Consider the following 123,942-nt stretch of genomic DNA (forward strand, 5'->3'; position numbering starts at 1 on the left):
TCAGTTCCAGGACGCGGGCTGTAGCCCAGATCAGTGGCACGGGAATGGCGCCTTTTGAATCCCGCTCCCCTGCCTGGGCGCCTGGTTCCTGCTCACTCCGGGAGGGCCTCCGCGTGTCTCCCCGCAAGCCTAGGTCGTCTCCCCGCAAGCCTAGGTCGCAGGCGCGGGGACCTGGGCAGCTGTGATCGGATCCGCGCAATCCGCGCCGCTTTCCCGGCGCAATCCCGCTCCGCGTCTGTTTTTCTGGCGCGCTGCTTCCGCGCAGGCTTACCGGGCGGCCGGGGCTGTGTGCTGGTGCTGGTCTCCTCCTGGGCGGGGCTCTCTTCAATGGCTCATGGAGCTCACCTCCGCAGCGGATCCTGCGGGTGTTCTCCACAGCTCCCGTTCACAGGGTGTGGTGGCTGCAATAGTTCCTTTCCACTCACAGTCCCGCTTGCTGCGTCCTTTGTTCTTGTTGGCAGAATAAATGATTTTGTTTTGATCCTTTGTTCTCTAATGCAACATTGTGACCTAATAAACTATTAAACAGATATATATGTTCACACATGCAATCTTCATTTTATTTCAATATTGACATTGATTTTAAAAGAAAAAAATTAAATATTAACTCTAGAAACAAAATAATCTTAACGACATTGCGCCCAAATTTTAAAGTGTAAACAATGGAAAAATACACAGAAAAGGAAACTCAAGACATTTACAAACCATGCACTATACTTTCTGTTTTCCCCTTTTATTGTAGGCTACCAATGCAGACAATCCAGAAATAATTTAAATTTTGAAATTTCTGTTTTTTCAGTGTTCATCAAATTCATCACATCTACTTTCATCACATATTATATTTATTTTATATTGTTTTTTTAAGATTGATTTATTTATGCATACTGAGCTAGCGTACAGGCCAGAGATGTGGGGGGTAAAAGGGTTCACCAGAGACAGAGCGGGGAACAGAACAGGCAGATTAACAGAAGCACAATGCTGAGGGGAGCAGCGGGCGTGACAGGAGAGGTCTGCTGCACCATGTATATTGCTCCCTGTCTGGCCGGGGTTCTGACTCTGTACTGCAGAGGTTGTGGATTGCTTCATTGTGCGGTTCTTAACCCCTTGCACCACCAGGGAGGCCCTTCATCACATTTTATTTTTTTATTTTTTTTAATTCTTTTTTTTTTAATAGAGGCATGTTTTATTTATTTATTTGTTTGTTTGTTTGTTTTGTTTATACATGCACTGGGTACAGTCAGAAGCGCGGGAGGGTGAGAGAATTTACCAGAGCCAGGGCGGGGAGCAGAGCAGGCAGAAGGACCAAAGTACACTGCTGAGGGGAGCAGCGGGCGGCAGGAGAGGTCTGCACGCCATGTGGGACCCTCCTCTGGTGGCTGGGGAGCAGCCGGGGATCGAACCGGCGCTGCAGAGGCTGCGGGCAGCTTCGCAACCCAGCGCTCAACCGCTGCGCCACCAGGGAGGTCCACCTTCATCACATTTTAAACACCGATCATTTATAGTTAAGATTGCAAGAGAAGCACAAATGAATCTGTATATTAAAATATACTCTGTATTAGCTGATTGAATGAACTTCTTTTGCACTGATTCTAGTTTTCATTCATATCCCAGATAAAGTTCAAGGGGAAATCTTTCATCCTACTTTTGAATATTCTGTCAAATCTTTCATTTTGTTCCACAGTTAAGTGAGTTTTCCAGTCTCCAATGGTACCTAGTGGGAAAAAGCACATGAACAACACCTCTGTGAGAAGCAGCATTATCAGGACAAAAGTTTCCTTCAATCCTTTTAATCTCTTCTGCAAACCAAGCTAAATATCCATTAGTTCTCCATGGGTTGGAAACTTTGCTTTTGCTCACACATACATGAGCTAAGAAACTAGCTGAGGAATGCAGCAACAGAGAGTATACTTATAGTCAACCCCCTATGGGTTAGTCCTCTACTAAACACCGCATCTATTTTAATCTTATCAGGAAAAGCAAAATCACCACCTATGGAAAAAACTTATGTTTAAATACATCTTACAAAATCCCAGGCATCATAATGGGCAAATTACCATTGTCATGTAATAGAATTTTCAACAAAAATGCAAAAGGCAAGTATTATTTCAGTTTTAAAATGTGAAAAGAAGAACGGATTTTCAAGTAATGAAGTAAAAGTCCCAGAAGGTGCCAAGATCTGTCTTTGCTGCAGTTTTGAATGACAGATATTTGCAACCAACATAGAGCCAAAATTTTAAATGGAGAGAAACAATTTGGCATCTTCAACAATAAGAGTTTCTTGTGTGACCATTATTACTGGCATTTGGAACAGTTAGCAAGCTCTGTGAGAAGTGCATAAAAGCTGATATTGTTGAGCACTAAGACATGAATGGGATAAAAATAGAACAAAAGAAGGAACACTGCTTTTTAAAAATGTTGATATCTAGAGAAATTTCAACAAGATCTTCACACACAATTAAGAATTAACCAGGGCACATCATCATACATTTTCTCAATATATTAAATAGATAATGAATAAAACAGAAAAATACAGTTTATGTTTCTTGCAGAATAATGTGCATTAAAATTATAAAACTTTCATTCTTTAGGAGCTTTAGGAGCAACATATAGTCTTTTTTTTTTTAAGATTTATTTATGTATACAAGAGCTGGGGTACAGGCCAGAGGTGTGGGGGTGAAACGATTCACCAGAGACAGAGTGGGGAACAGAACAGGCAAGCCGAATGAAATACACTGCTGAGGAGAGCAGCGGGCAAGACAGGAGAGTTCTGCTGCACCATGTGGGTTGCTCCCTGGCTAGGGATTGAACTCGTGCTGCAGAGGCTGCGGATTGCTTTACAGTGCTGTGCTTAACCCCTTGTGCCACCAGGGAGGCCCAGCAACGTATCTTCTTAACCACTCATAAATTACAAAAGCACAATGAAAATTAATTGCATATTGTTGAATAATAAAATTCATAAAAGAATAAGTTATAAGATATTAATCAACTCTTCACACTGAGGAAGTTTGACACTTGAGGAAATAATAGGCCAAATGGCCTCCCCCACACGAAATACATATGAAGTAAATTTCTGCAGTAGTCTAGGGAATTTTGACATCCTCCTGGTCATATATATCCATTGTCTGCAGGTAATTCCTCTTGGCAGATTTTAAAGTGTAGGATCATGTGGGTTACATGTTGGGAAACTACTATTTATTTGTCAGATTCCTGTCTGAGGCTGTGTACTAAAGTCCTGTTTCAGTTTCCGGTGATACTTTTCAGGACCACATGCAGTTAGGATCTTTGTCTCTAGGGCCCAACTGGCAGTACTTGGAGAGGTGTGTGGGAACCACTCCTTGTTTAGTGTGGTGGCCAAGGGTGCAAGTGAAAGTTGAACATTTCTGCTCCTATAAACCACTGAGCATCACCTTTGCGCAGGAAACTTCCCTCTGTTCTGGTTGCAGCTTTGTTTTTTAATATGGCTTTATGATTTACTAGTGGATCAGTCTTCATGGTTTCAAATGTAGACTGTTCCACAATAGTGTCTATGTCTTCTTCACTCAGCTCTTTCTCAACGAATCTGCTGATTTTTCGCACAGAACTTCTGAGATCCTGAAAGAATTGTAAGAACCTATTCAATAGATAAGGAATATATGAGCTACAACCAAATATCTGTATCACATTTTGGAAAACTGAAGATATTTTACATCTCAAGTGTGACAAGGATACATTAATCTTTCTAAAAGTGTGTGCTTTTATTGTCTTTTTCTTAGAACTCCCTATCCCTTGATTTTATAAAGACAATTCATCATCATTCCTTCAGCAGTCCTTTAATAATGTCCTAGGTGTTTTAGAAAATGTGCTTAAGAAATTTAAGAGAATAATATGTGTTTGTTAAGAGTTCACAATTTCATTGGAAGAACAAAACATGTATAAGTCTCTGTTGACTTAACAAAGAGGTCATGATGAGAAACCTGTAATAAATTGAAAAATTTTAAGTTGAAAAAGCATTTAATTCACCAAATGTACCAACATGATATTTTGACTCAACCTACTAAAATTCCTCAGTAAACTTACAGTGGCTTATAGTTAGATGAAATATCAGATGGTAAGCCTATTTTAGAATAAAGTACTGACTATTGCCTGGCACTACTAACACTGGAGAGGGCATGAAGGCTCTGTCTTTTGCAAGTCTGCCATGTGTATTTTTATGCTCTAATATGCTTTGTAAAGGAGTCAAACAAAAAGCAGAAAATACAAAAATTGAAGAAGTTGTAGAGAAACAGAAACCATTTTGCACTATCAGTGAGAATGTAAGATAGCGCAGTCTCTATAGAAACTCCTGTACTAGTTTAAGATTCCTCAAAAAAAATATTATTACTATATGATAGTATATCATATAGTATACTATATGATCATATAGTACTAAAAATAATAAAAAATATTATTACTGTTCAAATCCTTTTGTGGATATTAGAATTGAAGAATTCTTTTCAAGAAATGAAAAGAAGGATTCAAAATGGTGTTTGTACACTCACCTTCATAGCAGGAATGTTTGTGATTTGCCAAAATGGAAGCCATCTATGTGGCCTATCCACACATGAGTGGTTCAGTAAAATGTGATATTTAGATGCTATAGAGCAGCACTCAGTCCTTCAGAGGGTGGAAATTTTCACATATGCTACAGCATGGATGAATCTTGACAACAAAAAGTTAACTTAAGTATGTCGGTGTAAATGGAAAATAATCAGTCATTACACTGATATGAGCCTCTGCATAGTCATCGTCATAGCAACAGGAAATAGAATGGTGGCTGCCAGCAGCTGGAAGGAGTTAATTTTGGAGGGTACAAAGTTACTGCTTTGCAACACGAAGCAATTTCTGCAGATGGATGGGGTATGGATGCACATCAGTATGAATATTGTTGGTGCCACAAAACAGTATTCTTAAAGTTGTTAAAATTACAAATTTTGTTATGATATTTTAGCACAATAAATGCATGGAGGTGTTGAAAAGTGGAGACAAATTCACCAGGTACAATGAGAGCTCAAAGAAAAGGGACATTAATAGTATCTTGTAGCAGTGAGAGCAATTTTCAAGAAGAAAAATGATTTCTTCCTATTCAGAAGGAAGGTAAGAAATGTTTCGGGGAAAACATAAGAATTCCCTTCTCAGGGTTAAATTCCAAACAACAGTAACTTGAAATGCTGTCCATAGTCAATGAAAACTGGAAGTCAGTGTGCCTGGTACTTGAGAGTCACAAAGAAAACACCTGGAGAGGCAGGTTGAATACAAAAGGGCTTTGTCTGGCTTGCCAACTATGTTAGTACTTACCCTGTAGGTGATACTAGCCCGTTGAGGAGTTTGTGATTGGGAAGTAAAATCATGACCCCAGTGATCAATTTAATTCTAGAAATAATTTTACATTGAATAGTGATCATACACTCATTGTACTTAAGAACACGAACACATATACTCAAAAGCTATTAGATACTAAGAGAAAAGATATAGAAGTATAGGGACCCCTTGGTGGTGCAAGGGGTTGAGCACAGCACTGTGAAGCCTAGCCTGTCAGCACGAGCTCAATCCCAGGCTGGACAGGGAGCTACCCACATGGCTCAGCAGACCTCTCCTGTCTCGCCCGCTGCCCACCTTAGCAGCGTACTTTGGTCAATCTGCCTGTTCTGTTCCCCATTCTGTCTCTGGTGTTCCCCACTCTGTCTCTGTTCCCCACTCTGTCTCACTCCCACACCTCTGGCCTGTACCCCAGCTCTTGTATGCATAAATAAATAAATCTTTAAGAAAATTCCTAAGATATTTTCAAATTAACACACATGCAGAAAAGGCATGAAACAAGTATGCAGTATATTCAATTATGAAGTGAATGAACACTCATGATGTCAACATAGACATCAAAGTGAACATTGCCGGTCCTCTGAAGCCCTACCAAAACACATGCCTTTCCCAGTATTAAACCTTGCTCTCCCCTCCAAATCATCACTACTGTATTTGTATTGCATTTATTCCCTAATCCACTCCAGTTTGGCTTACTATGCTAGATACTGTCAGTAGATTTAATGGACAAAGTTTCAGTTATACTGTATATAAAGAGAATACCCAAGTTGAAATTATTTATATACATATACATATGTATATGTTTAGACATATCCATATGTGTATATGTATATATTTAATGAACTCCAAATATGTATGCTATATACATATGTATATACATACACACATACATATGTACACACATGTGTATATATACATATACATATATAGCATACATTTCCACATATCTTCAATTGGATGCTTCTAAACATATTAAACTCCATATATCAAAACCTATCTCATTATTGTCTCACTCTGTTTCAGTGTTCCCTAAACACTGTCATGAAAGATACCATTTTATGGAGAGGTATATGAAGAGAAACACAGAAATCATCCTGACACCTCTCTCTTTTTCATTTTTCCGATATGTAATCCCCTTCCTTTTTGCCTCATAAACATATAAAAAACCATGTATTCTTGCCGACCCAATGACACCGTCCTTGTTCAAATTACCGTGATTTTTACTGGTCTGCCTCTGCCTTGCCATATTAACTTTTGAACTCACTAAAGGCAATGATATTCTCAAAGGACTACTTCTGTCACATTGCTCTCCTCATAACTCATAAAATGCGTGTAATTAAGGAAATTTCTATTTTTTAAAGACATATTTTTGCATGCAAGAATGAGGGTACAGGCCAGAGGTGCAGGGCATGAGAGGATTCACCAGAGTGGGGAACAGAACAGGCAGACTAACTGAAATACACTGCTGGGGAGAGCAGTGGGCAAGACAGGAGAGGTCTGCTGAGCCATGTTGGTAGCTCCCTGGCTGGCCGGGATCGAACTCATTATACAGAGGCTGGGGACAGCTTCACAGAGCTGTGCTTAACCCCTTGAACCACCTGGGGAGGCCCAAAAATCTCTATATTAACATAATCTGCAGACTTGCACAGTGTGGCTCATTTCAATCTTAATCTTTCCTCACTTCTACCATGCTCTTTAACATTTGCCCTTAGCTTTCCTAAGGTGTGATGCCCTTCACTGTTAGAGGGATTTGCATTCTTTCCTTGACTTACAATTCGCTTTCACCTCATTTACTTTTGTTTACTCATATATATTATTTGGCAGTTTTCATGTAGCATTTTTTCAGAAAAGTTGCCTCTAACTTTTGACAGAGCAGATCCTCTTATTCTATCTATCTAGATATCATAGTTGCAAAATTTACACAATTAAAATAGTTCCTAGTTATATAGATTTGCTTGTAATACCTATCTTCCCTGTGTGATTTAAGCACTATGGTATGGGATTCAATGACTTTTTTCTCATGATTAGTCCCAATCATATGAGGTTTTCAAAATTTTCCATGAGTAAATTATGTACTGCAAATCAACATATCAATCTGAGAGAGTGCAACAGTGAAGTCTAAATATTTGCTGTATACAGTTTGCTAAGACACTTTTGACTGGATGTGAACATGAAATCATCATGTGATTTCATCTGAAATCTGTGTTCAAGACTCTCTTTAATACTCAGGAAGAATTGGGTTCACAGAGCACACAATTTTCTTATACTGGTGGCCGTGTCACCCAAGCTCCATGTCATCCCTTTTCTTATAAGCTACAGCCATCTTAGACATTTGAGTTTGTCTTCATTGCTCCAGATGTTTGTTTAAGGATGAATCACAAAACATGACTGTACAATGACAAGAGAGTCCTAAGGAAAAACAATGATTAGGGGATGGGCAAGAAATGAGAAACCCAAAATGAAGTTTTGATTAGGTATGAAAGAAAATAGGAGAATGTGGGTAATTGAAAGCAAGATAAGAAAGGGTTTCAAAGAAATACTTATAGAAACAAACCTTCTCCTCTTACCTTCTTCATCTCCTCATACATCATGAAGAGAATATTGAAATCATGTCTGTGCTCATACCAGCCTCGGATGTGATCAAACCAAAGACTTCCTACCACTAGGAGGTTGGGAGGGGGAGTAATAACAAGGCAAATATGTTACAATTATTTAACAACAATCTATACTCTTTCTTTTCTCTCCTGGAAAAAGTGACCTCGTTAGCCATCTCTGCTGCCTTTTTAAAATGGTGTTTTTAGGGAACTATTGCACGATTTAAAGAGAAACCAGTTTTGAACTGTCTCTATGTCCATCAGAATGTGGCAATGCAAAATCAGAAGACAAAAGATCTAATTTTGTCATTTCTTTTCGGTAAGCCCATTCCTTTTCTTCACATATCTTTATTTCCCCCATTATTCTCTATTTTTTCTTTGTACTTTGTTTTAATTCTAGAGCTTACTTTTAGATAGTACTGTAAAATCAAGCTTTGAAAATTAAAGGCCAGAGCTTGCCTGGGGCGCAAGGGGTGAAGATACAACCTAGGAAGCTATCCACAGCCACTGCAGAATGAATTCCATCCTCGACCAGGGAGCTACATTGTGCAGCAGACCTCTCCTGACTCACCTGCTGCTCCCCTCAGTCATGTATTTCAGTCAATCTGCCTGTTCTGTTCCCCACAGTGTCTCTAGTGAAACCTCTCACCCCCACACCTCTGGCCTATACTCCATTTCTTGCATAAATAAATCTTTTAAAAAAGAAAATAAATATAAAAAAAGAAAATTAAAGGCCCAAAATGAAAAATAATCACCTTAGTAATGTGTCACCTAAAATGTCTCTGGAGTTAAAATTTATCCTCCTCTGTGGTGGACACATCACAGCTTGCCATATAATGCCATCACAGAAGACAAAATGTAAGCCCACCCTGGATATCTGCTGTTCTGGAAAACATGGACCTAATTTGGGATCTAAACTTTTTGCTAGGTAGATGGTTGTTCATTCTCTTATGATCTGCTACAGCATGTCCTAAACAATATGTCTTTGTAACCTTGACATTGCAAAGTGGGCCTGGTGAAAATCATAAGAGCAATGGGTGATACATGACAGGACAAGCAGTAATATCATATGCATTCTGCCTTTTATCATTCCTTCTCCATTGTCTGAGACATGTTTCCTAATTAGAGAATGTAACTAAATGGTACATTGTCTCATAAACATGTTGCTGACTGACTAAATTCAGTTACCTTTTCCATTTAGGAATTTTTCCATGAAGCACTCTATGTTTTCTGAGGGTTCAAATGCAGTCAGCCAATTTGAAAAATGATAATATGAGATCAAAATATCTTTGGGGTTTCTGTAAATGTAAATAATCTACAGAAAAAAGCAAAGTTATTTCAGTAATTATTGATTATACAGTCAGGTTTTTTTTTTAACAAATAATGATATTGTATTATATGAATGTATGATAACTTATCTCATATAACTATTCACAATCTACTCTATGCAGTCTACTACTCATGGAAATTTTAGTGTTCTCAAATTTTTGCCAGTACTAAGACTGTTGTAACAAAAAAATATATTCACATGATAATTCACAAAAGCGAGCATAGTGTTGAAATTCCTAGTACTTAAAAAATTTATTTTTAAGGCTATTTACTATTGAACATTATCTTTCATATAGACAGTTCCAATTTACCATACGTAGGCATTAAGTGATATTAGGGAAACAGTCAACGAGGCAAAGGGATTATTAAATAAGAGAAAAACCACTCACACCTGATATTGGAAGAGATAATTGTCCACATAGAAGAAAACTGAAAATGTATTTCTACCTCACACCATACATACAAATAATTAATAAGAGGATTTAAATATGAAAGGTACACCTTGATTTAAAAAATTCAAAAGATATATTTTCAGTCATAGTTTTGTGAAGAAATATGTAAATAAGAAATAATTTATATAAAATAATAGTTGATTAATAGGGTTACATTCAATTAAAAAGGATGTTCCTAATCAAAATAAACCATAATGTTACAGAGAAACAACAAAATTTTACAGAAGGAGCACCTATGACCAATAATTAATGACCCAAATACACATGAAACTAATCATAAATAAATCTAATAAGAATTTATGCAAAGGTACAATATTTCAATGAATAAAAAATAATTATTGGCAAAAAAGTATCAACAATTGCTTAATCGCATTAATTACTAGAGAACATAAATTAAGATCAGTTTGAGATATCATTCTCTAATGACCAGATTGATAAAAATTAAAGTCTGACAGGAGAAATTATTAAAAGACAACCAACAACGGAGTCAGGAGCAACGTGGCGGCGAAGAAACGCTGCAGAAAGTTCTCCTGTAAAAACAGGTAACAGGGCGGAAAAGCAGCAGGTCCCTGAGAACCGGCCCCACAAGATGATGGGGCGAGGAGGGCAACCTGCCCGAAGAGGAAAGTGGCCACAGGAGAGGACGAAAAGAGGAAAGCTCAGAACCTGCTGTCTTCCCGGACCCCCAAAGCCGGCGCCCTGAGGACAGAAAGGAGGAAATAATAAAAATAAAAACAAATACAAAACACAAGCAGAAACCGGAGCTCCAGCGGGACAGCGAGGGGAAAGACACCGCACCCCGCGACGGGAACCCACGGAGGTGAGCGAAGGGCTCTGGGGCATTGCGGGGAGATGAGGCCTGGGGCCGGGGGAGACCCGCAAACAGCCCAGCGCCGCGGGAAGCAGGAGCGGAGACGCGCACACCTGCTAGAAAAGCCCTGGCGAGGGAGGCTGCCCAGGTCCCTGCCCCGGTGACCAGGATCGAGGGGAGCTTCGCGAAAAGGGTTTTCAGGCTTTTCTGCCCCATTAGATTGCCCTGCCTGACGGGGCGCCTGCATGTTGTGACGTCCTTGTAGCTGAGCTGGTTACTCTGCGGCCAGGACTGCGGCCTTGAGATACTGGCCAGAGAAGCAGAGGCAGGAGAGACGCGGGAGAGAGACGAGGGCAGAGAGAACCCAGGGGAGCCCAGATCCCAGACTGGCAGGGGCTGGGCGGCCTGCAGGCCTCGGGCCCGCCCCACACCCCTGCGCTGTGCGCCTGCCTGGTTGCTGCACTGCACGTAAAAGCTCAAGAAAGCCTGAGAAAGCCACCAGGGCTCTGGACTCCCCTTTACCCCGTCTGCTCCATCATAGAAATCCTGCTGTGTCCCATCTGCCCCTACAGGGAGACATGCAGGGAGCAGTCACTGAGGCGAGTGACCCTCCCTGGGTGATCAAACCAGGCACCCGGGAAGGGAGCGGGGTGCAAAAGGCGCCATTTCTGTGGGCACTGAACGGGGCTACCGCCACGGCCTGGCTCTGAGGGCTTCAGAACTGAGAAACGGGGCATGAAATTCAGGGCGTGGGAGCCCCACGATGCTGGGGCACAGGGCAGACACCGCACTCCCATGCCACTGAGGCACAGCATGCCACTCTGTTCCCTGGAGACCCACGGGGAGAAGCAGGGTTCTAGAAGGCTATTAGGAAAGAGCTCTGGTCCCTGGTGATCAGAACAAAATCACCAACTTCCTGATTACTGGAAGCCAGGGATTCCAAAACCACCCTCAGGCTATCAGAGGGGATGGGCCACGCAAATGGGGGTGACACTGGGAACAAGGCGCTGAGCAAGACCCCATTCTGGAACTGAGAGCCGGCACCGCATCAGGGGCCTGGGACGCACCCTAAGAGTGGGCACCACACAGGGTGACAGCCAGTGTTGTGCATTGAGAGCCCCGGAATTGAGAACTAGAGCGCAGAATCCAGGGTGCGGGATCACAGCTGCGGGCTCAGCACCGGGTGAACTTGGGAGGGACAGAGACCCAGCATGAGCAATAGTGCCTGTGTTGAGGTGCTCCCCTCCCCTCTCCCTTTCTCAGAGAACTATTGGGGGGAAAAAGCCGAGGCCAGCAAGTACAGGTCTCTGGCGCCTCCTAGTGACCAGAACGAAATCACCACCTCGCGGATTCCCTGCTGGAACTGAGGAAATCCAGAGGGAGGGAACTGTAAGAGACAGTGCCCAGCAACATAGCCACAGCATAACAGAGTTTTGGTATAACAGTGCTGGAGTGGGTCTGGTAAACAGTTTCCGACACCCCTGAAGGAGCTCTCCAAAGAGATGCCCACCAACACCGGTGGCACAATGCCCAAATACATAGAACTAATTAGAAATCTAAGAGCGGGGACAAGGAAAAATATAAATAACCAAGCAAGCCCGCAGGGGAAAAACACACGACAAAAAGGAAAACAGTCACCAGAGCTCAACACTGACATGGAAGAACTTCTCGGCCTGTCAGAGAATTAATGACCATCATGATTAAAAAGCAGAAAGAAAGTGAAAAGGAAAAAAATGATTTTAGACAAATAATCATTGAACTTAAGAATGAAATTGAGACCTTGAGAAAGGAAAGAAAAGAAATGCAGGAGATTAAAAGATTGCTGGAGGAGATAAAGAACTCTGGGTAAAGCAATGAAAACAGAGCAAAATATATAGCAACACAGGCGCACATCAAGAAAGAACTGAAAGAAACAACCTAATCTCACATCTCAAAGAGCTAGAAAAAGAACAACAAAAAGCCCTCAAGCCAGTAGAAGAAAGGAAATAAAAATCAAAGCAGAGATAAACTAAATGGAAATTTAAAAAAAATCCAAAAAATCAAGGAAACCAAAGGTTGGTTCTTTGAAAAAATAAACAAAATAGACAAACTTCTAGCCAGGCTCACAAAATAAAAATGGGAGAAAGCACATATAAATAAGATCATAAATGAAAGAAGAGAAATCACAACAGACTCAGTAGAAATCAAAGAAAAATCAGATATTCTTATGAACACTTACATGCAAACAAATTCAACAATCTAGAAGAGATGGCCAAATTCCTAGAATGATATAATCATCCAAAGCTGGATAAAGAAGAAATAGAGCACCTAAACAGGTCAATTACAAGCAGCAAAATTGAAGCAGTAATCAAAACACCCCCCCCCCCCCAAAAAAAAGCCCAGGCCCAGAGGGCTTGATAAATGAATTCTACTAAATGTTCAGCAATGAATTAGTGGCTATCCTATACAAACTCTTTCAAAAAATTGAAAAAGAAGGATACTACCAAATATGTTCTACAAAGCTAACATTACACTAATACCAAACCCAAACAAAGACAACACAAAAAAAGAAAATTACAGGCCAATCTCCCTAATGAACACTGATGCAAAAATCCTCAACAGAATCTAACAATGCATCAAAGGGATAATACACCACGATCAAGTGGGATTCATGCCAGGGGCACAAGGATGTTTCAATATAAGAAAATTGATCACTGTAATCCAGCACATTAACAAAAAGAAAAATAAAAACCATATGATCATATCAATCGATGCTGAGAAAGCATTTGACAAAGTCCATCATCCATACATGATGAAGGCCCTTGTAATTCTCAGGATAAAAGGAACATACCTTAACATGATAAAACCCATATATTACAAACCCACTGCCAATATTATTCTCAAAAGAGAAATTCTGAAGAAAGATCAGGAACAAAACAAGGATGTCCTCTCTCACCACTGCTCTTCAGTATAATACTGGAATTCCTAGCCAAAAGCAATAAGACAAGAGAAAGGCATACAAGGAATCCAAATAGGGAAAGAAGTAAAATTATCACTATTTGCAGACGATATGATAATATACATAGAGAACCCTAAAAACTCCGCAGAAAAACGACTCAAAATAATCAGCCAGTTCAGGAAAGTAGCGGGATACAAAATCAACACACAAATATCAGTAGACTTCCTACACCCAGTCCATCTATCTGAAGAAGAAGATATCAAGAAAACTATCCCTTTTATAATTGAAACAAACAAACAAAATCAAATACTTGGGAATAAACCTAACAAAAGAGGTGAAGGTCCTATAGGAAGAAAATTATAAAACACTGTTAAAAGAAATGGAAGAAGACACAAAGAAATGGAAAGACATCCCTTGCTCATGGATTGGACGAATTAACATTATTAAAATGGTCATCCTACCCAAAGCGATTTACAGATTCAATGCTATTCCAATAAAAATCTCAATGACATTCTTCAAAGAAATAGAACAAATACTGATGAAATTCATATGGAGCCACAAAAAACAGCGAATAGCCAAAGTACTACTGATGAAAACAAAGGAGAAAGGAGGTATCACACTTCCAAACTTCATGTTATACTACAAAGCCATGATAATTAAAACAATATGGTATTGGAACAAAAATAGACACACAGACCAATGGAACCAAATAGAGAGCCCAGAAATAAAGCCACACTTATATGGACAAGTAATCTTTGACAAAGGAGCAAAGCATATGCAATGAAACTTTGACAGTTTGTTCCATAAATGGTGCTGGGAAAACTAGACCACCACCTCTCACCATGCACAAAAGTTAACTGAAAATGGATAAAGAAACTGGACACAAGACTGAAACTATAAAATATATAAAGGAAATATAGGTAAAACATTAGAAGACATACATCTCAGTAACATCTTTAAAGACTCATCATCCAGGGCCTCGCTGATGGCGCAAGGGGTTTAGTGCAGCGCTGTGAAGCTGTCCGCAGCCTCTACAGCATGTGTTCGATCCTGGCTGGCCAAGGAGATACCCACATGGTGCGACAGACCTCTCCTATCTCACCCATTGCTCCCCTCAGCATTGCATTTCATCAGTCTGCCTGTTCTGTTTCCCACTCTGTCTCTGGTAAATCCTCTCACCACCCCCATCTCTGGCCTGTGCCCCAGCTCTTGCATGCATAAAAATAAATAAATTAAAAAAAAATGGAGCAAATATCAAAACTCTTCTGGCACTATATCCAAACAAATATTATATTATAATCCAGTAGTATTTATGCCAGAAATAGGATATTATTAAGTTAATTGTGATTTTTATTTCATTATATATGGGGGATTAGGACATATCATGTACCTGGTTGCAAAATTGGAATCTCATGATATTAGAGCTTTCTAAATTAAAAAAAAAAAAGTAATATGTCAAGTAAATGAACAGAAAAATATTTCTCTTCATTCTGTGGCCCCCAAATCAAATGGAAAGAAAATGAAAATGAGAAAAAAAAATGTAAATATCCTAAAAGTACTAGAGGTCAAAGACAAGAGACAATTTTTCATCAGTATTATTTTTGTAGTTTTCTTCAAATTTTAATTACTGCATTAGAAAAAACCAAATGCATACATTGAAAAGTAGTGGAAAATAAAATGCATTATTGTTTTAAAGTGAAGTGCATCCTGGATAGAACATAAAGGGAAAATTAATACATCTCATTAAAAAAAAAAGTAGGGATTACAGCAATGACTAAATGGACAAGATAAAAAAAATTTAAACTGTTTCTAATGTTAACAGCTATAAAAAATAAAAATACTGAAATGCAGAAAAAGAAGGTAATATACATACAAAGGACAACATAGCATATTTGGTGAACATCCAAGGAGACTTAAACACAATTACAGAATGAGGTTGGATGCTAATATTGCAATACAAATGGTTGTCCCAGAATTAAACACACACACACCAATTCCAAAAAACATTAAAAAATTGGAAGAAATAACACATTAAAATGTAAAATTAATAACGCTCAATCATACCTGCTATAATATTTCCAACAAGAAAATAATTGCCATGTATTAAACAGATCTATCAATATTTGGATAAAAAATAAAACCAAGTAAAATCAAAGAAAAAGTAAAAGGCAGATTTTGAATGGTTCCACTATGAGGAATGTAAACATCAGAAAAAGATACACACACACAAAATAAAAAATTGAATTCAGCAAAACAAAAATAATGGTTACCATGGGATAGGGGGAAGGGTGGAGGAGGTAGGAGGGAGGCACATGGGACATGGGCACTGGTGGTTTGGTAAAGGGGAAAAAGGAAAATAAAATGCAAAATCAGAGGGAGGGACATTGGAAACTCAGTATAACAAAAAGACTTCAAAAGAGTAATGAAGGTAAATGCTTAAACGAAAAATATTATATCAATTAGCTAATTACCCTGACAAATATCATGTAATAGACATATTTCACATCACATGCAGTCAGACAGAATTTGTAATTTCATATAAAGAAAGCAAAAATATAAAGTATCTAGAAAAAACTGGAGAATATTAGTATAATCTTACTGGTGAAAAAATTTTTTACAGCAAGACACGGAGTTACAAGCAATAAAGGAAAGATAATAGACTAGCTTTAAGGGTTTGGAATTATAAGTATAAATAAGTGAGTATAAATGAATTTCATTAAAATGAAAAAAGAATGAAATGAAAAGCAGGAGGAGGCACAATGGACTCTGCTGGAGGATTATGAGTGCTTTGGTGGTGGGTGTGGAGTGGTTATACCTTAGGTGTAAATATCTACCTCTAAATTATATGCAGGATTGATGCCTTTACATTAACAGAAATAACACAACTTATAAATTAAAGGCATTTAACAGTTTAACAAGGTAAATATTAAATGAGACAATATTTGCCTTGTATAATTTTTTTCAAAATCTGTAAGTAAAAGACAGGGAAAAATGTACAATGGACATAAAAGATATTCAAAGGCGAGGAAATATGCAAAATGATGGTCAAACTAATTAAAATCAGAATGGCTGCAAATTACTCAAGAAAGAGATTTTCTTTTACCTATCAAGGCAACAAAGAAAAAATCCAGTCATTGGTGTTGATTGGGAGAAAAAATGCATCTTGATATGCTGTTTGATGAAGTGTAAGTTGATCATACAATACATATAGGTAATAATGAAAATCACTTAAGAATTTGAATACTTACCTGAAAACTCTGCTTTCAGGGAAACATTGTCACCAGAAGAAACATGTACAGAGACTTACAACAATGCTTACTGTAATGTCGCATATACATTCGCTGCAAACTGCCTATCTAGAAAATGCCTGAAATACCTATGATCATAGAAGAAATTCTTAGTAAACCATTGAAAAGATAGGGTTTTATGAGCTGAAGTTAAAGAATTTGTCCTTAGATATTTTATCATTACACTGCAAACAATGTGTGTGGTGATCCAATTTATGTCTCTACTTATAATTGCATATTTTTGAAAAGAACACAATATCATATAAATATAATAATCACATTTGAAAGACTTTTCATGAGCACAGATGGAGACATTGAAGAAGATATTTTTGTGAGTCATTTTGATACTTACTTTAGCTTTTTTGTTCTTGAGACCTTTTGGCACTAAGTGATAAGGCAAGTGGGTACTAAAGAGCCTAGGGGAAGGCCTTTTGGAAAAGTCAGTCTTCTGTAAGCTGTATTCAAAGTAGGGGGCTCTGATATTTACATTTATACTTTCAGTTCTATTACGATGGTTCTCAAAATAAACCAAGCTTAGTATTTGCTGAGTCCAGATGGTACCTATTAAGAAAAATAATCTTATGTGAACCTTGAATTAATTTTAAATGATCCATGCCCATAGTAATGTTACTCTTCTCAAAAACATTTGGGTTATTCATTTTTCAATCACTCTATCTAATGATTTTGTAAAGTTGATTGTATGTTATCTTAACATACATTAAAAAGATATAATCAAGATCTCCTAGCTCCGGGCCTTCCTGGTGGCGCAAGGGGTTAAGACTCAACCTATGAAGCTGTCCAAAGCCACTACAGCATGAGTTCAATCCCCAGCCGGTGAGGCAGCAGCCCACATGGCGCAGCCAACCTCTCCTGACTCACCCACTGCTCCCCTCAGCAGTGTATTTCATCCAACTGCCTGCTCTGCTCCCCACTCTGTCTCTGGTGCATCCTCTTACCCTCCCGCGCATCTGGCCTATACCCTGGTTCTTATATAAATAAATAAATAAATCTTTAAAAAAAGAAAAAGATCTCCTAACTCCTCTATCTATTTGAAAAGATGTTGTTGTTCAGATTCTATAATAGTGACTCACATTAATTTTTTAGTTCCCTCTCTCATGCATGTATTTTGTGCAATCTTCCTATTTATACTGTTCTGTGATTTCCTGTGTTTCTCTGTACCTAATCTCTTTCCCAAGAGCTTTATCTTTTCAAAATATAAATTAAAGAGCTCAAAATCCCTTCACTCTCTATTTTTCTCATATTGTAATCTAGGTCTTCCCACACAATATTGAATGCACCAATTACATGAACGTAACATGACAATGTCTGGAGAATGCCTTTTGCACACATCTATTGCCAAACCAGAATGAAGGGAAATAACAAGGGCTCCCCAGTCCCCAAACTCACCAGACTTTGGATATGTAACTATGAAGACATCGTCATCTCTGACTTCAAAATCATCTAGGTTTTCTAGTAGTTCATGATCAAGATTAGAAGTTGAAAAATAAAAACCTTTAAATTTAAAGAGATACTTATCTGTGCTGTCCATAATGATTTGCCTACAAGAAAATAACAGATAAAACACTTTTCAGATACTTGGTGATTTATAATAAGGACTAGCACTTGCCGAGTATTCAACAAATGCCAAGCACCACTGACCTGTCAACTCATTTCCCAAACTAAACCCCTGGTTCCTATTAAGTCATTTAATCTTCAAAACCCAATATGCTAGAGGTATTGTTGTTATCAGTATTCTATACATTAGGAAACTAAGATACCAGGAAATAAAGATGATTTTTGTAAAATCCCATGAGTGAGGTTTTATCATGATCCAAAACATACAGATGAGGAAGGTAAGAAACAGGGAATTTCAGCAAATTGTTCAAGCTTTTAAAATCAGAAATCTGAAAAATATCCCAATAGAAAGTTAAAATAAAATTAGAAGCAAAAAGTCCCAAATAGGCCAGTTCAAAACAATTGACCAAGAAAAATTTGTTAGCCCTACTAAGGACTCTATTCCTGAAAGTGTAATCCATGAGTGAGTCCCAGAAGTCATTAGGTTAGAACTAGCATGTGTTTCAGTTAAGAATTCTTAAGATATTGCTGTGTACTCAAGAAACGTTTAATACCTTTATGCTTGAACTCACCTCATCAATAGAGGGAGAGTGTGGAGTTATGCTTAAGAGCAGGAAAATCACTGGTATCAGAATCACCTAGTTTTCTGGGTATACATTAAGCCTCCTGATCCACTAAGAATCTGACTTTCTGAGGAATGTGGCCTCAAAATTGTGTGTTAGAAATCTCACTGTTCATCTAAGAAAATCAGGATGAAAATAGTAATAAACAATGCTTTGTTTTCCAGAGAGATTTTCTCAACACCTGAGAAGCCAGTGTGGGATGAAATTTGGCTCCCAATTAAGACATGCAACTAAAGTCCACTATCCTACTAGAGGTTTCCTCACCAAACAATGAATTTCAAGCAGCTTCATTTTTTGAGAATTGAGCATGGAACAGACTGGCTGAGAAATAACAAAGACTGGTCTAGAGACATAGATGGAGAGCTGTTTTGATAACAGAGTCACAAATTCTCCAGGAAAGAAAATAAATGAGAACTCATCTTTGGGACATGCTGAAATAAATTTACACTGTGTGACATTGACAAATGGAGCTTTCTATAATAGGAAATAAAGTTGAATAAAAGCCAAAATGAAAGTGTCACTATCATCAATTCCTGTCCCCCACCCACACATTTTTACCCACACTCCCAAAAAACACCAACTCTAGAAAATCTGAATCCTGAGAAAAGAAAGGACAGTCCCCACAAACACTGAATATCACCTCTTTCTTGCTATTTGTCTATTACGCCCAGTCACAGGAGAGAGAATTATGAGAGCTGCTGTGCCACAAGACAAGAGACAAGTGTAGGGGGTGAGGTGGATTCATGAAGCATCTTGGCTTTGACACTTCTTCTATTTCTTGCATCTCATTGATCAATAGTAAAGAAAGCGATGAATAGAAAGAAAAGACATCATGTGTTTCCCTTTTAGTCTTGCACAGATGTTCAAGAAAAGGAAGAAAAACAGAAACTTGAAAAGAAAATTCAAACTTCCTCTGCATGCTGAAGAGAGGGTGAGACAGGAGAGCCGTGAGGCTGCCCTTCCACTACTCACTGCTGCAGATCCACAGATGAAGAAAATTCACTTCTGCCATAATTTTAGGAATGATAGGAATTGATGTGCTACTCAAATAAATACTCTCTACAGAGTTTGTCTAGTCAATGAGGGGTGTTTCAGGGACTCAGCAAGCTGCCCTTTTTGGACAAATACATTGGGTAAGATTTTGTTGTTACTAGGAGAAAGAGATCAGATTACCCCAAAAGGTCAATAGTCTTGGGGATAAGAGAACTACAGGTTCTCAGTAAATGTAGGCTTATTACTTAACTTTGGTAACTGTACTACAAACACTGTATTCAAAGGTTGTAACAACCACTTCCTTGGATATAAAGGATGGTTGTAAAATCTTTTAGACCTGTCTCGGGGGACTGGTGTCTGTTCTTTGGGGCTTTATTTTTTGCATGTGGCTGCTAAGTTTGCCCACAGCATTATGAGAGACTTTCCTTCCCACATGTGTAAAATTGGCTCCATTTTGACTCAGCTCACCAAAAACATGGAAGTGCCGACCCATACTATTTGATTACTACACACTGTAATAAAGCTTGAAATCTGGAAGTATGATACCTTCAGCTTTTTCCTTTCTCTAGATTGCTTTGTTAGAGATAAAAGAGATCTCTTCATTTCCCTGAGGCAGATAGCCACCGTTTTGCTTCCTGATATTCTTGCTGGATTTATCACCACGTTTCAAGGACCAGATAAGATCATACAGGTCCAGAAGGCCCGGAAACAAATACACATGTCTAACAATGGTACTATGGTTGTGCATAGTTACCTTTTAAATGACTTCTTTCAACATGTCTAACTGCACACAAACCTCGTGGGTTTTTTTTTTTTTTAAAGATTTATTTATTTACACAGGAACCAGGATACAGGGGGAACCAGACATGCAGGAGGGTGAGAGGATTCACCAGAGACAGAGTGGGGGACAAGAAGAGGCAGACTGACTGAAATATGCTGCTGAGGGGAGAGCGGGCGCAACAGGGGAGGTCTGCCGCGCCATGCGGGTATCTCCCTGGCTGGCTGGGATCGCACTGCACAGTCTGTAGACAGCTTCACTGCACTGTGCTTAATTGCCTATGCCACCAGGGAGACCCCCAAACCTCATGTTTTTGATGTTAAAACCCACTCATACCAATGAGCATTCTCACCGACACAAAAAGATAAAGGGATGGGAAGTTCAAATTCTGGGAATCTGGAATAATGGAAGAAAGGTGAGTGTAAGTTTCCCACCTGGGGAAAAAAAAAGGAAATCATAAAGCCCTTCCTGCTTTGAGGTCTCATAACAACTCTCATGCTTTCTGAGACTGCCCGCTACCTTGTGTATTCTACTATCTCTCTTAAATAAACTGTCTCTTGCTTTATTATTGAAGCTACATGAAATGCTTTCCTTATTTCCTTATAGGTTTAGTCCCTGTAGTTTTCCCACCGCCACAGCACCTGTGATCCATCACCACAGTCCCTTGTGTCTTCCCTCCCCTTTTTTGAGACCTCTGCATCCCCCTCCACTGCTATATATCAGATCCATGGTCATTTTGCAAGTTTTGTCTTTTTCCTGACCCTTTGTTTGTTTTTTCTATATTCCACATATAAATGAAACCATCTGATATTTATCTTTTTCCTTCTGACTTATTCATCTCGGCATAATCCTTTCAGCTCCATCCATGTTGCTGCAAATGGCATGAGTTTATCTTTTTTGATTGCTGAGTAGCATTCCATTGTGCATAAACACCACGAATTCTTGACCAAGAATTCTATTTGGGGGCATTTAGGTTGTTTCTGTAAGTTGGCTATTGTAAATACTGCTGCAACAAAAGTAGGCTTGCAGCTTTCCTTTTTCAAATTAGTGTATTTTGTGTCTTTAGGTAGATTCCTAGTAGTGGAATCATTAGATCATATAGTAGATCAAATTTTTAGTGTTTTGAGGAACCTCCACACAGCTTTCCATACTGTCAGGACCACCTTGCATTCCCACTAGCAGTGTAAGTTCCTTTTTTCAGCACATCCTCATTAGCATCTGTTGTTTCTGGCTTTATTTAATATGAGCCATTCTCACCAGCATGAGGTGGTATCTCATTGTGTTTTTCATTTGCACGAAATGCTTTTCTTATAAAATGAATGGATGAAATAATATGATATATGCACACAATGGAATATTGTTCAGCCATTAGAAAGAATAAAATCTTTACAACTGGCAACAACTTTGACAGATCTCAAGGGAGCAATAAAGCAAGAGAAAGGAATGAAATGAATACAAATTAAAGAGGAAAAAGTAAACCTATCACTCTTTACAGAAGATGGGATCATATGCACAACAACTACCATGACTTTGGTAAAAACAAAACAAAACTTGGAAACCATCAATCACTAAAGTGACAGGCTCAAAATCAATATATAGTGTCTTTTGTGTTTCTATGTACAAACAACAAAATAGAAGAGGAGAAAGAGATCAAGAAAACTGCCAATGGTAACATCAAAAAGTATTAAATGTCTAGGAATAAACTAACAAAGTACATGAGAGATCTATTCAGTGACAATTATAAGATATTGCTAAAAAGAATCCAGAAGGAGAGTAAGGAAGTAGAAAGATATTCCACACTCATATTGGAGGAAATAATATTGTTAAAATGTTCATCTTACTCAAAGTAACATAGAGATACAATGAAATTGTTAATCAAAATTTCAATGGAATTCTTCAAGGATTAGAGCAAATAATACTAAAATTTATACAGAATGACAAATGGGTAAGTAAGAGACTAAGACACTTATTTTTTTAAAAAAAGATTCATTTATGCATACAAGAGCTGGGGTACAGGCCAGAGGTGTGGGGGGTGAGAGGATTCACCAGAGACAGAATGGGGAACAGAACAGACAGACTGACTGAAATACACTGCTGAGGGAAGCAGCAGGCAAGTCAGGAGAGGTCTGCTGCACCATGTGGATTGCTCCCTGGCTGGGGATCAAACTAGCGCTGCAGTGGTTGTCAATAGCTTCATAGATTGTGTCTTAACCCCTTGCTCCACCAGGGAGGCAATCTTGACAAAAAAGTAGAGGAATAGAAGTTTCACAATCCCAAAGTTTAATCAAACTAGAAGCTATAGGAATCTGCACCTTGTGGTAGTGGATTAAAAGATAAACATATTAAAAAATGGAATAGAATTGAGAGCCAGAAATAAGCCCACATTTTTGTGAAATTAAATTTAAGACATAAGAGCCAATTGTATACTAGAGAAAGGAAAATCTGTTCAATAGTTAGTGTTGCTAAAATCAGTCACTCGCCTCTCTACCATACATAAAAATTAACTCAAAAATGGCCTAAAATCACATGCAGCACTGTAAAACAATGCTACCTCAATTAAAAGACAATAAGTAGCTTTTACAGATTGATAAGCCTTCGATTTCAAGACTACAGTTGATCCTGTCATGTCCTCCAATCTGGCCCAATAACTAAAAAAATAACTGAAACAAAAAAGCAAAATATTCCATAACAATATTCCAAAACAATCAGAGGAATGATCTATTGTTCACAAACCACATATGGCAAATGATGTAAAAGCCTCTACATTAATATTTATTAATTACTGGGGTTTCTCAGTAATGATAGTCAAGGGCTAAAGTATTTAATTAGATATATTTTCTTCTGAAAGTGGTTTCTGAGGAATTTTTTTGCTGAATTTAGAATTCTATCATACAGTTATATTTCAGATGACCATGAGGGAAAATACCTACCCTAGGAAAATCTTGTAGAAACTTTCATTCTACTCTCTGTCATGTAAGGATTCCAGTCTCCCTAAACCTGGTTAAAAAAAATAAAAGAGGGGCCTCCCCTGGTGGCACAGTGGTTGAGCGCTGGGCTGGGAAGCTGCCCCCAGCCTCTGCAGTGCCGGTTCGATCCCCGGCCACTTGGCAAGGGTCCCACATGGCGCAGACCTCTCCTGCCGCCTGCTGCTCCCCTCAGCAGTGTATTTCGTCAGTCTGCCTGTTCTGCTCTCCACTCTGGTTCTGGTGAATTATCTCACCCTCCCACACTTCTGACTGTACCCAGTGCTTATATAAATAAATAAATAAATCTTTAAAAAAATTGCAAATTGTTTCAGAAATTTTAAGAGCACAAGGATGGTAGTGGGGGAACATGAAGGTTTTGAGTAGGGAGAAACATTATTTTTTATACTTTACTTCCGTTTTCACAAACTTCCCAGTTATTCTTCCACAAGCTTCCAATTCATACTCTCTTAATTTGGGGGCACCTAATAAAGAAAAATAAACAGTTGGAATAAACAGAAATACTGAACAAACTGAAAAAAAAACCCCACAAATTCTTAGTGCAGGAGGGGTAAAGTGAATGCAAATCACATTCAGACAGAGGCCAGTAAAGACAGAAGCATTTATATATCTGCAAATGAAACAAACATATGGCAGTGCGCTTTACTTTAACAAAGAAATTTCTGTGTCATCCCCCCCTCCACGTAACCACTCTCTTTCTAAAGTCACAGATTAATTTTACCTGTTTTTGAATGGAATGTGATGTTGTTATAGAGCAACCCCGATATTAAACAGGTTCCTGGCTGTGGGTCCTCACCCATGCGCTTTAAAGGGACTTATGAATACTCTACTACAGATACACGCAAAAGGGTTAATAAAAGGTTTATTTACAAAGGTTTATTTATTTGTCAGGTTCCAGTGTGAAAGAAAACCAGTCTCTCCAGTTATTTGTCCATTGTGGAAAGCAAAAAAAGTCCTCCACTCCAGGAAAAATAGTTCATCAGTTTAAGCCAAAAAAAATCTGGAGTCGTTAGCCAAAACAAGACAGCAGATATGTAAAAATTACAGGAAAAAAAAATCTTAAAATGGTTCAACTGATGTAAAAAAACCACAAATTTTCTCAACCTTGATACCAACACGGCATACAAATAGTGGTAGTAATTTTGCTACTTATCTTAGAGTCTGTTTTTGCCTAACTTACATAGGGATTTTGCCTGTTTTAACAAAAAAATTGGACGTGAGTTTGATTGTGTGGCTTTGTGTGGAGTTCTTCCAGAAAGTTGAAAAAGAGCTGAACCAAGAAGAGGAGAACCTGTTTGCCTTGTTTGTAGGGTTCCAGAGACCTCCAAAGAAGGTGAGGAAGCTTGCCTCCATTGGCAGGACTGGACAACCCGGCCAACGAAAATGCCCTGGTACCCTCGAGAAGAGGAAAGCCCAGGTGGAGTCTGATGAGACCAACTTTATACCTGAAGCCTACATCGACTGGATGCCACCGGTTCGCTCTGATCCTGTGTGGAGTATTTCAACAAAGCCAGCTAAAAATTGCTGTTAGTTATTTTCTGCCCTGTGATTTTATGCAAAAATAGGAAAAATGGTTTAAAAGTAAATTTAATTTGCAAATTTTTGCTATGCTGTTAAAGTTTGGGATCAAGGTTGAGAGAATTCGTTTTTGCATAAGTTGAACCATTTTAACATTTTTTTTCCCTGTGATTTTGATATATTTGCTATCTTGTTTTAGCCAATGCTCCAACTTTTTTTCTTTTGGCTTGGATAATGGACTATTTTTAAGTAATGAAACTGTCATACTGGACATTCATGGACAATGCTGCTGACTAATTGTTGCTTCTCTTACACACATTGTAACCCTGAAAAAAGACTGTCTCCTAAGACTACACCCTGAGATCTGTGCCACCATAGATATGGTGGAACAAAAATTAAAAGGGGGGATTGTAACAGGGTGGTCCCCAGGAAAGGGGGAGGTTCCCTGCCCCACCCAAGGGAGGGTGGAGCTGAGCAGGAAGAGGAGAAGCTGTAGAAGAGACTGAGGAAGGAAGCAGGATGGAGCCAGGAGACCTGGAGGAGGCGCATGGAGCCTAGAGACACGTGAAGAAACTGCGCTTGTCTTTTGGTCGTGGACTAGGTGACACAGATGTGGGTGAGACCCATGGGGAGGTGACAATGGCAGCTTTTATCTTGATGTTGATTTTGCTCTTTTCCTTCCGGGCTTGTCTGGTTGTTTCTGACTCTTTTCTGTGGGTCCCCACTGGAAGATGCTTTAGACTTGTGGCAGGCTTTGGGGCCTTGCTCTGGGCCGATTCCATATGGATGGAGTTTTACCCACGAGGGGACGGGTAACTTTGGGTGCTTCATTTAGAAACTAGACTCTTTGCCTTACCTGTATTGTTTCCTAGTTTTTATTAAAGTTCCTTCCCATTAAAGTGTCATATGTTTTGTGTTGATGCGGCGGATGGCAGAACCCATTTAGAATAGGCAGGTTTGCGGGGTTTGGGCTGCCCCTCTCCCTGTCCTATAACAATGTCATACAGTAAGATTTGCCATTTTCCCCAGAGTATTGTTTCTGAGATTCATAGAATATGTCCATAAAAGTTCTCTGTTGCACTTATGCTTAAGAAGTTTTTCTCCATTTTAGGAGCTACCATGCAATCCGGCAATTCCACTACTAGGGATCTACCCAAAGGACACAAAAACATTGATTCAAAAGAGCTCCTGTACACCTATGTTTATTGCAGCACTATTTACAATAGGTAAAAACTGGAAACAACCCAAATACCCAAAAATAGATGACTGGATCAAGAAGATGTGGTATTTATACACAATGGAATATTATTCAGCAATCAAAAAGATAAACTCATGCCATTCTCAGCAACATGGATGGAGCTAGAAGGAATTATGCTCAGTGAAATAAGCCAGAAAGAAAAAGAAAAATATCAGATGGTTTCACTTATAGCAGGAATATAGGGGAACCAAATAAGACATCAGTGTTAAAAAAATAATAACAGTACAAAACACAGCAAAGCAAAAACAGGCAATTATAAATCAGGGACATACTGCAGGGTAGGAGGAGGGAGAGGGAGGGAGGGAGGAGCACAGGAGACTGTGGTGATGGTACACGGGTGCCTTGGGGAAGGAAATTCTATGGGTACTCAATCTGAGGGTGTGTGGGGGGAAGCAAACATTGTTTAAAAATTTTAAAAAATGATAAATGTTAAAATAAAAAAAGACTATACAGAAAAATAAAACTAGCAGTTTTGTAAAAAAAAAAGTTTTTCTCCGTTTTAGAATTATACAAGAGATTTGCTTATATTTTTCAGGTTTAGAAAATGATTTTAGTTAGTTATTTTATTATTAAGTATCACTTAGAATTAGTTTAAAAGTAATGATATGGATAAATCTTTTTTTCATGCAGATAATTAAGGTAGTGACCTAGCTAAATGATTTTGTTTTGGTCCTTTGATATTTAATGCAAACTTGTGATCCTGTCAACTACTAAAGAGTTACATGTGTTTACGCATGCATTCTTTATTTTATTTTGACAATTCACATTGATTCTAAATGAAAAAAAAGTTAACTATAGAAACAAAATAATTTTAATGTCAATTTGATTGTTCCTAAATTTTACTGTGCAGATAATGAAAAAATACACAGAAAAGAAAACCCAAGACATATACAAACCATGTAGAATGATTTCTTTTTTCCCTTTTATTGCAGACTATCCACAAATAATTTTAAATTTTGAAATTTCTCTTTTTCAATGTTCATCAAATTCATCCCATCTCCTTTAATCAAATTTTTAACACTGATCATATATAATTAATATTGCGATAGAAGCACAAATGAATCTGTATGTTAAAATATGTTCTGTATTAGTTGATTGGATAAACTTCTTATGTTCATTTTGTTCCCAATTTAGGATATGTACTGCTGAGGTCAGCACTAAATGTCTGTTGTTTTAAGCTGCTATATTTTGAGGTAAACAAAGTATGAATACACAGGCAGAATGAAATAAGTGCTTTACCATTTCCAGGCCACCTCTGATAATCCCACAGAGCAAATCGCAGTAGCACAGAGAAGATCGCCCAGCAGGGAGCTCTTCCACAAACTCTATCAGAGGGTTCTTGTCTTGAATCAGGGAAAATTCATTTCTGCTGGAATTGTTACAGGCCACAGTTGGTGTAATTCCCAAGTACATCTTGAAAGCAACCTAATAAAGAGAGAAAAATTACTAAAGCTTGGTATAAAACAAACATCTCTTAGCAAGGTATCCAAATACCCTGTTCCAGACCATATATCACAATGGTTGAGCAGGTAGCATTTGTCAAGAAGTTTGGGTTCACACTCAGCTTTGAAATTGACTGGCCCTGTAACTTTTTGCAAGTTTTAAACTTTATAAATTCTATTTGGACCAGCTGAAGGGACTGGTTTTCTCTGGAAAAATGATTTATGGAACACAGCGTTAAGATAGTTCTTCCAAAACACTTTTTCAAAAGTAAATATCTTTCATGTGATTAAGAAATTAAAATACTAGTAATCATCAATATACTAGAATGATAGCTGTTATATGGGACCAGCAAATGGTAAGATCCTGAATTAGAAGGGACTCAGGACACAACAGCCCCAAAAGGGTGGTGACGGAGCAGAGGATGGCATGGGAAGATTAGATGTGAAAGGAGTCATGTGACCAAGGATGACAAGTCTGTGAGGAGCAAGGGCTAATGGTGGGAAGTACATATATGAATCAAGGTAACTTCTGAAAAAACTGTTGGTTAACAGGCTTGAAGAATTTTACCAACTAGTGATGGAGGAAATCTAGAATTACATTTTTTCATACTCCCAATACTGCACATTAGTAAACTGGGATGAATAAAAGTAAAATGACAAGTCATGGCTCTTCTGTAACTTAGTTTCTTGGCTCTTTAGTACAAGGTATTTGCTTCTTACATAATAAATTGGCCTGGAATTTGAAGTATATTAATGAATATCATCAATTTGATATTTTGACTTCTTTCAAGTCCCTTAATTAAATTTTAAAAGTTGAAGATAGCATAAGTGAGAAATGGAAACAATTTCTTTAAAGTATTTATAAGTATAAAAGATCCATCAGTCATTTACTTATTCACTCAATAGGTACTGCCAGTTGAACACAGCTCCTGGCACACAGGAGGTCAATAATGATTAGAAAAGCAAATTATTCAATGAGTATAGACCCAGAAAAGTTCCTGCTTTCTAAGAGCTCAGAATATAAAAAGGACAATAGATATTAAACAAATAAGTGCGATGGTATGATAAATCCTGCAAGTACAATGTTTAGAAATGTATTAGGAAGTAATACTGGAAATATTCATAAGGAAGAAACTTCTACCCAGTTGGTAGAGATTGAATGAGAGTTTGCCATATGGACAAAGTGGGAAGGTAGGTTATTCTGGGTAGAGGGCACATTCATGTGTATAAAATACTATGATGAGAGTTCTGGAGAGGTTAGCATCAATCACCTTGTGGTCAGCATAGAGACCAGAAGGGATGAGCAGGCTAAAGCAGAACTAAATTTCTGTTTTTGAGGGATTTTCTTTTCATCAGCATGGAGAGTGGATTTAGGGTTGAGACTGGGGTGGGCATGAGGTAAAAGGCTGAGCTACCAATCAAGAGGCTGCTGTGATGCAGCCTAGGAGAGAAATGCCAGGGACTTTTTCCATTTCATTTTTCACTCAAAACTAAAAACCTCGGGCCTCCCCGGTGGCACAGCGGTTGAGCGCTGGGTTGTGAAGCTGCCTGTGGCCTCTGCGGCGCCAGTTTGATCCCCGGCTGCTCCCCGGCCACCAGAGGAGGGTCCCACATGGCGCGCAGACCTCTCCTGCTGCCCGCTGCTCCCCTCAGCAGTGTACTTCGGTCCTTCTGCCTGCTCTGCTCCCCGCTCTGGCTCTGGTGAATTCTCTCACCCTCCCGCGCTTCTGACTGTACGCAGTGCATGTATAAACAAAACAAACAAACAAACAAATAAATAAAACATGCCTCTATAAAAAAAAATTAAAAAAAAAAACAAAACTAAAAACCTCCCTAAACTTTGCCATACTCAAATTCTAAACATGTTCAAATTTCTGACACTAGCCAGTTTAAAAAGATATAATATGTGTCTTCCAGATCCTAAGTAGCAAGAGAGTAACAACAAAAAATATGATGACACTCCAAGGTAAGAGACATTATTTGGCTCCCCATTAGTTGGCTGAAATCCAGTTCTGTTAATATTGATTCATCTGACTGGAAAATTCCTAAACTATTATTTGTGTGAGTGAGATTTCACTGTGATTCTCAATCCAAACCACAGGGTAATGACATAAAAATGGACCCTGTGTATGTTGATGTTACTCTAATTCTCAGTGTTTGGGTTCTCGCTTCATAGCCTGATACCCACCAGCAGTAGGCATTATCTGTGTCCTTATCTGGCTGATTTCAGTCTGAGGAGGGCTGTTGTTTCTGATGAAGACAGAGCTCCCTCCTCGGCTGCTGCCACAGCTGCTCTGCTAATAAATAAGGGCAAAGCATTTCCCCTTTGTGTGTCTTCAACATGGATGCTTTTCAAGGGATTATAAAATTCTTCGTTAACCAGAAAACTATTATTGATTACAGCTTCGTGGCTGTGCTGACCGTGGGAAGTGAGCACCTCTTTTCACTTGTGGCTTTTAAGTGTCCCTGCAGCACTGAGAATACGGTCTATGGGCTGGTTTTCCTTTTGGCTCCTGCCTGGGTGTTACTGATCCTAGGATTCTTTGTGAACAACAGGTCGTGGAAACTCTTCACAGGCTGCTGTGTGAATCCCAGGAAAATGTTCCCCAGAGGCCATGGTAAAACCAGCATGACAACCACGGACAAGAACTGAAACTGGCCCTGCAAGCCCAGTCTCAGGTAAGAAAGGACAAACCTGAATTTTTTTTTTGCCCCAGTATAAGCCTGAACTAATCTTTCTGTACTCCTTTCAGTCTAGACTGAAATCTTGGTAGGACATTTCAAAACAATGGAAATTAGAAAATAATTCAGTTAAAGACAATCCCAGGAAAAGCTTTTTGGAATTTGGATGGCTCAGTAAGATTGCTGATTGGTCTTTTCCATTTCCGAAAAGAAAATATCCTCTTGGCCTCCCTGGTGGCACAAGGGGTTAAGCACTGCACTGCGAAGTGACTGTAGCCTCTGCAGCACCAGTTCGATACCCAGTCAGCCAGGGAGCAACCCACATGGTGCAGCAGACCTTGCCTGTCTTGCCCACTGCTCCCCTCAGCAGTGTTTTTAAGTCAGTCTGCCTGTTCTGTTCCCCACTCTGTTTCCAGTGAATCCTCTCACCCCCCACATCTCTGGCCTATACCCCAGCTCTTGTATGTATAAATAAATAAATCTTTAAAATTAAAAAAAGGGCAAGAATATATCCTCTGGGTTATGCACTCATAAAATCAATTTTTTTTTCAAACTGGCTTCTAGGAAAAATGTACATAGTATTCATCTATTTAAACATAGCTCAATCAAATGAGCTAATACTTTTCAAAGTTACACATAATGTAATGTAGCATTGTGATTCTTTTGAGTTATTTCTGGCAACTACTATCTCATTGTATAAACATTGCCAAGATTGAAAAGAATTTCACAAATAAGCAAGAACTGGCAGTCTTTAAATAGCCTTAAGTGAAGTGACCATATTCTCTAAGGAGGTTATGTCCTGTGCTATTTGTGCTGTGCAGATAATGAAGTTCTTATATTATTTTAAAAGCTTGAGATTTGGGGAACTGCTTTATTTAATAGAAGGAAATAATGGATTTACCTAAATGACATAGGGAAGCAGCTTGTCATCCTCCCAGGTAAGTGAGCACAAATCCAGATGTGAAACCTTGCCCCGGCCTCAGGAAAAGACTGAATTCCTGGGAGGCTCCCTACAGCTGCATTCTTTCCACCAAGGCCCACAGTACTACAGCACCCTCCATAAGGTGGTGGAAGATGGGCTGGACCATCACCCCGAAGATGATGAGACCACAATGGTTCTTGTGGGTTGTGCCCACAGTGTGTAGCTTGCCCACCAGCGTGACTCACTGCATCCAAGGATACTCTCATTCTGACATCTGCCTCCTGCATTGACAGCAACCTGTGATCTCTGGGCTTTTTTATGTTTGGTTTTCTTTATAAGACAATAAAGACCTCAGCTTTGCAACTCCCGTGCACAGACAGTGCAAGGATGTGCTCAGAGATGCTAAGGAATGGGTCAGTATGGTGACAAAGGTGCTCTTCACTGTTTGGGGTGGGGGTCAGCCCCTTAAGTTCTGTGATTTTATGATTCCACATGAGACTCATGCAAGAGGAACTGCCACTCTAAATAATGATCATGGCTTCAGGGTAGAAGTGGGCTTGTGAGTGAGCAAGACATTCTGAACACAGACTGCCACATACACTGTGAGATTTTCATTGTAGTCAGTAAATCTATCCCTTCTTTCAAGGATACGTGAAATTCACTCCTTTGGAATCTGAAGACATTAGTTCTCAAAAATAACACACTGGCAGCATATGGTGCCTACACCTCAGAGCTCTATGTCTCCTCTGTGCATTGAAACATCACCCCACAGGGCAGTGCTGTGTCATACTTCTGTGACCTTAGGCACATTTGTCTTTGTGGACCCCATTCCACTCTAAACACACACCAAAATTTATGGTAGTGTTGATATGAAGACATAAAATATATTAAATTTTTTCCAACCTAAATTTTCACTTATTCCTTCTCATTTTAAAAGAAGTTGGTAACACTTTTGTAGTCCTACAATTCCTATGGGCCCAAGACACAGTGCCTGGTGTGCTGAGGGGGTAAGTCATTTCTGACTAGAGGTCTTGGGAAATTGTTCAAAGCAGTGTTGGTGTAAAACTGTTCTTCCAGTTTTGTATTTACCAGAAATATTGCAAACTTTGCACTCAACTAGGTCATATACATACATATATGTGTATTCATATGCATATATACATGTATACCTATATACAAATATTTAGTTCCCCCAGAATGCTGAGTGGAATCATGCTTCAGTAAGAAGCACCAGGTAGCTTCCGTAATAGGGAATCCTCTCCTTGTTTGAGAATCCTGGGACTGACCAGGATTGCAAAATTGGAGAATATGTTCCAGAACATATTCTTGAAAATGTATAGGTGAATGGCCAGGTGTGTGTATGTGTGTGTGCGTGTGTGCGTGTGTATTGTGCATGTGTGAGAGAGAGGGAGAAAAACAGAGAGACAGAGAGAAAGCAGGTAGGAGAGTAAGAGGTGGGGGCTATGAGGTGGCAATCTTATTTGGGTTTTTAAACGTGTGACAAATGTTAATAAATTGTCCCCTCTACTAAGCCCCAATTTGACACATTTGCCAATTTCTTTGATGAAATTTCAAGTAATCAAAGGATGTCAGTAATGTAGAGGTAGGAAGAGTTGTTAACCATGGGTTTTCTTGAGCCAGTGTAAGCTTTCAAAGGTTTTAAGACTAGCAGTTTGTCACATTTTGTGAGGTTTTTGGTTTTTTTTTTTTTAAAGATTATTTATTTATGCATACAAGAGTTGGGGTACAGGCCAGAGGTGTGTGGGGGAAAGGGTGAGAGGATTCACCAGAGACAGAGCAGGGAACAGAACAGGCAGACTACTGAAATACACTGCAAAGGGAAGCAGCAGGTGAGACAGGAGAGGTCTGCCACACCATGTGGGTTGCTTCCTGGCCAGGGATCGAACTTGTGCTGCAGTGGCTGTGGACAGCTTCATAGTTTGTATCTTAACCCCTTGCACCACCAGGGAGGCCTGGTTTTTGGTTTTTTTTTTTTATATTTACATTGGAAATATTCTAGTGGAAATAATTTTGTTGCATATTTGGTCCATCTGGGTTTCACTTTAATAAAACCTAACATTAATAAATTCAATACAGTGCAATGACATCAATTGAGAGGTAGAATTCTCTTCTCCCCTTAAATCTGACCTTAACAAACCAGTGGAGTGTTGCAGTAGTGAAGCCAGATTGTAGAGGTGCTACAGCCAACACCTGGGTCTCTTGCAATGCTCTACATTCTGAAAGCCAGTCACCATGTAAGAAGTCCAATTGAAACAGGGGTGGAGAGGACCACGAGAGAGGCCACAAGGCAGGATGCCAGATGGATGGAACGGCCACCCACCTGCCCTGGCTCTGAGACCGGAGAGCCATCATTAAGCTCCAACACCAAAAACCTAACAAAGGACAGTGCCCGATGAGAGGTCTCCCTGCACAATTGCAGGAGACTTTAGGCTCCAGGAACAACAACCATGGGGTTTATTTTACAAACAGGGGAAACAAAGAGCTCACTGTACTCACAAGTGGCTGCTGTCTCACCCAGGTAGCATCAGTGATGGTCGCCACAGGTCACTAGGAGTGCTGGGCAGCACTGGCCAGTAGTGATGGCCACTACTGGCCCCGCAGAGGTGGTGTCAGAGTCACCCAGTGTTAATGGTTCTTTGTGAGTTGCTGGGTTATACTAAGAACAAGCAGCTCTTTGAGACACCAGGCCCAGTGAGCCTGTGGTGCTCCTCTCAGGCAATGTCAGAGACAGGACCGAGGCCCAGTCTGTGACAGAGTCCTTCAGCTTCTCTTCCCTCCTCAGAGGGTGGCTGCTGGATGCTTTCTTCTTTCTTCAGAGGCTGGAACCACCTTCTTCAGGGGCTGGCGTCATCATGTCTTCTCTCTGGGGGCTGGTGTTGCATAGTCTCCCCTCAGCTCCCTCCCACCCTGGCTTATATCCTCTTTCAGGGTGCCCTACTCATAGCACCTGATTGGTCCATTCCACACCCCAGGAAGCGGGCTTTACATAAAAGGGCTCTGAGGAGCAATGGCCACAACTGACTTGTGGTGAGAGGCTGGGTCCTGGGAACAAAAGTCTGATTGGACCATTCAGGACCACAGGGATCCATCATCAATCCTAATGGTGGAAGGGCAGAAAATCCTGACAATCATTCAATCATTTACCCTACAGATGGTTATTTCAATCCATAAAAAAGTTATTGCTCTATGAAAATCCACTTCCTTCCTCCTTGCTAATTCTTTTATTCTTTGTAGAGCTTTTCAGAGTTAGAAAATAACCATTCTGCAGCCTCCAAATGATGTAATGAATCTAGACAATACTGAATTCTAAACTAGATGAAGGCATGATGGGGTCAGGAGCAGGCAACTTGAAGCCACTCTTTTGTATTTTTCTTTTTAACATCCTTGCTTGTTTTCTCACAATATAGTATTTCCTTTTTTTTTTTAGATTTATTTATTTATGCATACAAGAACTGGGGTACAGGCCAGAGATGCAGGGGTGAGAGGAGTCACAAGAGACAGAGTAGGGAACAGAACAGTCAGACTGACTAAAATACACTGCTGAGAGGAGCAGCAGGTGAGTCAGGGGAGGTCTGCTGTGCCATGTGGGTAGCTCCCTGGCCGCCTGGGAATCAAACTCGTGCTGGAGAGGTTGCAGACTCATGCTGGAGAGGATGCAGACTGCATTATAGGTTGTGTCTTAACCCCTTTGCCACCAGGGAGGCCCCTACTATATAGTATTTCTTCCCTCAGGTGTGGTCACCATAGTTTTCCCACCACCAAAGCACCCATGTTCCTCCACCCTAGTCTAATGTGCGCCCCTCTTCACCTTCTTATTCTCCCTCACTCCTCTCTCAAAAGTCTCAGGTCTATGGGCTGCTTTCAAGGTAGTGCCTCTCACAGTTTGTCTCTGTCTGACCCTTTGGGTTTTTTTTCTCTAGAATCCAAACATAAGTGGAAACCATCGAGTCAATCTTTCTCTTTCTGGCTCACTTCTCTTAGGATAATACCCTCCAGGTGAGAAAATATTTGCAAACCATAGATCTGACAAAGAACTGATATTGAAGATATACAGAGAACTGCTAGAACTCTACAAAAACAAGGCAAATAACCAATCAAAGATTGGGCAAAATAATTAAACAGACTCTTCTATTTTTTTTCATAATAAATTTTATTTTTATATTCCCCATACAATTGCAGCCCCCCCCCATTCTGACCCCAATCCCTCCCCTCCCGCCCCCCACCCCCCAAAAAGTGTCTCTGGTTCATAGTTTTTTGTTGATTTTGATTTTCACTTTCTTATAGTTATTCATTTTCCTGGTCCCTTATTTAGGTTTTCTAGATTCCTGCTATGAGTGAGACCATCCGGTATTTTTCTTTTTCTTTTTGGCTTATTTCACTGAGCATGATCCCTTCCAGCGCCATCCATGTTGCTGCAAATTGCATGTGTTTATCTTTTTTGAATGCTGAGTAATATTCCATGGTGTATATGTACCACATCTTCTTGATCCAGTCATCTATTTTGGGGCATTTGGGCTGTTTCCAAAGCTTAGCTATTGTAAACAGTGCTGCTATAAACATAGGGGTGCAGGTGCTCTTTGGAATTGATGTTTCTGTGTCCTTTGGGTAAATACCTAGGAGTGGAATTGCTGGATCATATGGAAGCTCTATGTTTAGTAGGTCCAGAAATCTCCACACAGCTCTCCATAGTGGTTGGACCAGTTTGCACTCCCACCAACAGTGCAGGAGAGTTCCTTTTTCTCCACACCCTCGCCAACATTTGTTAAACAGACTCTTCTAAAAGAAGACATTCAAGGGTCAGCAGGCACATGAAAAAACATTCACACTTATTATTAGAGAATGCAAATCAAGAGTATGAGATACCACTTATGCCTGTTTGAATGGCCCATATGGAAAAGAACTGAAAGAACAATTGCTGGTGAGAATGTGGAGAAAAGGGAACCTTCTACACATGCAAACTGGTCCACCCCTTATGGAAAACAGTAAGATGGTGTCTCAAAACATTAAAAGTGGGTCTGCCTTCAACCCTGTAATTCTACTCCTATCCATCTACCAAAAAAATGCAAAAAAACATTTCCAAAGGAAGTTGTGCTCCCATATTTATTGCATCACTATTTAATATACCTAAATTATGGAGACAACCTAAGTACCCAAATACAAATGAGCAGATCAAGAAGAATATTACTCAGAGATCAAGAAAGATAAATTCATGCCTTTTGAGGTAACATGGATGGAGCTTGAAGAAATAATGCTAAGTGACATAAATTAGAAGGAGAAAGATAAATACCAAATGGTGTCACTAGTTACTTTATATTCCACATATTAAATTAATAGTTAAAGTAATAAATTAATAGTTGCAGCCAAGTATAAAATATACCATATTTATCCTGATTAAAGATAAAATGTATCAGCCCTTCCCAATAATTTTTTATATTGAGAGATTATATTCAAAATGTAGGTGGTTATAGTAGATAAACTTTACCAAAATAAAAGGTTTTCATAAGCACCGCTAACAGGAATTATGTACTTATTCTTACTTTATTTTTATGTTATGATCTTACATTTTTATGACTTATTAGTTCAAAATGTCTACTGTTCTAAAACAGACTAAGGATGGAAGGGTGATTGATTACCAAGGATGTGCAGCTATATTTTGGGAAATGATGGAAATGTTCTAAAACTGGATTATGGTATTTGCAGAGAATCATTAAATTGTGTGCTGGAAGACAAAACAAAACAAAACAAAGAAAAATAACCATTTAACCAAATATTTTGTTATTATTTTTTGCAAATATTTTGTTATTATTTTGCCTGAAAAATCTATTCTTGAAAGTGTAATGCATGAGTGAATTCGAGGAGTTCTATATTTATTAGGTTAGAACTAGCATATGTTCAGCTAAGAATTCATAAGAAACTACTGTGTACTCTAAGAAGCATTATTTATTTAATCCCTTTATAAAAAAAACCACACCTGATCAATAGCAAGAAATCAAAGTTAGGAGTTTTAATGAATAAGAATAGAAAATCACTTATGTTAGAATCGCCTGATTTTCTAGGTAAACATTCATGTTTCTAAGACTCAAAAGAGACAGTTATTCTGAGTTTTGAGGGAATAAAAACTACAAATAGACATTTTAGTAACACAACTATTCACTATAAAAAATAATGAGAAACCAAATAGTAATATATTGTTTTGGTTTTAAGAGAGGTTTTATCTCAACTCCAGAGAAGTCAGTGTGAAATATAATTTGACTCCAATAAAAGATGCAGCAATATATTGTTTTGGTTTCAAGGGAGGTTTTATCTCAACTCCAGAGAAGTCAGTGTGACATGTAATTTGACTTCAATAAAAGATGCAGTTAAAACCCTACTAACCTGCTAGAGGTTTCCTCACTGAAAATTAAAGTTTAAGTGGCTTCACCTATTAAGTATTGAAGATCTCATAGACTGGTTGAAAAGTTACAAAGACTGGTCTATAGACATAGAGGAAGAACTATTTTGACAATGCATCACAAATTTTCCAGGAGGAAAAAAACTAAGAACATAGTCTTAGGAATGTGGTGAATGAAAACTTATACTGTGTGACATGTACAAATAAGGTTGCCTGTAAGTAGGAAATAATGTTGAATAAAAGGCAAAAATGAATGTTTCACTATCATCTACCTCCTGACCTCCTTCACAATGTCACCCACACCCCTGAAAAGCACCAATTCCAGATGCTGAGAGAAAAGAATGAAAGCCAAGCCCCACCAACACACTGAACATCACCTCTTTCTTATTGTTTCTGCATGCAGTCACATGGAAGGATTAGGAGAGCTGTTTGTCACAGAAACAAGGGAAAAGTGTTTCCCTTGAAGCATCTTGGCTTTGGCATGTCTTATATTTCTTGCATCCCCTTGATGAATACTGGAGAAAGTGATTGTGTGAAAAGAAAAAGCTACTTTTGTGTCCCTTTTAGTCTTAGACAGATATCCAAAAAAAACCAAGGAAAAACAGAAAATTAAAAAGAAAATTCAAAATTCCTCTGCATGCTGAAGAGAGGGTGAGACACTACTCACCATTGCAGATCCACAGATGAAGCAATTCACTTCTGCCATATTTTTGCGACAGATAAGAACTGATATACTGTTTTGAAATAAATAGCTCCCTACATCACTACAGAGTTTGTCCAGGCCAATGAGGAGTGGTGATCCAAGCATTTGGCAAACAGCCCGTTTTGGATAAATAAATTGGGTAAGATTTTGTTGCCAGGAAAAAGAAACCAGGTCTTTATCACACCATTCTATTTAAAGCTGACTATAACTACAGATGTTTCCAAGAGCCTTATAAAATCAATGTATTTAAATTCTCTGTAAAAAATTACCACTTGCTTTCCAAGTGATAACCCTCCACTTCTGCTTTTGCATTTAAGTAGATATTACAGAAGATTCTGTGCTTTTTAAAAAAGAATATTGCTAACCTTTTGATCAACTCAAAATGGATAAAAACTTGAATGTAACACCAGACACCATGAAATATATAGAAGAAAAGTAGGCAAAGCACTCCATGACATGAACCTCAGAAACATCTTTGACGAATTTTCTCCAAAAGCAAGGAAAGCAGAGGAGAAGATAAACAGTGGGATTGCATCAAACTAAAAGTTTCTGTGCACCAAAAGAGACAGTAATGAAAACAAAGAGATATCCTGCTGAATGGGAGAACATATTTGCACACCATACAACTGATAAGGGACTGATATCACAGATCTACAAAGAATTTATACAACTCAATAAAAACAAAGCAAACAACCCAGTCAAAAAATGGGCAGGAGAGCTAAGAATACACTCCAAAGAAGAAATGCAAATGACATTGAGGCATATGAAAAAATGTGTTGAACATCAGTAGTTATGAGGGAAAGGCAAATCAAAACCACAAAGAGATGCCACCTCACTCCAGTGAGAATGGCCCACATTCAAAAAACAGAAACAACAAAGCTGGAAAGAGTGTGGAGATAAGGGAACCCTCTTACACTGCTGGTGGGGATGTAAACTGAATCAGCTACTGTGGGAAGTTGTGGGGAGATCGCTCAGAACACTAAACGTGGATTCAGCAATTGCACTCCCAGGAATATGCTGAAAGGACCCAAACCATTACTTCATAAGGAAACCTGAACTCCTATGATCATTGCAGCACTATTTGCAACACCAAGATACGGAGACAACCAAAATGCCCCCAAATGTGTGGCTGGATCAAAAGGTTGTGTATTTATACAATGGAATATTTCTCAGCAATCAAAAAAGACAACTTCATGCTAATTACGGCAACATGGAGGGAGCTGGATGGAATTACGCTGGCCAAAATTAGTCAGAAAGAAAAAGATAAATGCCAATGGTCTCACTTATGTGTGGAATACAGAAAAACCAAACAAATGATCAAGAAAAAGTCAAAACTAGCAAGCTGACCATAGAAAGGAGGCACACAGGAAAGGACGGGGAGGGGAATTAAAACTTGGAGGAAAGAACACAAGGGAATGTGATGATGGCTCACCAGTGAGAACTATGGGGACTACAATGATATAAGAAAAAATTTAATTAATAAAAAAGAATGTTGCTAACCTTTTGGTTTACATGGAACTTAATCATGCTAGTGAAATAGCATTTCCAGTGAAATCTTAGCTTCCTGAGATTTTGGATGGGGATCCTGCTCCACTAATCTCCTGTTCAAAATAAGAACAAAAGATTAAATGGAAATATGGATGTGGAAGTGGCTATGTAATTGTGACAGAAAAACCTTCTCCTCTTCCTCACACTATATAGTCAATTCATCATGTCTTTTTATATCTTGTAAGAGTTTGAAGATTCTAATCCTTTGGGAACGCACCATTTCAAATCTTTTTAAATTATACCATAAAATATTTTCTAGGTCTGTGTACTCCAGGACCTAAAAGCAATGAAAACGCAGAACAATGAGTATACCTAAAGCCAACATCATGGTTTCTAAATACCAGTCTCTACTTAGAGGTTATCAGGATTGCAGATGAGGGGAAAGGAAAGTCATTGTGAAAATTCTTACTATAGCGGTTAAGTAAAGAAATACACAATGGATACTGGAGACTTGTCATAAGGAAAACAAACTAGCTTGAATTACTTGTATTTAACCAATTCTTAGGGAATTTGCATATTAATGTAAATAATGATAGCTTCATTTTCCATTCCAAAGTCTTTTAATTTGATATAGTCCTACTGTTCACTTTGTTTTTGTTGCTTTTGCTTTTGGTGTCAGATTCATAGAATCAGCACCAGACCTATTTCAAAGAGCTGTCATCCACTTCTATTTTTTCTTCTAGGAGTTTTATGATTTTAGGTTTTACATAGAGCCTGTAATCCATTTTGATTTAATTTTTGTATATAGGCAGTCATTAGTTCATTTTCACTCGTTTGTAATGTGCAAAAACTCTTTGAAATAAAGGTCTACGAAAAACAAGAGCAGACTCAGGAAAGGTGGTTTATAGTCTTAAGTCTATTTTCTGTGGATATATTTCTTTTTTTTTCCTCAAAGATTTATTTTATTTCTATAAGAGCTGGGGTACAGGCCAGATGCACGAGAAGGGGAGAGGATTCTCCAGAGACAGAGCTGGGAACAGAACAGCCAGACTGACGAAATACACGGCTGATGGGAGCAGTGGGTGAGACAGGAGAGGTCTGTAGCCCCATGTGGGATTCTCGCCGGCTGACCAGGATCAAATCCGCACTGCAGAGGCTGCAGACAGCTTCACAGAGTGGCACTCAACTGCCTGTGCCACCAGGAAGACCCTCTGTGGACATATTTCTTAAGCAGATTTAATCAAATAGCTTCTGTTTCATGACCAAGGAATTAATTAATGAAAATTATTTCTGATCTAATTTTTTTTTAATTGGGAAGGTGTTCATTTAAGCATGGACATCATGATTTGGGTCCATCTCTAAGGGACAGTACCAAGGTGTGTTTCCTCAGGGACAGGGCCCAGGAGTATTTGAAAGGTTCAGCCAGGGAAGAGGTCTGAGTCAAGGCCAATTGTTGTGAAACTCTGGATTGGTTCCTGAGTCCATCTGTCTATCAATGATGGTGAGGAGAAGTTTCTAGGCAGCAGGCTTCAGGGAGGATATCTGTTGTTATGCACAAACTGCTCACCAAATTGCTCAATCTGGCTGTTTAATTTTTACCTGAAAGTTTCAATAGAGCAGAAGTAAGGTGGACTCAAAACAGATTCCATGGTGGTCTCCTGTTGCTGTAGAGCTTTCTATTCTCCCCCTTTTTCTGTCAATGCTTGCTTTATGTATTTTGGAGTTCTGGTGTTTGGTGAATTTGTTTATAAATGTATCTTTTGGTGAATTGATCCTTTTTATCAATATATAATGTTCTTTTTGTTTCTTGTAACAGTTTTTGATTTAAATTCTATTTTTGTTTGCTATATAGTGATTTTATACCCTCTTTTGGTTACTATTTGCTTGGAATATGTTTTTCCCTCCTTTCACTTTCAATCTCTGTGTGTGCTTAGGTCTAATGTGAGTTGGGTCATATTTTTTTCTTTAAAGATTTATTCATGTATGCATACATGAGCTGGGGTTCAGGCTAGAGATGCAGAGGCGGGGTGGTGAGAGGATTCACCAGAGTGGGGAGAACAGAACAGGAGGATCAACTGAAATACACCACTGAGGGGAGCAGCAGGCGAGATAGGAGAGGTCTGCTGCACAATGTGGGTCACCTCCCTGGCCGGGCATCAAACTCATGCTACAGTGGCTGCAGATAGCTTCCTAGTGCTGGGTCTCAACCCCTTGCACCATCAGGGAGAACCCCTGGATCATATTTTCTTATCCAATTGTGAATCAAAGCCCTTTGATTGGGCAATTAATCCATTCATATTTCAGGTAAATACTGATAGGGAAGGGTGTCAGTTTCTGGACCTCTCAATTATTTGTTTATATTTTGGTTTTTAACTATAAATTAAACTGCATCCTAAGTTTGTTAGTTTTTTCTATGTCTGGCTATGATGCTTCAAAGTAATGTTTCTTATTTTTCCCCCTAAACTTTTGATTTGGAATAGTTGAAAACGAAATCCTTTTCTAAAAGATAGAGAGTTTTGTTAACTTCAGAGCCATCACCATGATGGCTCTAAAGTGAGGTCTGCCAATGTTCAAACTGGTCTTGAGCCTGAGGTCAATGAAATGTGGGCTTTGTCATCCTACATTAGACTTTGTACCCTGTCCACTGACCCTGTTGACAAAGTTTATACCTTCCAGGTTGCAAAATTTCCCTGAGGAGTTGATAATGATGCAAGAGTTCCATCCCACACCTCCCCAGGTTGGCAGCCATCATACTGCCTGCTAAAACTGGCAGTGAGAGATGTTCTCTCTTCTAGGAATAAAGACAATGACAGACCAGCAGGATGTAGCTACAGAAGAAGATACCTTCAGCCCCAAATCCCCTTAAGAAAAAGGGAGTAAAATCTCTCAGGGGTAATAAGACAGCCTATGTAAAAGAGATTGTGAGGTGATAGGATGAGTTGTCCCAACTTCTGTTTGAGAAAGTGGATTAAATCAGGGGCTGGCTAGTCCTGTCCAAACAACTTGGCCCACCAGATTGACCATGATATCATGAGAGAGATAAAGAACATTAGATCCTGACTTCTGATAATCTCAGTCTCCTGGAGGGAGAAGGCTGAGAGCCCACATAGACAATTGGCATGAAACCCATCTGTGCATGCCCAGGCATAACCAAACCCATAAGAAGATATGATGCTTCTCTCCTTGTCTAGAGGACTTACCCTGTAAATATCTCCTCCTAACTCATTTGGGGAGCCAGATTATATTTTCCTGTCCCAAACTGGCTTCTTCATGCATGAGTCTCTTCAATAAAGTCTTGCCTGGTTCAACTACAACTAATGCTCTCTGGTGAATTCTTTCCCTAGAGGACAAAAGAGCCACTCTTGGGGCCTCCCTGGTGGCTCAAGGAGTTAAGACACAACCTATGAAGCTGTCCGCAGCATCTGCAACATAGTTTGATCGCCAGCCAGCGAGGGAGCAACCCTCATGGCACAGTAGACCACTCTAGATTCACCTGCTGCTACTCTCAGCAGTGTATTTCAGTCACTCTGCCTGTTTTGTTCCCCACTCTGTCTCTGGTGAGTCCTCTCACCCCCCACAACTCTGGCCTGTACCCCAGTTCTTGTATAAATAAATCTTAAAAAAAAAAGAGCCATTCTTTTGGACTGAGGCCCTATATCTGTGTTAGTTTGTAAAGTCTTAGGCAGCTATTAGAAAAATTCAGGACTAAGTCCAACTCACAGTAAAACAGCAAAAACCTCAAAAGCAATTAAGAGGAAGCAAATCTGATGTCTAAAAAGTTATCACTGAAACATTTCTTTCTCCACATTCACTCCAATTTTACCAAATAGTTACAATCAAACTCATTTGTAATTTAGTTCTGGTTTTGATAGCCAGGTCTTCAGCATAAGTAGATTAAGAACAAAATATACCATGTATATTTTAAAAATCTGCTTTGCTGGAACTTCTCATAGGGAATCTCTGATTAAGCTCTTTGTGTATGACTTCTCAAGGCCCAGGAACATTCCAGGTTCTCACCATCAGACTTGGCCTGTAGTACTTGTATCTATCAGTAAGTTCTTCTCTTTGAGGTTCCAAAATGTGCTGTGTTTCTGTGAGGGGTGACCTGGAACTCTAAAAGCAAGGTATCAGGTTGTTTTCTCTTTTAAGTCCCTGAGGTCATTTTAGATTCATTAAAGCAGTCTAGTCATATTTGAAAATATGACATTGTATTCCAAGCAACCATGTTCCAATTGTCATTACTGAATTGATGCAAACAGATATGTTGCCATTACAAAAACTTACTAAACTCATTTCAGGGTATCATGGAAAAGCAAATGTTTCAGTTCTGCTCAAAAAAGGATTCAGTTTATCAGTGTTGTAGATCATAGCATAGTCCAACAAAAATAAAGTTTTCTGGAGAAAGCAAAACAAAATATTTCAAACAAAAAGTCACTTAAAATGGTATTTGTCCTCCAGTGTGTGCCACAGATGATAAAAGTATTGAGAGAGAGAGTGTGTGCTTCATTTTCTTTGGAGGTTAAAAGATTTAGGATAGGAGGTCTCATAAGGTCTCCCCAGAAGTAGGGGTATGGATGACTAATGACTCTTAACCTAAACCCAGCTATGGAAGTTTCCAGGAATCTGAGGTAGGGTCAGAAGAGACCATTATCAGGTGGGGATAGAGAATATTATCAATCATAGAAGACCAGCTGAACTTGGCTCCATGGCAATAATTTGCATGATACTTTCATAGAACATTATAAACAAACACTCCTTGCCCTGGCAAAAGGCCTCTCTCCTGCCCATCTGTGTCTATGCAGGTATTTCTTTTCTGTTTTCTCTTATCCTTTATAAATTTTCTACCTGCTGATGAATATGAACTGCACACACTGAAACTCATCATCGGAACCCCAAAAGGTGGAATAAAGAAACCTTGTATAACGAGCTTTAGCTTTGATTGGCTTTGTTCTAAATTGGGCAGAATCTTTGGCTACAGTGATTGTACTTCAGTGTTTTGGCAAATTTAATAGCAGTTTACATGTTTTGTCTTTATGTACATGAACTGTTTTCTTATCAACTCTGAATGTTGATGACTGGTTTGCAAAGTTGGCCAAAGACCTGGGATGTAGATAGTGAGTAGAGGGAGAGAGTTCAGCTAAATTTCAATCAGACGGGGATGAAATAAAAAACTAAAGGCATACCAAAATCCAATTAGTCTGTGGATTTACAAAAGAATAAGAGCGTGTTAACTGACACTGTGGGATGCTTTTAACACTATGGGAAAAATCTGTGGGATGTTTCAAGACAAAGATGGGGTCTTATATTTTTTAAAAGACTTAAGAAATATAGAAGCCAATTGTGAGTATAAGATCCAAAGGATTCTATTCAAATGAACAAATTATAAAAAGCAAACCTGACAATTGGGAAAAGACTTTCACTAATTGGATATCTGATGAGATTAAGAAATTTTGAGTATGTGATAATAGTCCTCATATCTTGGAGATACGGAAGCAGATATAGATGTATATGATGTTTAGGATTTTCCTTCAAAATTATTCAAAATGTACAACAAAAAGAAAAAACTTTGGCCATATGTAGAAAATAGTTGAAGTACATTGGGTACACTCTATTATACTAGTCTTTTTGTTTTTGTGTTTTTTTAAAAATGTCCATGAGGGCCTCCCCTGGTGGTGCAGCAGTTGAATGGTGGGCTGTGAGGCTGCCCCCAGCCTCTGCAGTGACGGTTCGATCCCCGGCCGCTGGCGAGGGTCCCACAAAAAAAAAAAAAAAAAAAAAAGTCCATGAAAGTTAATAACACAACAAACCACACTAAAGAGGAGCTGAACATGTTAGTGAATTTCATGACTCTTTAATTTGCCATAAAGTAATCTGCTCTATTTATTTTGGGGTACTGCCTAGCTCAGTGGGACTGAGCGGGAGAGAGTATAATGACTGAATGGATTTGCTGAAGAATAATCTCCATGTAATGTCACTGGGGGAAAAAACTTATTTTCTCTTCATTGATCAGTCCTAAAGACAATAACATTTTTTAATAGGTAAATGTGTTAGCATTCACACACCTTGCTGAGATAATAGGTACTCAGGGCTTTTTCCCTGGTAGTACTAAATTCCTCCTCCTGACATAGAGTGATAGATTGAACAATAATCTTGGATGTCCTGTTGGCTCATCTTTTCCATTGTATTTCTCAGGGCATCTTTTAATCCTGACTACTTGAAAGTGAAGATGCAGGGTTGACAATTGGATGCAATTCTTTTCCAAAATACTTTAGAGCAGATCTTTTCTGAAAAACAACAGAAACAGTCAATCTGTGAATTGTAGAAACTGCAGTGCTGAGACTGGTAGGGAGATAAACTAGATCCCCAAATTGGATCATTTGAGAAAGCTGCATCCTCTGAAGCAAGTCCTTCATCATCAGTAGGAGTCTATTTTTTCATTACAATGTTGCTTTATTGAGTGCTTTCTCCGATGATAGATGTTTTACGATTTTTAATTAAATAATTAATTTTTAACTGAGATGGTAAAGAGTACCCCAATCAAGCATTACTGCATTTAGTGTGCCTGCCACCAACTGACCTATCTTCTACCATCATAGACCATTGTGCTTCCTTCTCTCTTTGCTCTTACCCTTCTCCTGCCCCTCTCCCTGCTTAGTGTTTCAATTCTGTAGTCAGCTATCAAGGGTTAATTTTTAAGTTTGTCTTTATCTGACTATCATTTTAGTAATTTTATACTCCACGTATTAGTGACACTACCTGGCATTTATCTTTCTCTGCTGACTTATTTAACTTAGCATTATCCTTTCACGCTCCATCCATGTTATCATAAATGGCATGAGTTTATCTTTTTTGATCACTGAGTAGTAACACTTTATGGACGTATACCCCATTTCTTGATCCACTCACCTGTATTTGGGCACTTAGGTTGTTTCCGTACTTTAGCTATAGTAAAGAATACCTTAATAAACATGAGAGTGCAAGTTTCCTTTTGAATTTTTTGGATAGATACCTACGAGTGGAATTACTGGCTTGAATGGCAGATTCAGATTTATTACCTTGAAACACCTCCATACTGCTTTCCATACGGCCTGACCAGTGTGCATTCCCATCAACAGAGCACAGGGGAGTTACCTTTTCTCCACATCCTCACCAGGACCTGTTGTTTCTGGTCTTTTCCATGTGGGCCATTCAAACAGGTGTGAGATGCTTATCTCACTGTGGTCTTGATTTGCAATTCTTTATTAATAAGGCATTGTGAATTTTATCTTTTATTCTTCTACTGCTTTTATATTCAGAACTTTTACTCATTTGAGAATTATGAACAGATGTACCTATATTTCCCTAATTATTGGAAATGATTTTACTTATTTTCCTATTAAGACAACTGGAATGAGTTTAGTCAGTGACGCTACGGCTGCAGTTATTTTTCAGCCAAATGTTCAATGTTAATCATTGAGCCAACTAAACAGCTGACTCAGCTTTGATCCTTTGACCTTTAATGAAAACATGAGATCCGGTAAAATATTAAACAGATACATGTTTACATATGAGCTCTTTATTTCATTTCAATAGTCAAATTGATTTTAAATGAAAAATTAAAATTAAACTGCAGGAGCAAAATAATTTTAATGTCAATTGACACTAAATTTTATATTGTAGATAGCAAAAATTACAAAGAAAAGAAATCTCAACATTTACAAATCATGAGGCCAGCTTTCTGTTGTCCCTTTGTAATGCAGACTACCACAGCAAACAACCCACTAATAGCTTTAACTTTGAAATTTCAGTTTTTTCAGGGTTCATCTAATTCATTGCATCTACTGTAAGCACAGTCTACTCATTTTTATCACCAAACTTTTTATAATGAACATTGCAAGAGAAGCACAAATTAATATGTATATAAAATAGCGTTTTGTACTTAGCAGATTCTGTGAGCTTATTTTGCACTGACTTTAGCCTTCATTTATATCCCAGATGAACTTCAAAGTGGAACCTTTCATCTTCCTTTGGAATATTCTGTCAAATCTTTCATTTTGTTTCACAGTCAAGTGATTTTTCCAGTCTCCAATGGTACCTAGTGGAGAAATGAAACACATGAACAACACCTGATTGAGAAGTAGCATTATCAGGTAAATGTTTCCATCAACCCCTCTAATCTCTTCTCCAAATCAAGCTAAATACCTATTACTTCTCATGGGTTTGATACTTTGCTTTTCCTCACACATTTATTAGCTAAGAAATGAATTTAGGAATGCATAAGAAAATATTTATAGTCAAATTCCTTATCTCTTAGTCTTCTATCAACTACTGCTATTCAATTATAACCTTTCTCATCAGGAAAACCAAAACTAAAATATAGGGGCAGATTAATATTTTAAAATATATTGTACTAAATGTGAAGCATCATATATGGCAAACTATCGGTATCCTAAGATATACTCTTTAATACAAACATACAAGGTAGGTATTTCTCCAATTTTGAAATTGTAAAAATAAGACATTTTCATGTAGTGAAGTCAAGATCACAGAGGGTGCCCAGATCTACCATTTCTGCCATTTTACTTGAAAGATGTTTAAAATCAACATAGAATCAAGTTTTTAAATGAAAATAAACAATTTGGCAACTTGAACAACAATCGTTTCTTGTGTAGGGGGGCCTCCCTGGTGGTGTAGAGATTAAGCCTTGGCACTATCACACTATCACCACTGTGGCCTGAGTTCAATCCCTGGCCAGGGAGCTAACCCACATGGTGCAGCAGACCTTTCCTGTCTTGCCCACTGCTCCCCTTAGCAGAGTATTTCAGTCAATCTACATGTTCTTCTCCCCACTCTGTGTCTGGTGAATCCTTACCCTCTGCACCTCTGACTTACAGCCCAGTTCTTCTGTGCATAAATCAATAAATAAATCTTTGAAAAAATGTTTCTTGTGTGAACATTAATTGCATTAGTAAGTTCTCATGAAAAATGCCTTATATTTGACCTAGTTAAACAAGAAGAAAGAGGGCCTCCCCTCGTGGCGCAGCAGTTTAGCGCTGGGCTGCGAAGCTGCCTGCAGCCCCTGCAGTGCCAGTATGATGCCCGGCCGCTGGCAAGGGTCCCACATGGAGCGCAGACCTCTCCTGCAAGAGCTGGGCTACAGGCGGGAGATGGCGGGGGTTGGGGGGTGGTGAGAGGATTCACCAGAGACAGAGTGGGGAACAGAACAGGCAGACTGACTGAAATACACTGCTGAGGGAAGCAGTTGGCAAGTCAGGGGAGGTCTGCTGCACCATGTGGATTGCTCCCTGGCCAGCTGGGGTTTGAATTCATGATGCAGAGGTTGTGGATTGCTTCATAGTGCGTTGCTTATCCCCTTGCACCACCAGGGAGGCACAAAACATTATTTTTTAAACACTGATATCTAGAAAACTTTCAATGAGATCTCCACACAATTATGTATTAATCAATGTACATCATAATAAACATTATGAAAACATTAATGTATAAAATATGTATGAATAAAATAGAGCTTAGATTATGCTTCTTTCAGAATGATGTATATTCAAAGGTTAAATTAAACAATTTTATTATTTAAGGAACAGTAGTTGGAAAATATATTCTTTCTTAATGCTGGATATATTACACGAGCACAATAAAAAGTCATTGCATGCTGGGGGGCGGAGCAACATGGCGGCGAGGAGACGCTGCGAGTAAGATCTCCCATTAAAAAAAGTTAATAGGGAGGAAAAGCGGCAGGTCCCAGTGAGAACCGGGACACGGAAGATAAACGGACGACGCCAGCAAACTGCCCGAAGAAGAAAGTTGCCATAAAAGAGGACCAGAAGGGAGGGAAGCGCAGAACCCTGCTCCCCTCCCCCGCCCATAGAGGCGGCACTCTCCGACCCGCAGAGAGGAGGAAAAAAACAAACTAAAACTGCCAACAAGAACAAAGGACGCAGCAAGCGGGACTGTGAGTGGAAAGGAACTATTGCAGCCACCACACCCTGTGAACGGGAGCTGTGGAGAACCCCCGCAGGATCCGCCCCGGAGGTGAGCTCCGGGAGCCATTGAAGAGAGCCCCGCCCAGGAGGAGACCAGCACCAGCACACAGCCCCGGCCGCCCGGTAAGCCTGCGCGGAAGCGGCGCGCCGGAAAAACAGACGCGGAGCGGGATTGCGCCGGGAAAGCAGCGCGGATTGCGCGGATCGGATCACAGCTGCCCAGGTCCCCGCGCCTGCGACCTAGGCTTGCGGGGAGACGACCTAGGCTTGCGGGGAGACGCGCGGAGGCCTTCCCGGAGTGAGCAGGAACCAGGCGCCCAGGCAGGGGAGCGGGATTCAAAAGGCGCCATTCCCGTGCCACTGATCTGGGCTACAGCCCGCGTCCTGGAACTGAGGGCTTTGGAACTGAGACCCGGGGCACGAAATTAGGGGCGTGGGTTCCCCACGACGGTGGGGCACAAGGCAGACACAGCACCCCAAAGCCGTTGAGGTGTACCCTACCATACCCGCTCTGCTCCCTGTCCCACGGGGTGGAAAATCAGCTCCCCAAGGGCTCTAGGAGAGATCTCTGGCGCCACCTAGCGACTTGAAGCCAGCAGAGGCTCCTGAAGGAGATAGTGGCCAGCTGGGGAGGTAGCCCACGCCGGGCCCCTTCCGACCAGTAGTCTGAGCCCACAGGGGGAGCGAGCACCCACAGCCGGGGCAGACCAGGCACGCAGAAGAGTGTGCCTGACACCGTACGCGCAGGGAGTGTGTCCCACATCACCATTTTAGAACAGGGACATTTCTTCAGTAAAGACTACCTGCAGAAGGCTTCCTCAGAAGCCAGAGGTGAGCGGGGGAAGTTCGCCCATGCCAGAACCCCTCTGGCCTGCAGTCCAAGCCCAGAGGGGGAGCAGGAACCCACCGCCGGGGCAGACCAGGCGCACAGGGGAGTGTGTCCCCACATCGGCATTTTAGAACAGGGACCTTTCTCCAATAAAGACTGCTTGAAACTGACAGATGACTCCTGGAGGAACCAGGGGGGAGCAGAGAAGCCCACCCAAGATGCCGGCCAGTCCCAACTACACAGTGTCCCAACGCATACGGCAAATTAGAAAACAGACTGTAGGGAGGAGAAGAACCACACGCAACCTAGCAACTCTCCAGAGAAAAAGCACACCACAAAAAGAAAACCAGCCCCCAGATGGCAACGACAGTAACTTGGAAGAACTTCTGAGCCTTCCAGAAAGAGAATTTAAAATTGCCGTGATTAAAAAACTGACAGAAGTCATAAAGGAAAACAATGATAAGGGAAAAATAATCAACGATCAGAAGAATGAAATTGAGTCCCTAAAGAGGGAAGTAAAAGAAATGCAGGAGATCAAAGAATTAATGGAAGAACTAAAGAATTCTGGGAAAAGCAATGAAAGCAGAATTGATGAAATGGAAGAACGAATAAGTACTCTTTTTTTTTTTTATTTTTTTTTTTTATAAATTTTATTGTTATATTCCCCATACAATTGCAGCCCCCCATTCTGACCCCAATCCCTCCCCTCCCGCCCCCGCCCCCGCCCCCCTAAAAGTGTCTCTGGTTCATAGTTTTTTGTTGATTTTGATTTTCACTTTCTTATAGTTATTCATTTTCCTGGTCCCTTATTTAAGTTTTCTAGATTCCTGCTATGAGTGAGACCATCCGGTATTTTTCTTTTTCTTTTTGGCTTATTTCGCTGAGCATGATCCCTTCCAGCGCCATCCATGTTGCAGCAAATTGCATGTGTTTATCTTTTAAAAATATGGAACGCTTCACGAATTTGCGTGTCATCCTTGCGCAGGGGCCATGCTAATCTTCTCTGTATCGTTCCAATTTTAGTATATGTGCTGCCGAAGCGAGCACTGAATAAGTACTCTTGAAGACACAGAAATAAAAAGAACCAAAACAGAAAAGGAAAGAGAAGTACGAAGGAAAAAGAATGAAGAAAGACTTCGGGAACTATCTGACTCCATGAGGAAAGGAAATATAAGAGTTATAGGAATACCAGAAGGAGAGGAGAGAGAAGTAGGAACAGAGAAAATATTCAAAGAGATAATTGAAGAGAACTTCCCAAATGTGAAGGAGGAGCTGAAAATTGATATACAAGAAGCAAGAAGAACACCAAACTTCCACGACGAAAGAAAAAATACAGCAAGACACATAATAGTAAAGCTCCCAAGAATCCAGGACAAGGAAAAAATAATGAAGCTGGCAAGAGGGAAGAAACAGATAACATTCAAAGGAAAGCCAATCAGGCTGACATCAGACTTCTCCGAAGAAACACTACGGGCAAGGAGAGAGTGGAGGGACATAGTCAACAGACTCCAAGAAAACAGATGCCAACCAAGAATACTCTATCCCGCAAAGCTCTCCTTCCTCTTTGAAGAAATAATATGGACTTTCCCAGACAAACAGAAACTCCGGAATTTCATTGCAACTAAACCCCCACTCCAAAAAATACTACAAGGAGTCCTAAAGCCAGAACCTCAGAGGGACGAATAACAATGAAAGAAGGCCAAAAAAAAAAAAAGTTATTAAAAGAATAAATAAATAAAATCAAAGGAAAGACAAACACAATGGCAAATACAGATGTTAACATATCAATATTAACTCTAAATGTAAATGGACTAAATTCTTCAATAAAAAGACACAGAGTTGCAGCCTGGATTAAGAAACAAAACCCAACCTTTTGCTGTCTCCAGGAAACACATTTAGCTACAAAAGATAAAAATAGGCTCAAAGTTAAAGGATGGAAAACAATCCTTCAAGCAAATGGACCAAAAAAGAAAGCAGGAACAGCTATACTTATATCAGATAAAACAGATTTCAAACTCAAAAAGATAAAAAGAGACCCCAATGGTCACTACATTATGATCAAGGGGACAATACTTCAAGAAGAAATAACACTCATTAACATATACTCACCAAACGAAGGAGCACCAAAATATATCAGACAACTGTTGTCCTCTCTGAAAACAGACATCAGAGAAAACACATACGTAGTAGGAGACTTCAACACACCACTATCAACAATGGATAGATCAACAAGACAAAAAATAAGTAAAGAAACCAAAGCTCTAAATAAGGACCTAGAGCAATTGGGCTTAACAGACATCTATAGAACACTAAACCCCAAAAAAATGGAGTACACATTTTTCTCAAGCGCACACGGATCATTCTCCAGGATCGATCACATACTGGGGCACAAGACAAACATCAACAGATACACCAAGATTGAAATCATATCAACCATCTTTTCTGACCATGAAGGCATCAAACTAGAAATAAACCATAAAAAGAAGGCAAGGAACTTTCCTACCTCATGGAGATTAAAAACCACACTACTGGAAGACCACTGGACTAATGAGGAGATGAAAGAAGAAATTAAAAAATTTTTTGAATTGAACGACAAGGAGGACACCAATATCCTAAATGTATGGGATGCAGCAAAAGCAGTAATAAGAGGAAAATATATAGCAATAGAAGCTCACATCAAGAAACAAGAAAGAACTCAAAGAAACAACCTAATCTCGAAGCTCAAAGATCTAGAAAAAGAACAACAAAAAAACCCCAAAACCAGTAGAAGAAAAGAAATAATAAAAACCAAAGCAGAAATAAATGAAATTGAAACTAAAAAAACAATCCAAAAGATCAATGAAACCAAGAGCTCGTTCTTTGAAAAAATCAATAAAATAGACAAACCCCTAGCCAGGCTCACAAAGGAAAAAAGGGAGAAAGCACAAATAAACAGGATCATCAATGAAAGAGGAGAAATCACAACGGACACAGCAGAAATCAAAAGAATAATCAGTAACTACTATGAACAGTTATATGGAAACAAGTTTAACAATCTAGAGGAGATGGACAAATTCCTACAACTCTACAATCACCCAAAGCTAGATAAAGAAGAAATAGAACACCTAAACAGACCAATTACAATTAGCGAAATTGAAATGGTAATCAAAAACCTCCCCAAAAACAAAAGCCCAGGACCTGATGGATTTACAAATGAATTCTACCAAACATTCAGAGACGAATTAGTGCCTATCCTTCACAAACTCTTCCAAAAAATTGAGAAGGAAGGGACAATACCAAACATGTTCTATGAAGCCAACATTACACTAATACCAAAACCGAACAAGGACAACACAAAAAAGGAAAACTACAGGCCAATCTCCCTGATGAACACTGATGCAAAAATCCTCAATAAAATTTTAGCTATCAGAATCCAACAATGTATCCATAAGATAATTCACCACGACCAAGTAGGATTCATTCCAGGGACACAAGGATGGTTTAACATCCGAAAATCAATCAACGTTATCCAACACATCAACAAAAAGAAATATAAAAACCATATGATAATATCAATAGATGCTGAGAAAGCTTTCGACAAAGTGCAACACCCATTCATGATAAAAGCCCTTGAAATTCTTGGGATACAAGGAACATACCTTAACATCATAAAGGCCATCTATGACAAGCCAACAGCCAGTATCATTCTCAATGGTGAAAAGCTGAAAGCAATTCCATTAAGATCTGGAACAAGACAAGGATGTCCACTCTCACCACTGCTTTTCAATATAATACTGGAAGTCCTAGCCAGGGCAATAAGACAAGAGAAAGACATCCAAGGAATCCAAATAGGAAAAGAAGAAGTCAAACTATCACTATTTGCAGACGATATGATATTATACATAGAGAACCCCAAAAACTCCACAGAAAAGCTAATTCAACTCATCAATCAGTTCAGTAAAGTGGCAGGATACAAAATCAACACGCAAAAGTCAGTAGCCTTCCTATACACAAACAATAAATCTGAAGAAGAAGAAATCAAAAAAACCATCCCTTTTGTTATTGAAACAAAAAAAATCAAATATTTGGGAATAAATCTAACAAAAGAGGTAAAGGACCTATACAAAGAAAACTATAAAACACTGTTAAAAGAAATAGAAGAAGACACAAAGAAATGGAGAGATATCCCCTGCTCGTGGATTGGAAGAATAAACATTATTAAAATGGCCATCCTTCCAAAAGCAATATACAGATTCAATGCTATTCCAATCAAAATTTCAATGTCATTCTTCAAAGAAATAGAATAATTATTGATGAAATTCATATGGAATCACAAAAAACCCCAAATAGCCAAAGCTCTCCTGAAAAAAAAAGAAGGGAATGGAGGCATTATACTCCCAGACTTCAAACTATACTACAAAGCCATAATCATCAAAACTGCATGGTATTGGAACAAGAACAGACATACAGACCAATGGAATCGAATAGAAAATCCAGAAATAAACCCACAGATTTATGGTCAACTAATCTTTGACAAAGGAGCAAAGACTATGCATTGGAGCAAAGAAAGTTTGTTCAATAAATGGTGCTGTGAAAACTGGGTCGCTACATGCAAAAGAATGAAGCTTGACCACTACCTCACACCATACACAAAAATCAACTCAAAATGGATTAAAGAACTAGACATCAGACCTGAAACCATAAAATATATAGAAGGAAATATAGGCGAAACACTACGTGATCTGCACATGAAAGACATCTTTACAGACACATCACCCAAAGCAGTGATAGTGAAGGCAAAGATAAACAGCTGGGACTACATCAAATTAAAGAGCTTTTGCACAGCAAAAGAGACAATAACAAAAACAAAGAGAAACCCCACCAACTGGGAGAACATTTTTGCACCCAACACTAATGATAAAGGACTGATCACAAAAATCTGCAAAGAGCTGATGAGACTCAACAACAACAAAGAAAATAATCCAGTCAAAAAATGGGCAGAAGAGCTTAAAAGAAACTTCTCTGAAGAGGAAATGCAAATGGCCAACAGGCATATGAAAAAATGTTCAACATCACTTGCCATCAGGGAAATGCAAATCAAAACTACCATGAGATACCATCTTACACCAGTGAGAATGGCACATATTAAAAAAACTAGCAACAACAAATGTTGGCGAGGGTGTGGAGAAAAAGGAACTCTTCTGCACTGTTGGTGGGAGTGCAAACTGGTCCAACCACTATGGAGAGCTGTGTGGAGATTTCTGGACCTGCTAAAGATGCAGCTTCCATATGATCCAGCAATTCCACTCCTAGGTATTTACCCAAAGGACACAGAAACATCAATCCCAAAGAACACCTGCACCCCTATGTTTATAGCAGCACTGTTTACAATAGCTAAGCTTTGGAAACAACCCAAATGCCCAAAAATCGATGACTGGATCAAATAGATGTGGTACATATATACCATGGAATATTACTCAGCATTCAAAAAAGATAAACACATGCAATTTGCAGCAACATGGATGGCGCTGGAAGGGATCATGCTCAGCGAAATAAGCCAAAAAGAAAAAGAAAAATACCGGATGGTCTCACTCATAGCAGGAATCTAGAAAACTTAAATAAGGGACCAGGAAAATGAATAACTATAAGAAAGTGAAAATCAAAATCAACAAAAAACTATGAACCAGAGACACTTTTAGGGGGGCAGGGGTGGGAGGGGAGGGATTGGGGTCAGAATGGGGGCGCTGCAATTGTATGGGGAATATAACAATAAAATTTATTATCTAAAAAAAAAAAAAAAAAAGAAAAGCAACAGCTATATGTGAAATGCAGTGAAACAAAACAAAGAGCAGACAAAGCTAAATGAAAATAAACCTCAGATGGGGAGGGCAAGGATGGGGAGCCAAGAGGGAGGGGGCCTAGGGGCCTGTGGTGGAGGATTGTGGGACTTCGGTGATGGGTGTGGTGTGGTCACATCCATCTGAAGAGGAATGACTCTACTCCAAGTCACATTCATGTTATAAACATTAACTCAATAAAAAATAAACAAAGAAACAGCTGTATAAAAAAAAGTCATTGCATGCTATTGAATAATAAAATTCATAGCAGATTGGGTGAATGAGAGAACAATCTACCCTTGGCACTCAAGAAATTTGACACATGAAGAAATAAACCAAATGACCTCTCCCACACAAAATATATATTAAGTAAATTTCTAGAATTTTCTAGGAAAACTTGAAGCTCTCCTGGTTATATATATCCACTTCTTCAGGTAAGACTAGCAAACAAATTTTAAAGTATAGGGTCATGTGAGCCAGAAGGTGATGAACATTTATTTGGCAGGTTCAGGTGTCAGGCTCTATACTGAAAAATGGTTTCATAATCCAGGGATACTTTCAGGACCATTTACAATTAGTATCTTTGACTCTCTGGGCCTAAATGGCATACTTGGAGAGGTATGTTGGAAATACTCCGTATGTAGTATAGTGAACAATATAAGCGAAAATTCAACACTTTTGCTTCTATAAACCACCAAGCATCACCTTTGCGCATGAAATGTCCCTCATCTGTTCTTGTTCCAATTTCGTTTTTTAGTATAGCCTTATAATTTGCTCGTGGATCAGACTTCATATTCTGAAAAGTAGCCTGGTTCACAATAGCATCTATGTCGTCTTCATTCAGGTCTTTCTCAACAAATCTGCTGATTTTATATACAGAACTTCTGAGATCCTGAAAAAATTGTGAGTATAAGTAACTATTCATTTCATAAGGAATGGATCTGCTACAGCCTAACATCTTTATCTCTCTTTGGAAAAGTGAAAGTTTTTGATCTTATTTTAAACCTCAAATTTGACAAGGATAGATTACTTCCTCATTCTCTCTATAAAAATCAGTCTTTTGGGTGTTGATTTTTAGAACTTCCTATTACTTGAATTTATAAACACAATTCATCTTCATTCATTCATTTATACGTACATTCATTCATAGATGTTTTAGAAAATGTGCTTAGGTGGAGCAAAAATTTAAGAGAAAAATAACATTTTATCTGTGTTTGTTAAGAGTTCAAAATTTCATTTGGAAAATAGATACAGATATTTATTGGCTTATAATAAATTGAGATTATGTTCAAATAAGCACATATCATAAATTGATAACATTATAAGTGAAAATATATTTAATACACCTAATGTACCAGACATTATATCTTAGCTAAACCTAATTTAAATATACTCAGAAAACTTACATTGATCTACATTTGGATGTAGGAATAAAGAAAAGTATATAATAAAATATTGAATTTCTCATGTAATTTATTTAATACTGTATTGAAAGTAAAAAATAAAATGCCCTATTTCAAAATTCCTAATACAGTTTCTACAGACACATATTGCTTTTGCAACATCATACAGTTAAAATTGTTGTCAAATCATTATAAATTAGATACTATTTTTAATTAAACACAATTGACCCTACAAAGAAAAGCCCAATTTGGATGCCTTCTGGTGATTTTTGCCAAATATTTAAAGGACGATTAACACCAATCATCCCCAAAAAGTTCAAAAACTTGAAGAGAGGAAATAGGTCTAAAATCATTCTGTAAGACCAGAATTACCCTAATGTCAAAGCTAACCAAAAACACTGTAAGTAAATGAAAGGCCAAGTTCATTCCTCAAGTAATGACTAGAAAACAAATTAAATTCAACACCACATTAAAAGCATTATATATAATAATCAAGAGAGATTTACTCCTGGAGTGCAAAGATGATCAGCATACGAAAATTGACCAATGTGTTAGTCCCCACATTTACAGAATGAAGGAAAAGTAAGTGCATGACCATCTCAATCCAGTCTATGAAAGTACTTCTCAATATCTAACACTTTGTCATGATAAAAACATTCCATCAACTCAAAATAGAGGGGAATTGCCACATTAAAGTCATATATGAAATATGTACTTTGAACATCAAAAGTGGTGGTGAAAGACTGAAACATTTTCAGCTAAAGTCAGGAACAATCCAAAGATGTTTATCCTCCTCCTATCTTCTCAACATAGTACTGGGAACCTTAGAGCAATTAGGCAAGGGAAAAAAAATTGAAAGGGATTCAAACTGAAAAAGAACAGGTGAAATTATCACTGCTTATAGACATGATTTTAGACCTAGAAATAAATCCCACCAAAAAATGTTAGCAGAAACAAATTTGGCAAAGTTGTGGGTACAAAACTAACATAAAAATTATAAAATGGTTATAGATATTTTAGCACAACAAATGCATTGAGATGTTGGGAAAACTGGGAACAAATAGACCTTCTGCAGTGAGAACTCAAAGGAAGGAGAAATGAATATTACCTTGGAGCAATTAGAGCAATTTTCAGGAAGAAAAAACTTTTCCTATTCAGAAGGAAGGATAGGAAATGCTCTGGGAAAACATAAGAATTTCCATCTAGAGGTAAAGTTCCAAAAACAGTAACTTGAAAAGCCTTCCATAGTCAAGGAGAATTGACACTGGGTTTCAGAGTGCTTGGTGCTTGACAGACTCACAAGAAAATAACTGCACCTCATAATACACTTCATGTCACTACATTTGATAGACATTTTCATTTCCCATCTCAACAGCCTCAGAGATCTCAGATCGTATAGATGTTTCTTCACATGCTCGCTTTGCTTCTATGTCACTACGCAATCCGTGTTTTGCTTTTATCTCTCTGTGTCTGTCTCCTTGCAGGGCTCATCCCTTTCTACTCAAACTTTATAAAATGTTTAGTGGCATTAATGGTATTGTATTTTATTAAGGTAGCATTGGTTGACAACACTGCACGTGATTTAGAGGTACAGATGCAAACTTCTTTAGATGTATATAACCACACCACGCTTTTGTAGCACCAAAAATCCTCCCCCATAGTCCTGGGCTCCCCCACCTTTTTTTTTTGCTCCCCATCCCCACTTCTTCCTTCTAGTAGCCTCAATTTTGCAGTCAGATTTCTAGGGTTGGATTTGGTAAGGTTTGTTAGTAAGAAATTCTAGTTCCCCTTCTCTTCTCCATCCAGGCTGACGCCGACTTCCTTTCCTTCTCATTTCCCATCTCTGAACCCCTAAGTTGCATTCTAAGTGTTACCCATGTTCACAGTTTCAGTTATACTCCAAATATGAAAAAACACAAATTAAAATCATTGATATACTTAGTGCAAACATTTTCATATAGCTCTATATATACATATTATCCACATGTTTTCATTCAGATGCTTTTAAATTATCTTAAACTCCATAGGTCAAAGCCGAACTCATCCTAGTCTCATTCTGGCCTTACCCTGCTTCAGTGTTTCCTAAACACCTTCACAAATGACCTCATTTTACATAGATATTCGTGAGCCAGACAAATGCGAAGCTTCCTTAACCCTGCTCTCTTTCTCATTCTTCCTATATATATAATTCCTTTCCTTTTTACTTCCTAAACTTATTTAAAGGTATTTAAAACTGCATTCTCTCCAATCCCAGTAACACCACTCTACTCCAAAGTACAACTGATTTTTAATAGATTAACACACTGGTCTCCCTCTATCTTGCCTGTGTTCACTATTACTACCTTTAACCCACTAAAGGGAATGATATTCTAATAATATTAATTCTTCACATTACTATCCTTTCTTATAACTCTTAAAATGCTTGATATTAAAGAAATCACTATATTAACATAGTCTATAGACTTTACTTAATAACAGTTAAAACAGATTTAAATGATATAGACTTGCTTGGCTAATACCTGTGAGATTTAAGCTGTATGAATAAAGCCTTCAGTTCTTTTTCTCATGATTTAGTGATAGTCATATAATATATATTAAATAATTTTTGATTAGTCAATTATATATTGATTTGCAATACATCAATATATCAATTATATATTGATTTGCAATACAAACAGTGCACTGTAAATGTGCTTTGTTTCATTTGGTTTGTTTATATAGTTTGTTAAGACAGCTTTGATTGGATACAAACATGTAATCATTATGTGATTTCACCTGAAAGCTGTGTTTCAAATAAACTCATGCAATTTGCAGCAACATGGATGGAGCTGGAAGGGATCATGCTCAGCGAAATAAGCCAGAAAGAAAAAGGAAAATAACGGATGGTCTCACTCATAGCAGGAATTTAGAAAACCTAAATAAGGGACCAGGAAAAAGACTAATTATAATAAAGTAAAATTAAAAATCAACAAGCAACAATAAACCAGAGATACACTGGGGGGGAGGGGAGGAGAGGATTAGATTCAAAACAGGGTGGGGGGTGTGGGAATTGTATGGGAAATATAACCAAGATTAAAATGCATGTATTGTGTAAAAATTAAAAATGATGTAAAATATATATAAAATAAAATATTAAATAAATAAAAAGAGAAGAACTTGATTCACAGGGCACATAATTTCCTCTCGCTAATTAGTCATTTCATAGTGACTTTATCACCCACGCTGTGTAGTGTCCTTTCTTACATAAGCTACAGCTGCTCTAGATCTTTTAGTTTGATCTATTGTTTCAGATGGCTACATAAAAACAAAGCACAAAAGATGACTGTACAGAGAGAAGAGCGTCCTAAAGAATAGTAATTAAGAAGTGGGCAGGAAATGATGAATCAGAAAAAGTAGTTTGAGAACAAATTAGTTATGAAGATAAATAGGAGAACATGGGTAATTGAAAGTAAGAAAGAAAGGATTCCAAAAGGAGTTTATAAAACAACCTTCTTTTTTTTTTTTCTTAAAGATTTATTTATTTATTTATACAAGCACTGGGTACAGTCAGAAGCACAGGAGGGTGAGAGAATTCACCAGAGCCAGAGGAGGGAGCAGAACAGGCAGAGTGACGATGTACACTGCTGAGGGGAGCAGCGGGCCCGCAGGAGAGGTCTGCGCGCCCTGTGGGACCCTCGCCTGGTGGCCGGGGATCTAACTGGCGCAGCAGAGGCTGCGGGCAGCTTTGCAACCCAGCGCTCAACCGCTGCGCCACCGGGGAGGCCCTAAAACAAACTTCTCACCTTCTTCATCTCCTCATACATCATGAACAGAATATTGAAGTCATGTCTGTGCTCATACCAGCCTCTGATGTGATCAAACCAAACACTTCCTACCACTGTGGGGAAAATTAATAATAAGGTAAATATGTTGCACTTGCATAAGAGTAAATTATAGTCTTTCTTTTCTCTCCTGGATTCCTCAGAAAGAAAAGTTACCACCACTAGACCATCATGCTGCCTTTTTAAAATTGTATTTTGGAGGAACTGTTACACAATTTAACAGCAACCTGACTTTGGAACTTTGGCTATGTCTGTCAGAATGCAGCAATACAAAAGAAGCAGTCCCCAAAACAAATTTTGATCATTTCTTTTAGGTAAGTATTCCTTTCTTACTTCTTCCACATGAAAAATAAGTTTTCATGTCTCCCTTTTTGTCTATTGTTTACATTTGTTTTTCTTTAAAAGTTTACTCATAGAAAGCACTTTAAAATCAGATTTTTAAAATTAAAGGCAAAAACTAAAAAATTACCATCTTAATAATTTCACCCTAAAATGTCCTCTGAGTTAAAGTCTTTATACATAGAATGCATAATTGTGGATTTTTTTTTTAAAAAAAAAACACAAACTGTGGACAAATATTTCAATGAACATCAATGGATTTTAAGATCTGTGGTTAACAACATACAATGCCTGCCACAGATCAATGACAGAATACAAAATAGATACCCACCCTTGACATTCACTATTCTGGAACACATGGATTTAGTTTTGGATCTAACTCATTTAAATTGCTAGTTGGTTTGTCATTCTCTTTTGATCTGTCACAATATGTCTTTGCAATCATGACAACTCCCAAAGGGGTCTTTGTGGAGACAGGAGGCCATGAAGTGGTAAATAACGTTGACATACAATAGTAACATACTCATTCCACCTTCTATCATTAACCTCCCTTGTCCTAAATTACGTTTCCTAAGTTTGAAAATTTGATTAAATGAATATATTGTCTCATAAACATGTTGCTTAATAAACACACGGTTACCTTTTCCATCCAAAAATCTTTCCATGTAACTTTCCAAGTCTTGTGCTTCTTCGAGTCTTACCACCATGTTTGAAAAATGATAAAATGAGATCAAAACATCTTTGGGGTTTCTGTAGACATAAATAATCTGCAGAGAATGTAATGAAATAATATTAGAAATTCTTAATTATGCATTCAGGTTTGTTAAACACCTATATAATACTGAATTTTCTGATTGTATGATGATTTATTTCATGCAGTACACCACTCTTGGAAATTTTGGTTGGTCGCAATTTTTTGCAAGTGCAAAATTGTTGTAAGAGATAAATTTACTCACATGACATTTCACATATGCAAGCATAAATAACAAATTCCTAATAGTTAAATTACTTTTTTGTAGAACTGATTAACATTAAAAATTACCTTCCATAGAAACCGATTCAACTTATCATCTGTGAGTATCAGCTTGATTTACAGCCAAGATATCATTGAGGATTAGTGAATAAGGGGAAAATTACTTAATGGGTGATGCAGAAACAGATAATTGTCCACACAGAAGAAAAATGAAAATGTATTTCTACCTCATGAGATACACAAAAATAATTTACAAATGGATTAAGGAGTTAAATATAAAAGCAAACCTTGATACGAAAATGTAAAGAATATATTTTTGGTGTTGGCATTGCAAGAGATTACCTAAATAAGAATAACATAAATTTAACTGGGTTACATTAATTTAAAATTAATTGGGTAACATTCAATTTAAAGGATGTTGCTAATCATAATATACCATAAAGCTTTAAAAAAGCACAAAATGAGAAGAGAGAAACTAGATCCACCTATAACCAATAATAAATTAGTGTCCCAAATACACATAAAATTGCTCAATAAAAAATGACATTCTAATAAGAATTTGGGTCAAAGACAATAATTTCATTGAGTGAGAATCAATTATTGGCAATAAATATCAAAAAGCATTTAATCTCATTAATGATTAGGGCAATGCAAATTAAGATCAGCTTGAGTTATTTTTTTTTCAAAGATTTATTTATTTATGCATACAAGAACTGGGATACAGGCCAGAGGTGCAAGGAGGGGTGGGGGAGGATTCACCAGAGGCAGAGTGGGGAATGGAACAGGCAGACTGACTGAAATACACTGCTGAGGGGAGAAGGGGGTGAGACAGGAGAGGTCTGCTGCTCCACATGGGTAGCTCCCTGGTCCAGGTGGGATTGAACTTGTGCTTCAGAGGCTGCGGAGGCTGTGGATAGCTTCACAGTGCTGTGCTTAACCCCTTGCGCCACCAGGGAGGCCCTGGGGTATCTTTTTATAAATACCAGGGCCTACCCGTTGGCACAGTGGGTTGAGCGCAGCACTGTGAAGCTGTCTGCAGCCTCTGCAGCATGGGTTCAATTCCCAGCCAGCCAGCCAGGGAGATACCCACATGGCATGGCAGACCTCTCCTGCCTTGCCCACTGGCTGCTCCCCTCAGCAGTGTCTTTGGTCCGTCTGCCTTTTCTGCTCCCCACTCTGTCTCTGGTGAATCCTCTTACCCTCCCATGCCTCTGGCCTGTACCCAGTTCTTGTATAAATAAAACTAAATCTTTAAAAAAAAATACAAGATTGATAAAATTTAAAATTCAATAGGAAAAATTACTAGAAGCAAAAGTAGTTTAGCATAAACTACTACTACTACTCCTTTTTTAAAAAGTAACATCATCTTAAATATGTGAATACTTTTCTATTGTGTAGCTTTGTAATTCTATTGCCAGGTGGTAATTTTAGGGATCCTTGGGGAGATGTGCACCAGGCATGTAGTCAGAATTGTTCATAGCAGCATGTATTATAATAATAAAGCACGGGATGCCCAAATTATTTAAAAAGGAAAGCACAGAATAATGTAATTAATTATAAAATTTATAAATTATACATCAGTAGAAAATAATGTGGAAAATCAAAAGCAAACAAAAGCGTAGGTAAAACCCCAGGGAAAAAGAAAACAAGTGTCAAAGTTAAGTGAAATTCAGATAAATGATTCAACAGAATAACATATAGTTTCTTGGCAATCATCATAATGACAGGAATAAAAAGATGAACACAAATAAAACATGGAGAAATAATTCATTTACATAAAATTAGAAATCCATGAATTAGAAAACATTAACTTATGTTTTTACAAAAGAAACTAGTTCTTTGGACCAAAAAAAACAATGTAATAGAAAACTTCTGATTACCTTAAAAGTATAAATGGAGCACACTGCCTTTATCTTTTCTTTAAAGATTATTTATTTATACAAGCACTGGGTACAGTCAGAAGCATGGGAGGGTGAGAGAATTCACCAGAGCCAGAGCGGGGAGCAGAGCAGGCAGAAGGACCGAAGTACACTGCTGAGGGGAGCAGCGGGTGGCAGGAGAGGTCTGCGCAACACGTGGGACCCTCCTCTGGTGGCCGGGGAGCAGCCGGGGATCAAACTGGCGCTGCAGAGGCTGCGGGCAGCTTCGCAACCCAGCGCTCAACCGCTGTGCCACCGGGGAGGCCCAACTGCCTTTTTCATTATTATAAGTGAATGAAAAATTTGCAATTATTTAATTGGAGAAAATTTATCAGATCATGAAAGAACATTTTGTAAAGTCAGTGTTTTGAACTTAAAATAAGTTGGGGAAATTAACTTTGAAAATTACAATACTGGTTTAGGAAATGGCAGCCAATTTTATTTTTTTCCAAATTTCCTGTATTTTTTGTGCTGAACAACTGAATGTAAAAGAATCAGGTGTATGATTTTAGACATCTACTATATTGGGGGGAAATCTTACAAGTTATTCAAAACTTAACAGCATCAGATACTAAATATTTACATATTAGGAGGTCAGTACTCAACATTTTTTTCATTTTAAAAATTGTTTAACTTTTGGGGATTACATTTTTGCTCTTCCATGTGGGTACATTTGCACTCACCCTTCAACAAACCACCTCTGCCAGTACTTCCTCTTCCTCCTTTTCCATAACCTCCTCCCTCCCCCATGTTTCTTCTGGCAACCACTAAATTCTTTCACAGTATTCATTATTAATTTAATAGAAGGAGTTAGATTTGGACAATGCTACTTTGTTTCATGAGACATTAGCTAGGAAAGATGGGAGGGGAGAGTACCCTGTTAAAGAAACATGGAAATCAACATCACTTGCAATCAGGGAAATGCAAATCAAAACTACCATGAGATACCATCTCACACCAGTGAGAATGGCACATATTAAAAAAACTAGCAACAACAAATGTTGGCGAGGACGTGGAGAAAAAGGAACTCTCCTGCATTCTTGGTGGGAGTGCAAACTGGTCCAACCACTATGGAGAGCTGTGTGGAGATTTCTGGACCTACTAAACATAGAGCTTCCACATGATCCAGCAATTCCACTCCTAGGTATTTACCCAAAGGACACAGAAACATCAATTCCAAAGAGCACCTGCACCCCTGTTTATAGCAGCACTATTTACAATAGCTAAGCTTTGGAAACAACCCAAATGCCCAAAAATAGATGACTGGATCAAGAAGATGTGGTACATATACACCATGGAATATTACTCAGCAATCAAAAAAGATAAGCACATGCAATTTGCAGCAACATGGATGGTGCTGGAAGGGATCATGCTCAGCAAAATAAGCCAGAAAGAAAAAGAAAAACACTGGATGGTCTCACTCATAGCAGGAATCTAGAAAACCTAAATAAGGGACCAGGAAAAAGAATAACTATAAGAAAGAAAAAAATCAAAATCAACAAACAACTATGAACCAGAGACACACTATGGGGGGTGGGCGGGGAAAGGGGGGATTGGGGTCAAAATAAGGGCGTTGCAATTGCATGGGGAATATAAAAATAAAATTAAAAAAAGAAACATGGAAATCAAAACAGTTTCATTTTCATTGTGATGTGAAATTCACATTGAAATGAATGCTGTGAAGGAATGAATCCTGACTCATTGTAGGGTAAGGAAAATGTCAGGCTTTTCTGCCCTCCCACCATCAGGATAGATGATGGATCCTTGTGGTCCAGAATGCATGCCTGAGGGCAGGCACCTGGAGTAGGGTGTGGGCAGAGGTAGATGGGATTCACCTGGGCTGAGACTGGGCTTTTAAGGGAGGCGTCATGGGGACACCAGCAGCAGCCGAAAGAGAAGCTAAAAGAGAAGCCGAGCAGCAGCAGAAGCTCAGGGAGAGAGAGAGAAAGTCGGAGAGCCCAGAGTGAAGACTTTCTGGGAGCTGGGAGGCTGGCACCCCTGCCTGCCATATGCCTGGCGAACCCCAATAAAAATCCTGCAAAAACCACTGAGGACTCTGACTCCTCCATTACCCGGTCTGCTGGATCATAGAAAACCTGCACTGGTCCATTCCTGACCTTACACTCATTCAGTGGAGAATTGGGGGAGAAGGATATGTGGCGACTCCCAGATGGATAGACTTGTCCACACAGCCCACTCCCAAGCCAACAAAAATCAGTCTCCATCTCTGAAGGGATTTAAATTCACTTCTAAAGTGGAGTAATCTGGGGAATAGGGCACAGCAAGAGGTCAGAAGAGAAAAGCATCATCAGTAGCAAAATACTAATAGGGGAGAAGGTAGTTAAGTCCAAAGGTTTATCCTGGAGACAAAAGAACACCAACAGATCAAAAAGAACTATTATCCATTTCCTGATACTTAGGGTCACTTGGGGCCCACACTTACCCCCTGCTCCCCTATTCCCAGCAATGAACTCTAGACTCCCCTGAGTCTTATCATTTAGCACTATAGTAGGGTAAGGGAAAATGTCAGGCTTTTCTGCCCTCCCGCCATCAGGATAGATGATGGATCCTGCGGTCCTGAATGCATGCCTGATGGCGGGCACCTGGAGTAGGGTGTGGGCATAGGTAGATGGGATTCACCTGGGCTAAGACTGGGCTTTTAAGGGCAGCGTCATGGGGATGCCAGTAGAAGCCAAAAGAGAAGCCGAGAAGCAGAGAGAACGCCAGAGAGCCCTGATACAGTGAGGATTTGCTGGGGGCTGGGAGGACTGCCAGCCTCCCGGCCCCCCAGTGCCCCTGCCTGCCATATGCCTGGTAAACCCCAATAAAAGCCTTCAAAAAGCCACTGAGGACTCTGACTCCTCCTTTACCCGGTCTGCTGGATCATAGAAAACCTGCACTGTGGCCATTCCTGGCCTTTACAAGCACCAAGTCCTAGGATAGCAGAGCTGCCTAGAGTGCTGTGGAAGCAGTGAGCCTTCAGTGGGTATGGGGGTCCAGGTCACTGGTGCCCTCCTCTGGCCTCAGGCAGCCTCTGCTGTTTGGCTCATTGTGCCATAGAAGTATTACCTGGAAATTCCCATAGGAAACAGGTTGGACATGGCCTCTTTGGCTAATGCTCTATAGTGGCCATCTGTAACTCCTTAGTAAATTTTCAATAAGGGGCGCTACAAATTATTTAGCTGATCCTGAGCACAAACAAGAAAAAGGGGAAAGACAGAAGACATTCAAGGGTCAAACAACCTGAGAACAGTACAGCAAGAGACAGTGCTAAACTGGGCTCCAGGGCAGGGGGAGCAACAAAACTAAATGAACCGAAGTTTGAGAAAATTAAAAACTCAGAGTGGGTATCTTCTACCAGGTATCCTAGAGTGCCCTTTGCCATAAAACAGTGTTTCAAGTAAAGCAATTCAGAGGTGGGTAAGCTGGAGGCAGAGACAGCTAATGTGAGTCCAAACGTAAGGAGGATTCAGGTATAAAAATGGGGGGACACACAAAAGAAACAGAGTTTGGTCAATGAGCTGCAAGAGCTACCAACCTTGCTACATGTCTGACTGGAACCAAAAACTTGGCCTTAGACGGACCAGGGGTACCATTTTTCATTTAGTGTTTCAGGGGCAACATTTCAAAGTTTACTTTTGGTTTATTGGCAAAAAAGGGAAAACTTCAGTTTCAGGTTAAGTCTATGGATTGCCCATAATTCCCTCTGTCAAGGAAAAGGATTCTCCAGCATAACCATCCAGCCTCAACTACCTGTGGGCTTCCAGTAACTACCACCTTTCTCAAATCCAGTCACTCAAAAAATGCTTTCCTGACAAATGTCCCAAAAGTTCATTTAACAAGCTGGGTTGAGATGGTGACCATCTGGTGGTCACTTGTACAAATCCCTTCCTGTTCAGTCACCCCCAAAAAGTCATGTGCTCCAACTCAGAGCTGCATCAATTTAGAGCTGGGGGAGGGGAAGCAGGTCCAACAGGGGTGGTCCTTTGGTTTGCCGCTACACCTTACTACAGCTGCCCAAGTTTAGGAAGGATGGGAACATTTGCGAAAACTTGTGACTTGATCCACCAACCCAACCCAGTCCCCATTCTACTCCATCACAGGACAGAAATGGAATGAAAAGCATAAGAATTTCACAGCTTCAGCTTTCTAGAATTTACATCCACTTGTAGAACCTTGGTTTATTCTGCAAGGGAATACCTGAAGAGGAAGAAAAGAATGTGTTTAAAGACTTGACACATTCTCCCCTGGTTCTATCCACTTCCCAAATCTCTGACCAGGATTGTCCGTGGAATATAGTTATAAGCTGGGGAGAAACTCATTTTCCTGAAGTCTCTTACCCCGGAGATGCTGGGTAAAACGCATGTAAAACAATAAATAAATAAATATTAATGTCCAAATGGGCTTTGTGAGTTCGTTAAAACCACCTGCGTGTATAACAGCAGGGATGCTGTTGAGTCCCACCATGAGCAGTGTCAAGGCCAAGGCCAGGGACTCCTAGCGCTCACCTGAGCAAGGTGAGGCAGTATAAGGTGCTGAGGTGTCACCCTGTGAATATGTGAGATGTGAGGGCTTTTTCCCTCAAGCCTTCTTTGGCCAAGACTCCCTCAAAAACCAACCATCCCCCATGAACTGGGCAGGCATGTTCCCAGTCACTTAGGGAAGGTCCAAACCAGCTGTCATCCAATAGAGCCCCCTGGCGCTGATGCAGAGAAAATAAGGATCAATCCAGCAGGTCAAAGGTGAGCTACCAAAGCTCTGGCCAGTTAGCACAAAGTAAACGGGTTACCTGACTGGAAAAGACAGTCTGCAAACCTGCTACACACCACCAGGTACTTGGGCCCTTTAAACCGAAAGCACTCACCGTCCACCACTCCACCACCTCATGGGGTCTCTCATCCACATGCTAGGTCAAACAGACTTCTAAGCGAGAGACTGGATGTAAATTAACACAAGGCTGCTGCTGTCAGACATCCCCATCTCTCCATCAGAAAACTCAGGGTTGATAGGGGTGGCCAGAACAACAGATGACTACATCAGAGTGTCCTCTTTGTCCCACAGGGATGGCCTTATGTCCCAGGCCATCACTCCATAAAATGCACTTTTGGAGTTGAGGGAAAAGAGAAATCTTTCCTGGCCATCCAGACTGCCACTTCTGGCAGCACTACTGGACACCTCTTCTGGCTAGCAAGGATTCATCTCAAAGCTTAAAGACCTAAACAGAAACTTTTGTCCCTTGTTTGGATCTAACTGCCAAAAAATTTTACTGTTCAATTGGCAATTTAGAGCCCTTGAACAAGCAGGCACCTTCATCCCTGAAGCTTTTTCCCTGCTGAGAGCGAGGAGTGGAGCCTGAGGTGAGTTGCCTTGCTGACCTGTCTGTTCTGAAACCCTACATTCCCAAACTCTCTCTCTCTCTTAGCTGGCTGGCCCATGGGCGGTCTGACAGCCAATTAAAAAAAAAAAAAAACAACTATGAAACAATAAAAATGCTGTAGAGATACAAAGTTCACAGGCTGGGATATTTTTAAAATGGATATCAATAAACTACAAAATTTGTTAATAAATCTTTAAACTATTTAGTAACTTAGCAAAAACACACAAAGCTTCAAAAATTTGTCTTAACACAAATAGAATTACAGAGATACTAAAATCAAATAAAGATAGAACTATCATAGAAAATATGTTTCATAATAGTTATAAAAATTGAACAAATAACAGACCTCTTTCAGTACTGTTAAAATAACTATTATTTTATAAGCCAGTAAGATTTATTCCAGAAATAGAACATTATTAAAATAATTGTGGATTTCATTTCACCATAAGGGGGAAGGGGAACAGAGCGTCCTCCAAGTTGCCCAAAATGGCATCTGTGTGATTAGACTTTTTCTGAATATTGAATAAGGTATGTTTGTAATCCATTTCTATACTTACTTTAGCTTTTTTGTTCTTGAAACCTTTTGGCACTAAGTAATAAGGCAGGTGAGTACAAAAGAGCCTGGGGGAGGGTCTGTTGAGATAGTCGACTTTCCTTATATTGTATTCAAGAAATGGGACTCGATCTAATGTCTCCATGGTTTCAGTTCTCTTGCGGTGTTTCTCAAAGTAAATCAAGCTTAATATCTGCTGAGTCCAGATGGTACCTGTAAAAATAAATAAATGTGTGTGAATGCAAATTAATTTCTAATAATAAATGTCCAAACTAATGACATACTCCAAAAGTATTTGGAATTTTTTTTAAAGATTTATTTATGCATAAAAGAACTGGGGTACAGGCCAGAGGTGCAGGAGGTGAGAGGATTCACTAGAGACAGAGTAGGGAACAGAACAGGCCGGCTGACTGAAACACACTGCTGAGGGGAGCAGCTGCCAAGACAGAGAGGTCTGCTGTGCCATGTGGGCACCTCCCCCTGCCTGGGACTGCCTCACAGCGCTGTACTACACTCAACCCCTTGTGCCACCAGGGAGGGCCCTGGAATTTTTCATTTCTCAAAACCATTCTTTCCTAATGAATTTGTACAATTGTTGTCAGTCATGTAAAAATGAAAAAGATAAAATCAAGATCTCTTAGTTCCTTTTCTTCTCTGAAGAGATGTGGTTGTTCAGATTCCACATTAGTGAGTCACATTAATTTTTCAGTTCCTTCTCTCATTCATGTACTTTTCAATTTTCCTACTTAAAGTTTTCAGAGACTCTTTGTGCTTCTCCTTACTTAGACTCCTTCCTTCGAGCTTTATCTTTTTGAGATATAGATAAGAACTTATCTCTCTCATGTTGTTTCATAGGACTTCCCACACAATATTGTATACACAGTACATGACTGCAACGTGACAATGTCTAGAGAATGGCTTTTGTACACATCCATTGCCAAACCAGAATGGAGAAGAATAACAAGTGTTCCCACTCTTCAAACTTACCAGATTTTGGGTAGGTAACTATGAAGAGATCATCATCTCTGATTTCAAAATCATCTAGATTTTCTAGTTGGTCAATATCACACAAAGAACGTTCAAAATTATAGCCTTTAAAATGTAATAGATACTCATCTGTGTTGTCCATAATTATTCACCTGCAAGTACAAAAAATTAATTCTTTTCATGTCCTCAAAGTTTTCTAATAATGACTAGCACTTGCTGAGCATTCAACATGTGCCAAGCTCTGCTAAAATGTCAGCTCATTCACCATACTAAATACTTGCACCTATGAAATCCTTTAATCGTCACTAAAACCTAATGTGCTAGAGGTATTATTGTTATCCTATGGATGAAGAAACTAAAATGCTAGGAAGTTAAAACTTATTTCAGAAAACCCCATGAGGGAGGTTTTGTCATGATTCCACACATACAGATGAGGCTGTTAAGGTACAGCAGGCTTCAGCATATTTTCAAGGTCGGCCTGCTAGCAGAGCTAGCAAGATCTGATATAAATTTTACCAGATTCCAAGCCATTAAACTTTGAGCATCAAGTTTCTCATTTTTTTTTTATTTTTTACGATTTTTTCTATTGCAGTAGAAATAAGAAATTCTTCAATCCACATACTTTGTATTTCTGTTTCTTTAATGAGGTGTTTACTATCTCTGATAGAAGTTTTTGAGGGTTTGATTTGTGATATACAGTTTAAAATTAATTGTGGGAGAAGGGAGGGAAGCGCAGAACCCTGCTCCCCTCCCCCGCCCACAGAGGCGGCACTCTCTGACCGGCAGAGAGGAGGAAAACAACAAACCAAAACGCCCAACAAGAAAAACGGACGCAGCAAGTGGGACTGTGAGTGGAAAGGAACTATTTCAGCCACCACACCCCGTGAACGGGAGCTGAGGCGAACCCTGCAGGATCCGCCGCGGAGGTGAGCTCCAGGCGCCATTAAAGAGAGCCCCGCCCCCCAGGAGGAGACCAGCACCAGCACACAGCCCCGGCCGCCCGGTAAGCTTGCGCGAAAGCGGGGCTCGGATTGCAGCTGCCCAGGCCCCTGTGCCTGCGACCTAGGCTTGCAGGGAGACGGCGGAGGCCCTCCCTGAGTGAGCAGGAACAAGGCGCCCAGGCAGGGGAGCGGGATTCAAAAGGCGCCATTCCCGCGCCACTGATCTGGGCTACAGCCCGCATCCTGGACCTGAGGGCTTTGGAACTGAGACCAGGGGCACGAAATTAGGGGCGTGGGTTCCCCACGACGGTGGGGCACAAGGCAGACACAGCACCCCAAAGCCGTTGAGGTGTACCCTACCATCCCCGCTCTGCTCCCTGTCCCACGGGGTAGAAAATCAGCTCCCCAAGGGCTCTAGGAGAGATCTCTGGCGCCACCTAGCGACTTGACCCCAGCACAGGCTACTGAAGGAGCTAGTGGCCAGCTGGGGAGTTAGCCCACACCGGGCCCCTTCCGAACAAGTAGTCTGAGCCCACAGGGAGAGCGAGCACCCACAGCCGGGGCAGACCAGGCGCGCAGAAGAGTGTGCCTGAGACCAGAAGCGCAGGGAGTGTGTCCCACATCACCATTTTAGAACAGGGACATTTCTTCAGTAAAGACTACCCGCAGAAGGCTTCCTCAGGAGCCAGAGGTGAGCGGGGGAAGTTCGCCCACGCCAGACCCCCTCTGGCCTGCAATCCAAGCCCAGAGGGGAGCAGGAACCCACCGCCGGGGCAGACCAGGCGCATAGGGGAGTGTGTCCCCACATCGGCATTTTAGAACAGGGACCTTTCTCCAGTAAAGGCTGCTTGAAACTGACAGATGACTCCTGGAAGAACCAGAGGGGAACAGAGAAGCCCACCCAAGATGCCGGCCAGTCCCAACAACACAGTGTCCCAACGCATACGGCAAATTAGAAAACAGACAGTAGGGAGGAGAAGAACCACACGCAACCTAGCAACTCTCCAGAGAAAAAGCACACCACAAAAAGAAAGCCAGCCCCCAGATTGCAACGACAATAACTTGGAAGAATTTCTGAGCCTTCCAGAAAGAGAATTTAAAATTCCCGTGATTAAAAAACTGACAGAAGTCATAAAGGAAAACAATGATAAGGGAAAAATAATCAACGATCAGAAGAATGCAATTGAGTCCCTAGAGAGGGAAAACAATGGTCAGAAGAAAGAAATTGAGTCCCTAAAGAGGGAAGTAAAAGAAATGCAGGAGATCAAAGAATTAATGGAAGAACTAAAGAATTCTGGGAAAAGCAATGAAAGCAGAATAGATGAAATGGAAGAACGAATAAGTAATCTTGAAGACACAGAAATAAAAAGAACCAAAACAGAAAAGGAAAGAGAAGTACAAAGGAAAAAGAACGAAGAAAGACTTCGGGAACTATCTGACTCCATGAGGAAAGGAAATATAAGAGTTATAGGAATACCAGAAGGAGAGGAGAGAGATGTAGGAACAGAGAAAATATTCAAAGAGATAATTGAAGAGAACTTCCCAAATGTGAAGAAGGAGCTGAAAATTGATATACAAGAAGCAAGAAGAACACCAAACTTCCACGACGAAAGAAAAAATACAGCAAGACACATAATAGTAAAGCTCCCAAGAATCCAGGACAAGGAAAAAATAATGAAGCTGGCAAGAGGGAAGAAACAGATAACATTCAAAGGAAAACCAATCAGGCTGACATCAGACTTCTCCGAAGAAACACTACGGGCAAGGAGAGAGTGGAGGGACATAGTCAACAGACTCCAAGAAAACAGATGCCAACCAAGAATACTCTATCCCGCAAAGCTCTCCTTCCTCTTTGAAGAAAGAATATGGACCTTCCCAGACAAACAGAAACTCCGGAATTTCATTGCAACTAAACCCCCACTCCAAAAAATACTACAAGGAGTCCTAAAGCCAGAACCTCAGAGGGACGAATAACAATGAAAGAAGGCCAAAAAAAAAAAAGTTATTAAAAGAATAAATAAATAAAATCAAAGGAAAGACAAACACAATGGCAAATACAGATGTTAACATATCAATATTAACTCTAAATGTAAATGGACTAAACTCTTCAATAAAAAGACACAGAGTTGCAGCCTGGATTAAGAAACAAAACCCAAACTTTTGCTGTCTCCAGGAAACACATTTAGCTACAAAAGATAAAAATAGGCTCAAAGTTAAAGGATGGAAAACAATCCTACAAGCAAATGGACCAAAAAAGAAAGCAGGAACAGCTATACTTATATCAGATAAAACAGATTTCAAACTCAAAAAGATAAAAAGAGACCCCAATGGTCACTACATTATGATCAAGGGGACAATACTTCAAGAAGAAATAACACTCATTAACATATACTCACCAAACGAAGGAGCACCAAAATATATCAGACAACTGTTGTCCTCTCTGAAAACAGACATCAGAGAAAACACATACGTAGTGGGAGACTTCAACACACCACTATCAACAATGGATAGATCAACAAGACAAAAAATAAGTAAAGAAACCAAAGCTCTAAATAAAGACCTAGAGCAATTGGGCTTAACAGACATCTATAGAACACTAAACCCCAAAAAAATGGAGTACACATTTTTCTCAAGCGCACACGGATCATTCTCCAGGATCGATCACATACTGGGGCACAAGACAAACATCAACAGATACACCAAGATTGAAATCATATCAACCATCTTTTCTAACCATGAAGGCATCAAACTAGAAATAAACCATAAAAAGAAGGCAAGGAACTTTCCTACCTCATGGAGATTAAAAACCACACTACTGGAAGACCATTGGACTAATGAGGAGATCAAAGAAGAAATTAAAAAATTTTTTGAATTGAACGACAAGGAGGACACCAATATCCTAAATGTATGGGATGCAGCAAAAGCAGTAATAAGAGGAAAATATATAGCAATAGAAGCTCACATCAAGAAACAAGAAAGAACGCAAAGAAACAACCTAATCTCGAAGCTCAAAGATCTAGAAAAAGAACAACAAAAAAAACCCCAAAACCAGTAGAAGAAAAGAAATAATAAAAACCAAAGCAGAAATAAATGAAATTGAAACTAAAAAAACAATCCAAAAGATCAATGAAACCAAGAGCTCGTTCTTTGAAAAAATCAATAAAATAGACAAACCCCTAGCCAGGCTCACAAAGGAAAAAAGGGAGAAAGCACAAATAAACAGGATCATCAATGAAAGAGGAGAAATCACAACGGACACAGCAGAAATCAAAAGAATAATCAGTAACTACTATGAACAGTTATATGGAAACAAGTTTAATAATCTAGAGGAGATGGACAAATTCCTACAACTCTACAATCACCCAAAGCTAGATAAAGAAGAAATAGAACACCTAAACAGACCAATTACAATTAGCGAAATTGAAATGGTAATCAAAAACCTCCCCAAAAACAAAAGCCCAGGACCTGATGGATTTACAAATGAATTCTACCAAACATTCAGAGACGAATTAGTGCCTATCCTTCACAAACTCTTCCAAAAAATTGAGAAGGAAGGGACAATACCAAACACGTTTTATGAAGCCAACATTACACTAATACCAAAACCGAACAAGGACAACACAAAAAAGGAAAACTACAGGCCAATCTCCCTAATGAACACTGATGCAAAAATCCTCAATAAAATTTTAGCTATCAGAATCCAACAATGTATCCATAAGATAATTCACCACGACCAAGTTGGATTCATTCCAGGGGCACAAGGATGGTTTAACATCTGAAAATCAATCAACGTTATCCAACACATCAACAAAAAGAAATATAAAAACCATATGATAATATCAATAGATGCTGAGAAAGCTTTCGACAAAGTGCAACACCCATTCATGATAAAAGCCCTTGAAATTCTTGGGATACAAGGAACATACCTCAACATCATAAAGGCCATCTATGACAAGCCAACAGCCAGTATCATTCTCAATGGTGAAAAGCTGAAAGCAATTCCATTAAGATCTGGAACAAGACAAGGATGTCCACTCTCACCACTGCTTTTCAATATAATACTGGAAGTCCTAGCCAGGGCAATAAGACAAGAGAAAGACATCCAAGGAATCCAAATAGGAAAAGAAGAAGTCAAACTATCACTATTTGCAGACGATATGATATTATACATAGAGAACCCCAAAAACTCCACAGAAAAGCTAATTCAACTCATCAATCAGTTCAGTAAAGTGGCAGGATACAAAATCAACATGCAAAAGTCAGTAGCCTTCCTATACACAAACAATAAATCTGAAGAAGAAGAAATCAAAAAGACCATCCCTTTTGTTATTGAAACAAAAAAAATCAAATATTTGGGAATAAATCTAACAAAAGAGGTAAAGGACCTATACAAAGAAAACTATAAAACACTGTTAAAAGAAATAGAAGAAGACACAAAGAAATGGAGAGACATCCCCTGCTCATGGATTGGAAGAATAAACATTATTAAAATGGCCATCCTTCCAAAAGCAATATACAGATTCAATGCTATTCCAATCAAAATTTCAATGTCATTCTTCAAAGAAATAGAACAATTATTGATGAAATTCATATGGAATCACAAAAAACCCCGAATAGCCAAAGCTCTCCTGAAAAAAAAAAGAAGGGAATGGAGGCATCAGACTCCCAGACTTCAAACTATACTACAAAGCCATAATCATCAAAACTGCATGGTATTGGAACAAGAACAGACATACAGACCAATGGAATCGAATAGAAAATCCAGAAATAAACCCACAGATTTATGGTCAACTAATCTTTGACAAAGGTGCAAAGAATATGCATTGGAGCAAAGAAAGTTTGTTCAATAAATGGTGCTGGGAAAACTGGGTCGCTACATGCAAAAGAATGAAGATTGACCACCACCTCACACCATACACAAAAATCAACTCAAAATGGATTAAAGAACTAGACATAAGACCTGAAACCATAAAATATATAGAAGGAAATATAGGCGAAACACTACGTGATTTGCACATCAAAGACATCTTTACAGACACATCACCCAAAGCAGTGATAGTGAAGGCAAAGATAAACAGCTGGGACTACATCAAATTAAAGAGCTTTTGCACAGCAAAAGAGACAATAACAAAAACAAAGAGAAACCCCACCAACTGGGAGAACATTTTTGCACCCAACACTAATGATAAAGGACTGATCACAAAAATCTGCAAAGAGCTGATGAGACTCAACAACAACAAAGAAAATAATCCAGTCAAAAAATGGGCAGAAGAGCTTAAAAGAAACTTCTCTGAAGAGGAAATGCAAATGGCCAACAGGCATATGAAAAAATGTTCAACATCACTTGTCATCAGGGAAATGCAAATCAAAACTACCATGAGATACCATCTTACACCAGTGAGAATGGCACATATTAAAAAAACTAGCAACAACAAATGTTGGCGAGGGTGTGGAGAAAAAGGAACTCTTCTGCACTGTTGGTGGGAGTGCAAACTGGTCCAACCACTGTGGAAAGCTGTGTGGAGATTTCTGGACCTACTAAACATAGAGCTTCCATAGGATCCAGCAATTCCACTCCTAGGTATTTACCCAAAGGACACAGAAACATCAATTCCAAAGAACACCTGCACCCCTATGTTTATAGCAGCACTGTTTACAATAGCTAAGCTTTGGAAACAACCCAAATGCCCAAAAATAGATGACTGGATCAAGAAGATGTGGTACATATATACCATGGAATATTACTCAGCATTCAAAAAAGATAAACACATGCAATTTGCAGCAACATGGATGGCGCTGGAAGGGATCATGCTCAGCGAAATAAGCCAAAAAGAAAAAGAAAAATACCGGATGGTCTCACTCATAGCAGGAATCTAGAAAACTTAAATAAGGGACCAGGAAAATGAATAACTATAAGAAAGTGAAAATCAAAATCAACAAACAACTATGAACCAGAGACACTTTTAGGGGGGCGGGGGCGGGAGGGGAGGGATTGGGGTCAGAATGGGGGGGCTGCAATTGTATGGGGAATATAACAATAAAATTTATAAAAAATAAATAAATAAATAAATAAATAAAAAAAATAAAATTAATTGTGGAATAATTCTGCACCAGTTATACTAAACGGTTTTACTTTGGTAATGTTGGCCTCACCAAGTTGCACAATATTATATATTATATATGTAATGGTTATTATTCTATTATCCAACAGAAGGGTTTTTTTAAAATCACAAATCTGAAAGAAATATAAGTACAAAGAAAAAATAAAATGAAGAAGCAAGCAGTTCCAAATATATCTGTTCAAAACTTTTGTCCAACCAACCATTTCTTTATATTAGCTCACCCTAAGAAATCTATTCTTTTTTAAATTTATTTTTATTTTTTATTGAGGTAACAATAGGACTCCCTCATCAGGTTCACTATTGTAGTGCACCCACCACCAAATCACCCATAGTCCATTGTGCTTCCTTCCCTCAAAAATCTGTTCTTGAATATTAAATATAGGAGTGAATCCCAGAAGTTCATAAATCTATTTGGTTTGAACTAGCATATGTTTCAGTTAAGAATTCTTCAGAAATTGCTGTGTATTCCAAGAAACAACATTAAACCCTTAACAAATAGTTAAACTCATCTGATCAATAGAGGTGTGTCAATGGTTGGAGTTATAATGAACAAGAGTAGAAAATCATTTGTATTAGAACCACCTAGTTTTCTGGGTATATATTCCAGCTTACAATTCATAACAGACTGTTTAAGATTCATAACTAGGATCAGTATTTAACAGACCATTAAGTTCTGAGTTGCTAAGGAATGTGACCTGGAAACTACATTTTAGAAACTCTATCATTCACTCTAAGAAAATTAGAATCAAAGGAATAATAAAGTATTATTTTGGTGTCACAAGAGATTTTTATCTCTACCTCCAGAAAAACAAGTATAGGACATCATTTTACTCCCCAAAATGAGCCTATTAATGCCTTACTACTCTGCTAGAGGTTTCCTCACTGAAAATTGAAGTTCAAGAAACTTCAACTATTGAGAAATGAAGATAAAATAGACTGGTTGAAAAGTTTCAAAGACTAGTCCATCATAGACATAGATGGAGAGTTATTTTGACAATGTCATCACAAATTTTCAGGAAAAGAACTATGAGAAATCAGCTTTAGGAAAGTGGTGAAGGAAAATTTATACTGTGTGACATGGACAAATGAGGTTGTCTATAAGTAGAAAATAATGTTGAATAAAAGGCTAAAATGAATGTACCACTATCATCCACCTCCTGACCCCCCTCACAAAATGTTACCTACACCCCTCAAATGCCCCAACTCTAGAAATCTGGATGCTGAGAGAAGAGTGACAGACAGCCCACACAAACACTCTGAACATCACCTCTATCTTTCTGGCTGTTTCTCTGTGATTCTCAGTTACAAGAAGAGAATTATGAAAGCTGCTGTGACACAGAAATAAAAGTGTAGGTGGTGAGGTGGATTCATGAAGTATTTGACTTTGGCATGTCTTATATTTCTTGCATCTCCTTGATGGATATTGGAGAAAATGATGAATAAAGAGAATAGACATAGTGCGTGTCCCGTGTCGTCTTGCACAGACGTCCAAAAAAAAAAAAAAAGGAGGAAACATAGAAAATGGAAGAGAAAAAATAATTCATTTATGTGCTGATGAGAAGGTGAGAATGAAGAGTCTGTAAGGCAGCCCTTGTGCTACTCACTGTTGCTGATCCGTAGATGAAGAAAATTCACTTCTAGTATAATTTTAGGAATGATAGGAATTGAGACACTACTGAGAAATAAATACTTAATAAAGAGTTTGTCTTGGCCAATGAGGGGTGTCCCCAGAACTCAGCACACAGTCCAGGTTAGATAAATACATGGGGTAAGATTTTGTTGTTCTTAGGAAAAATATATCAGGTTGTTTCCAAAAGCTCAAAAGTGTTGGAGATAAGATAACTGCAGGTAGGCATCATATTACTGAACTTTGGCAACTATATTGCTAACAGAAAGCTGTATTTGAGGTTACAACAACCGCTTTCTGGGCATAAAGGATGGTTAGTAAAGTCTTTCCAATCTGTCTCAGTGGACAGGTGTCCATTCCTCTGGTCTTTATTGCACCAATCTATGTAAAGCTGCTACAACTGTGGAAGGTTCCAAGCACTTTATAAACTCAGAGTATTTAAATTCTCTTTACCAAAAGATACAGTTTTCCTTCCCAAGTGATGCCCTTCCATTTCTGCTTTTTCCTTTAAGTAGACATTACAGAAGACTCTGTCTTTTTTTTTTTTTTTGAATTCTGCAATATTTAAATTTTCTCAAGTTTGCCCTACCTTCAGTCTTGGACTCTTTAGCCCATCTCAGTCATCCACTGCCTGCATAAATTGCTGCTTAATAATGAATTAAGGGTGTCACTAAACATAGAATTTGATCCTAAGGAAGACTTTCAATCCTTTCAATATATAAATCTTCACTGTTAAGTTGCTTAACTAAATGTCATTTAATCTTGTAAAAGCTAAGCCTGACTCTTATTTCACTTGTTTATTTACAAGCCAATCTATTTTGTGTGAGTGGCATAGCATGAAAAGTAGAAATCAGTGGGAGTAAATGTTATTCAAATAAACAGCTTATGCAAGAAATTCTGATTTCATAACACATGTTCATTGACCTGAAATTTTTGGAGACTTTTGAGATACCTGAGATCTTTTTTTGTGTTCCTTCCTTGTTTAATAATCTTTAATAACACAAAAGTGAAAAAATCCGTACTGCATCTGTGACCAAGGGAATCTTTTTAGATACTTCAATATTTTTTTTAAGATTTATTTATTTTGTTTGTTTGTTTATTTATTTATTTATTTATTTATTTATTTATTTATTTATTTATTTATTTATTTGTTTATTTATACAAGCACTGGGTATAGTCAGAAGCACGGGAAGGTGAAAGAATCCACCAGAGCAGGGAGCAGAACAGGCAGACTGATAAAGTACACCGATGAAGGAAGCAGCGGGTGTGGCAGGAGAGGTCTGTGCACCATGTGGGACCCTCCCCAGTGGCCAGGGATGGAACTGGTGTTGCAGAGGCTGTGGGCAGTTTTGCAACCCAGCACGCAACCACTACGCCACCGGGGAGGTCCCAGTTACTTCAAAATTATACAAAAAAAAATTGATATGCTCACCTAAGAACTAAGAATATTATTAACATTTTGCCTTCTTGGAGGTATCCAAAGTTTAGTGAAAATCTTAACTTTCTAAGATTTTTGGATGTGTACCCTGTTCTAATAATGGTCTGTTTAAAATACGAACCAAAGGCAAAAATGGAAAAATGGATGTTAAAGTCCTTGTGTAACTGTGATGCAGTAACTTCTTCCTCTTCCTTACTCCACATGTACAGTTCATTAAAACTTTTTACATCTTTTTTGAGCATTTGGGTTGTTTCCATATCTTAGCTATTGTAAATAGTGCTGCTATAAACATAGGTATGCAGGTGCCCTTTGGAATTACTGTTTCGGTGTCATTTGGGTAAATACCTAGGAGTGGAATTGCTGGATCACATGGAAGCTCTATGTTTAGTAGTTCAAGAAATCTCCACACAGCTCTCCGTAGTGGTTGGACCAGTTTGCACTCCCACCAGCAGTGCAGGAGAGTTCCTTTTTCTCCACACCCTCGCCAACATTTGTTGTTGCTAGTTTTTTTAATATGTGCCATTCTCACTGGTGTGAGATGGTATCTCATGGTAGTTTTGATTTCCATTTCCCCGATTACAAGTGATGTTGAACATTTTTTCATATGCCTGTTGGCCATTTGCATTTCTTCTTCAGAGAAGTTTCTTTCTAGCTCTTCTGCCCATTTTTTGACTACATTATTTTCTTTGTTTTTGTTGAGTCTCATTAGCTCTTTGTAGATTTTTGTGATCAGTCCTTTATCATTAGTGTTGTGTGCAATAAACACATGCAGTTTGCAGCAACATGGATGGAGCTAGAAGGGATCATGCTCAGCGAAATAAGACAAAAAGAAAAAGAAAAATACTGGATGGTCTCACTCATAGCAGGAATTTAGAAAACCTAAATAAGAGACCAGGAAAAAGACTAATCAATACAAAGTAATAATCAAAATCAACAAGCAACTATAAACCAGAGAAACACTATTTTGGGGGGAGGAGGGAAGGGAAGGGAGAGAAAGAACTAGAGTCAAAATAAGGGGGGGTGCAATTGTATAGGGGATATAACCAAAATGAAAATGCATACATTGTGCAAAGATGAAAAATGATGTAATTATATAAAATAAAATATTAAAAAATTTAAAACTAAAAAAATCTTTTTACATCTTTTACGAGTTTAAAGAATTGAGTCAATTGGGAACACACCATTTCATGTCATTATCAAATTATACAATAACATATTTTCTAGATCTGTCTGCTATGGGACCTAAAAACAATGAAATATAGAGCAATGAGCATGCCAACAGCCAAGATCCTGGTTTATAAAAAACAATCTCAATTTGGAGGAACCCAAGGAAATGGTTGATTTCAGAGGAGGGGAAAGAAAGATACAAGTGCAAATTGTTATTATAGTGGAAAGTGAAGAAATACATAATGAATGCTAGAGACATGTCAAAAAAACCCCAACAGAATCAGCTCGAATTTCTTGAATTCAAGTAATTCTTGGGGAATTTGTATATAAAAATAAATGATAGTTACCTTTACTGGTCAGAAGCTTTTTAATTCCATATATATGGTTCATTTTTGCTTTGTTTGCTTTTGCTTTTGGTGTCAGATTCATGAAATCATCACAGATCTTCAAGGAGCTGACTGCCTATATTTTCTTCTGGGAGTTTTATGACTTTAAGTTTTACATTGAGTCATCCATTTTAATTTTTGTGAATGTGAAGTTTACTGATTCATTTCATTTTTTGTATGTGACTGCCAGTTTTCCAAGTAGTGCTCAGTCTATTTTCTTGTATCAATTTTAATCAGTCAGAAAATGGTAAATGTGAGGATCTTCTTGTGATAATTGTTCAAGGACTAAACTGCTATGTTAATTCCCTGTCAATAGACCTAATGATTTTTTTTCATCCACAAACCAAAGTCAGCTGCTAGACAGTTGAGCTCTTGTTGGAAATAGTTTATGGCTTAGTTGTTGTGCTAATCACGGTGAACTGTGAAAAATTGCTGAGGAAAAGAAATGACCTATTTTCTTAAATGAACTTGAAACCAAAATACAATGTGAAACATGTTTATGTTGAATTTGGTGTTACGTTGAATGTTAATAGGAAATATGAATCTCAACATTTTTTCTTTAAATAAATTTGTAAAGTTTATTTATTTTATTATTTTAATTTCGGAGTTACCTTTTTACTCCTTCGGTGTATACATGTTCCACTCACCCTTCACCAAGTTACTCATGACAATATTCTATTTCCCTCCTAAACACTCTCCTCCCTCCCCTCTGGCCCTTCTGGTAACCAAAATATTTTCACAAGATTTGGTTTTCCTGTATTTTTCCAGTATATGCTTATATATATATATATATATATATATATATACACACACACACATATATTTAATATATATGTATATTCCACAGATGAATGAAACCATCTGATAACTTCTTCACTTTGTGGTTTATTTCACTGAATATAACCACCTTGAGAGCCATCCATTGTTTTCCTAAAAGACACTATTTAATCCTTTTTAACACTGATGTATTGAATAAGTACATTGTTTAGTTTGGAATGTACGCCTTATCAGATGTGTGACGTTCAAGTGTTTTCTCCCAATTTTTAGAGAGTCCTTTTGTTTTCATGACAGTTTATTTTGAGATGAAGTTTTTTTGTTTGTGGTCCCACTTGTTTCGTTTTGCTTTTGCTTCCCTTGCCACTGGAGTTGCATTCCCAAATTCATCTTGTGGTTACATGTCTGGTGGTATCATCCCGTGTTTCCTCTCAAGTATTTATAGTTTGGGTACTTATATCCAGACCTTAATCCATTTTGAATTAATTTTTGTGAAGGGAGTGAAGAATACATTTAGTTTTATCTTTGGCACGTGGCTATCCACTTACCCAAACTTCCCAGCCCTCCTCCCACCTACTCCTTTCTGCCGCAGACTGTGATTTATGAAACTTAAATCTCCTGATGAGGATGATTATCTATGGACCACAAGGCTCATACTCTGTGACCCAATGGGCCTGGCAGACAGGAGGCACCTGAGTGGACTGTGTGTGCTACTGCCCAACTATGGCCATAGGGCATCCCCACCACAGAACCATAGTCTCCTGCTACTTTCCAGGGCCACTTTGGAAGAAACTTTGCAAAGTATGACTTATCTGTATCTTTCCAAGCTCAATACTGAAGTGTCACAGCCTAGATAGGTAAGGATTTAGGTGAGAGATTGCCTGTTTCAACACTTTATGAGGCTATTTTTGGGTATCAAGGGGAAAAAAACATTGCCAGCCAGTTTAGTCTCTGGAGTGATTTCATCAATGGATCAAGAAGATCTAATACATATACACAATGGAATACTACCCAGTGATCAAAAAAAGGTAAATTCTGGCCATTTTTGGCAACATGGATGAAGCTAGAAGGGATTGTGCTAAGTGAAATAAGTCAGAAGGAAGAAGATAAATATCAGATAGCTTCACTTATATGTGGAATATAAAGGAACCAAACAAAGGGTCAGGAAAAAGACAACATTTGCAAGCTGACCATAGATCTAAGGCACCCTTGAGCTTTGGTCTTTCTTTTAAATCCTACATTAAGACACATTTTGCACTCAATCATTTCAACTCTGAATGAAACACTTTCTCACTAACACTTTCATATCAGGGCTCTTGCTGACTGCATATGGAATAGGGCATGTTCCACACCTGTGAGAACCTTACATTGTTGGGGAAGTCAGGTAGGGAAGATTATGGGTTCCTGATAAATGGCAGATGTAGTGTGACATTCAAGTCTTATTTCCCACTTTGATATTTCCCTCAGGAATTTTGTCACAGAGCTGGACGATAGGTGCGATATGTGGTGACGCACTAATCATCAAAGGCTAAAATCATGGCTCTGCTTGTCCCCCCTAATACGAGCCCCTTACTTTCTGGTGGATTCTGTGTGATACACAAACTTGCCAAGTTTAGAACTAAGTCAAGGCTGATTTTGTAACATACTTCAACTCAGCCAATTAAATTCAAACCCAGGGAGGTGTGCAGGGGTGGGAAGTGTGTATTTTAAAAGAACTGGCAACTTTTCCAGATTATTTGTAAAGACTTGAGGGTCATGAAAGAAAATGAGTTCAAATTCTAAGTGCTGCTTACCTATCACTTGAAAAAGTATAAAGTGTAAACAGAAGAAAATTCTTGGAGTGTTGCCTAGACAAATGAGAGCTGGTAGAAATTGCATAAGAAGGAGAGAATACTAGCTACCAAACAGGAAATTTGATCTGTGTTTTAAATCTCTACCCATCTAAATTTTTTTATGGGATAAAAATCAAGCTACTTTAGGGAAATTAAATTTTCATCCATTATTTTTCAAATTGACTTACATAGAAAGTGAAATAGTCATTGACAAAATTGGAAGATTTTTCATTATATAAGCATAACCTTTGTGCCTGGTCTATGTGAGGATTCCTTTATGTTGTCACTGCCCTTCTCACATGATATAGAGGAAATGACTTGTCAATACAAATTGTGTAAGAACTTAATAAATTAATGCTTAGAGTTTGAGAAATAAATGTATGTATATATATATATATTTTTTTTTTTTAAAGATTTATTCATGCATACAAGAACTGGGGTGCAGGCCAGAGTTGTGGGAGAGTGAGAGAACTCACTAGAGACAGAGTGGGGAACAGAACAGGCAGACTGACTGAAATACACTGCTGAGGGGAGCAGCAGGCGAGATAGGAGAGGTCTGCCTCGCCATGTGAGTTTCTCCCTGGCAGGCTAGGGATCAAACTCATGCTGCAGAGGCTGTGGGTTGCTTCATTGTGCAGTGCTTAATCCCCTGCGCCACCAGGGAGGCCCTCAATCTGCTTGTTCTTCTCCGCACTCTGTAGTGAATCCTCTCTCCCCCTGCATCTCAGGCCTACCGACCCAGTCCTTGTTGCATAAATATTTAAAATGGATTTTAAAAAAAAAAAAAAGTGTTTAAAAAAATAGAGGCAGAGAGAAATTTAGTACATACCTGGTTTTGGGCATGGGAATAGGAGTTAACCATCAAAGACAGATTGTGAGGAATTAATTGAAGTTTTCTAAATCAGTTATGGCAATGTTTGCACAAGTCTGTCAATTATTAAAAATCATTGAATCATACACTTGAAATGGGTAATTTTTCTGTAAAAATAATCTCCTATTATCAATATAATGATTTTACTGTTAATATGGTCTCATTAAATGCTCACATTTTGGAGGTAAATTATTTTCTCTTATCTTTCACCTCCAAAACAGGTATAGTAAAAGATAGATGAGATTCTATTCTTCAGCTCAGAATTCTCACTAATGGAAATTTTAACATGATAGCTCTCGGTTCTGTCTCTGACCTGAGTCCTCTGAATAAATATACCTATAATTATATCTTTCCACTCATATGCCTCACCAAAGGAGGGGGGGGGTGATAGGATACAATGACGGAGAACATATAACAGTTTCACCAAAAATGTTTTATTTTTTGCAATCTATTTTAATTTTAAACATACATATTTTTTTACATCATCTATTATCCTTCCATAGTTAGTTTCCCTTAGGTGTGCCCCTCCCGCCAATAACCCACCTCCTAGCACCACCCAGCTCTCCCATGTCTCCCTCCCCTGCCCCATCACTCCCACACCTCCCCTGCTGCCAGACACAGCTGGATGGTTGGCCCATTGACCTTGTCTTGTCCCTGGAAACTTTCCGTTTCCTGGGCAAGGACCTGAGCTCCTGGACCACAGCAGACCAGGCTGCTCTAATCCTCAGAGGCATCTGTGAGGCAGGTAGCAAGGCCAAATCATTCAGGAATATTTTGTAGGGCAGGTGTGTGGAGTGGTTCTCCAGACTCCTTGATTTTGGAGCTTCCTGTGGTATAGGAGACCGCCTAGTTTTGTCCAGGCCGGTGCGGACTCTGGGTTTCGTGCCTCCCCGTCCCCACTAGTTGTACCATCCATTGCAGTGATTGCCATGATGCTGCTTCTGAGTCTTTTTTAGATTTATTTATGCATACAAGAGCTGGGATGTGGGCCAGAAGTGGGGGTGGGGGGTTGGGAGGTGAGAAGGATTCACCAGAGACAGAGTGGGGAGCAGAACAGGCAGATTGACTGAAATACACTGCTGAGGGGAGCAGCGGGTGAGACAGGAGAGGTCTGCTGCACCAAATGTGGGTTATCTCCCTGGCTCAGATCAAACTCAGGCTGTAAAGGTGATGGCACTGAGATTTAGCCCTGAGGCCTCAGGGGAGCCTCCCTCCTTACCCCCCTCCAGTGTGTTTCTTGAAGCCAGTGTGAACCACAGTAAGAGTAAAACTGACTTGTGTGGGCAGAGGTTTACACACCAAATTATTGGCCTTGAGATTTAGTATCACTCTTAAATCTTATTTCGGCAGTAACTGAGTATCCCTCACTCAATAACTTCAACTCTGAATCTAAATTCTTATCACTAACACCTTCAAAGCAGTGTTCCTGCTGCCTCCATATGGAATGGGGCATGGCCCACACCTGGGAGAACCTGCCAGATAATTCAAATGCAAAGCCCTGAATCTGCTGTCCTTCTACCTCCCCACCCCACCAGCACTAGCCACTTAGCTCCTTGGTAGGTCAGGATTTTAATTAGTGCTGTTTGTTAACTTTGGGAACTGGTGACAATCAAAAGCAATTTCCTAATTTTATGAATGATTCCTGTCTAGTTAATTTTCTGGTGCCTTGTTTTAGGATGCAACTAGATTGAGCACAAAGTCCCTCTTCTGAAAATAAATTGCTATTATGTAGATGTGAAAATGTTAGGGGGAAAGGATGTCCTGAGCAAACTCCACACAGGTTTTGTGGCCTCTACCCCCACTCCAGACCAAAGCCATCAAGACACCCGGAACAACAAATCCCATCATCACTGTAGAGCAACCAGCCCAAACCAGGTAGGTTCATCACTGGTTCAAGCAGCCTCTTTGGTGTTTTAGCTATTCTCATGTTCTCCACTGTACTTCACTGCCCTGCCAAGCCATGCCATGCCATGCCATCCTCTGCCACCCTGGCCTTATATGCCCAGTCTCTTGGCTCAAGTGTGCCCACCTATGCATGCCCACAGCCTACTCCAGGTGTCCGCCATCAGGCCTGCATCTAGGATCCCAGGGATCCATCATTAATGTTAATGGCGGGAGGGCAGAAAAGCCTGATAATCACTTACCTACAGTCACTGAAGGGAGGGTTGCTGGGACCTGAAGGTGCAGTTAAGCAGCCAAGTTTGGTATAAAACCAGACATGTGGGCCTTGGGGTCTCTCGTGTCCTCTTGGCTCTTCACCAGCGCTCAGCATGCCATTGGGAGTCCAGGTCAGGGAAACTTGTAGCATGCATTCACCCATTTATTTCTGTAGGGCCAGCAAAGCACGGAGCAGGATCTCTATGACCTGGGCAGATGGGTTAAAGGAGAGTCCTAGAGCCCTCAGTGGCTTTTTCAGGGTTTTATTGAGTTTCTCACACCATTTGTAGTGCAGCACCCAGGTACACAGCAGGCAGGGAGGCCAGGGGACCAGGAGGCTGGCAGCCCTCCCAGCCCCTGCAGAATCTTCACTCTGGGCTCTCTGCTTCTCCTTTGCTGCTCTGCTGGTTCTGCTCTCGTTCTGCTGCTCTCTGCTCTTCTACTTGTTCTGCTGAAGCCTCCGTGATGCCACCATTATAAGCCCAGTCTCAGCCCAGGTGCGCCCACCTATGCAGGCCACACCCTACCCCAGGTGCCCGCCATCAGGCACGCATGCAGGACCCCAGGGATCCATCATTAATGGTAGTCGTGGGAGGGCAGAAAAGCCTAATAATTTTTCACTTACCCTATAATCTCCCTCTCTTTCTCCCTGAGTTATTCATTTCTTCATTTCCCCTTCTTTTGTAAATAAACCCTTTATTAACCTTTTTGTGTGTGCCTGCAGTTGAGCCTTATTGTAAGTCCCTCTAAGCGCAGGGGTGAGGACCCACAGCAAGGCAGCCCATTTTAAACAAAAAGAGACCCCAACGCTCAGCAGGGCCATTATGTCTTGACTGCCTAACTGGGGCACTAACTAGAGAGACCCAGTGGGTGGATTCTGTAAGGTACAAGCCCTTCCAGGTGCAAAGTTTGGAATCCTGTGCTTTATCAGGCAGAAACCAGAATGTCACAGCTGATTTTGGAACATACTCCAATTCAGCCAGTTAACTTCAGAGGACCAAGAGCTGTGGGAAGGGGGTATGGGGAAGAGGGGTGCTGGTGGAGAACATATATTTTAAAAGACCGGACAACTTTTTTTCTTTTCTTTTCACTTTCTTTCTTATTTCTTTTCTTTTTCTTTTTTTTTTTTTAAGATTTATTTATTTATTTATACAAGCACTGGGCACAGTCAGAAGCACGGGAGGGTGAGAGAATTCACCAGAGCCAGAGCGGGGAGCAGAGCAGGCAGAAGGACTGAAGTACACTTCTGAGGGGAGCAGCGGGCGGCAGGAGGGGTCTGCGCGCCATGTGGGACCCTCCCCCGGTGGCCGGGGAGCAGCCGGGGATCGAACCGGCGCTGCAGAGGCTGCGGGCAGCTTCACAACCCAGCGCTCAACCGCTGCGCCACCGGGGAGGCACTTCATTTTCTTATGTTGTTCATTTTTGTACAATATTTTATTTCTCCCCTCAGATGTAGTCCCCATAATTCTCATACCCCCATATCCCCGTGAACCATCACCATAGTCCCTTTCTCTTTCCGCCTCTGTTTTGGCCCCTCTTCTTACCCCTCCCCTGCTGTATGCCTCAGATCCATAGTTTGCCTGCAAGTGTTGCCTTTTTCTTGACCTTTAGTTCAATTTCCCTATATTCAGTTTTTCACCATTAAGAATGATGTTAGCTGTGGTTTTGAACACCAGACAACTCTTAAGGTTTATTTATGGAGACTTCCAAAGTCACAATCATGCTAAAAAAAAAAGGGGGGGTGTCTCTTTGAGTCCAAGTTCTAAATCTTTGTTACCCATTACTTAAAAGAAAAAGATAAGTGTAAATAAGAGAAAGTACTTGGAGTTTTGCCTGGCCCAGAGAGAGATGCAACAAATTCTTCTGGTTTTGCTTAGAAAAGTGCAAAGATCATCCACTGGCCATCAGGTTTGTGTGTTTTTTTTTTTTTTAAATATTTAAAGATCATCGTGTATTTTATCCTTCATTTTGTTAATTTGATTTATCATGTATCTATGTTGAGTCATCCTTGCATCTCTGAATAGATCTGACTTGATCATGGTGTCTGATATTTTAATGTATTATTTATGAATTCATTTTGCTAATATTTTGTTGAGGAGTTTTGCATTTATGTTCATCATAAATATTGGATTGTAATTTCTTTTTTGTGTGTGTGATGTCCTTATCTAGTTTTGGTATAAGTCTATGCATGACTCATAAGAGTTGTTAGGGAGTGTTTCCTTTATATTCTATTTTTTCAACATTTTGAGAAAGATGCATATTAGTGCTTTGAATCGTTTAAATATTCATCAGTGAAACTATCTGATCATGAAATGCTGGTCTTTGATAGCTTTTTATTTTACTTTTTTTCAGTTTCTTTACTTGTGTCTCATCAGATTTTCTGTTTAAGATTTCATTCTTGTGAAGCTTGACTACTACCTCACACCATGCACAATATCCAACTCAAAATAGATTAAAGAACTAGACATAAGACCTGAAACCATAAAATATAAAGAAGGAAATATAGGTGAAACACTACATGACATACACTTTGGTAACATCTTTAAAGACTCATCACCCAAAGCAGTGATAGTGAAGGCAAAGATAAATAGCTGGGACTACATCAAATTAAAGAGCTTCTGTACAGCAAAAGAGACAGTAACCAAAACAGACACCCACTGACTGGGAGAAAATTTTTGCAACAACACTAATGATAAAGGACTGATCACAGAAATCTACAAAGAGCTGAAGTGTCTCAACAAAAACAAAACCAATAATCCAGTCAAAAAATGGGCAGAAGAGCTAAAAAGAAACTAGCTACAACAAATGTTGGCGAAGATGTGGAGGAAAAGCAACACTCCTGCACTGCTTGGTGGGAGTGCAAATTGATCCAACCACTATGGAAAGCTGTGTGGAGATTCCTCAACCTGCTAAAGAGGGAGCTTCCATATGACCCAGCAATTCCACTCCTAGGTATTTACCCAAAGGACACAGAAACATTAATTCAAAAGGGCACCTGCACCCCTATGTTTATAGCATCACTACTTAACAATAGCTAAGCTATGGAAACAAACCAAATGCCCAAAAATAGATGATTGGATCAAGAAGATGTGGTACATATGCACAATGGAATACTATTCAGGGATCAAAAAAGAAACTCATGCAATTTGCAACAACATGGATGGAGCTGGAAGGGATCATGCTCAACAAAATAAGCCAGAAAGAAAAAGAAAAATACTGGATGGTCTCACTCATAGCAGGAATTTAGGAAACCTAAATAAGGGACCAAGAAAAAGACTAATTATAATAAAGATCAAAATCAACAAGCAACTATAAACCAGAGATACACTATGGGGTGGGGGAGCAGGGATTAGGATCAAAATAAGGGGGAGGGGGTGGGAATTATATGGGGACTATAACAAAGATGAAAATGCATACATTGTACAAAAATGAAAAGTGATGTAAAAAATATATAAAATAAAAAAGAAAGGAATTTAAAAAAAGAAAAAAAATTTCATTCTTGGAAGATTGTGCAGTTCAAGAAATTAAGTCATTTCTAGGTGGTCCAACTTGTTAGTATAAATGTGTTGATACTGGTGTCTTATGATTCCATGTATTTCACTTTTGATTATTTATTTGGTTCTTTTCTCTTTTTTAAATTAATGTGTCAAATCAAAGTCTTGTCAATTGTGTTTACTTTTTCAAAAGTCAGCTTTTCTTCTCATTTTTTATATCCAAAAGGGCAGGTTTATTATAAAATGGAAGGGATGAGTAAAGGAGGTTTGCACAGACACAAGCAGGCAGAATAAGCTGCCCCCAAAAGGGACAAGTTTGTTAAAAGAGAGACCTGATGGTCACAGGTGGGCAGCCTTGGGAGCAGAGCTGCCTCTGCTGCTTTGCAAAGGGAGGAGGTTGGTGAAGGGACACACCTGCATGGTCACAGGCCGGCAGGAAGGTTGCTGCCTGGTTGATATTTTGTATTCCTTTTGGTTTTTATCTCATTTTTTCCACTCTGACTTTTGTTATTTCCTTTCTTTCACTGACTTTGCCCATATTTTTGTCTTCCTTTTTCTTACTCTGTAAATGTAAGGTTACATGGTTTAATATCAATAATTCCACATTGACTTTCAAGTTTTTATATAGTACATCATTGTTCATTTTTAAACAGTATTTGCTTCCCCCCACCCCCTCAGGTCCACATTAATTTTCTACCTGAACTATCTATCCATTGATGTAAGTGGGGTGTCAAAACTCCCTACTTTATTTTATGCTATCTATTGTATTTCTCCCTTTAGAACTATTAATATTTGACTTTTATATTTTGTTGCTCCTATGTTGGGTATGTACATATTATCACTGTTATATCTTCTTAATAAATTGACCTATGTTGGGTCAATTTGTTGCTCCTATGTTGGGTATGTACATATTATCACTGTTATATCTTCTTAATAAATTGACCTGTTCATCTTTTTGTTTTATTGCAGTCTGTTTGAAAGTCTATTTTGTCCTATATGAGTATAGGCATACCAGCTTTCCTTTTAGCTGCATCTGCACAGAATGTTTTTCTATCCCTTCATTTTCAGTGTTGTCTCTTATCCCATAAAATTTGGTCTTATTTTTATACATTCAGCCATTCCATGTCTTTTGATTTTAGAGTTTAGTCCATTTACATTTAAGGTGATGATATGTTTGTTGTCATTGCGATTTTACTAGTTGATTTCTTTTTGTTTCCAAATTCCTCTCTGTGTCCCTTATATAATTCCCTTGACTAATTGTATTATCTTTAATTACTTTTACTACATTGGTCTTTTAATCTTCATTCTACTTTTTAGGTGATTGGTCCACTACTTTTAATATGAATATCTAATATGAGTAACAAAATTGAATAGTGAGGAATACAATGACCCCCTCCTCCTTTGGCCAACTTCTCATCCAAAATATCTTTAAGAATCTCATGTCACCCTCAACCTCTAAACTGTGCTTGAACAGTAGATGCAGCACTGAATGAAGATGATAGTTGAAATAGTCATAGTCAGAAATTCTCTGCCTTTTGAGTACTGAGCTTTACCACAGGGCACATGTTCCTGTTAAAATCCAGGTACCTCAAGCTGATTAATGAGAGAATTTGGTTATCGTCTAGGCTTTAGCCCCAGGTAGGAATAAGGCAGATCTTTTACATACCACAACTATAGGCTCAAATAATAACCTCTTGTGTAAGGAAACACAAGTGATTCAGTCTGGCTCTCCCTGCCAAACAGACTCTAACTGTTCTTTTAGGAGCCACAGGCTGAAGTAGATAATGACACTACATGGCTCTATTATTTCTTTAGTCACATACCCTCTGTCCTACATACCAATTCTGTGCACTCCTCTCAAGTACAGTTTCATGATTTTAAAGTCCTCAATATGGTCATGAGCCCTTGAGTTAACAACAGTAGAGACCTCCATATGATAGCTGCCCTCACCTTGTGGGTTGTACCACCTCAAGTGGTTCCAAACACAGTTCAATTAATATTTCCTACCTCTTCAATCATGCTGTCACTTTTGATGTATACAGTAGTCATCTGTTCATATCTTTGCTTGGGGGTAATTTGGTTGCATATATGAGGATCAGTTGAGCCCATCATCTTTCCAAACCTCTGGAGGAATGATTTTACGAGACAACTTATGTTGCAGTTTGAGGAATCATTAGGTGTAAGACTTGTGCCAGCCATAGGGTCATGCATTTGCACTGCTTGCACTTGACTTATAAAGTCCTGTGATTCTCATTTAAGACCCACATTGTATGTATGTGAGGGTTAAAAAGTACCAACAGTAAAGATATTAAAAATTGTCAGGTGGCTCTTACTGCTACAATTAATAGACTAGACAACTTGAACTCTTCCGAGTTGGTGGGTGGCCATTGTAACTGGTCCATTACAGAGACTAGATGGGTACTTCTGGTGACCAAAACTTAATATCAATCATTAAAATTTGGATAAGGACTTTCCTTTCTGGAAAGAAAGAATATAATTAGGTTACATGAAGTCAGTCCTCCCATGGGGGGAAAAAATGAAAGCCAGATAAAGTGAAAAATTATTTTAAAAACCTGGGATCTCTGAAAACAATAAGAACTAGATTAAGCAAAATTCCAGAGGGAAGAGCCCTTTTTAGTTGAATTCTCTTTGGTTTTCTTTCTTGGGTACATTTGCCAATTCTGGGTTTATCCTGATTTTGAAATTTAGGGCAGGAGACTAAAGAACTACAGTCAACCATGCTGGTATTAAGAATTAAATACCTCCATTTTAAGAGCTAAGAGATAGAGAGGGCGGAGCAACATGGCAGCGAGGAGACGCTGCAAGTAAGATCTCCCATTAAAAAAAGTTAATAGGGAGGAAAAGCGGCAGGTCCCAGTGAGAACTGGGACACGGAAGATAAACGGATGACTCCAGCAAACTGCCCGAAGAAGAAAGTTGCCATAAAAGAGGACCAGAAGGGAGGAAAGCGCAGAACCCTGCTCCCCTCCCCTGCCCACAGAGGCGGCACTCTCCGATTGGCAGAGAGGAGGAAAACAACAAACCAAAACAGCCAACAAGAACAAAGGACGCAGCAAGCGGGACTGTGAGTGGAAAGGAACTATTTCAGCCACCACACCCCGTGAACGGGAACTGTGGAGAACCCTGCAGGATCCGCCGTGGAGGTGAGCTCCAGGCGCCATTAAAGAGAGCCCCGCCCCCAGGAGGAGACCAGCACCAGCACACAGCCCCAGGCCGCCCGGTAAGCTTGCGCGGAAAGCGGCGCTGGAAAAGCAGACTCGGATCGGGATTGCGCGGGAAAAGCGGCGCGGATCGCGCTGAAAAGCAGTGCAGTTGAAAAGCAAACGCGGATCCGGATCAGATCGCAGCTACCCAAGTCCCCGCGCCTGCGACCTAGGCTTGAGGGGAGACGCGCGGAGGCCCTCCCTGAGTGAGCAGGAACCAGGTGCCCAGGCAGGGGAGCGGGATTCAAAAGGCGCCATTCCCGCGCCACTGATCTGGGCTACAGCCCGCGTCCTGGAACTGAGGGCTTTGGAACTGAGACCCGGGGCACGAAATTAGGGGCGTGGGTTCCCCACGACGGTGGGGCACAAGGCAGACACAGCACCCCAAAGCCGTTGAGGTTTACCCTACCATCCCCGCTCTGTTCCCTGTCCCATGGGGTGGAAAATCAGCTCCCCAAGGGCTCTAGGAGAGATCTCTGGCGCCACCTAGCGACTTGAAGCCAGCAGAGACTCTTGAAGGTGCCAGTGGCCAGCTGGGGAGTTAGCCCACACCGGGCCCCTTCCGACCAGTAGTCTGAGCCCACAGGGAGAGCGAGCACCCACAGCCGGGGCAGACCAGGCGCGCAGAAGAGTGTGCCTGAGACCAGAAGCGCAGGGAGTGTGTCCCACATCACCATTTTAGAACAGGGACATTTCTTCAGTAAAGACTACCTGCAGAAGGCTTCCTCAGGAGCCAGAGGTGAGCGGGGGAAGTTCACCCACGCCAGACCCCCTCTGGCCTGCAGTCCAAGCTCAGGGGGGAGCAGGAACCCACCGCCGGGGCAGACCGGGCGCACAGGGGAGTGTGTCCCCACATCGGCATTTTAGAACAGGGACCTTTCTCCAGTAAAGACTGCTTGAAACTGACAGATGACTCCTGGAGGAACCAGAGGGGAGCAGAGAAGCCCACCCAAGATGCTGGCCAGTCCCAACAACACAGTGTCCCAACGCATACGGCAAATTAGAAAACAGACAGTAGGGAGGAGAAGAACCACACGCAACCTAGCAACTCTCCAGAGAAAAAGCACACACCACAAAAAGAAAACCAGCCCCCAGATTGCAACAACAATAACTTGGAAGAATTTCTGAGCCTTCCAGAAAGAGAATTTAAAATTGCCGTGATTAAAAAACTGACAGAAGTCATAAAGGAAAACAATGATAAGGGAAAAATAATCAACGATCAGAAGAATGCAATTGAGTCCCTAGAGAGGGAAAACAATGGTCAGAAGAAAGAAATTGAGTCCCTAAAGAGGGAAGTAAAAGAAATGCAGGAGATCAAAGAATTAATGGAAGAACTAAAGAATTCTGGGAAAAGCAATGAAAGCAGAATAGATGAAATGGAAGAACGAATAAGTAATCTTGAAGACACAGAAATAAAAAGAACCAAAACAGAAAAGGAAAGAGAAGTACGAAGGAAAAAGAACGAAGAAAGACTTCGGGAACTATCTGACTCCATGAGGAAAGGAAATATAAGAGTTATAGGAATACCAGAAGGAGAGGAGAGAGATGTAGGAACAGAGAAAATATTCAAAGAGATAATTGAAGAGAACTTCCCAAATGTGAAGAAGGAGCTGAAAATTGATATACAAGAAGCAAGAAGAACACCAAACTTCCACGACAAAAGGAAAAATACAGCAAGACACATAATAGTAAAGCTCCCAAGAATCCAGGACAAGGAAAAAATAATGAAGCTGGCAAGAGGGAAGAAACAGATAACATTCAAAGGAAAGCCAATCAGGCTGACATCAGACTTCTCCAAAGAAACACTACGGGCAAGGAGAGAGTGGAGGGACATAGTCAACAGACTCCAAGAAAACAGATGCCAACCAAGAATACTCTATCCCGCAAAGCTCTCCTTCCTCTTTGAAGAAAGAATATGGACCTTCCCAGACAAACAGAAACTCCGGAATTTCATTGCAACTAAACCCCCACTCCAAAAAATACTACGAGGAGTCCTAAAGCCAGAACCTCAGAGGGATGAATAACAACAAAAGAAGGCCAAAGAAAAAAAAAGTTATTAAAAGAATAAATAAATAAAACCAAAGGAAAGACAATCACAATGGCAAATACAGATGCTAACATATCAATATTAACTCTAAATGTAAATGGACTAAACTCTTCAATAAAAAGACATAGAGTTGCAGCCTGGATTAAGAAACAAAACCCAACCTTTTGCTGTCTCCAGGAAACACATTTAGCTACAAAAGATAAAAATAGGCTCAAAGTTAAAGGATGGAAAACAATCCTACAAGCAAATGGACCAAAAATGAAAGCAGGAACAGCTATACTTATATCAGATAAAACAGATTTCAAACTCAAAAAGATAAAACAGACCCCAATGGTCACTACATTATGATCAAGGGGACAATACTTCAAGAAGAAATAACACTCATTAACATATACTCACCAAACGAAGGAGCACCAAAATATATCAGACAACTGTTGTCCTCTCTGAAAACAGACATCGGAGAAAACACATACGTAGTGGGAGACTTCAACACACCACTATCAACAATGGATAGATCAACAAGACAAAAAATAAGTAAAGAAACCAAAGCTCTAAATAAGGACCTAGAGCAATTGGGCTTAACAGACATCTATAGAACACTAAACCCAAAAAAACGGAGTACACATTTTTCTCAAGCGCACACGGATCATTCTCCAGGATCGATCACATACTGGGGCACAAGACAAACATCAACAGATACACCAAGATTGAAATCATATCAACCATCTTTTCTGACCATGAAGGCATCAAACTAGAAATAAACCATAAAAAGAAGGCAAGGAACTTTCCTACCTCGTGGAGATTAAAAACCACACTACTGGAAGACCACTGGACTAATGAGGAGATCAAAGAAGAAATTAAAAAATTTTTTGAATTGAATGACAAGGAGGACACCAATATCCTAAATGTATGGGATGCAGCAAAAGCAGTAATAAGAGGAAAATATATAGCAATAGAAGCTCACATCAAGAAACAAGAAAGAACGCAAAGAAACAACCTAATCTCGAAGCTCAAAGATCTAGAAAAAGAACAACAAAAAAACCCCAAAAGCAGTAGAAGAAAAGAAATAATGAAAACCAAAGCAGAAATAAATGAAATTGAAACTAAAAAAAACAATCCAAAAGATCAATGAAACCAAGAGCTGGTTCTTTGAAAAAATCAATAAAATAGACAAACCCCTAGCCAGGCTCACAAAGGAAAAAAGGGAGAAAGCACAAATAAACAGGATCATCAATGAAAGAGGAGAAATCACAACGGACACAGCAGAAATCAAAAGAATAATCAGTAACTGCTATGAACAGTTATATGGAAACAAGTTTAACAATCTAGAGGAGATGGACAAATTCCTACAACTCTACAATCACCCAAAGCTAGATAAAGAAGAAATAGAACACCTAAACAGACCAATTACAATTAGCGAAATTGAAATGGTAATCAAAAACCTCCCCAAAAACAAAAGCCCAGGACCTGATGGATTTACAAATGAATTCTACCAAACATTCAGAGATGAATTAGTGCCTATCCTTCACAAACTCTTCCAAAAAATTGAGAAGGAAGGGACAATACCAAACACGTTCGATGAAGCCAACATTACACTAATACCAAAACCGAACAAGGACAACACAAAAAAGGAAAACTACAGGCCAATCTCCCTAATGAACACTGATGCAAAAATCCTCAATAAAATTTTAGCTATCAGAATCCAACAATGTATCCATAAGATAATTCACCACGACCAAGTAGGATTCATTCCAGGGACACAAGGATGGTTCAACATCCGAAAATCAATCAACGTTATCCAACACATCAACAAAAAGAAATATAAAAACCATATGATAATATCAATAGATGCTGAGAAAGCCTTCGACAAAGTGCAACACCCATTCATGATAAAAGCCCTTGAAATTCTTGGGATACAAGGAACATACCTCAACATCATAAAGGCCATCTATGACAAGCCAACAGCCAGTATCATTCTCAATGGTGAAAAGCTGAAAGCAATTCCATTAAGATCTGGAACAAGACAAGGATGTCCACTCTCACCACTGCTTTTCAATATAATACTGGAAGTCCTAGCCAGGGCAATAAGACAAGAGAAAGACATCCAAGGAATCCAAATAGGAAAAGAAGAAGTCAAACTATCACTATTTGCAGACGATATGATATTATACATAGAGAACCCCAAAAACTCCACAGAAAAACTAATTCAACTCATCAATCAGTTCAGTAAAGTGGCAGGATACAAAATCAACACGCAAAAGTCAGTAGCCTTCCTATACACAAACAATAAATCTGAAGAAGAAGAAATAAAAAAAACCATCCCTTTTGTTATTGAAACAAAAAAAATCAAATATTTGGAATAAATCTAACAAAAGAGGTAAAGGACCTATACAAAGAAAACTATAAAACACTGTTAAAAGAAATAGAGGAAGACACAAAGAAATGGAGAGACATCCCCTGCTCGTGGATTGGAAGAATAAACATTATTAAAATGGCCATCCTTCCAAAAGCAATATACAGATTCAATGCTATTCCAATCAAAATTTCAATGTCATTCTTCAAAGAAATAGAACAATTATTGATGAAATTCATATGGAATCACAAAAAACCCCGAATAGCCAAAGCTCTCCTGAAAAAAAAAAGAAGGGAATGGAGGCATCACACTCCCAGACTTCAAACTCTACTACAAAGCCATAATCATCAAAACTGCATGGTATTGGAACAAGAACAGACATACAGACCAATGGAATCGAATAGAAAATCCAGAAATAAACCCACAGATTTATGGTCAACTAATCTTTGACAAAGGAGCAAAGACTATGCATTGGAGCAAAGAAAGTTTGTTCAATAAATGGTGCTGGGAAAACGGGGTCGCTACATGCAAAAGAATGAAGCTTGACCACTACCTCACACCATACACAAAAATCAACTCAAAATGGATTAAAGAACTAGACATAAGACCTGAAACCATAAAATATATAGAAGGAAATATAGGCGAAACACTACGGGATTTGCACATCAAAGACATCTTTACAGACACATCACCCAAAGCAGGATAGTGAAGGCAAAGATAAACAGCTGGGACTACATCAAATTAAAGAGCTTCTGCACAGCAAAAGAGACAATAACAAAAACAAAGAGAAACCCCACCAACTGTGAGAACATTTTTGCACCCAACACTAATGATAAAGGACTGATCACAAAAATCTGCAAAGAGCTGATGAGACTCAACAACAACAAAGAAAATAATCCAGTCAAAAAATGGGCAGAAGAGCTAAAAAGAAACTTCTCTGAAGAGGAAATGCAAATGGCCAACAGGCATATGAAAAAATGTTCAACATCACTTGTCATCAGGGAAATGCAAATCAAAACTACCATGAGATACCATCTTACACCAGTGAGAATGGCACATATTAAAAAAACTAGCAACAACAAATGTTGGCGAGGGTGTGGAGAAAAAGGAACTCTTCTGCACTGTTGGTGGGAGTGCAAACTGGTCCAACCACTGTGGAAAGCTGTGTGGAGATTTCTGGACCTACTAAACCTAGAGCTTCCATATGATCCAGCAATTCCACTCCTAGGTATTTACCCAAAGGACACAGAAACATCAATTCCAAAGAGCACCTGCACCCCTATGTTTATAGCAGCACTGTTTACAATAGCTAAGCTTTGGAAACAACCCAAATGCCCAAAAATAGATGACTGGATCAAGAAGATGTGGTACATATATACCATGGAATATTACTCAGCATTCAAAAAAGATAAACACATGCAATTTGCAGCAACATGGATGGCGCTGGAAGGGATCATGCTCAGTGAAATAAGCCAAAAAGAAAAATACTGGATGGTCTCACTCATAGCAGGAATCTAGAAAACTTAAATAAGGGACCAGGAAAATGAATAACTATAAGAAAGTGAAAATCAAAATCAACAAAAAACTATGAACCAGAGACACTTTTAGGGGGGCGGGGGCGGGAGGGGAGGGATTGGGGTCAGAATGGGGGGGCTGCAATTGTATGGGGAATATAACAATAAAATTTATTATCTAAAAAAAAAAATAAGAGCTAAGAGATATCTACATGTTTGTGAATAAACTTAATGAGCAATTGTTTTATAAACACCTTGTGTCTTTACCAAGTGAGTTAAAGAAACACAAATAAATAGGTGTACAGTATTTCTAGATGTTAATAGTAATACTATTGGTTTTTTAATTGCTTTTCAAGTATGAAGAATATTTAATGTAATCCCAACAAAATTCATTCCGGCCATTTATAAATTTATTTCAGAAATTGTCATGCCCTTGACTAAAGAAAAGTAGTCAGTAGAATAATATCTCATTATACATGAGTCAACTCTGAATACAATTACTTAGAACATGATAATATTTATTTTAATCAGAAAGAAAGTGATAGATTATTCAACACATGATGTTGCCTCGATTTGTTATTTTTGGAAAAGCACTATATTTTCACAACAGAAGTATAATATCCTGATTAAAAAAATGAAATATGAAAATGTTTGGGTTAATGATGTATCAATGTAAAACATAAAATCTAAAAACTTTAAAAGAAAAGTTGATTATTTCATTGTGCAAAATAATTAAAATATTATACATGAACAAAAAACAAGGGCAGTTTTTAAAAATTGAAAAGGCTTCCATTTCAACATAGCAAATTGCACATGTGATGATCTCCCATTTTGCTCAAGACTGTCAGAATAATAAGTAAAATCCTATTTAATCAGAAATCACAGATAGCAAATGATGTTAAGGACTGCTACATTAATATTTATTAATAACTGATGTTTTCTAATAATGATGCAATGATAATCAAGGATGAAAGTGTATAAGAAAAGTATATGCTTCTGAAAGTGCTTTCATAGTATTTTTTGTGTGTGTGCTAAGTTTAGAATTCTATTCTTCATTTGTCTCCCAGATGAACTCCAAGGGAAAATCTTTCATTTTCTTTTGGAAAATCTTGTCAAACCTTTCATTCTGTTCCACAGTCATGTGGGTTTTCCAGTCTCCAACAGTGCCTGGTAAGTGAAGCAAAGAAATTATTTCATGGAAAGGGATAGGAGTGGAGGAACATGATAACTTAGTGTTAAGAGAAATATCATTTTTCACATTTTTTTTTAGGAGTATCTAAGTTACCAGTTACTCCTCTGCAAAGCTCTGACCCTCACTCTCTAATTTTAGGCAGCTGATAAACTATTCATTACAATTATATTAAATTAGGTACAAATTAATCCACCCTCCTAACTATCAGCTGGATGGGAGAAATACAAAATAATTACAATACAGTAACTATTTTTGTTCCAGGCTATCACTGGTTATTGCATTGTAGAGTCTTTAAAAATCCATTGGATCAGGTATCACTGAGCTACTATTTATTAGGAGAATTTGGATGCTGAGGAGAATTTTGAAAATTGACCACAGATCATACAGTTCATAATACAGAGCTGAAATTTCTCCATATTTACCAAGTTGGGATATGAGACAGGCTTCAACAACATATATAGAGTTAGAGAGTGGTGATGACAAAGAGCAGCTTGTAGGAAGAAAGTCAAGAAAAGAACAGTTAATTTCAAAATAGTCTGATCTGAAAATAAATAACTGAAATGAACAAAAATACTAAAATGCTAAATAAACAAGCAAAAACTTAGTCCAAAAGTGGCAAAAAGAATACAAATGATGTTCAGATAGATAACATCAATGAGAGCAGTGTATACGTCTGCAAAAGCAAAATATGGTACAGGCTTCATTTTTCACAAAGACATTTTTCTAGCTCCCATTTTTTTTATTAGTATTTCAGTATCTCATTTTGAGGGTTTTCTAAAGGCACAGGAACATAAGACATTTCCTTTTTTTTTCAACCAAAAACAAAATGCAAGTGCAACTATTTTGTTTTGTGCCCAAAGGTAGTAGCATCTGGAACACAATAGGGTGTGCTGGGGCTAAAGGTATAGGGCGTGGCTCCTCTTTGGGTTGGCTCAGACTTAGAAGTGCTTCATACATTTTAAGAGACAGGGGAAAGATATACCTAAGAGATAAAGGGGAAGAAATGCTACCTTAGAGGAATCAAAGTCCGTATTTCTTGCCACTCGACAGAGAGGCCTAGAACACTACAAGTGCAAAATCTGTATAATTTTATATTACATGCTTTCCAGATGCTAATTAGAAAATCATAAGATATAATTTAGAATGATTATATAAAATAATAAAAACATTTTAACCTGTTCAACAGTAACAGTTGTATGAAGAATTCTTTCTAAAAATGCACTGACCATTACTTAGCTACTACTTCAAGTTCTATAATGTGAGTCTGGTTTAATAAAAAGACATACAATTTTCCCTCCCAATAATGAAAGAGCAGCTGATCTGAGATCTCAATTTAGTCCTGGGGGATATTCAAGAGAAATCACAAGGATGTAAAAGCAGGCAATGATGGCCAACAGATTCATCATTATTACTTCAGCATCAGATGCTGTGGCCAAAATAATGAAGGGAAAGAGTCTAACACTGAGTGAACATCCATTTTGTGGCAGACACTGTGCCAGGCCTTTGCAGTTTTTCAGGGCCTATGTAGCAGGTCTTTTGATTTTAGGTTTCTTATATCTTCAGGGACCAATTAATGTGGGTTCATGAAGAATACTGAGTAGAAATCATGGAAAACAAACTGTGTAGATAAGAGAGAAAGGTCATGAAGTTTCCATTTTTGGAAACTTGGGGGGTGGGAGGCAAGGCCAGAAGCTAAACTTTTGTCCACTTGTTCTACAATCCAAAACAATTCACTGCAGAACTTCACCTTTGCGGAGGAAGCGGCCTGCAGTTCTTTTAAAGTCAGGATTTTCATTCAGTACATTTTCATAATTTGCTAGTGGGTCATTCTTCATGTTCTGAAATGTGGCCTGTCTCACAACAGTGTCCACAGCTTCCTCACTCAGTTCTTTCCCCAGAAATTTGCAGATTTTTTTAACAGAACTTTTGAGATCCTGAAATGAATTGAGAATGTAGTAAATTACACAAATTATAAGAAAAAAAGCATAGAAATGTCACAACCAAATATCATGATAGAAGTGGAAGATGTAGGTGCTTTGGCTGGTTATAAATTCAAAATTGAACACTGAGCAATGCCTTTGTTATTTCTTCTTGGTAAATTAATCTTTCGTTTGTCTTCTGTTTTAGCGCTTATTTTGGTTCACTTCAAAGGTTCTCATAATTCATTTAATCTGTGTTCATTGGCAAATGTCTGAGGAGCAGCTACTCTGTGTTGGACACTGCCCTGGGGGCTGGTGGAAGTGAACAGAGGGATGACAATGTGCTCAGAATTGATTATCAAGACCTACAGGGAGAGGATAATTGTTTAAGAGAATTCAGAGAATCTCAATAAAAAGACAAATTTATTCTGAGACTTAAAGGAAAAATAGGAATTTTCTAGGTAGATAAAACTAGAAATAGTCTAGATAAAAGAAACAGTCTATCCTATACTGCAGTTGCATGGAATGGCGAGATGTTGGATCACAGCAAAGCTAGAAGTTGAGCATTTCTGGGGTTAGTGGAAACAAGCCCAGGATAAGAAAAACAGGAGACATGACTGGAGGTACTGGAGTGGGTCCTCCTGTAAAGCGGATTACGAAAGCAGCCTCATCTTTGAAACTCTCCCTCTAAGGTGGCTCAACAGCAAAGTCTAAGCTTATTATCATGATTTAGAGGCAGATTTTAAGTAAAGCTAGTTGTGAATATTTAGCAGGTGGCAGCCATCATTCAGTGCCTGCATTTCAGCCCTAAGACTCCTTTCTTGCTGAAGGCTCCCTGGTGGTGTTCTAATAGCAGTACCTATTCCCATTCCAATTTATCCTAGTTGATCTAAGATCCTTGTGGAAATCTCATTCTCTGGGACAGATTAGTCTCAGGTGGTCATATGACCCAAATTTTCTCATTGAAAAAAATTAATCAACCATGCAAGAGAAAAAGCCCTTTTGTTCTAGCTTCCTTCTTTCTGCTGTAGATATTATTAGACGAGAATGTGAATGTGGATCCAATGACAACTATCTTGAATTTATGAAAGAAGTATCACTGTCATACAAATAAAAGATAAAAAATGCTTTTAACTTTCAGGTAACCCTTGAATTGCTATAGCCAGGCTCAGAATAGCCTACTTCTGGATTTCAGTTAATAAACAATAGAGGCTCTTATGTGTTAAACCACTTATATTGACTGTTACTTGGAACTGGACTTTTCTAGTAATACACAGATATTTTCTTTCTTTCGTTTTGAAAGATTGATTTATTTTTATACAAGAACTAGGGTACAGGCCAGAGGTGCAGGAGGGTGAGAGAATTCACCAGAGACGGAGTGAGGAGCAGATCAGACAGATGGACTGAAGACGCTGCTGAGGGGAGCAGCAGGTGAGACAGGAGAGGTCTACAGCACCATATGGGTATCTCCCTGGCTGGCTGGGAATCAAACCGATGCTGTAGAGGCTGTGGATAGCTTCACAGCACTGCGCTCAACCTGCTGTGCCACTGGGGAGGCCCCTACATAGATACTTTCATTTACCATATCATGCAATGCTTAACACAAGTCAGACAAGGTTAAATTTCCCAAGAAATGCTTCCCAGTGTGTGAACATAAAATCTAGGAAATCAGAGGGTGAATAATATATGAAGCAGAATCAATAACACATAACTGAATGGATAGCAGTCTGGTTCAAAAATGAAACATATATGGGACCACATTCAGACAGATAATTCCTCACACACGTGATTTTTTTTTAAAAGAAATGTTATGGTATTAACTGTAAATGAAAACCTTGTAAACAAAATACATAAGATAGAGGGGAAAAGTCTCATAGTACACTTAATCATGGATCTCAAATTTCATATTGTTCTTAGGTGTTCTAGACAAGAACAACTGATACGTTAGGCTTAGATTAAATCACAAACGTAATCTCATCTTACCTTCTTCATCTCCTCATACATCATGAAATGAATATTAAAATAATTCTTGTGCTCATACCAACCTTTGATATGATCAAACCAAAGACTTCCTAACACTGTGGGAAGAACAGATAGGTATTTAGGTAAAATTGTTGAAAAAGCTGAAAATTAATTTATACTCTTATTATGAGATGCAAGAAAATAATTAGTAACAAAAGAAGGAAAATGAAGTCTGTTGCTCAACCATAGATTTTCCTTTTCACATGGCATCAGAGAATCATCCCGCAGCCAAGAGGAATCAATGACATAAATACAAAGAGAAATTGACCTCTTATAAGTATATTTGTATAAACAGAAACACACCTTAAAGTCAATTAGGAAGAAAACAAAATGAAGAACAAACAAAAGAGCAAAGCCTCTCCTTCCTGCAAGCCCCACTATCCACCAGACACACACAGCGATTTCCCCTCTCCATTGACCACTTCAGCGTCCTTGACGAACTTGCATAGCGTACTATAACCTAAACTTTGACCTCCAGTGTAGAGATCATCTCTATCTCAACAGATCTTGTTCTTGCTCAAGTTGCACCAGCTCCTCAGAAAAGAATGTGGAACAGACTTCATCCAACAGAAGTTTCTGGGAGGCACCATTTACAGCATGCAGCACCATAACACCCAACCTACTGTGATCTGAACTGTGTTCCTTTCGCAGTTGAGCTGGAACAGAAACCTCTGTGCAAGTGTATCACTAATCTCCTCTGCTGTTTAAATCTAAATATCTCCTGGCCATATGATATTAGGATCTAGACAATCTCCTGAGAGTGAGCAAAAGAGAGCAGAATGTGCATGAACATGGCAGAACATGGTCATCCAAGATAACCCTAACAATTTACTACTGACCACCCCCCTACTATTCTATTCTTTTCACTCTCTCAAATTCACTAAGCTTAAAAACTCACTTCAGGACAGCAAATATTAAAACGTGGTTTATAAGTTCAGTTACCTTTTCCCTCTAGAAATAGTTTCATGAATTCCTCAAATGTGGTTGTAGATTTAAAAGTTGACAACATGTTTGAAAAATGAAAATAGGAGCACATAACATCCTTGGGGTTTCTGTATACATAAATAATCTGGAAAGAAAGAAAGAAATTATTGTTTCTTATGTTTACATCCTATCATATTTCCACCTGAATACATTTCAGTTTTATGAAAGCCTGTTATTATTTTAAACTTTCACAATTTCTTAACCATGCTGTGTACAGGCTCAACTCTCCCCATTGTATTTCAGGGTTCCCCTTTCCTGCAATGCCTTTCTTCCATGCCTGCTAGTGATTATCAATTATTCTTCAAGGCACAACTCAGAAGTTACTGAGTTACTTCTTAACTCCTCCAGGCAGAGAGAGCAACTTCATTCTTTTGCACCTACAAAAACTAGCTAATACATGTTAAAATGCTTCAAAATCTATAAAGTTACTTACTAAAATATTTTCAAGTCATGCTATAAAATTAAAGTGTGTTTTTTATCATCCTCGGGTGTATAGTTTACATATTCTTTTTTAAAAAAATATCTTCATAGAAAAAAGTATAAGTGCCCAGCACACAGAAGTTATTTCTTATGTTTCTTATATTTCATAAGAAATATTAATTCAAATATATCAGAAAAAAAACCATCAATATCTGTCCCAATCCACATTTAAGTGCCTTATTCAGTGTCTGTACAGGGTATTCAGGTGCACTGGTTAAAATGCAGATATGATACCTGAAATGATATATATCTTTTCTTACTCGTCTTGGTAAATATACAAATTAAGTAAAGGAAACTTCCATCCACCTGCCACCTCCCTGGGCGCTCCTTAGAGCCAAGCCTGAAAACTGAGAGATGATTTGATGGATGCTGCTTGTTTCTGAGGATGTCCTTATCCCCAGTGACCTCTACTTCACTGAGGAAAATCTTTCAACCACGGGACTTGACAGTTGTCAGCAAATGAATTTTCTGATTTAAAAGTCATTAACTTCGAGTGGAATGTTGACATTTGTAAAGAGAAAACTAAGATCAAAATTCTTTTTGGAAAATGAGAAAGCAAAAATATTAGAGAAGTAGATTTTGAGAATTATGGCCATAAATTTAAAAACCAGGCACAACTTTTAAGTGCTTGGGTTTCCCCTCCACCCCTATCACTATCATATTGTGGAAAATAGGTAGAAAGCATATTTTGTATTTAACCAGTTAGTGTTACCAGTTGATTATAACAGATGAATGGAACAAGGGAATTTAAACAAAAGGGACTAAAGGCTAAAGTATGGAGTTTATAAGGGGTAAATGAGAAAAATGAGGATCCTTGAGGGTGATGAAAAATAGTGAAGAAGTGTAGGGTGAAGGAACTTGAAATTTCAACGATGACGAAAATCACTGGAATGAGACCACCAGAACAAGTGCAGGAAGAATAGGAGGCAGCAGTCATATAACATGATGTTTAAAGTCACAATTCAAGTTAAGACAATTGCTGGTGACTCCTTTATTCATTCATTCAAATCTACCACCTGCCAGCCACTGTTCTAAAAACTTAAAAACAACAGTGCACAAATCTTTACTTCTCTCATGGGTTTTGCTGGTCGAAAAGATAGAAAATAAATAAATATTATATCAGAGGGCAAAAGTGTTATAAAGTCAGGTTTATAACAAGTGGATACAGGAGAAGGTGACTGTATTTGGTAGAGGAAAAGATTACAGGAGTTGAAGTCAACAGTGAGAGGCCTGACAGCTCTTGGACCTAGGAGAGGCAAGATAGAGCGGGAGGGGTAAATTTGAAGGAGGTCAGCCCTACATTTGCACAATGTTTGCCTCAACATTGTTTGGCCCTGCCAGAACTTTGAAATAATCCCATGAGTCACAAGAGTAGGAGAGAAGAAGTAAATGAGCCAAGTGCTGAATTTATCAATGGAGAGAGGTGATTAATCCAGGGAGAGATAGGACAGAGGGAGAGAGAATCATTCTGCAGAGATGAGTGATTTGTTCTGCAATTCCTTGAACTTCAAAAGAACTAAGTACTTTGGGGAATAAAGGGACAAAAGAGGTTGGAGGTGCAAAGGGAAGCATGGAAGTCACTGGGAGTGAAAGAGGTAAAGAATTGCTAGTTTTATAGATATACATATATGTAATTACTGCTAATTTTATATATATTACTAATTTCAAAATACTATTCCTTCCTTTTAAAATTAATTACATTGCTTATACATTTAGAAAAAATAAAAAGTGAAAAATAATTTCCAAATATTATGAAATAAGAATTCAAATGGATACTGAAAATTAACATAAAACAGCCATTATTAACAGAGGATGAGTGTAGGATTAAAGTAATATAATAAAATGAAATAATTTTAAATTGCAATTATCTTCCAGCAGTCATAGTTTTTCTATATCTTACTTTGGCTTTTTTGTTCTTCAGTCCTCTGGGAACCAAATAGTAGGGGAGGTGGGAAGAGAATAAACGAGGTGATGGTCTTTCATCAAAATTCATTTTTCGAAAATTGTACTCAAGAAAAGGAGCTCGATCAATTGTTTCCACATTATCTGTTCCTTTGCAGTGTTCCTCAAAATAAATCAAGCTTAATAACTGTTGAGACCAGATGGTTCCTATAAAAAATAATTTTGTTTTCAATATTAAGGATTTCTCAAAAATGTACATAGATAGATATGCCATCAGTTTTTAAATCTTGTGAGGGTTATTATTATACTAGAAATAATGACAGATTTGTTTGGATGGACTTGTTTTTATAAAGTGGAGTTTGGGTAAAAGGCAACAAATACTGATTTATTTTTCCTTTTAAAAACATAGCCAATTGGCTATTATGTGTAGAAAAACCCTAAAGACTCCTCCTAAAGTCTTCTAATAAATATATTCAGTAAAATAGCAGAATACAAAATCAATGAAAAAAAATTAATAAGTTGGGTTTCTATACATGAAAAATGAACTAAAAGAAAGAAGTTAGGGAATGGTCCTACTTAAAATTACATCAAAATGACTAAAATATCTAGGAATAAGTCAAGCATTAGTCACATTGGACTATCAACAGGAAAAGAGCAGGCATAGGGTAAGACGGTACCAGGCCCTGAAGCAAGATCTTGGGATTGAAGTGAGAGAAAAATAGCCCCCCTATCCTTTCCCATGCAGATTAGCATTTTGCTTTAATTGCACACCCATTTTAAGACAAACTGGAAATGTCTGAAGATTATTACATACAAGGTAAATATCATAAGTTAAATTCCCCCTTCTTGTGAACTTAGTCATCAATTTAAATATATATATATATATCTCAAGTACTTGCCCATATGGTGAATATTCTTGCTTCCTTTCCTAGCTCATCTCAGAAACTCAGTGTTTTATAGATTGTTCCTCCATCTAAAAAGCATCAATATTTTAACCCTTTTACTGGCCAAAATCAGAAATAACTTTAAGCTGCATGACAAAAGATCTTATTTCATAAGATTATTAAATTTGGTTAACATTATAACATCTAATAGACTAAGAGTATAAAGTCTATATGTAATACTATTAAAAAGACTGAGTCCCCATACTGTAGAAGTACTATTTTATTTATTAGATTAACTACTGGAATAGATAATTTACCAGATTTGGGGTATGTAATTATGAAGACATCATCATCTCTGACTTCAAAATCATCCAAATTTTCTAAAAAGTCGACATCAAGTGCCTCACGTCCAAAATAAAATCCTTTAAATTTTAACAGAAATGTGTCCATGTCATCCATAATTCTGTTGCTGCAAAAGACACAAAGTGTTTGATAGAAAGTTAGTAGACATTTTTAAAATTGAATTTATTTTCTTACATGGTTATTAATTTTTGGACACTTTTTGATTTCTTCCCTCAGGTGTAGCCCCTTTTGCTCTCCCACCCCCATAGCACTTGTGATACAGCTCCATCATCCTTTGTGTTCTTCCCTCCCCAGTTGTGACTCCTTTCTCTCCCCCTCCCCTGCTGTGTGCCTCAGATCTCCTCCTCAGCTTACACACCATACAACTGATGAGGGACTGATATCAGAGATCTACAAAGAACTTACACAACTTAAAAAAAAAAAAAAACCAAAGCTAACAACTCAATCAGAAAATGAGCAGAATTGTTAAGACACTTCTCCAAAGAAGAAATGCAAATGGCCAACAGGCATATGAAAATATGTTCAACATCACTTAGTATCAGGGAAATGCAAATTAAAACCACAATAAAATACTACCTCACACCTGTGAGAATGGCCCATTTTAGAATTTTATATATTTTCCCCTTCTGTTTCTTTCAAGTGGGTGAAATATTGAGAAAATAATTTGATTCAATTCTTCCACAAATACTTATGATCTACTGACCCTGAAAGCTCTTATCACAGATTCCAGGTGTGGCACATTTGCCCCAAAGTCTGGGAACCTGCTGTTTCTTTGTTTTATGTGTGTGTGCCTCATTATGTAGGTACAGGGAAAATGATTGAAAAGAAGTAATTGCAATTAATGTTTCTGTGTCATTTGGGTAAATACTTAGGAGCGGAATTGCTGGATCATATGGAAGCTCTGTGTTTAGTAGGTCAAGAAATCTCCACACAGCTCTCCATAGTGGTTGGACCAGTTTGCGCTCCCACCAGCAGTGCAGGAGAGTTCCTTTTTCTCCACAATCTCGCCAACATTTGTTGTTGCTAGTTTTTTTAAATATGTGCCATTCTCAGTGGTGTAAGATGGTATCTCATTGTAGTTTTGATTTGCATTTCCCTGATTACAAGTGATGTTGAATATTTTTTCATATGCCTGTTGGCCATTTGCATTTCCTCTTCAGAGAAGTTTCTTTTCAGCTCTTCTGCCCATTTTTTGACTGGATTATTTTCTTTGTTTTTGTTGAGTCTCATCAGCTCTTTGTAGATTTTTGTGATCAGTCCTTTATCATTAATGTTGTGTTCAAAAATTTTCTCCCAGTTGGTAGGGTTTCTTTTTGTTTTGGTTATTGTCTCTTTTGCTGTGCAGAAGCTTTTTAATTAGATGTAGTCCCAGCTATTTATCTTTGCCTTCACTGTCACTGCTTTGGGTGATGTGTCTGTAAAGATGTTTTTGAGGTGAATGTCATGTAGTGTTTCACCTTTATTTCCTTCTATATATTTTATGGTTTCAGGTCTAATGTCTAGTTCTTTAATCCATTTTAGCTGGCTTTTGTGCATGGTGTGAGGTATTAGTCAAGCTTCATTCTTTTGCATGTAGTGACCCAGTTTTCCCAGCACTATTTATTGAACAAACTTTCTTTGCTCCGGTGCATATTCTTTGCTCCTTTGTCAAAGATTAATGGGCCATAAATCTGTGGGTTTATTTTTGGGTTTTCTATTCAGTTCCATTGGTCCGTATGTCTGTTCTTGTCTCAATACCATGCAGTTTTGATGATTACGGCTTTGTAGTATAGTTTGAAATCTGGGCATATGATGCCTCCATTCCCTTCTTTTTTTTTTCAGGAGAGCTTTGGTTATTCGGGGTTTTTGGTGGCTCCATATGAATTTCATCAATATTTGTTCTATTTCTTTGAAGAATGTCACTGAAATTTTTATTGGAATAGCATTGAATTTGTAAATTGCTTTTGAAGGATGGCCATTTTGATAATGTTAATTCTTCCAATCCATGAGTGGGGATGTAGTTTCTTCTTCTATTTTTTTTTTTTTAAGATTTATGTATTTATACAAGACCGGGGTACAGGCCAGACGCGAGGGAGGGTGAGAAGATTCAGAGACAGAGTGGGGAACAGAACAGGCAGACTGATGAAATACACTGCTGAGGGGAGCAGCGGGCAAGACAGAAGAAGTCTGCTCGCCATGTGGGACCCTTGCCAACTGGCCGGGATTGAACCGACACTGGAGAGGCTGCGGACAGCTTCACAGTGCAACGCTCAACTGCCTACGCCACCAGGGGTGGCCCACTTCTATTTCTTTTAACAATGTTTAATAGTTTTCTTTGTATGGGTCCTTTACCTCTTTTGTTAGGTTTAGTCCTAAGTATTTGATTTTTTTTTTGTTTCAATAATAAAAGGGATGGTTTTCTTCATTTCTTCTTCTTCATATTTATTGTTTATGTATAGGAGGGCTACTGATTTTTGCATGTTAATTTTTTATCCTGCCACTTTACTAAACTGATTGATTAATTAGTTTTTCTGTGGAGTTTTTGGGGTTCTCTATGTGTATTATCAAATCATCTGTGACTAATGCTAGTTTGACTTCTTCCTTCCCTGTTTGGATTCCTTGTATGTCTTTCTCTTGTCTTATTGATCTGGCTAGGACTTCTCCAGTATTATACTGAAAAGCAGTGGTGAGAGTGGACACACTTAACTTGCTCCAGATCTTAATGGAAATGCTTTTAGCTTTTCACCATTGAGAACGATATTGGCTGTGGGCTTGTCATATATGGCCTTTATGATGTTGAGGTATGTTCCTTGTATCCTGAGAATTTCAAGGGCCTTTATCATAAATGGGTGTTATACTTTGTCGAAAGCTTTCTCAGCATCTATTGATATTATCATATGGTTTTTACTTTTCTTTTTGTTGATGTGTTGGATTACATTGATTGATTTTTGGATGTTGAGCCATCCTTATGTCCCTGGAATAAATCCTACTTGGTTGTGGTGAATTATCTTATGGATACATTGCTGGATTCTGATAGCTAAAATTTTATTGAGGATTTTTGCATGAGTGTTCATTAGAGAGATTGGCCTGTAGTTTTCCTTTTTTGTGTTGTCCTTGTTCAGTTTTGGTATTAGTGTAATGTTGGCTTCATAGAACGTGTTTGGTATTATCCCTTCCTTCTCAATTTTTTTAAAAGAGTTTGTGAAGGATAGGCACTAATTCGTTTCTGAATGTTTGGTAAAATTCATTTGTAAATCCATCTGGTCCTGGGCTTTTGTTTTGGGGGAGGTTTTTGATTACCATTTCAATTTCACTTCTTGGTTTTTTTTTTTTTTATACACTTTTTTTTTTAAATATTTGTTTATTTATTTATTTATTTATTTATACAAGCACTGGGTACAGTCAGAAGCAGGGAAGGGTGAAAGAATTCACCAGAGCCAGAGCGGGGAGCAGAGCAGGCAGGACTGAAGTACACTGCTGAGGGGAGCAGTGGGCAGCAGGAGAGGTCTGCGTGCCATGTGGGACCCTCCTCCGGTGGCCGGGGAGGAGCCGGGGATCGAACTGGCGCTGCAGAGGCTGCGGGCAGCTTTGCAACCCAGTGCTCAACCGCTGTGCCACCGGGGAGGCCCTCAATTTCACTTTTTGTAATTGGTCTGTATAGGTGTTCTATTTCTTCTTTATCTAGCTTTGGGTGATTGTAGACTTGTAGGAATTTGTCCCTCTCTTCTAGATTGTTGAGCTTGTTTGCATATAACTGCTTGTAGCAGTTTCTGATTATTCTTCTGATTTCTGCTGTGTCTGTTGTGATTTCTCCTCTTTCATTTGTGATCCTATTTATTTGTGCTTTCTCCCATTTTTCCTTTGTGAGCCTGGCTAGGGGTTTGTCTATTTTATTTATTTTTTTGAAGAATCAACTTTTGTTTTCATTGATCTTTTGGATTGTTTTCTTAGTTTCATTTCTGCTTTGATTTTTATTATTTCTTTTCTTCCACTGGTTGTAGGTTTTTTTTTTGTTGTTGTTGTTGTTGTTATTTTTCTAGTTCTTTGAGCTGTGAGATTAGGTTGTTTCTTTGAGTTCTTTCTTATTTCTTGATGTGAGCCTCTATTGCTGTATATTTCCCTCTTATTACTGCTTTTGCTGCATCCCATACATTTAGGAAATTGGTGTCCTGCTTGTCATTTAACTCAAAGTATTTTTTAATTTCTTCTTTGAGCTCCTCATTAGTCCAGTGGTCTTCCAGTAGTGTGGGTTTCAATCTCCATGAGGTAGGATAGTTTCTTGCCTTCTTTTATAGTTTATTTCTGGTTTGATGCCTTCATGGTCAGAAAAGATGGTTGGTATGATTTCAATCTTGGTGTATCTGTTGATGTTTGTCTTGAGTCCCAGTATGTGATCGATCCTGGAGAATGATCCATGTGCCCTTGAGAAAAATGTGTACTCAGATTTTTTTGGGTTTAGTGTTCTATAGATGTCTGTTAAGCCTATGAGCTCTAGATCCTTATTTAGGGCTTTAGTGTCCTTGCTTATTTTTTGTCTCATTGATCTATCCATTGTTGATAGTGGCATGTTGAAGTCTCCTACTACATATGTGTTTTCTCTGATGTCTGTTTTCAGAGATGATAATAGTTGTCTGATATATTTTGGTGCTCCTTCATTTGGTGAGTATATGTTAATGAGAATTATTTCTTCTTGAAGTATTGTCTCCTTATCATAACGCAGTGACCATTTGGGTCTCTTTTTATCTTTTTGAGTTTGAAATCTGTTTTATCTGATATAAGTATGGCTGTTCCTGCCTTCTTTTTTGATCTATTTGCTTGTAGGATTGTTTTCCATCCTTTTACTTTCAGTCTATTTTTATCTCTTGTAGTTAAGTGAGTTTCCTGGATATAGCAAAAGGTTGGGTTTTGTTTCTTAATCCAGCCTGCAACTCTGTGTCTTTTTATTGAAGAGTTTAGTCCGTTTACATTTAGAGTTAATATTGATATGTTAGTGTCTGTATTTGCCATTTTGTTTGTCTTTTCTCTGGTTTTACTTATTTTTTTACTTTTTTGGGGGGGGTCTTGTTTCATTCTTATTCATTCCTCTGTTGTTTCTGGCTTTAGGACTCCTTGTAGTGTGTTTTGGAGTGGGGGTTTAGTCATAATGAAATTTCAGAGTTTCTGTTTGTCTGGGAAGGTCCTTATTCTTTCTTCATAGAAGAAGGAAATCTTTGCAGGATAAAGGATTCTTGGCTGGCATTTGTTGTCTTAGAGTCTGTTGACTATATCCCTCCACTCTCTCCTTGCCCGTAGTGTTTCTTCAGAGAAGTCTGATGTCAGCCTAATTGGTTTTCCTTTTTATATTATCTGTTTCTTCCCTCTTGTCAGCTTCATTATTTTTGCCTTGTCTTGGATTCTTGGGAGCTTTACTATTACGTGTCTTGCTCCATTTTTCCTTTCATCATGGAAGTTTGGTGTTCTTCTTGCTTCTTGTATGTCTATTTTCAGCTCCTTCTTCATGTTTGGGAAGTTCTCTTCAATTATTTCTTTGAACAATGTCTCTGTTCCTATATCTCTCCTCTCCTTCTGGGATTCCTTTAACTCTTATATTTCCTTTCCCCACGGAGTCAGATAGTTCCCAAAGTCTTTCTTCATTTTGTTTCTGTCGTACTTCTCTTTCCTTTTTGTTTTGGTTCTTTTTATTTCTGTGTCTTTGAGAGTACTTATTCATTCTTCCATTTCATCTGTTCTGCCTTTTCTGCTTTTCCCAGAGTTCTTTAGCTCCTCTGCTAATCCTTTGATCTCCTGCATTTCTTTTACTGCCCTCTTTAGGGACTCAGTTACATTCTTCTGATAGTTGATTATTTTTCCCATATCATTTTTGACTTCTTTCAGTTTTTTAATCATGGCAATTTTAAATTCTCTTTCTGGAAGGCTCAGAAGTTCTTCCAAGTCACTGTTGTTGCAATCTGGTGGGTGATTTTCTTTTTGTGGTGTGTCTGTTCCCTGAGGACTCGCTTGATTGCTTGTAGTGTTTCTTCTCCCTGCTGCTTGTTTTCTAATTTGTCCTATGCATTGGGACACTGTATCTCTGGTACTGGCTGGCATCTTTTTGGTGTGCTCTTTTGGGATGTCAGAAACTGGCAGTCCAATTGAGTCAAAAACTGTTATGCCAGAAGTCCAGTAAGGCAGTGGTACTCTGAATATGTTAGTGGTCGCTGTCACAGAAAATCTCCTCCTTCTGTATTTGTTTAATTCCAAGGTGGGTCTTGTGATCCCACAGACTGCCCTGTGATAGCAGGATCCCCCTCTGGGCTCCGACTGGTGGCCAGATGGGCCTGGCTTGTGAGAGCTTTTCTGCTTACATCTGGCTGTGTGGGCAGCCCTTTCCCAGCTCCAGGCAGTCTAGGTGGGTTCCTCCAGATTCAATAGGTCCCTGATCTAAAATGTCAAGTTGGAAGGGCACTTCCCTGCACTTGCAGTCTGCCCCAGTGGCGACTGGATTCCCCTCTGGTGAGTCATCATTTATGTAAACATTTTGTCTTTCATTCTTTTCTGTTACTAGCCATATTAAAAAAAAAAAAAACATCTATTCATCACCTGAGTTATAAATTATAACAAAAAGAGGAAACAAGCAATTTTTAGGATACATTTTGACAATCACACTGTAACTGGAAAACCCGGGTTTGGCACAACAAATCAAAAACAAATAGATAATTATAAACCAGAGATATCCTGCAAGGGAGGAGAGGGAGAGGGACCACAGGGAAGGAGGGAGGAACACAGGGGACTGAGGTGATAGTGTATTGGTGCATTGGTGAAGGAAATAGGGGGGAGGAGGTAGCAAACATTGTTTAAAAATGAACAATGATGTAAAAAATATATTAAAAAAATAAAGGAAAAAAAAGAAAACCTAGGTTTGATAGCCTCTCTTAAAATATTAGATTTATGAAAAGTAAAAATTATTTGGAAACATCATATATTTGGTTACCTTGGCTGAAATATTTTAAGAGATGCATCTGGGACAGAGCTTGATCATGGTCTGGATGACCCTTACATAGATCAAATGGTTTATATGAACCTTGGTGTAGAGAAATGGACACAGCAAGCTATAAGGGGATTCAAATATCCCACATCTGAGCTTCTAGAACATTGTAAATTGGACTGGAAGGAATATTGGATCTATGACATATGTAAACTTACACATGGAATGTTGAGGCTCATGATACAGCAGATATAGAATGTAGACTTACAATTCAAATGGTAAAGAATCACAATCTGTTCAAATGATCCATGCAGGCTATTTTTAAATTCTTCACATTCCTGAAATGCTACAAAAATGAGGGAATTTGTCTTTAACACTAGGTAATCAGGAGGAGCAAGAACATTCATAGCTCACGGAAATGGAATAGAAATTAAAAATACTTTTTGGAAATAACAGGGGAATGTGAGTATACTTTTAAAAATTGGACAAAATAATAGATTGAAAATATTTGTGGTAGCCAAAAGATATTGCTTCTGAGTACAGCAATTGAGCTTAATTATGAGGGAGATTTCATGAAGAGATTAGGGCTGCTTGTGTAGATTTCTGGGAACATTATAATATTAAGAAACATCACTTTTCTTCTAGTATTTTACTATTCTAATAGAGAATAAAGAAATAAAGTAAGAAGATAAAGACGGACATATTATGAATGGGCTCTGTTTCCTGAGAAGATAAAAAGTTTGGAAAGATATGGAAAAATTTAGTTGATAATAAAAAGGAATAGAATAAAAAAAATCATGGTAGATATAATAGTTCATTTAACTATTACACAGAATATAAATTCTACTATCTTTTATCCTACTTATACTAGGACCTAGTATAAATACTGCTATCATGAGAATTAAACTTTCTGTTTGTATGTATTTTAAAAATCTTGAAATAAATATTTTGGAACTATGTTGTAACTAGATTTATTGAAAAGCAAAATAGTTACAATATATCCTGGCCTCATGTTTAACAGATACAGACTTGTAATACATAATATATGTAATGTAAAATATATGTTACATATATTTAACCTAGTATTTAGAAAATCACAAACTAAAACTACAGTAATACAGATAAAAAAGAAAGTACTCACTGTGGAAGTTAGCTGAAATGAAGAATTAGCTTCTCATACAAATACGAGTGAATAATTATTTTGCTACTAACAGGGGAAGATACAGATAGAGACTGAATATTCCACAAAGAAATTTTCAGATTGACCAATTAGCAGTGCTCCCAGAATCAGTGATTATTCAAAAGGATTAGAATGATATGGAGATCTCACAAGGAACCAGTGAAAAAGCCTGATCCATTTACCATAAATACCAGATCCATTTACCATAAATACCAGATTTATTTACCATAAATACCATAAATTCCATTCATACTGTAGCTTTGTAGCTCAAAGCTACAAAGAACTGAGGGTAAGTTTCAAAATCTCTGCTTTGGAATAACTTCCAAAAATAAGGATGCTGTCTTTATGACCTATGTATGCCATAGATCACAAATACAAAGGATTGAGTTGCTTTTACTTCAATAACACTATAATTGAGGCCTTTAAATCCTTCTGTTGTTTTTTATAAAACAGAATTGAGGATGGGTATAATGTGAAAAACTGAGAAAATTAGAGAGAAAAGTCATACGTCAAGTAGTAGATATGGCTACTTTAAAGAAGCAGGCATTTCCCCAAATTCAATAATACATTTGATACAAATGTTCATTTAAATACAAACCACCATTGTCTGCTGCAGGGGGCCTTGCTGTCCCAACCAGATAAGACAGCTGGCAAGCAGCTAAGAAAAGGGCCTCACATCGTGTGGGCGCAAGACTTTTAAAGAGTCTCACACCGTGGGGCTGAAGATTAATTAATTAATAATTAATTAATTAATTAATTTCAGGACCATAAAGGAAAAGATATAAGCATAGCCTCTCCCATTTGCCAATAACACATCAGGGCCTTTCCATGTTCCGGAAAGGAGATCTTTCCACATAACTTGAGGTTTAGGGTCCAGTTGGTCAGGATCCCAATGTTTATTAATTGGTGACATCCCTTGAGAATTACAATTTAAATAATTGATGACAAACATAGCATGAGTTAAAATATGATGAGCCGAACTATGTTTAAAATCAGATTGTTGTAGTTTACTTATCTGAGACTTTAAAGTCTGGTGAGCTCTTTCAACAATAGCTTGCCCTTGTGGATTATAAGGAATTCCTGTAGAATGAGCAATTTGAAACGAAGTACAAAATTTTTTAAAGGCAGAGGATGTATATGCAGGAGTATTGTCAGTTTTAATAGCATGAGGTTTGCCAGCATAGGCAAAACAAAACATCAGGGGTTGAGAGACATCTTTAAAAGTCCCTTTTGCCACAAAACACCGGTTGGCGTGTGTGAGGTGGCCAAAATTATGAACTCCCAAGGTTTAGTATAATCTAGCCGCAACAGTTGTTGATTGTTGAGTGCATCATTGACCTTTTGTAAGGCTAGTGTAGCCTCACTAGCTAGGGGAGTTAGGATTAGAATTAGGATTAGAATTAATCCTAATTAATTAGGATTAGAATTACCTTTTAACACATCAAACAGTGAACGTAAATCAGCAGTGGTTAGCTGCAGATGAGCTCTTATCCAATTTATGTCTCCTAGTAGTTTTTGAAAATCATTTAATGTCTGTAAAGAGTCTGTTCGTAGCTGCAGTTTTTGTGGTGTCACAGTTAAAGAACGAACAATCCTTCCTAAATAATTAATTGGCGGAGAAGTTTGAATTTTTTCTGGTGCCACAAGTCCATAACTTTGCAGCAAAGCTACCAGACGGGCCAAGGCCTGATTTAACAAGTCCACTTGAGCATTACTTATTAAAATATCATCCATATAATGAACACAGTAAATGGAAGGGTACTCATCCCTAAAGGATGACAAAACCATATCCACAAATTTTTGACATAAAGTAGGACTGTTTTTCATGCCCTGAGAAAGAACTTTCCATTCATACCGTTGAAATGGCCTTTTCAAATTCACTGATGGGACACTAAATGCAAATCTTTTGCAGTCTTGGGGATGTAAAGGGATGGTAAAAAAGCAATTTTGCAAATCAATAACAATAACATGTTCATCTTTAGGGATGGCCACAGGTGAAGGCAAACCTGGTTGCAAGCATTCCATATCTTGCATAGTAACATTTATTGTTCTTAAATCCTGTAACTGTCTCCATTTTTTTAAATTTTTTTTTAAACAATAAAAATTGGGGTATTTCATGGTCCTAAAATTAATTGATTTGTATTAATTGATCCTGTATTGAGTCAGATGGAATTGATCCTGTATTAGGTTTGTTACAGCCTGTATTTATTTTTTTTCTTCTGTAAGAAGCCACTGCTCAACCCACGCTGGTTTATTATCTTTCCAGGTGATTGGGTCCGCTGCAACTCGAGCATTGGCCCCTAGGTTAAATTTTGACCGTACCCCAAACCGGCCTTAGAACTGGCTCAATTGGAGCTGTTCTCCCATAAAGATTTTTTCCTAACCCTTGGTCAGGGTGAAAGCCCATTTGCAACATTTGTGATGTAATTATATCATTAGGGCTGAAAATTAACGTTTCTATTTGTGATAACACAGCTCTTCCCCATAATGTCATAGAAAGGGAAGGAATAATATACGGTTGAGAAGTCCCAGACACCTGTCCATTATTTTAATTTAAAATTTGAGAACTTTTTGCCACATTTTGTGCTGATCCCAGTCCGACCAAAGTAAAGGGCGTGGCTTTTGTGGGCCAGGCGTTAGGCTAATCATGCCCTGCTATACAAGTAACATCAGAACCGGTGTCTAACAATTCCTCAATTTTTTTTTTTTATAGACATCACTAAAACTTTTAACAAATCATGATAGTGGTTTCTTTTCAGAAATCCAGAACACAAGGAGGTGCTTTGTGTGTTTGTCACCCCAAAATACTACTTTAAACATTGCAGTTTTTAAAATTGACTTAAAAACAGTATAGCTTAGTTTCACTTGGTAAAGTTAATATGACAAAAAATTTACATATGTAAGTATAAATATATACACACACACTTTTTTAGTCAAGAAAAGAAAAACACTTTAAAGATACATTTAAACAGTAAATTATTAATATTTAACATAACTTTAATGCATATATGCTTTGAATTATATTATAAAATTTGAACTAGTTTTTGATATTAAAAATTTTGGATTATGATCTCAAAATTTGTTTTTATGAGAACTTATATAGGCGCCGTTTATGATTAATCCTCCAGAGGTAAAAAACAAAACAAAACAAAAACACAAAAGCAGACACAAACAGAGACAGAGATTTCTTGATATACATTTAAAATTTTGGCCATGTGTATATATTTAAGACATAGTTATTTCACCAATAGGTGTGAAGATACTGAGGTTTAGAATTTTGCTCAAAAATGTCTGTATTACCACTTTATATTTTACCAGGTTAATTAGTTTTAACAAGAAACTTAACTTTTCACAGGTCCAATAAGTAAATTTAAAAGCTTTTATTCAACCAATAAGTATTCTGTGTAGCTTGTTAGCAAGTCAAAAGTAACTCAACAGTTTTTGCCTAAGACAATTTAGACTTTAAAATCAGAGAAACACAGGGAAATAGAACCTTTTTTGTACAATGAACCAAAATAGTTTTTTTTTAAGGTGGACAATAGAAAAGTTCAGTCCCCACAGCAGGAAGGCAGTAGAGACCTGCCAGTGATCCCAACACTGGAGAAAAATTCCAGGCAGCTGCTTGTTGAGATCAAGGGCAGCCCCCACCTGTCCACCGCAGTGGTTTTTACTATTTTAATAAAAACCTTTTAGTCATATTATAGTCATATAATCGTACATAGTCATATTTAACCATTTTCTATTACTTTACCAATTGTGAATGAACTTTGAATGTTATTATTTAGAAATACCTTATTTATTTATTTTAAAAGAAACAAATGGCAAAACTCCACCAGGGGGAACCTAGCCTCCTCCCCAAATAATTTTTTTTTTAATTTTTTTTTTATAGAGGCGTTTTATTTATTTATTTATTTGTTTGTTTGTTTGTTTTTTTGTTTATACATGCACTGGGTACAGTCAGAAGCACGGGAGGGTGAGAGAATTCACCAGAGCCAGAGCGGGGAGC

The 123,942-nt window shown here is 38.6% G+C and overlaps 2 protein-coding genes across 2 annotated transcripts; both read right to left on the reverse strand.

The window, feature by feature from the left end:
• Positions 1-1,589: 1,589 nt before the first annotated feature.
• Positions 1,590-18,294, reverse strand: LOC311186981 (amine sulfotransferase-like; the record flags this gene model as incomplete). Its single annotated transcript, XM_084258183.1, has 6 exons — positions 1,590-1,711; positions 3,408-3,591; positions 7,902-7,996; positions 9,117-9,243; positions 17,098-17,306; positions 18,153-18,294. The coding sequence occupies 6 exons, from the start codon at positions 18,292-18,294 to the stop codon at positions 1,590-1,592; spliced, it is 879 nt and encodes a 292-aa protein (XP_084114309.1).
• Positions 18,295-48,075: 29,781 nt separating this feature from the next.
• LOC311186992 (amine sulfotransferase-like) lies at positions 48,076-111,900 on the reverse strand (the record flags this gene model as incomplete). Its single annotated transcript, XM_084258193.1, has 11 exons — positions 48,076-48,197; positions 57,454-57,640; positions 61,934-62,028; positions 62,952-63,078; positions 71,138-71,346; positions 72,121-72,264; positions 105,007-105,193; positions 107,162-107,256; positions 108,143-108,269; positions 110,565-110,773; positions 111,768-111,900. 11 exons carry the CDS (start codon positions 111,898-111,900, stop codon positions 48,076-48,078), a joined length of 1,635 nt encoding a protein of 544 aa, XP_084114319.1.
• Between the last annotated feature and the right edge of the window lie 12,042 nt (positions 111,901-123,942).

Source organism: Talpa europaea, assembly GCF_964194135.1.
Source record: "Talpa europaea genome assembly, chromosome: 2".
Taxonomy (NCBI): domain Eukaryota; kingdom Metazoa; phylum Chordata; class Mammalia; order Eulipotyphla; family Talpidae; genus Talpa; species Talpa europaea.